The 118734-nt window shown below is 40.7% G+C and overlaps 8 protein-coding genes and 2 long non-coding RNA genes across 14 annotated transcripts; 5 read left to right on the top strand and 5 right to left on the bottom strand.

Annotated features, from left to right (window-relative positions):
• The first annotated feature begins 280 nt into the window (after positions 1 to 280).
• Positions 281 to 58392, top strand: Rpb8 (DNA-directed RNA polymerases I, II, and III subunit Rpb8). Its single transcript, XM_076378862.1, has 4 exons — positions 281 to 394; positions 23742 to 23825; positions 30013 to 30193; positions 57936 to 58392. Exons 1-4 carry the CDS (start codon positions 322 to 324, stop codon positions 58051 to 58053), a joined length of 456 nt encoding a protein of 151 aa, XP_076234977.1. The 5' UTR covers positions 281 to 321; the 3' UTR covers positions 58054 to 58392.
• Positions 5054 to 9031, bottom strand: LOC143178983 (uncharacterized). Its single transcript, XM_076377938.1, has 3 exons — positions 8970 to 9031; positions 8563 to 8925; positions 5054 to 5325 (listed from the first exon to the last, which is right to left on the bottom strand). The coding sequence occupies exons 1-3, from the start codon at positions 9029 to 9031 to the stop codon at positions 5232 to 5234; spliced, it is 519 nt and encodes a 172-aa protein (XP_076234053.1). The 3' UTR covers positions 5054 to 5231.
• On the top strand, positions 25196 to 26290 carry LOC143179565 (uncharacterized). Of its 2 annotated transcripts, none has more exons than XR_013001983.1 (2): positions 25196 to 25687; positions 26126 to 26290. It is a non-coding gene; the product is annotated as an uncharacterized LOC143179565 (long non-coding RNA). The 2 variants fall into 2 exon arrangements; XR_013001982.1 differs by having other exon boundaries at positions 25196 to 25660; positions 26126 to 26287.
• On the bottom strand, positions 40376 to 42411 carry LOC143179566 (uncharacterized). Of its 4 annotated transcripts, none has more exons than XR_013001987.1 (2): positions 41512 to 42411; positions 40376 to 40678 (listed from the first exon to the last, which is right to left on the bottom strand). It is a non-coding gene; the product is annotated as an uncharacterized LOC143179566 (long non-coding RNA). The 4 variants fall into 4 exon arrangements; XR_013001985.1 differs by having other exon boundaries at positions 40376 to 41288; positions 41383 to 42411; XR_013001986.1 differs by having other exon boundaries at positions 40376 to 40861; positions 41221 to 42411.
• Positions 58393 to 59582: 1190 nt separating the features above from the next.
• Wdr92 (dynein axonemal assembly factor 10) lies at positions 59583 to 61332 on the bottom strand. Its single transcript, XM_076377841.1, has 4 exons — positions 60837 to 61332; positions 60191 to 60691; positions 60024 to 60121; positions 59583 to 59947 (listed from the first exon to the last, which is right to left on the bottom strand). The coding sequence occupies exons 1-4, from the start codon at positions 61101 to 61103 to the stop codon at positions 59740 to 59742; spliced, it is 1074 nt and encodes a 357-aa protein (XP_076233956.1). The 5' UTR covers positions 61104 to 61332; the 3' UTR covers positions 59583 to 59739.
• A 282-nt stretch (positions 61333 to 61614) lies between these two features.
• Cap-g (Chromosome associated protein G) lies at positions 61615 to 64960 on the bottom strand. The gene is made up of 7 exons (XM_076378197.1): positions 64823 to 64960; positions 63958 to 64757; positions 63339 to 63870; positions 62984 to 63277; positions 62549 to 62920; positions 61937 to 62449; positions 61615 to 61862 (listed from the first exon to the last, which is right to left on the bottom strand). Exons 1-7 carry the CDS (start codon positions 64928 to 64930, stop codon positions 61749 to 61751), a joined length of 2733 nt encoding a protein of 910 aa, XP_076234312.1. The 5' UTR covers positions 64931 to 64960; the 3' UTR covers positions 61615 to 61748.
• A 641-nt stretch (positions 64961 to 65601) lies between these two features.
• Tst (superkiller complex helicase subunit twister) lies at positions 65602 to 70058 on the top strand. The gene is made up of 11 exons (XM_076378473.1): positions 65602 to 65662; positions 65741 to 66050; positions 66135 to 66780; positions 66841 to 67072; positions 67142 to 67395; positions 67475 to 67613; positions 67688 to 67966; positions 68046 to 68950; positions 69024 to 69382; positions 69452 to 69630; positions 69691 to 70058. Exons 1-11 carry the CDS (start codon positions 65633 to 65635, stop codon positions 70018 to 70020), a joined length of 3663 nt encoding a protein of 1220 aa, XP_076234588.1. The 5' UTR covers positions 65602 to 65632; the 3' UTR covers positions 70021 to 70058.
• Positions 70059 to 70190: 132 nt separating this feature from the next.
• Positions 70191 to 71659, bottom strand: Sec13 (nuclear pore and COPII coat complex component secretory 13). Its single transcript, XM_076378474.1, has 3 exons — positions 71318 to 71659; positions 70812 to 71196; positions 70191 to 70663 (listed from the first exon to the last, which is right to left on the bottom strand). The coding sequence occupies exons 1-3, from the start codon at positions 71557 to 71559 to the stop codon at positions 70355 to 70357; spliced, it is 936 nt and encodes a 311-aa protein (XP_076234589.1). The 5' UTR covers positions 71560 to 71659; the 3' UTR covers positions 70191 to 70354.
• Positions 71660 to 79002: 7343 nt separating this feature from the next.
• On the top strand, positions 79003 to 102443 carry LOC143179407 (thyroglobulin). The gene is made up of 9 exons (XM_076378623.1): positions 79003 to 79090; positions 92750 to 92885; positions 97189 to 97619; positions 98240 to 98786; positions 99156 to 99399; positions 99486 to 99754; positions 99850 to 101634; positions 101717 to 102174; positions 102276 to 102443. Exons 2-9 carry the CDS (start codon positions 92789 to 92791, stop codon positions 102438 to 102440), a joined length of 3996 nt encoding a protein of 1331 aa, XP_076234738.1. The 5' UTR covers positions 79003 to 79090; positions 92750 to 92788; the 3' UTR covers positions 102441 to 102443.
• A 2102-nt stretch (positions 102444 to 104545) lies between these two features.
• Positions 104546 to 109688, top strand: Pkc98e (Protein kinase C). The gene is made up of 9 exons (XM_076377525.1): positions 104546 to 104875; positions 105611 to 105671; positions 105747 to 105960; positions 106804 to 106835; positions 107426 to 107496; positions 107598 to 107739; positions 107830 to 108396; positions 108468 to 109063; positions 109145 to 109688. Exons 1-9 carry the CDS (start codon positions 104546 to 104548, stop codon positions 109307 to 109309), a joined length of 2178 nt encoding a protein of 725 aa, XP_076233640.1. The 3' UTR covers positions 109310 to 109688.
• The last annotated feature ends 9046 nt before the right edge of the window (positions 109689 to 118734 follow it).

The following is a 118734-nucleotide window of genomic DNA, read 5'->3' on the forward strand; positions in this document are numbered from 1 at the left end:
GTATGTAAAAAATTAATTCACCGTGATTGTCTTTGAATGTACATTAAAAATACTTAAAACGTAAATTTTTGAAGTACGATTTTTTTATTGATCTCTTTATATTTAGAATACTGAATACAGTTATAATTAATGAAAACTAGACCTTATGAGATAGGATATTATAAAATTTGAAATTACGTGGTCGTTAGGTGTCATGAATCTCAAATTAATTTACCAAAGCAACTAACCTACATTTCCTGAATTCTAGTGAGCCAAAGTTGCGTTCTATGGTATGAATTCGAGATACTCTGCTAGGAGGCAGCACAGTCATCAGTGTCTAAAATGGCGGGCGTGCTGTTCGAGGATATTTTCAACGTGAAAGACATCGATCCAGAGGGCAAGAAGTTTGACAGGGGTGAGTCCCAAACACGCTTCGTACTTTCATCTATTTATAAACGGTGCTAGAGGAGCGTACTTCTCGTATACGTCGAATTTTTAAGCATTGTATGTCGTACGTTCCGTCGACATTCGCTCTTACGGAAGTTGCCGGGAAGCACATGGTGTGACAGTTTTGTTTCAATACTCGTTTTCGTGGTTAAACCTGTCAGCAAACCATCTTGACTGATCAGTATAAATGTGGCGTTCACTGTCTGGCCTCTGTTCATTGACGAAAATGCAGCGTAATTATTTGGAACGCTCTCAGTCGCAGTAGTCATTTGTTGACTAACCGAGGTCTTCTGCGATGGCGGGCTATTTGAAACTTGAACACGATAGAAAGTAAACATTATAGAAACTTGCAGAGAAATTTAATTGTAATAATTAAAAAGTTACCTATTAGAGCCTCTTTTATTTAGTATTCATTATTTAGCTGGTGTTTATGAAAATCTGAATTTGTATGGCGATCTGTAGTCTAGTCATGAAAGTAACAAATATATTTGTAATAGAAATGAACCATATTCTCAATTCGCCTGTGTACGTGAATTAGTCTGAGCTTTTTCAACTTTTTAAGTGATTTTCTTCGCAATGTGGCGCCTTTGCTATAGCGCACAGAGTTACAAATTAACTTGATGTACCACAAAGATGAGAATAGATATATCTACTGTCGCGACTGTGTATAGACAGGGCGTGAGGGTCGAGCACGTTTGACATTAATTTGAAAGGCAATACTTCACGATAATACAGCCTTATTCTCCTCGTTGCCTTGAACTCTGCTTCAAGATTCACCACTCGATATTTCTTTTATCTTGTGTCCGCATGTCGATGCTCCCAATCGACGTGCAAAAATTACGATTTCGTGACGTGGAGAATTTTCATGAAAACCGTTACTAATCGAACGACGCCACGTTTGCCATTCAGGAATGCGTATACTTTTACTTATCGACACCTCTTATCGAGTACTTTGTTTTTACATTCCGCAAAAAATCGTGAAAATGGTCTGTATACCCCACGACACTATTACCAATTTCACGTTCGTCAAGGTCTGTATTTATATACAGAATGACTCATTTAAACAGTCGTAAATTATTCGTTATAAGTATGACAAAGTTTAATGCAGAAAAATTATAGAATTTAAAAAAAAATACGTAATTACCTTTCAAAGGCAATTTGGAAATACGCAATTACCTTTTTTGCAAATTATACATCAAATTTTGAAGATCACTTTGTTTCATATTTTTTTATCACCTTAATATTTCTGTTTCACTTTTCTATTATTTTAACATACGTCAGCTTGAAATCCCCTTATCACAATTTTTGCTTCATACAGCGTTTCGTACACGGAGTGGTTTACAAGTGAATGCAAGTTGTCAGATTTAATGAATCACCCTATATATCTTCAGCTGCGCGACGTGTTGAAAAATAAGATGTATTTTGTGGACACGTGTATGTTAGAAATTGAAATGGTAACAGTGATTTATCTACATTGAAAATATTGGAAAATTCATAAACAGGATATTGTTATGTATCGCTGTAAATGGAACGTGTTTTTTAGTTACAGTGAATATTGAAACGATGCGTCATGGCGAAATCATTCTTCATACAAACGGTCGACCCTGAATAAAGAACTGATGATAAAATTGTACGATATTGAATATGAGAATAAAAGAAACATAAGTTTTCGAGGAAAGAATAGGGAAAAAATGTAATAACATGAATATTTTTTTAAAAGGAAAGACAAGGATTAATATATTCTAAGTTCTTGGCTATTCGTGAATGAACGTTTTTAAATAATTTTCTTGTCCGGAAAATTCTAATATTTTTTATTCAATTTTCGATTTCTAGTTAGGCTTGCTCTTTTATTCAAAATGGAAGTAAATTCAAGGCCATTTAAAAATTGATATCAATGTCGGATTAATGCGTCACAGCCGCCATGTTGCTTAGCCTTTGGACAAGTGTGTCAAAACCGCAGTCGAAAAGAAAAATGTCTATTCTGGAAGAAAACCTCACATTACTTAATAAATTTTGAAATATTTCATGATCTGTTTTACACTGCATTCCATTAATCCAAAACTTATGCGTTTTTATAAAAGACGCAGTGACCTTGAACTTTGCAATAGGCAACCTTGAAACAAAACTTCCGTACTGTACTCTTTGCAACAATTATTCAATGAGCCCCCCAAAAAAAACATAAAAAAATTCTAATCTAAAGCATTATCTTACACAAAACGCTTTTTTATTTTTTCTTGATACTACCTCCAGATCACTAAATTAACAAAACTTTGAGAAAAGTATAGAAGTGTTCCGCCCTCGCACCATCAATTTCCAGACGCTGTCGGCGATCCGTAAAAGAAGAAGAGTAGCGCGTATCACGCGTCACCCTATATTTTCACCTACATTATCACTGGGGAAAGGGTTCCGCTGGAACAGCGGCGTTCCATGCGCGGATGGGTGTTAGTGGAGCTAACCTCGCGAGCGAGCGAGAGAAAACACGGGATCTCGGTTAACGGGGAAGGGAAAGGAGCGAAAGGGCGCAGAAGGGGTATAAAGAGCGGTGGGACGCTGGGAGCGGCTTCGTGGCAGCCCGAAGGATGTAGAAGGCTGGCCATACGCGGTAAAAGCGCTTTTTTCCTCTTCCACTCGCTTCATTTCGATTTCCCTCTCAAAAACCTAACGCGCATTGTTCGATGCTTTCTATGCGGTGAGTGCGACTAATCGCTGCGCGTCTTCGTTTGAAACTTGCAATGGGAAAGCATTTTGTCGCGATAAGCTTTCATCTTTATTTTACACGTTTCGCTTTAGATCAGGGTTGCCATATGAATTCCTTCCGCGAGTATAATAGGGAAAATTAGGTGAGGGAAGAACTAACGGGCATTCTATTTGTATAGATCTAGACCCTAAACTCTAGACCATAAATCCTAGATAGGACAGTTGTTTCTTCCCCCACCTTCCAATTTCTCCCACTACTCCCAAGGAAAGAGTTCGTATGGTAATCCTACTTTAAAGACACAGTAAAGTTCTATCATCTCTCGACCTTCACAGCTACGCAAAAACTCAAAAATTCCAAGTACACTGTATCTAATTTTAAAAAAGAATACTCCCAAGTACCTAACCCCTTCGGCACAGTGCCTACGGGGTCCACACGCACCGCGCTAGGGGGCAATGACGGACTCGCGAGTAACTCCTTTCGAATCCCCGTCCGCGTGATTCATGTCCCCTGGCAGAGCCCGTGAGACTCGGTGAGCTTGGTTAGCCATTATTCACGCGACTCCTTCGCCTCTCTCCATCTTCCTCGACGTTCGCCGAGCGGGATAGACGTTTATATAGGTATATGGAATAAAAGGGCGGTGGGATGCGATCGACGTTTATATAGGTATATGGAATAAAAGGGCGGTGGGACGCGATCCGCCGTCAGCCAGCGAGCTCCGTCGCGGCTGCTCGTCCACCGCTGCGAGAGGGGAAGCAACGTCGGCTCCCTAAGGGTGATGGAGGGAGTGAAGGGGAGGGGGCTGGCAGTCTGCTGCGGCCGGTCGATGCAGCAACGATGCCCGCAGCCGCAGCAGCAGCAGCCAGCACCGAGCAACATCGCATTCGCGTAATACGACGAGACTCTGGATACCGTGGGGAGGGCGCTGGAGTGGGGGGAGCGGCCGGGACGCGTTAGAGCGAGTCGTGGTGGGGGTTGACACGGTCAAGGTCAGTCTCGGTTCCAAGGTCGCGGAGAGATGTCATCTCAGGAGGGAGCCGTGCGCGCCTCTTTTCTTCTCTCTCGCTCCGTCAACCTCCCTCCCCTGCTTTCTTCCTCAATCGTTCTGTCTCCCTTTCTCTCCCCTTTCTCGTTCCCCTTGGCGTTTTCAACAGCTAGCATTGACTCTAGCGTCGTTTCTTCGATGGATATCCCTGTGCACCGCGGTAATAGTGGTCTAACTGGGGTTTCTTGTTTCTTTGCGTCTTCCTCTGCTCCATGATCCTCTTTTCGAAGAGTCCTTGGGGGTGGGTTCTCTGAATGTTTAGGTATCGATCTTTTTTTAGGATTTCTGGGACGGTTAGGTGGGAGCTCTTTGGTAGAAGTTTACTGTTTGTGGTAATGAAAGTGTAATTTGAGATGCATATTTGAGGGATGTACGTAACTGTATCATCTGGAACAGTGAAAGACATGCCTTGTATTATGGATAGCGAAAGAGGCGTATCAAGGGGGGAAAGGATATTATTCATTTCACTAATCCTGCCTCTTGTTTCTGACGGCCGCTTCTACCAGAATGATATCTTGATAGGACGCGTCTCGTTAGTTCTGACATATGATACAATTTCGTTTCCATTTTCCTGTATAAAATTAATTACGCGGAGCAGTTGTTGTCAGCGAATTTCACCGTGAAATGCGACCAGTAGATGCGATCCTGTGGGTTGATTTTGGGGTAATCAGTGGAGAGGGTTCATTTAATGCTTCCTCGTCTTTGGTCGAGATAGAACGTCCCATTTGGCAATTACGTTAAGACTCTTCGTCATTCTTAAATTTTGCTTTAGTATATTTAATATAATTGTTACTACTCCTGCTTATTTTCGACTAGTTCAACATCCAGAAATTGATAAGGATCGAAGCAACATCCTCGAGATATAAGGGCGTATTATAGCTATCAGGTGGTGCGGCAAAAGAGATAACGTTAATACATCGATTCTCGTCTCTTGTATCGGTCGAACAGTGAGGCATAAAGACCTCTGGACAGGGTCTGCTGGTACACGTCGGATCGAAGGTCGACCGCGATGATCAACTGTCGTGAAGGTCAATCGGGTATGGGGATTAAGTCACCGCCTATGGACTAACTTCCTTTCAGGCAGTTAATCTGAACTCCGCTCCGACGACTCGTTTCAATGTCAGTCTTCGGTTCGACCTGGTCCTGATGACTCACATTACTGCAAGGAATTAGAGAATAGCGTGTTTAGACAAGTCGACAAGGTGAAAAAAGTGATTATCATATTATTAAGTGGAGAACGCTAGGACAGTGATTTTTAAGCTCCCCCAATGTGTAATAGATACACTAAAAGAAGATTGAATCTCGATTTTATCTGCACACAGGACTGCCATCTACATTTCTTAAATTATTCTATGCATGTAGAATATTTTATAAATTAAAAAATCCCATCAGAGGCAATAATAACCCTAGAATATTCGTTCACTATTTTTTCTCTAGGTGTCCACCTCCCTAAAATCAGAAAGTTTTTACCTTCTCTTTTCACGACCTAATCTTAAATAAGTACATTCTGACTCGATCTACTTATTCGTAATTTAAATTATATTTTATTATGCCCCTCAGGTAAGCAACCACCCCAGGGTAATCCCTAGAAATAGGCAACCTTCCAGTCGCTTCTAGTTATATCTACGAGAAGCAAAGAAATCAATCAGACATGTTTCGTTGTTCAGAACCCACGAGAGTTAGATCTCTTCGTTCAAATGCGAATCTCGATTCGCTATTTGTGGCACAGTGGTAAGGTCGGGCTTGGAAGCCTCGAATTGGTTTATTCGGCTATTGTTAGAAAACGTGTCCCAGCCTCCGCACTGCCGTATCGTTTATCTAGAGAGCACTTCGGAGTCGATACAACCGCTCGGTAGTTCCAGAAACTTTAAATCCTGTAGAGCATCTCTGTATATATAGGTCAGACGCCTGGTCCGCGATTAAGGCCATGACCTTGGCCGATAACTGCAACGAGAAAAGGTTTTTACATCTTTAACGAGTCAGACAAATTCATGACAGTAATATTTATAGGGGCTTTCGAAGGGATCACGGTGTTGTCCAGTGAGCTCCCCCTATTCGTGTCTATTCCAATTTAGTTTCTCCACTGCGTGGAATTTAAATTCTTTAACACGTGGACAATTCTTTTCTGGTGGACAGCCAACTCCTCTTTGCATACAATTGTAGTCCAGGAGTTCTGGAATGTACTTCCTTTTATTAATGAACGTAGATACGGTGATATCGTAGGTTGCAATGTTTATTCGTCGATAGTTCATGAATGGGAACTGTTGATAATGCAAAGAGTGTTTTTCGTGATAAGCTATCATCGCATATAATCAACCACTTTTGCTGGGTTATAGTTGAACATTTATCGATACACGTTGAGAGTATCTGGTAGTGAATTCTAGAATTTCTGCTACGTAAAAAAATTTTTAAATTTTTAAAATAAATTTTAAAGAGTTTAACATACATGGTTTCTTGTTTCCAAATTTTGCGATATAAGTATGCAATTACGCGATACGCAGAAATCGCTTCGTACAGTAGGTCACCTTCCATTGTCGGGTGCTGAGGTAATTCGACCAATTTGCTCGGACAACTCAAGCAGATCGCTGCCGTGCCTAATAATTTCCTCCTCTCCAAGAATCGTGCACACAGTGGCACATGAGTATTTTTAGTCGTAGCTCTACGTTTTCACAGATCATTAATATTTAAGATGGAAATTTAAACGTCTCAAGTGTTTCAAGCACTATATTGTCCATTTCACAATGAACATTGCAACAATTCATTCAGACATGATTGAAATAACAATACAAGTCTCAGGTAATTCAGAATTCCCTGTCACAATATTAAAGTGCCATAGAAGATAGTAAAATAAATATCTTAGTACCATTATGTCGCGTGATGTCACCTAACATAATTAAAAGCCTTTCAAAATTAGGTTCCCTGGGCGCCAGAAGGTAGGCCACCCGTCGCGCATCTGCTGCTCGAAAATCTAATTATCAAGGGCCTCTGATTTTCTTTTACGCCACCAGCAAAAAGTGTTTGAAAAAGTTCGTCATTCTGTAATACTCTTCTCAAAAATATAACAGTATTCTAAACTGTCCTATAGTATTTCCTTTATACAGGCTCGTGACTTGAAATTAGATACCATATAACAATATATATGTACAACTATAAACCTATTCTCTTTTCCCCCGAATAAAATTCCCTCAGAAACACGTCTGTCAAATCCAAGTCGTTTTCCTGTCCAATCGCATGAGAAATTTTCCGAGGCTCCTGTACTCGCGCATCTAATCCTATTTCCAACGATCGATAGACAGATATTTTTCAATTTCGCGCAGCTTCCTGAAATTGTTCCTCGTCGCTGTTGCGTAACGCCCAGCGACCAGTTCCGCGTTTCGTCCGGAAACACAATGAACTCGTTAACGACGACCGATTGTCAGCGTTCAATTTTACTCGGCTCGCGCACGTATTGCGCAAGAGACGGATAATAAAGAATCTTTGAGAGAGACGATCGTTTCTGGGAGCAACGCGTGTTACGTCACGCGTCGGCCGCATTATCCATTTAATCTGATAAATGACGCCCGAGAGCTAATCAAACGATGGCGAACGGAAAGCGCCGCGGTGGATGCAAGGCACGTACTCGAAAGCGCGTGATCCTTGTCTTTGGTTTCCTTCGGCGTCCCATTCGCTTGGCAGGAGCGGAAAAGATCACGCTGTGACCTATTTCATGGCGAAACGAAAGCTCGAACGGACGAAAAGCGATAAAAATTCGGAGAGCGCGTGTAACGAACGAGGAAAAGCTTGCGCAGCTCTTGGTTGCATACTTGAGAATCCGTGATATGGTTTGTTAATGTTTGAGAGTGATAGAGATGGGGTTTCTATTGAGATGTTTCGCTCAGGAGCACTTCTCGCGACGTTGCGTACGGTAGAGGGGGCTACAGAGGTTGAATCACGGTCTCGGAGGGATCGGGAGGAACGTTGGGTGCAAAAATCGATGAAGAATTTTAGAATAGTCGTTAAGTATTGGTTAACCATTTGCAAAATGACTTTTCCTATTAAATTTTTAAGGGTGTTAGGCTATTTAAAAATTTCAGTGAAATAAATTTCTAAGTTAATGAAAAACCTCTGTCGACGTAAAAGCAACAAATTATGCATATGTAGATATGCATGTAGTTGATATCTTGCAATGTTTAAATTCTTGAAATCTTTTCATGTACTCTCATCTCTGGATTCCTGGCTTACGGGTCAGGTAGATTCAAAGCTCTATCTTTAATAATAAAAATAAATCCCTGGATTCCAATTCTTAAAAACCCTGTAATTGAGCTCTGAAAGCTCAATCCTAATCCCATCTAGTCTACTGAGACTTAACGTAAACCAAAAGCTCATACAAAATTTAAACTAACACATATTACCACACCTGAAAAGCATAAACACTACAAAAACCTTGCCCGACAGCCCCCCATTAGCATCTCCAAACTCGCAAGTAACACTTTTTTCCCCTGTACCCATCGTTCTGTTCACTCTCTCTCGCGGATACCACCTGACGACGAACACAGCCCCGCGATTGGCCCCGTCGTGGTTGGTCGACCAATCACGCGAGCCCTTTAGTCGAGCCGGTTGCCGGCTTTCGCGCTCGCCTAGCTGCCGCCCGCGGCTGGTTGGCACACTGGCAATTGCGCGCCAACGAGAGCGAGCGAGAGCAACATCTATCCACTTCCACAGCAAATAGAGACCAACAATGGATCGCGATCGGAACGAAGATCGAACGTGTTCAGCTTCTCTGCGTGTAACGTCTCTCTCTCACGCCTCGAAGCGAGAAGGCACGAAAGCCGCGCGAGGGAAGAACGAGGACACGAGCGGATAGTCGAAGAGAAGAAAATGGACATGCAGGAGGAGAACGCAGAGCGAGAAGGTGGCGAGGAAGCGGGACGAAGTTACGGAGGCATGGCTCGAGCAAGTGAGATGTAGCGGGTAGCGCGAGAGGGACGCGTGGATGAAAAAGGGGGGCAGGGTGGTGCGGTGCCGGCTGGCTTCGGCGAGTCGACAGTTTGGCGTTCGGTGTTGCTAGGCGCGAGGGCCACTGTCAGTGCCAAGGCGGCAGCCGGCAACCTTCTCGCGACCGCGAATCAGGAGCCACCTTTTTCTGTCATCGCTCCTCGCCTTTCGCGACCGTCGCTCGTCGCTCGCCTCGAACTTCGCCGCGGTCAAGCGCGGCATATTTTACCCGCGGTTTCCACCGCGCCAGTCACCTTCGCGATACGCGTTTTCGAGACTGTTCCAAAGACGGCGAACCGGCACCCTGGTCGCTCTCTTGGCAGCGCTGCTGTTGTGCTGCGTCTGCGTGCGTGTGTGCGTGAAAACCACGAGAAAGGGCACGGCGACATGGGGACACGGAGGATCCGAGAACGACTTTTGGAAGGATCTTGAGGATTCCAGGAGTGGAGATGATCAGGTAGAAATTCGATTCTAGTTTGTGAAAGGCGGGTGAGGGTTTCTTGTACTTGTGGGTGAGGGAAATCAGGTTCTGTTGAACTGTGAGTTTGCGTAGAAAATTACAGTATTTTTGTTTTATAAGCGTATTACTATATTTGCTATATTTTGAAATTATCTAGAGTAAAAGTGTTTTAATTGTTACACTTTGTCACTTGTATTCTTAGGAATGCTATAATAGGACAGTGCATAAGTTGACTATTTCGTGAACTATAGAAGTTGAAATAGAGTTATTAAGAGAGCTATTATAAGTTGAAATTTTTTAAATATTCGAGAGCTTGGTTGCATGCAATATTCCATGAGCGTGTGGAAACGCGGGTCGAGAAGTGTTGTTTTGCGCGCGATTTCCATCCGGCTACGAGCTTCAATTACAGTTCCTAGTTCTAGGACTTGGATTTATTCCCTGATTTTCTGCAACTCTGCGTTAACTTCGGACGAAACAATTTTATTAACGTGGGGTTCAAGAATTAATTATCCTGGAAACGTGGTTTTTAATTTGCACATGTTTAGGTCATAGTTGTAGAAACTAAGCTTGAAACTCAGTGCATATTAAAATTTGCTGATGAAAGTGCGCAGCAATATTAATGCGTATCTTATCGCGTATTATCGAAAAAATGAATTTTATTCAATTCGAAAGCGTATACCGACGCCTGAGATAGATTGTTTCGATTTCGGCGAACCGTGAGTCTTATCTCGACCGCTCGTCGCGTTTTCAATTATAGAGGGTCTTTTAATATCGTAACGCTCGATATGTTTTCATCCCATAAATTATTTAATGATAAAGACGAGTCGATATCGAACCTGACGCAGATGTATTACGTTACAAACCGCTAGTTATCGAAAAAGTAAACAAGATATCGAATTACAATTCGTCACAGTCTACTAGAAATAAAGTATAAACACAGATCAATGGTGCCACGTCAGCAACTATACTACAACCACTTTTTCAAACTAATTTCGTTTACGATATGTGAATATTCCATATTACTGCTTTGATGAACTAATTAGGAAGTTCAATCGTGTCTATTAATGGACATTCAAACATTGAATTCATTTGACTCAATATTGTGAAACCTCGTCCGGCATTCAGACGTGTGTATCATTCGCTTCTCTGACGAACTTTGTCTCACTGTGAATGGAGATGTTGGTACACGTATTGGTGTGTATAGTGCGGACTGGCGCGTGTTTACACGCGAGCTACGACGCAAAATCGACGCAGAAAGGCCAGTCGAAGAAAATAGTGCGTAGTTAGCGGGTTGTATTCCCCTTGATCTGCTTTCGAAGCATGTTTGGGGTTCTGTAGGCGTCCCTGTTAACAAAATTAGGGGAACGAGCGTGAATCAAGCGACGAATAGTTTGCGCAGTCGCGGTGTGTCTGTTGGGGATTACGTTTTCGTGATCGATGCTGGAATTTTCGATACTTTTTTCTCTATCAGTCAAACATTAAAGAAAAAACTACCGTTCATCGCTGAATTTTTTAGTACTAAAAAGCAATCTTATACTTGATTCAGAACAAATTTAAATATCTTTTAGAATAGAAATAGAGTTCCTAATTTAGTTGAACACACGGTTGCGCGAACCATTCACATCTGCGTGAAAGTAATTATTAATCGTACCATCTATCAGTTTCCTAACCTAACTGATGCTCGTTGGGTCAATTTTACGACCGAGTTTATGATAAAGTAGAAATTGAATTCACATTTTAAGTATGCTCCCTGAAATATTGGACAAGGGATAGATAATGTTCGTAAATTCCGCGGGAGCTATTCTCTCGCACATAGAACATTTCTCCGCGAGGTACACCTTGAAATTTTGAAATGTTAACTATGCTGGCGTAGTTGATATGCCGTCTGACTGGTAATGCCTGATTAGCCTCCTTGCGGTATTAGACATAAATGTTTCAGGCTTTCTCATCGCATTTCCTTTTTTGTGGTTTTACAACTTTGCATAATTCTCTGATTAAGATTTAAGCTCTCATATGTATGGATTGTGACGCGAATTTTCCAGTGGACGCTTTATGTCTCATGTATTCTATTTTCAGCCTTAGTCAATATTTGTACTTACAAATCAATGACCAGCTTTCTTGCCAACATTCTATTAGTCACACTAAGTATCGCCTTGATAAGAGACTCTGTAACAACTTAACGCGAATTTGCGTCATCTCAAGTTCTGTTTTTATATAGTTGCTGTTCACCTAAATTCACGTCAGTTACAAGTTTGATATTTTAACAGTTTTGGGTTAATATTCAATTACAGGGTGTTTGTCCATATTCTATGTGTTCGGATTGAGATCATAAAAAAAAGAATTTTCATGGAAACTATAATACTTTTTTTAATCTGACATGTTAATAAGTTAACTTGAATAAAAAAATAATTCCTCAGTTTATGCGTAAAAGTTCTGTTTTTATAAATGATTTGAATCTGAGGGCACACAATTTGGTACGGGTATAGAAATGTCGAAAAGGTAACATAGCTGAATTGTTTACAGAAATACTATCGAAGCATATGATACTATTAATGTACATATCACTGGTTTATGTTTCATACCCAGATTTTCAGCATCATATTTTCACAGAGACAGTGATATAATTTTTTTACACGAATTTCCACGATTCATCGGTGCCATGAGAACTCGGAAGCGATTCTCTCCCATTTTCCATGGTATCGTGTTCAACCTGTCGCGTTAACATTCACATGCACGTTACCACGTAACGTCCGTCTGTCAAACTATCCTCTAGCAGAGAATTTCTCCCGGGAAATACATTTACGAGCCTCGAATAAACGTCGCCGTACATATCAACCGGAATCAATTATTTCCAGAATACTCGGCCCGTCTCCTACATCCGTTCTCGTTACTATCGACCGTCGAGGTTAACTATCGATTATCGTGCTTCCTTCAGCCTCGTTTATCCTCGTAATTTCTCTCAGCCGTTGCTTTCCTGCCAATCGAGGCGGGGGATCAAGGGAACCGGTTCTTAAATCTCGGATCATTACAAACCGCGTGTACTTCGTCCCGTTGGCACCGTTCGAGCGCCGCAACTTTCGACCCTGTCGTTAATTTAGCTCCGTGCGGCGTATTAATTAATCGGGCTCGCTTCGACAGGCGTCGATAAAGCAGCGCAGGGATCTATCCTATGTTACGTGCTCGCGACCTCCTGTGTAAATAGTGCGTCAATAACAGAAGCATCGGCTGTTGCCCCAAAGGGAGATCGAGCTCTGCCCACAATCGTGCACCGTTTCAGCTTTGTGAACGACACGCGCGTTTTTATGAGAAAGGTCAACAGATCGTTGAGAAAATTATGTGATGTTGACGATTAATCCTCCGGGAGGGAGATGTGTGCGTGACCCTAATTTTCAGATATACGATTTTTTAATGTCTTCGAGTGCTGTTAACGCTAATGTTGTGGGGTATTGGCGTGGTTTATGTAGAGGTATAGGGTGTTGGAAAGAAGGGGTCTTGAAAGTGGGACGATTAGTTCTTTTTCGGCTTAGAAGGGAAGCTTTGTTAATTCCGGTTTTTAACCTTGGAATGGTACAGTTCTTCTTTTGGACTGCCACGTGGCACACTGGATCTTTTAAGTTTAGCGTGATTTTTATACACTTTAAATATGTGAAAAATTAGCTGAAATACTTTCTTTAGGTATATAGAGTTAAGGTTGTCAAATTCAAATGTTAAAAAAATATACAGAACATTTTTATTTGGAATTATATTGCAAACAGGAATCACGGGTTTGCTTGGGCCATGAAAGACTCCAGTGTGCCATTCCGGGGTTAACTATCCAATTATTATAGAAATAGAATCCATAGATCTTTTCATTAGGAAAGGGTAGTTTAATAGGAAGACACATTCACGAACAAAAGTACTATAATTACACATATAGTATGAATGAAGTAAAACCGATGGAATATTCTTGGTTGGCTAATTAATGGAAGAATTTATAGAATTTCCTTCGATATTCCACGAAAAACGTCAATATAATTTTGGAGATTACAAACTGGTTTCAATCCCTGCTTTGTCCAGTGGCTTAGTCTCGGTGTACTGGTATTTCTAAAGGGCAGCAGGGGTGAGACTTACGCTGGATCAGTGTCGACAGTAGTTAGTCCAGGAACAGGCTGGACGCGTCCAATAGTTAAAGCCTGTGCTTCGACAGCCAGACAAATGAAGTGCTTATCGTTTCTCGCGAATCCACCCTAGAATTTCTCTCAGGCTGGATCTAATGAAATTTTTTGCGACCCTGCCATCTCGTCAACCGTAATAACTTCTCTCCTACGCTTCTGTTCGGGAATCGGGGTTCGGGGTAGGACATTCTTCGTTTAAGTGCTTCTTTACTCTCTTGTCCACTTGCTAGAATTTTAGCCAGTATCATTACCGACAATTAATTCCGCGGAATAAGCAAAAGGATAGTTCGCATTGTTGGGCCACTTGAAGAAACGGAACGGGGCAAATTAACGAATGGCTTAACCAACCGTGTATGATGGTTTTTCTCCAAGACATGGAGAAAGGCGCTAATAATTCAAAGAAGCTAATAATCACGCTTCTTGGAAATTTAATTTTTCTTACATATTGAGGTAAATGGTCGGAGAAATTTTCAATAGGGAAATTATTGTCTTCATAATGAGACGGTGGAACACAATAGGTATATATTTTTTAGAAAATTACGTTGACATCATATATTTCTTCGTTAATTCTACTTTCCAATTAGAGATTACTATTAAGGTTATATATAATTTATCAGGTGAGGCCGTCCCTCAGTTATGCTTGTGACACGTGGAAACGATTTTACCCTTTTAGAAAGGGTGAGTTTCTGAGCCCATTCAAGGCTAATATTCACTTTCTCCCCAGCTACTTACATTGACGTTATCACTTGACATTGTCTCTTGACTAAATACATTTCCCTAAAATTCTTCCTGCTTTGGAAGTACATTAAAGTTTCTATTTTTGCGTTATACAGTGAGTTATTGTTTAACATCCTTAGACCCTTCCTCTGGTATACGGGTGGTGAACTTGAATAATGGTGAATAATTCTTGAGTAAACCTGGTTAAATTTTATTATATAGAAATTTGAAAAGAATTGAATCAAGTCTTCATTGTATTCTTTAAAATCTTCATCGAAGTGAGACTTAATTCTCACTCACAACACACCTCTAAAGGATTTTTACGGAATTTTTATCTAAAACTCTATCACTGAAACATCCAATAAAAGTGCATCAGTCGTGTTGCTTCAGATCCATTGTCTTCATGCATACTCCTCAAACCTCAGAAACAGTCCACCACCCTCTACACAGCCTCTTCGTCTAACCAGAAAATATTTCAAACACTCCTAAAAACACCCTACATCCCACTGCCTTGGTAACTCATCTCAGTCCACATCTCGCGAATTGACCTTTTCCAATCCTGAATCGCTTGGCCGAGGGTTCCTCCGACGCGCCAGCCTCGGAATCACTTCAGGAGACCAGTTTCCAGTCTCCACCAGTCGACCTTGAGACCAGCTGACAAACCGAGGAAGAAACAGCGGCGACGCTAAATCGTTTCTATAAAGGGGGGATTGCGCAATGCTTGGAAATACCATGGCATCGGAACGCCCCGTCGTCGGTTACCCTCGGCTAGTGCTACACGTATCCTCAGGGTCCTCTTTGTCTCTTAGACTCGCGACGGCTAGGAGGAAAAAACGCGCATAGGCCAACGTGTGCTTGTCTCCTCCCCCTCCATCGATCCCCCCCCTCGTCTCTTTGTATTTTTTACGCGCGGAATGTCGGCTCGTCCGACGGACGAATTTATTTTCGTCCACGCCTTTCGACTTCACCCGACGAGAGATATATGCGGGATAGCCGCCACGCTTCGTGGCGAACTTTGAAGCGCGCCAGGGGATTTATTCATACTTGCTCGCGGTCGGCCCGATGAGGAATTAACGATGTGTTCGTGTCCGTTTTTCGGTTAAACGGTGGCTCGTTACTGGGGGTCCCGCTTTTACGTGGGAGTTTTTATACTGGGTGGCCAATTTGGAGCTCCTCTTAGTTTAATATCTTTGGAAGTATGCTGAGTTGAGAACAGGGGGTGTTATATAATTTTTTAAAGACTTATTTCTAGACAACTTTATTTTGCAAGATTTTCTAGAAATTAGTGATTTTAATCTATTATTTTGTGTCACTGACACATTTTTCTTGTTGATATATTTTCTCACTTGAAGTGACTGTAATTTTGTTATAAGAGATTATAGAAGATTTTACAGGAATTGTGACAAAGAGGAGAGGAAGTTTTACGAAAGCTTGCGCTTGATCTAGTCTTGAATTTCTGCGGCATATTCTAATATTTCCTCTGCCTCGTCTTTATGATCGGGAAATACAACAGCGAGCGTTGCGCATCATCCCTCTAGTGGCAATTAAAGGAAAATCGACGGGGAACCTTCGGAGCGAAGATCCTTTTAATTCCCCTCATTTGCCCGCGAGCTTTATTAAAACTTAAAATGAAGAGAGTTTGCCGCGGAGGAAGAGGGAAAGTTGAGGGAATTTTTATTAGAAAAAAGTCGTAGACGCTTCATTTTTCTTCCTTTTCCTGTCATTAATATTTAATTTTTGATCGAATTTGCGAATCTCTAATTAAAGGAACTTTTCAAGCGTTCTCTGACTGTGGGATTGGGATTCGAATCCGATAGCAACGATTCGTTGCTCGTTACATATCGCGACCTTCGTGCTTATCGAGACTTGGCTTCACCCGCTGGTCGATTTGGCTGACGCGTTCGACTAGTGTTATATCGTTTTATCGAATCGATCAGCGAGTCACGGTGGGTCTTTTTCGATTCCGATTTCCAAACGCCATTCTGGTGTCTGTTTTTAGATTGAACTAAGAAAAGATTGGAAACTCATGAAATCTGTTCTATCACGTAACCAAGGAGAATTAATTATCATTTTTTAATCGAATTATACTGCAGGTGGGAAGATCCTAAATACAGGAGCAAAATTTTGAGAAATTGCAAACTCCTTATTTCGAGTTTAAAATATATCATAAACTTTATTTTATTGTTTACAGTTACTGTATTATAATATCTATACTGTACCTACTTGCACATTTTCAACAAAGTTTGTCTTCACAATTTCTATCTTTTCTACTACTAACAATTCCTTCCCTCATATCTGTACGTCCCCTCGAAACCCACTCTCTGTTCCTCACGAAATTACCTATTTCGGGTCGCCTTATACATACCCACAACTATCGAGAGGCTTAAAATAGTCATCCATGACTCTCCCAATCAATCTCTCAATCGTTGGCTTCGCCAAAGCAAAACCACGACATCCTCTCTGTACAAGGCTCTCGTAAACCACTCTCACCTGCTCCTCCATTCCAAAAGTACCCCGAAAAACATGTTGACCCTTAAGTAAGAGGAGCCACACCGCGGCAGAATGGAAAGCCTCGAGCAAGAGGAGGCGAGAGAAAAAGAGAAAGAGAGAGGAAGGCCAGGCTGAAGCGGGGCGATGTTGGGTGGGTGCTTGTAGGGGGGAGCGGGAGATGCGTCACCGGGGGTGGTGGCGGCTGCCACCCTCGCCCTGCGTGGCTCTTTTGAAGGTCAAGGTTTCCCGCCCCGCTCTCTGTGTGCTTGCGCGAGGCAAGAGGATTACGCGGGGCGAGGACAGGGGCGGTGGTGGCTGCAGGCGTACAAGTGTTGGTGGACGCGCGGGGGATGGCGGAAGGACGCGTGGGTGGCTGGGGTTGTGTGCCAGGGGTGGCGAGAGCCCGGTGCCCAGTATTTATAGCGCTTGCGAACCGGTCGATAGCGGATAGCGACACTGCGCAGTTGAGAAGCCCTCGTACTGAAGTCCACCCCCTCCCTTCGCCCTCTGTCCTTGTCTCCCAGCCTCGCCACCCCCCTTCGGCCACTCTTCACCCGACCTCTTACTCGCTCGACCACCCCTTTCGCATCGCAAGGCTTTTTGCTCCTTTCTTTTCGGTTCGCCTTCCCTTTAAACTTAATTTTTTTCTCTTTCCTCGGTTAAGGCACATAATGGAGCTGGGGGTTGGAGAAAGAGTGATGTTTCCTCGGGATATTGGTCATGGGTGTTTCGGGGGGACGGAAAGGTCGATATCGATATTGATTGGAACTTTTTAGAAGCCCGTTTATGTATGGTTCCTCGAGCATCGGAGAAATCGGGTGCTCGTGTTTGGCCTTTGTTGTGTGTATCGAATTTATGGGATGAGTTAGAGATACTTTGGCAGCTTGAAAGGGTACAATTGAGTATTGTATCGATAATAGAACACGATTGTTAAACTTAGAATCTTATGAATCCAGGCAGTTCAAATCTCCCGCCTTCGCGACGATTGATCACAGAAAGCTAAATTAAACACAAAAGCATCTCAAACAAACAGAAAACTAAAAATCCGTCTACCTTAATCCAATCCAAAATTTGCGTATCAAATCAGAGCCCCCAAGAAAACGCGCCATATTCAAATCCCTTTAGCCAACCACCCGAATGCAAACTAAAAGTGTCCAAAAAAAAAAAGAAACCATCGACGAAGGCAAGGTAGAAAATGAAGAATAAAAAGCGAGTACGTTCGAATAAAAAGACAAAAAAAAAAAAACAAACAAACTTTTCGTGAACAATAAGGAGGAACAGAGAGGAGAGAGAGAGGCCATCGTTGGACAAAGAGAACCCGTCTGGAAAAGGGCCACACGAGAAAACACAACGTATCAGCCTATACGTGTATACCTGCCGCAGAGAGAACGCCAGGAAGAGAAAGGGGCGAGAGGAGAAAAGGGAGGTCAGAGGGTTGTCGAGCGCCGCCCCTGGCCTAAGAGGGGATGAGTCCTCTGCCGTCCCTCTCTGTTCCCCGGGTTGCATCAGAGGGATGCCCGCCCCCTCTCTCTAGTTCCGGTACGAGCTAGAGGGAGACACTAATCCCAAGGCTACTGGAACAAGGAGGATAGAGGGAGCGTGTGGGCGTTTCTGTGGAGAGGGATGGAAGCTGGTTAGCTGAACAGAACTGGAGAGGGTTGTCAGTGAAGGAAGGCAGACAAAGAGAGGCGCACTGGCGAAGCAGTCAGCTGAAGCGAGAAGGGTGGAGAGGCACAATAGAGAGTTTGGTGCGTTTCGTTGGAGAACGACTACCGGCCGACCGTAAAGGTCGCCGTTACGTTCTCTCTCTTCCCCGACTTCTTCGTTGTCCTTTAACGAGAGACCAGCTGGCAGAAACGCCAGCGACGCGGAGGCATCAGTGCGTCCTGCACCGTCCACGAGAAACACCGTCCTCCGAGCTTCTCTCGGAGTCTTCTGAAACCCTCTGGAAGCTTTGTAATTGCTGGGACCATCCAGTTTGCACTTGGAGTCTGGGATTCAAATGGAGGAAGGACGAGGAACGTTGAAGGAAACCAACCCTCTGGAAAATCTGTCACTCTCTCCCACCAGGCGAGGAAACTTGAAGGGCGGAGTGTTCAGAGGTGAGAGGGCATCAAAGGATGAAATAGTGGGAGGCTGGGCTCTTTGCGCCAGGGGTATACCATCAGTTCTCCATGAAGCATCGTCGAGGATCGTAGTGTGGGGAAGTAACCACTAAGCTTGGCTGACCGAAGGAATACCAGTTCTCCGTGCCATGAAAGCATATGGATACCCCTCGAGTATCTATAACAAGTATCCTCAGAGTTCCTCTTAGTGGACACTGCAAGCTCTCAAAGCGTAAGCGAGAGAAATTACTACCCACAACTCTTTCTCGAATCGTCCACAATTGGAGTTAATCAGGTACACGCCACAATCACTCTCTCCGATTTCTCGAAGAAAAAACACCACAGGAAGAACGGCCCATAATCGAGATACACCTTAAATAGGTTCCAACGCTGCCAATTAAGCAACGCATTGGGAAAGATTCTCCTTGCGATGTCTGTTATTACACGAGCCAACCGCCCTCGGCATTCTAAACTCGAGTAAGAGGCATGCCATGAAAAACATTGGGAAACGATGACGAATTCCTTGGGACGTCGGGCATATCGGGTAGGCTCGCCAGGACCAACGACAGAGCCCACCCCCGTGACAGAGGGAGAGGATGAAAACAGAGGGAGCCAGAGTGCGACAGGTGGAGAGAAACAGGGGTTGGAGTGGGGAGGAGAAGAGGTGAAGAGGAGGAGAGGGGAAGAGCGTTTTAGGGTGGTGAAGGAGAGAAGGTAGCTGATGAGGCGGCCAGAGCGACAGAGAAGGGTAGCTGGAGCGCGCGATCGCTGGAAGGAGGGGTGGGCTGAGGGTGAGAGAGGGTTGGCGCGATGGTGGGGGTCAGAGGCTGGTTCCGTTCGTTTCGTTGGAGAACTCGTACCACCGGGCGACCGTAAAGGTCGTCGTTGCTCTCTCTCCATCGGCACACAGGAGTCGAGCAGCTGGCAGCAACGTCAGCAACCAGCGACGGATCAGTCCACCGTGCGCCAGCCTCGAGGTCCATCCTCTCTCTGGGATCCGAGATGATCGTCTTCCGCGATGGGAAAGCGACCTCCTCGATCGCAGTTCGCCTCGGGATCGTTTGGCTATCCGACCGAGAGGAGCCTCTCGAAGAGGAATGAGAAGATGATTGTTGGAAGGAAGATTGATTAACGTGTTACGAAACGGTGGATCGACGATCATGAAGAATGGGGAGATTGAGGAAGAGGAAGGGTGATATGGTGGCAGGTCTGCGGCTATCAACATCTCGCGTGAGTAATGAAGGAAAATGGAGCTTTTTGGAACTTGGTCCCCTTGTTAGTAGTCTCGATGTCTTTGTTAAATGAATACAATGTAGTACAAACAAGGACGAGGGATTGTATCATTGTATGGGTACAGAAGTTACTTGTTATAGTCTCGCAATGGGATACAAGGAGCTTACACAGGATAGGAGGCATCTGTGGTTAATTTATACCCTGATAAATTATTTTTGACTTTTATCAGGAAAGAAGAAGAAAAGGATTGTGATACTTACACCGAAAATGAAAGGAATAGTGGCGAGTTTAGAACGAAATTATACCGTATTCTACAGAGAATCCAATTCAATAGTAGACCTTACACTATTTTAATTTTTTACATCCCCATTACACCACAACTTCAACTTATAGTTCACATTTCTATAAAACTCTAATAATCACACAGCCAAGAACAGCATTATCTCTCCTACTCATTAATCTCACTTTCTCTTTCATCTCCTTTCCTCACCTCTTCAAAACATTAAAACAAGTGGTGCATAAAGTAACCCTCCTCGAGTCACCTCTTTTATGCTCTGCAAGCTCATCACTACGAATTGCGAGTCTATATCGAGTAAAGGCAGTACATTTCGTTGATACTGCTCTTTATTTGCCTAAAGATAGTTCTCCGTCACAGTGCAATATTTTTCGAACTGGAGGCTTTTCGTTCTGGTTGCCTCTCCAGGGCTTCTTTATTTTCTGAAGAAACGTTGCACAACCGGAAAACGCGAATTAAGCGTGTAAATACAAGACCGGCTGCCGCCGATGCGCAGCGTATTTGCGCTTTATTGTCTCCTCGTTTTCGCTTCTAACCCCCCCCTTCACTTCCCCCCAGTTTCCGTCTCGCCGCACCTCGCGACTTTGTCCCGTCGATGCCGAGGCAATCTTCGATTTCGATAATGGAACACACTTCGGTGCTTCAAGGCTGTTTTCGCTTTTAGACTGTGCAAGTTCGCGAACGCTTCGTTATCGCGGTTTGTCGATGGAATCAATATTGGGAGCAGACTTTGAGTTCGCGGCTAACCCGAGATACATCGAAAGATGCTTTTGCTTGCTGTTCTTTAGAGGTCTTCTATCATTTTATCAGCTTTGGAAATGGTTAGGAAATTTATTATTTATGTATAAGGGTTGAAATTAAGCAGAAGTAGAATTTTTTCCTAAGTTAATTTTTGATCAGAAATGATATGGGGAATGATAAACTGTTTTAATATGCATGTGCTTGTCGGTGGTCTGAATCGAAGCAGCCACTGAAAATGCACACTGAGTCACGTAGTGTGCCAAAAGACACTTCATTAATTCCCGCGAATCCGGCGTAGACAAATTAAATTCGCCCCTCGAATTACACCCGGTTGTACTCGCCATATGGAGCGAGTAGTTATATAAACTGATTTCCATATACTTTAATAAGATTCAAGCCAGACATAATGCATAAAAAATATTAATAATGCCGCGAATGAAAGTTGGGGTAAATTTTAAAATTGAGAATGCAGTGATCAGCTGGCTAAATTTTCTTAAACAAACTTCAATATTTGTAAAAGTTAAAGAATTTAACAAAAAAGAAAATTTAAAAGAATTTAACAAAATTTAGTACATCAATAGTTCAACACATAGAATTTGTAATGAAGTCCAGAACCATTGATAACATTACATATTCATCTCAGGAAAAAGAAGTTCGAAAACCATTTTCCCTGTAATTTCAAAAAATAGTTACACAGCTTTTTTATAAAAAATCCAAAAAATTCAAACGAACAATCAAACCTTAAAAAGGGGTATTAATAGGTAAACGAGAGAAAGTTGAAAAGAATGACATGATTCCCGTTTGCACGGTAATAACCCGAGCCTCCCGCGCACAGTAGTGGGGCTCATAAATAAATCTTTTCTAGCCGAGAAAAAACTCGGGAAGTTTCCCGGCCCCGTAAATCAAGCTGTCCACGCTGGTTCTCGTTTCATTTTCTCGCCAATGCAATTCCATTTCGTGGATGTCTGTTATTTCACGCTCGACCGCTGAATTATATCGCGTCGTGTTAACACTCTGTCCTCCCGTGTGGCTACGTATTTGCGTGTTTTAACGCGTGTAATTCGAGAGAATTCCCCTGTCATTTGACTAAAAGGCACGACGAAAAGGAATACTGTCATCGTAAGATGCTGTGAGATGGTTTTGCTCTGAGACACCTTGTCGCGACATTTGAATTTGCCGCGTCACACAGACGAGTCCATTGCGATTATCGGCGCAGTGATGCGGCTAGAGGGTCTAATTGGTCGTTTGGGGGTAAATCCAAGGGCGTAGGTAAACCTTATAATCATCCATACTAAAGAGTAGTATCACTGTCGAGTATTAATTAATCTTAGAAGTCTAGGTTAGAAAAGAATAAAATACTTTATAAATTTGAAAATTCGTATTTCGCGGGTCTCTAGCTGGACAGCGTTGCTCAGATTAATTAGTGACCCTACCAATTGTATTAAATATCCGAGAATGCTATTTACATGGATTTCTCTTGTGATAGAATAGAGATTTTACATTTAGGAATAATTGTAGAGTGAAAATCAAATAAGCTGATTGTACCTCGTAGTATTAAGCTCTCCCAAGTCCTTAACAATGGCAGACGATTCAAATCCACAAAAAAGAAGAGAGTGGTTACAGCCACTTCAGCCAACTTTCATTCGAGAATCAATTAAAATCGTCAGGGAACCAGAAAAAGGGGATTATTGAACAAACATAAACCGAATTCGAATTCGTCAAACTATGATCAACAAGTTTCGACAACGCTGATAAAAAACGTTGATGGATAGAAATAAAAGGAAAAGTGCGCGCGGCACTTACCGCGAGCTTACTCCTGTGGCTGTGGTCGAGCCTTCGCCCACGCGTTTGTGTATGTAAAGCTGCGCAAGCGCGAACACATGTATGCACCATGTCTTGCAAACCGAATGGAGCCCCTCTCCCGCGCTCCAACCCCTTTCACTTGTATATGGGCGAGTTTTGGCGAGTGTCGGCTCGCCGATAATTTCGTATCACGAATCAAACGCGATTGGCTGGTTAACAGTGACGTCAGGGCTCGGTGAGCAGCCATCAAGTGGCTCGGCGGCTGTATTGCCATTGCGAAGACTCATAAAAATTCGCTTTTTTCCCTTTTCTCTTCGCGCGCACGAACGGATGCTCCACGCGCGACAGGTCTCCGTTTGCAGAAGACTATGAGTCACTCGTGGCTGATACGCACCGTCACGTGATGCTTTGGCCGTTTTTTCCACGCGACATAACGTGCACGCCTTGCGTTCATGGCCCTAATCAGATTTCTCACGCGTTCCCCAGTTGCTTGAGCGCGTGTAGATACATGAAACGCAACGACTACGTCTAACGGCGACGCCTTCGCGTTTTCTTTTTTCCGGGTCCCTCCACGGCTGGCGATCGATCGACGATGGGTTGCAGTGAGCAGGCTCCATTGCGAGTCCGAGTCCTTCAAAATGGACCTCATCCTGGACATTAACAGCTGGCTGTACCCTATGGAACTGGGTGAGTGGATTATTTGTAATTTTAGCACATTAAAATTGGTATAAGGATGATTCCTTTTTATTCTGTAGAGCAGTGGTGAGAAGACCTTTATGTTGGTACTTTTTCTTATCTAGATGTATTCTAGTTACAAAAATTTAGTATTAGATTCTATGGTTGGTATTATTACTGGATTATTTTGGACAGTTTTTAATACCATCTGATTATAAGTAGTAAGGGAAGGAGAGTTATAATTTTTTCTATGTAGACACATTAGTGTTTTTATTGACACTGTATTTATAGCAAATTTAACAAATTTAATGTTACACATAATTTCCACTGCCCAATTACTGGAAAAAAACCAGTTTTATTACTTTTTTCTGAGCTTTAAAATAACACTCCAGATCAAGCACTTTGTGTACCCATAGTGGTCTGTGAACGCTAGATCCACAAAAAGAATTTCAGCCCAGTTAAATATGGCGCGTCAAAGAATCTTCTCATCGAGTCCAAAAAAAGCATCATATGGTACTCGTTATATCGTGTCAACAAGATTGACGGCTCACAGAGAAAAGTGTCTTCGAAGGAAGCCTCTCATATGTGCTCTATTTAAATTCTTACGTTCTTCCAAGTCTACTAGATCCAGTTTCGTAACAGAATAAAGTTACTCGCTGAATGATTTATAGCCGCCATTTTTCTTCTAGTAAAAGAACTACGGTTACGGTGAGCACAGCAGTTTCCGTGTCTTGTCGCTTAGTCGAATAGGGAACGTAATTAAACAGGGATTGTTGGTGGAGGATAGCCTACGCGAAGTTTGCTCCTTGCATAGCATGAAAATTCTGTTTGCTATATGCCAGCAACGCTGTCATGACTCCTGTGTTTACATCACTCCCGTCTACTGTATGCTCTTGATCGATACACTTGCAGCGTGCAAATATAGCAGGGTTAACATGCGCTCTTTACAGTTTTATTTAATTCGAAGCCATACAAAAATAGTTCACTATTGTTGGTAGAAAGAATATTGCTTCAGAAGCAATATTGCAAGAAACACATAAACTTTATGAGAATTGTCGGAGAAAACGCGTGGGAATCATAGACACAAGGTAGGTTAGACACAAACTAATTTCAATATTTCCATCAAGTTCAGTTTTAGAGCTGCAATCGAACAACCATCTCCATAGTGACTTCCCACTCGTAAAAGCGCGCATTCAATATTTTCCTCTCCTTTGAGCAATATTCTATCAAACACTGAGGATAGGGTTGATATTACGAGACATCTAAAATAGCAGCAGGAAACGTTCGCAATAGTCGCAAACATTTGCAGACTCATCGCTGCACCAGGGTTCTCGTCTATTGAAATCGCGGCGGTAACAAAAATATCCATCGTCGCGAATTTCAAAGCGCAGAACAAGATTTATATGTTCGTGAAAGTCACGGTAACGTCTAAGACGCATTTGGCAGCCGCCGACCAGGTTTCCTGCGCGCTTCTAAGCGAATTCGCGTGTCGGCGGGTTCCACTTCCGGCGGAGCAGCGTGTGCCAGAAGCGTTGGCACGTCAAGATCATTTTCCCTTCGTCTTCCTGTACGAGGCTAGCGAGGTGTCGTTTCAGCGAAAGGTAGACGGGGTCTATCGTGCGCCACACGATCGATTCCAAGGGAATCGATACGTGCTACATCTCCTCGCCCTTTTAGTAAACGTGACACGTGTTCCACGTTAACGGACACACGTGCTACGGGCGGCCTCTTTATTCTCGACCCGCCCTTGCACTTCTTGGCTAGACGCTCGAAAGGACGACCCTGGTAATGGACACTGGCGGAAGGAGGCTCCCCAAAGCCCTGCTCCTCTGTGTACCCATTCGAAGGTGATACATCTCGTCGCTCTTTTCACGGTGATGTAACGATTTCGTGACGCTCTGCTCTTCGACGTTGCAAGCTTTGACATGTCCTTTATAATTCTTGATTATGTCTCCGTCTGAAGTGAATTTGAAGAAATTTTTTAATAGATTCACAGTTTTTCAAAAATGCATTGATTATAGTGTGTAAAATGTATTGTGAAATATATTGAGTATAGAAATCGCGATATTCCAAAACAGTATCTACATGTACGGTTTTCGATAACAGTCAAGTACAGTCTCGATAATGAATCACTAGAAGTTGGCATATTTGTTATTGAGATGGAAGAAATTACAGTTGTCTGATAAAGATGGAGATATGCAAAATTATGAACAGCATATAGGCGACTAAAAAAATAGACTAGGTTTCATACATCTATAAATAAATTGAAGCTTTTACTGAATATTCATTTTTCTATATATTCTTCTTTTCAGAAAATGAACGGTCAACGTTCATCATAGTTAAGCTTACAATCAGAGGGGTAGTAAGAGAAACCGCGGCTATTCGTGATAAACGTGCATTATTACTCCGTAAGCGTGTCCAAGGCCACGTCACGCTGCAGCAAAGCACCCCCCTCCGATATTGTCATTTCGACTCACCCCACAGACAGTTCTGGATGTGTTCCGTTGATTCGATAGCTGCAGAGGAGGTGGGTGCGTCACACCCACCGATGCCAGGGAGGGGGGAGACAGAGGTGGGGTGCACCGCATCGTCGATCCACCCCTGCTCCCGCTTTCTGTGTGTTTACAGATTCATATTCTGTTCCTATACCTCTCGTTTTGTCAACGATTTCCCTTTTCTGCGTCTTGTGATAGCAGATCAGTTTCTATTCTTCTCCTACACGTTAGCATTTAAACCAGTTCATGGCTATATTAGAAAATTATAGACTACATGCAGTGATATGCCCACTTTAGCGTCCGCGTGTTTGCTTAATTTGACCTCCGCCACTATGGTCACCAATTTTGAAAATGAGATTTTAGAGTGAGTTTCGAGTCTAGGTATTTGAGATCAATAGAATCTTCCTAAAAAGAAACATGTCGATATCCAAGAATATTTGTTTTTATAACTATTTACCGCTGAAATAAAGCAAAATGACGTACGTAACTCGGTTCCCAAAAAATTGGAGCTTATATCACTGAAACCTATATTTAGGCAAAGGAGGCTAAATTAACAATGGAATGGCATTCTGTTGTTTCAGACTGTCACACGATGCACTGGGGTTTTTAAGTCTAACGTAATTTCCACATACTTTGAGTATGTACAAAATTCTGTAAAAATTGTCTAAAGTACTTTCAAGTGTATAGTTTAAGACCATAAAATTCAAAATGTAAAAAATATTAGAGCATTTTCATTTGCAATTATTTTGCACTACTGACAGGAATCAGTATTTTACTAGAGCCATGAGATGCCCGTGTCATTCCAAGGTCAGAGGAACTTTTTTCTATAGAAACCAAGAATACAAATCCCCCTAATATAGAGCTCGAAATTTTAAAATTAAAAAACAAAAATCCATATGCAACTCATGCAGTTTTGCCTCGCAAGACACAGATCCAGAAATGGAAGAAGCTCAGGTCCAACAAAAGTGAATTGAGACATCGCGTCCGCGGCCAGTAGTAGTGTAGTAGAAGAGCGAGATATAGATTTTACAGGAAGAGAGAAGCTCGCGGAGCGTGCAAGAGCGCGAGAAGCGGAGGGTAGGGGAAGGAGAACGAAGGTCAGTCCATAGGGCCAGGCAGAGCAGGCAGTTCCGCTGTATTGACGCGCGGCGCGGCACAGGCTTGCGCGAGATGACGCAATCTCCCTGCCCCCCTCTTCTCGTACCACATTCTGCTCGTCTCCCCTCTCCCGTCTCAATTCCCGCTCCTCGCTCCTGCCTCACCCGGCAGCTCCCATAAGTTCAATGCCAAGGTCAAAACGGCCACGACTCGTAGCAGTGTCGGTCGCGCGATACTCGCTCGCGGAGAGAAGCAGCGATCGTGTGTGTTTGCTCGTCGCTGCTGTGCCCTCACGTCATTTATCGTACCGTGTTGTGTTGTGACAAATTCCTATTTAATTCTTCTTTCTCGTGCCTTCTCAATAATTTCTCCTGTTTTCTTCCGCTGTCGTTCCTTGTTCGTGCAATTAACCCACATACGACTTCGCGAGATGTGCTCCCAGCTTTCGAACATGATCGATGTGTACCCCTCAGTGCCGGAGAGGAGGAAGGGAGGCAGGTTAACGAGGGTGGCGCGTGTAACCCGAATCGGTAGTAAACGTTAGTGATGCGCGATCACAGTCGGGAAGCTTCGTGCGTTATCGCGCGACATCGGGATCGCTGTGGTGCCGCGGCAAGGTCGTGACAGGTGCGTGGATGTTCCCCGAGGAGGACGAGAACGGACGTCCTGCGCGACGAATGCGGATGCGCGTCGTGACGCGAAGAATGGATATATGAACCCTGTTCCTCTCTGTCGTTCGACAGTGCTTGACGTCACGAGCAAGATGGCGGTTTTCGGTAGACCCGGGACACAGTCGTTAAAAGTCTACGTGGAGGACGATCGACGCTTCTGGATGCCTCGCTTGGTACAGTTTTTATTACTTTCTTCCAAATTATCGCGGTAGTATTTAATTCCTCGTCGCGATGGAAGTAATTTCGCTTCCGTGTAATAAAAATCGTGTTATCTTGCTTGAAGTAGAACCAAATATTTACGATTACGTTACTGTGCAAACATTGTCTAAAGCACAGTCCAAACATACGGTCTCCAGAGGCAGGCAACTAGAGGATGAATTCAGTAGTTAATGGATTCAATGTCAGTAAATTAACGGTACGCGTGCGTGACTGTCAGTGTCAAGGTTAGCGATGTAAATCACGAGAAGGTATTTCGTCGCTCGTTTCGCGATAGTTAGCACAGGGCTGCGATTACGCTCCTCGTCAATCGTTCAATTAGATAATCCACAATCGTTATACGCCGAGTCTGATCCATTACGCTGAGCGATCAATTGGGCTGTGCAGTTCCGAGTTACGTTCGTTGTTGCTTTGTTCCCCCCGACATTGCCACGGCCAGTCGTATCGATTACCTTGCTGTATATCTCGTCGACATAGCATGGACTTAACCTTGACCCTTGTTCTTTGAGACTTGCGTGTGGTGGTTCGTGTTTTCTAGCGGTGGAACATGTCGAATGATTGATAGTCTATAGAGAACCGAAAAATATTTTACGTTTTAATGTGAATGCAGTGTGCAGTGTAACATGGTCTCTATGATTGGTTTTACGCGTTGCGTGTTGACTTGGGATTGGTCAAGTTACTAGTGCTGTATAATTGGTAGGAAAATAGTGTACTCTAATCACAAGTGCTGCGGCGATTTAAGCAATCGTGAGTCTTGTAGGAATATGTAGAACCAATCACGAGCTACGTTATTAACGATGCGCTCGCGTTAGAACGTAACATATTTTTTTACTCAAAGTATGAATTTCAATATTTCGTCAAATTTCATTATTTAAATATTTCAAGTTCTAACTCTAATATTAAGTATGTGTAAGCTTCCATGTTTTCGTTAGTGCCCTAGTTTTCGTCGCTAGACGCGTCCTCTTACCCTCCATGAGCTAACCCCTTTCCGAGTCTCCCTTCTTTTCGGCTCTCACTTTCACTCTTCATTCTCCCTTTAGCGGTAATGGAGGGTCGTTACATGTACATACACACACACCAGACACCATACTTTCAGTCTCGACAGCACTGCGATACAATCCACCCTCTCTAATTTTCGAAGCTAATCGAATATTTTATCGTAGACGGTAATTTTGTTTCCAGAAATCTATTTTTCATTGTTCTTAAATAGCGCTCGCCCGTTTCAGTAATCCCATTTTATTGCTTCAATTTTTGAACCTTCCTACCTCGCGACGGCCGCTTGCATAATCAACAGTCGCAGATACATAATCGCTGGACGTATTACAGTTTATGTGCTTCGTTCCGTAGTGACGTGTCGGCGGACTTGTGTAACGACAGAACGCGTGGAAAAAATTACGAAGCAAATGTTCGATGTCTTTAGTGTATCGTGTGCCACTGCGGTGCTATTCGCGAAGGGGCATCAGGCAGACGAGGCAAGGGCCTATCGGTTTACGCGATCAACCATGAATCTCGTTCAACCGAAGCACACGCGTCTGCTGCAACGCCCCCCAATGTATTTTTAATGCAGCTGCCTTGAAGTTTATAATTAGATACCGATTTCCCTATTCCGATTTCGTGGTCGTTGTTGCATAGACACCCTTTTGGAGAAGAAACGAATTTTATTTTTCTACTTAATTCTAGTTCTATTTTTACTAACATGTTAACTCATTCTTTTTTCAGGAGATAAATTTCGACTTGTCCTCGCGACGACATTGAGGGAAGATGGTTATCCAGATGGCGGGGAATGGAACGCTACAGAACAGGAAGGAGGCTCCAGGGCGGACAGCTTTGAGTATGTGATGTCAGGCAAGGTTTACCGAATCGAGGGTGATGAGGCCAGCAACGAGCCCAGCAGCAGACTGTAAGTACATTTTTTATTAACTTTTTATCTTGTTTAACAGTGGTGCTCGTGACAGAATAAAACTGGAATATTTCTGGGTGCATAAAATTTTATATCTGTTCTCTATTTGGAGTTTCTGTAATGATTGCGAATAGCCATATTTGAGTGCTTGGCCAGCAATAGGCCGCCATCTTGGATCGTCAAACTTCAAAAGGAACCTATTGATAGCTTAATAAAAGATGGCGATTCAATATGAAAAAATACTTCAAAAATCTTATTTTCCTCGATTCATTCTTTCACCTAGGATTGTTATATTTGTGATTCTACTACGGGTTCTACGACACCCCTTACGTTGCTCCAATTATGTAAGAGCACCGTAGAAGTATGATAATAAAGTTTGCAACGTCGAGCATCTGGTATGCGCGTTGCAATCTGCATCGCTATTTTATTCTGTTACGATATCCACCGTGTAATCGCCGCGCGTATCGTGCGTGCACGCACGTACCACGTCACGTTTTTGACGTCATTCGCACGCGTCGGTGCGCGTGTAAACGCGCACTCTGCTGTGTGATCTCTGATTGGCTCGCTTCCAGTGCTCAATGAAACGTTCAACAAATTTTACTAACACCTAAACAACCCGTGGAACTTTCAACAAAGAATTAAGACAGAACAATATTTACATATGCGTCGTGGAAAGACACGATAAAACGTAATCTTTGCGAAACAATACGATAACATTTGCGTGTCAATATAAACAGGAGGAAATTTCTTGGAATTTTGCATGGGTATATACATTTATTCGGCGAATAAAAGTTTTGATGTCAGAATATACGAATTTCAGTTATCAGTTAGCTGAATCTAAGATCGAAACTCATAAATTGTTCAGGAGGAGAAAGTTCGCGTCTGCTGAGGGGTCTCGCGATAACCTTGACTTGACCGACTTATCGTTTAACCTTGAAACTCGATCTGCCCCGTGCGCAGTCAACATATGTAGCCAGAGGCCGCTTTGATGTTTGATCAGTTGCAGGTTCTATCGTAAAACGCGCGCATCGCGAGTTCTCTCATTATTGTGCGCCGTTTACGTTGCCGACGATAAGACAGTGCAGCGTGGCCGACGTTCGATAAGATAAAGTCGTGTAATCTTGGCGAGCGAAATGCGAAGGGACTTTAAATTGGACATTATGTAATTGCTGTCTTTTTTGCGTCTTCTCTGTTAGAAATGCTGTGTTTTTCCGATAGCATTTCGTAGGTCGTTTACATAAATGTGAAACGAAAAGATTAATTCGTTAGACAATTTTGGGCTCCCATAATTGGAATCGAATTTTTTTATGATTTGTTGGTGATAAGTGTTGAATGCAAAATATTTTTATCTATTAATGAATAGTGTTTTTTTTTTCTTTCCTTTTTTTGAGGTATCTGGAATTCTTATCTTGAATAGATAATTTTGAGATGACAGCTTCGACTGTCAGCCATATTGTGCGAAGCGCTCAACGCCACCTGCCAACTCTTTCTGACGTTGGAAAATTAATTGAACAGAGACTCGTAGCAGCGTGGAAAATTATTGCTAAATCGATTAACTTGTGACAGTTAGCAATTTGTTGTCTGTCATCGGAGGTTCTGTATGTTTCATTGTGCCCTATTCTTCTCTGGAATAGTAATTTACTTTTCGCTCTTTTTTTTAATATTCTTGTATCGATTCATGGATTTATTTGTTTGTAACATGCAATCCCCTTTATCTTTGTACAAAATCCATTCCGTTATCGGAGATTTTATCGCGGTTTGGAAATTGTATTACGATCCTCGAATAGATCGATTATTCGTTTCGTTAAAAGTCCAGTTAGAAACCTTTTCATCGTTGGACTCGTAAAATCATTTCATTAATAAATTAGTAATTCAAAGCGAGCAAATATCTTATCTCGAGAACACAAAAATACGATAAAAAGTTGACAAAACTTGTATAAATAAGTAGAGTGGATCAGGCTTTTAAAACTACCTAACATCGGACTCTCCTGAGATGGGTTCTCCCTCCAGTTTTGAAAAATTTCAACTGAAGATTCACGAATAAACACGATCGTTCGTTCAGCGTCGCTCAGTCGGTAAAAGCGGAATGGAAACGTTGAAAATGAGCTCTTGGAGAACAGGGAGCCACTCTGCGTTCACTCGGTGGGTAATGAAGCGGGTGAACACAGCTGGTGGTATCTCAGTTTTCTAAGGGCGTTGGCGACCCGTTGAATTACCTGCTGCTCCCTATGTGGTGCTTCTGCGGAAGAACAACAGTGTCTTCGAGGTATGCCATCAAGAAGAATAAACCATAAAACCAAGAACTGCCCAAATCTCATCCGAAGAAGTGACCACCTCTAGGGTCGACGATTCTTGAAATCACAAAAGTACTGTACTGATTGGACAAAAAATTTATGGAGATAAGAAAGAAGACAATAATCTACACTTCAGAGAGAACACTCTGGCAGTATCCACACTGTGGAATCAGTACTCAGTCGGTACTTACAGGAGGGAGCAAGTGATCCAGGCCTCGCCAAGTCAGACACAGTACGAATCCATTCTTCTGTTTCAATAATGATCTTCAGTGTCCATATGTTTATTGTGATAGTGAATTAATCGAGTTGAAAAACCCTAAGAGTGGCGATAATCTTTCATCGCCTGATTAGCAGACAAGGAAGAGGAACCGCCCATGCATTTCGCGGTACGTCACAGACAGTTAGCCAATTTAATGCCTTTTAGTGCATACACGCCTTTCGATGGCGCGATTTCACCAAACAGGGGCGTGACAGCGGGAAAATGAATTATTGATCGAGGTTGCTGGAGGCTCCGTGATGGAGATATAGTTAATTCCAGCGTACCGAATAACGCGCAGGCACGCACGTTGCCATAGCAGTGACGCATCCCCGAGTACGAGATTGACTATTGTCATCATGGCTTAATTGTCGTTCTTCTATTTTTTTAGCATTTCAAATTGGTCGAATCGTTCTTCTAATACTCTCAAATTAAATAATTCCAAAGTATTGTGAATATAGTAACGAGCTTATATCAAGGTAATATTCTACTATGTTAGAATTCAGATTAAAATAGTGTGCAGTGATTCGTCAATTTTTCGGGCCGTGGGGCGTTAGTGAGGCGTGCATGAAGTGCATGCGTGAACGTTCTGCATTTGAATTTACTCGGTGGCGCGCGGCGCACTAGGATGCGCCACAAGGTCGTCGGGGCTGTCAAAATCAGCTGACGCCCTGGCGACCAATCAGCTGATTCTCAAGACCCGCAGGAGGCACTTCCCTCCTTGCGTCAGCCTTAGGTATGCTTTAACTCTGTCTTCTTGGAAACATGCTTCACTTCTCTTACTCTCTTTATTATACACTCGCCAGTATCTTTTTTACATTTAGTGAATTCTGTATTCAAATTAAATTTCTTGAGCGGTTTAAAAAGTTGATATTTGTCACATGAAAATTTCTCTTTTTAAAATAGAGAAGCTAATAATTTATTATCTATATTTTCCTTCTATATTTAGCATTAACTAGTATAGTATTAAAATTACAAAAGTAAAGGTGTTAATATTCTTAAAGAGCCTAGTACCTCAACACTGAAGTTCCAATTAAACCAATCTTCTAGATTAATTTTTATATTGCAACCTTGCATACTACTGTCATTTACAATTCACTCAAGCATCCCTCGATACATGCATTAGGAGGCCATTGCAACACACTGAATGGTAATATCTCGAATGACATCATCCTCGCCATTATCACAATTAAACGTTCCGAACGAAATTAATCAAACGTTCTCGTCGCAAGCCGTCGTCTACGTTTCAGCGTGGAAAATAATTCTGTTCGTTAGGTGGCTCGCTAATTACTAGCCACTGATGTAACTGGAATGTTGAAACCATGAAAACGGTAGCAACGCCGGAAGACGCATCACCGGCGATGTATCCCGCTGTAATAGCGCGCGTTTTAATGCGAGAAGTATCCAACTTGCTGATAATTAACTGTTATCTTCGGTCAGGCACCGTGATAGAAAATACGGGCTCGAAATGATGCACAATGCACGCTGCATTTTCCATTATCTGCGCGCCGAACGCGACAGACCGTGCAGATGCACTTTCGGTATTTTGATGATCATATCCCGATAGCGTAATGGAGGTAATTACCTTTATTGTTGGAGTCGGATCTTAATGAAATCTATCGACTGGTGTGTATGAGCAGTTCAAGATAAACCGTGGGAATGAATTATTCCTATTTTATTATTCTAAAATGTATGCTGCATTCTCTTGCTACGTTTTATTTTTTTAATCGAATTCTTGAAGTCCTGATACGTTCCATGTGAAAGGTTTAACTGCAAAGAAACTTGGTATTTTTATGCAGAGAATGGAAGATTAGATAATTGTTGTGGTTTTATAAGCAGTAGATAAAAATGCAGCTGCACTTTGGAACTGGTTGCATGCACACAAGCATCTTATGGTAATGGCGGAATACCGCGAATATGTGAAACTATTTAATTCAAGTTTATTACTGTTTTTATTGTTTTCTCGTCCATTTTTATAAGAATGCATAATACATTCTTTAATTCTTACGTGTTATTCATAGCTTGCTATAATCTTGATTTAAATTCAGTTTGATGCATTTCTTATTCGAATTTATGAGAGTGTCGTTACTACTCTATAAATCTCTGCCTCCAATGAGTTGTTTGATAAAAATCTATTCAGTCGTTGTGTTGTAAGTTCGTATTATAGGCGTCGACAAATATGATCGACGTGTCACGATCGTGGGCGGACCATACGCAGCGTGTGCGTTCTTTATTCAAGGTCTGTCTGTGACTAAAGTCACGTTCCCACAAACCCTTCTCATGCGATATAATATAATACAAAACAGGAAATATATTTTTTAATTATATTTAAGACACAGATACAAGAAATGAACTTCTTCTGATTAAAATACTTAGTCCAAAGAACGTGTTAAGCCACGTTCCCACATGTGAAATTCATTACATAAAAGTACAGTTAGTGTTCGAAAAAATTCTTCCTAAAAATAAAACTTATCTAAAATTCATCTCACTTCCATTCTATAGTTATTTTCTCTTGTGAACGCAGAAATAAAATTTCAAACATATCATAGACATTTGGGAAGTGAAATCGTGACTTAAGACTATGAAATATCGATCCAGCGTTATACCAGCAGGCTTTTTCTTACAATTTCTGCACATTTTTCAAAAAAATCTGTAGATATTTTAAAAGTCCCGCGTGAATTTTCTCTTGAACACGTCATCAGCTTTAGTGCTGCAGCAGAAGGCTCGAAACTCTCCGAGGACGTAAATATATCCGCACGATATATTTACGGCGGAAAATTTAACTGCCGCGTCATTCGACGTAGCGAGTTACGAGAAAACTTACGGGAAGGGGGAGAGGAGCGCGTAAAAATGTCGCGCGCTGTGGTCGCAAGGAGGGGCAGGGGAGGAAGAGGGAGGGTGGGGTACAGAGAAGGAATTATGTAAGGCTCCCCACTGCTGCGACAGTAGAGTTGCGGCACACGCGTTTTTGGCAGGAAAAACGTTTTCTTTTGGCCTCCTAATCAGCACCCTAATCTGATCTCTGAAATTTAAAGTTACATCTCTAAATTATGATAAATAAAGTAGGCTTTCTTCTTTCTTTATCCGATAAATAATTTGTATAAAACTTGAGAAGAAAACGAAATTGTAGGAGAAATCATCAATGACATTACTCTAAATACTATACATCTGAAGAAATAGCAGTATTAGTGATTCGTAAGGCTGATGCAATTACACACAACGTCAGATCAGTACCAAGATTAACCTTGATTATCAATATCAGTATCATCATATAAATATCATTATATAAACATTACCGTAAAGAGTCTTAAAAGGGAGCTTCCTTTTTTTCTCAAAACCTGTATGGATGTTTACGTCTCAATCATGATTGCAAACAGTGGATCAAAGTATAGTAGTGCTCTTCTCGTAGCAGCGTTACGTATGCTACTGGTCAACTCGTAGCCTTGTACTTTAGAGGCTTTATAGACGGGGTTACACGTAGACGCTTCAGAAGAGCAGAAGGAGGAAGGGAATGCATCGTCACGTAATACAAGCATTATGCAATCCGCTACCGTCAACGAGTATACTAACAGCTGATCTTTTTCAGCTGCGCTAGAATCTTCCGCATTTACTTTACAGGCAGAGCTTTTTCCTTTTGATAGAATTTTATTTTACTAAAAGAATCGATTCTTGCGAAGGAAAGATGGATGATGCAGTGACCTGCTAAAACGCAGAACCAATTTTATTTCTATGCATTTTGGTGTAGGTAGAGGTGTACTGTGCATTTCTGCTTTTGATATTTCAATTCAGAAATTTCATGTGTCTGGTTATCTAGACACATTCTGGAGTTGATAAAGCTTTGCTTACCATTCAACCGCAACCTGAGTGCATTTTGATTATATCCGAAGTTCATCTTGTGTATTCAGTATTAAGGTAACTAGGTTCAGGCTCTGTGGAGTCCAGGACACTCGAAGTAGGTCAACCTCCCTCTACTCTTAGGGGCAGAACCTATCTACAAAATTAGCTTCAAAAGTAGCGAAAAGCCCACCTCTGCCACCTTTTCCTTCTAAGTTCCAATCTTGTCTCTTTTTCTCGAATCTCAGCTGTGTACAGTGTTCTCATGAACTCCACCCAACTTCGAAACTTCTCGACAACATAGTTAATATCATTGTCTCATTCAGCAGAACTCTCCACGAGTCGGGAGTTATTTTACGGGTGCAGATCCATCCAGCACCCACGTAGCTCGAGTTAGTTGCGTTGACGTCACACGCGGTGTAGAAGAGGACGTTCGCGAAGTTACTCGATTACGGTTACATTAATCCGTATTCCAAACTGGTATGATTCTGAATCCCACACCTCACTGTCTAGTTAGGGAGACTCTAATTCCACCATGGATGCACTATATTTTGTTCGACCTGACGCTCTTGTAAACCAGTCCCTCGATTCAGACACAGAATTATTCCGATAATCGAATCAGCCGTTTTTCGTTAACGATCTAGGTCAACGACGATATCGACGAAAATGATTCATTTGTTTCCACAACCTCGATACACGCTCGTTCGTTTCCTAATATTTCCTTTTTGTACGTGGCAATCGATAACGACACACACGAATCCCTTTGTCTGGATAGAGAGAAAAGGAGCACGCGATACCCTCGGAACAAATTTCCTTTTCGCGCCTTTGTTCATACAGAAGTGTGTCACCTGCTGCACGATTGACCCTTGCAGTTGACTTCGGTTTTACTGCTGGGGAGCTGATTGGGTTTGAAGACAGGAAATCGCTTGTCTACTCATGTTTCTGTTTCTATTACGCAGCTATGAATTCTTATTTAAATTATGTTCCAATCTGTTCTTTAAATTCTGGCCTATTCACTAATATTTCTGTAAAATCTTAAAAAAATTTTTTCAAGACAAAATATAATTTTTTGTAGAAAGAACATACGATGAAACTTCGATCCGTGAAATTTAAAGGGATCTTCAATTTTAAGAGCTACGACTTGTAATACAGTGCAGTAATACAAATTGCACCGCCTCATGTGTTCTCCTATCTCTCCACCACATAAAATAGAATTTTATACATAGAAAATAAGGCCATCTTAGAATCTTCTCTTCGACAATTTTTGTATTCTGATCACCAACCTAGAATACCTGGTCAGAATTATCGCGTTTGCCACGTCTCCAAGTCACAAGGTTATTACTAATTTCCGATAAAGTGGTATTAGTCATACAGTTCCGTAATTCCATTGCATAATGATGTAAACCTCGTTGACCGTTTTGGCGAAGCTGAAGCGAATAATGCATAATGCATGGGGATCGACGTGTGTCGAACGCATAGCCACGATTTTCCAAGCGCGATAACTTCCTTCGGCTGCTCCAGCTTCCGGAGGCCGACATTCGCAAGCTCCTGGCCAGTTGTTCCCGGACACGAGACCCAGGCTCTCTGGTTCCCAGGGGTGACCCAGTTTCGTTTATCCCCTCACGGTCGGCCAGCACCTGCCTGGCGAATCTCCACCACACCTACGTTGCTGCTTGTGCCATCTACACAGATCCGCCAGCCTTTCCGGATTCAGCTCGCGCTCTGTGTCCCCCACCTGCGCACCCCTCGAGCCCCTTTCAATTGCCTCCTGTTGCTTCCACCGTGACCTGTTTGCGAGCATGGTGCACCGATAGATGAGGACGGACGAGATTGATATTTCTTTTGAATTGCGAAGACAGATTTCTTTGAAAGACTGGAAGAATAATGAAAATTTTCTAGTGAAATGAGTCAAAGGGTCTCAAACTCTTGGTTTCTTTTTAGAAGTTTATTTAATTTTCTAGCTGAGAGCCAACGTGACCCAAATCCCTTTTTGTTACTTTCCAGGGGAACCAAGGAACAAATGCTATTACGCATTTTTTAACGCAGTATTTGAAATAATTTATGCTATTAAATTTCTTTCATTTATGACGTGACTTAACCAAATTCCTGTTATTCTAATAAAATGAAGAAAAAGTAAAAAAAAGTGGACTTGGGTTAGTGTGGCTCTCAAGTACAGTATTCACAGGTCGTAGCTCTTAAAATTGAAAATCCCTTTAAATTTCGTGGATTAAAGTTTCATATCTCTTCTTATAAGTATAAACCTTTAACTCCTTTTTCCTTGGATCACGATTTTCAATTTTTACTCGTTCCACTCACTTGCTCACCTAATCCCCCGTTGTTTTCCTAACCTGGACTCACTCCCACACGCGTTATGGAACATACACGTGTATCCAGACGCACGTTCTCTCTGTCCCTCGGCTCAATTTCCTGATGCATGGTCGCACGCGCACCCTCGCCAGGATCTCTCCTGGGAAAAGGTCAGACAGTCAGAGGCCAACCTACGTCGCGAAATTGGGTCAACCCCTGACAGCCGCTCGTGCATGTCCTCCCCTGCCTCTGAGGCCTGAAGAGGATTGCAGGGGTTTAGGGGCGCGTGGGAGTGGACTATGGTGGTGGGAATAAATGGTTTACCTCTAGGACTGGAATTTTATGAGAAATGAAAAAGGAAAATAGCAACAGGATTGAGTACTAAATATGCTTGCATTTTGTAAGGCTAAAATCATTCTAATTTTCTTTCCTCCATTTTGTTTATTTGTAATTGATGTACTCATCTGATTAGAGGGGTGAATTCGTGTATGTTGTAGGTTCGATACAGATTAAACGATTCGTCGATACTTTATCATTTATTCAGGCGAATGAAGGCGCAGGCGGGGCTGTCCTTGGCCCTATTACCGACGAGCAAACACTGGCGCCCTTAATATGCCCCAAGGTTGAACCCCGTTAGTGTAAAGACGCGTCCCTTCTGCGCGCAATAAGTAAAAGCTGATTACCCCTCGATCGATAGTGTCTCTGCTTCCTTCTTCTCCTTCAACCGCTCCATCCTCCCTTGGGTAATAATTACGTTTCGTGCTGATTCACTGAATCTCGTGTTCTCTGGATGCTCTCTCGTCCAGCGTTTCGAAAATTTCCATGGATATTCTCCTCTCGAGGAACTTCTTTTTAACGAGATTCCTCCGCGATTCCTCAGCACCCCTTATTCTCATCTCAATGAATAAAAGCTCTGGGAGCCAAAGCAAATAGGGGTGGAGGCTTGTGGGTGTTTAGATTTGCATTCAGGGATGCAATTTGCCCTAGCGCTAATAATAAAAATGAATGGTGAGAGATCTCGTCTCGGCGCGAGAATGTATTTGAACGACGAGGAGTGTTTGATTTGAGGGTGAATCGGTGAAACAGAGGGGGTGGAAGTCGGCCCTCGAACACGGGAAAACGTTCGAGAGCTCGATCGCCCGTCGCTATTGACTGGGAAGGTCCACCCCCGCTTCCAGATGAGATTACAAGTGAAAGGAGGGGAACGCGGGGTGGCATCACTGACGTCATTCCGTGGATCTGCGTAATGCTATATAGCGGTGAGATAGAGGGATTAAAGAGCGTGAGAGATTAAAGGAAATTATTCGCATGTGAGATTATTCAGGTGGAGAAGTGAAGTGAATATTTACAAGGATAAAACTGAATATTCTATGCACAGAAAAATTGAGGAAAGCAGAAGAAAAAAAAGCAAGTAGATCTTAACATTGCAATTAGTAAAACTTATTTTCAGAATTATTCTTAGGGCTACAAAATTTGTTAAAATGAACTTCAGAATTTTTCAACCCCAATTTATTCTGTAATAATTTTGTACACTGGAAATAGCAGAGCTAGAATCTTTTCAAGGTATTTTCCTTGGCTCGTACAACGCAATATTACATAATATTATATAATCAGCGTTCTTGACATTCGTTACGTTAGAGATGTCTTTCTGGCACAGATTTAAACGATAAAATACAGATTTCCCTTCGAAGCGCTGCGATAATCGACAAGGTTGACCCGCTTCTTCTGTTAAAGTAGTAGGCGCCCCACAAATTTCGAGAACTCATAAACGCCAATCATCGGATTGTATCCCAGCTAGAAATTAAGGTCAAGTTAAGCAAAGCATTATAGGTTCTCGAGCCCTTGCCGCTTCCTGGATGGGGGTTGAAACAGGCCTGTTAGTCGGCTGCCAATCGCAGCTTGCCCGCTCGATCCAATTACTCGACCTGTCGGTCGTACTCGAGAGCACGCCGAGTTACTCTGTTTCACACGTACAGGCTGACAAGAAATCGTGGGAAAGTGTTATGCGGGATGTTAAATGATTTGCTATATATATAGAGTAACATCAATAATTCTTCGCAGAAATATGCAGGTAATCTAGTCTCTACTATTCGTATTTATAGAACAGCATGTAGGGAAAGTTACTACTCCGGAGCAATACAAATGGACCTTCATAGTGTGCTTTTTTAATCCCTTTTATAGTACTCTACCAATTTTAACTAGTAAGTCCAGTTTGTATAAGCAGTCCCAAATTTCAAGGATCAAATAATATCAACATTATCTATGAGATAAAACTGTATGCCACATTTAAAGAAAAATTCAGTTTAATTTAAATAGAGTCTATTAGAAATGTATACCTTATTTTATCTGATAGTCAGAGATAGTTCATGTTTAGCATCAAGGAAATTTTCTACTTTGAAACACCCTGTAACAAATCCCTCACTAGAATATATAGGTCATTCAAATTGATCGCGAAATTCAAGTCCCATAAAACAGCTTCCCTCGATTGGTCATATTACCAGGTCTATAATCCGATTGGTTCCCATTTCACTGTCCCCCACCAGTCCACCCGGTGCCTCTGTCTAAACGCGCGCATCGAATAAGTGCGCGCTACGGTACGCTTCGTTTCGCCTCCGACTCCTTTTTACCGTTTCCCATCGTCGCTCCGTGTGTTTCACTAGCTCGCGTTTCCGCGTCGTTTCGTCCACGCTCTGACGCGTTTATCGCGCGTGCTAGAGCCGTGACATTGAGACGAAGCGCGTGTGTAACAATTCTTCCGGACTTTCGTGGTTAAAGAGAGAGAGAGAGGAGGATAATCGAGCGTGCCATAGCTGACGGCGGTCGGTCGCTCGTTCCTGGGGCCACGTGTTGCTTCGACTCCGCTCGTTCCCCTTCGGTCGTCCTCGGCTCTGCCCGCCTACCAAGTAGAGAAGTTCGATTCGTGGTCAGACAGGGCGACGCGCGCGGCTTTCGAGGCGCGCACTGCGACGCTTTTTTTAGACACGCTGCGAGGCCCATGGGGGGATAATTCGTTGTTTACGAAGTCTAAGGGAAATATTATTTGCTCCTCCCATTACGGCGCACTGTTAATTAAGAGTAGGACACTGCTATTGTTTCGCGACGGTAATTGGATCTTCGGTAGGAATTTAATTGCCGACTTGACCAGCGGTGCGCGAAACTGCGCCGTCGCGCACTTTTGCTGGGGACTTTTGAATTAAGTACTTGGAGAAAAAAGTTTATGCACTCTTCAGAGAAATTAAGTAATTATGGAATTGTTAGTTGGGTGAGCAATATCTCTTTTAGCATGCTGAAAAGTGTTCTATAGAATTATTTTTTTATTATCGAAGGTAATTTAATTTCGAATTGTCTATGCGCTCTGCATAGTGTTTAGTGACCGTGGCACAGCTTATTTTCTTTGATTAATCAGAAATAAACAATTTTTCTTGACTGCCTGATTCACCACCACGAGATGAAATATATTCTAGACTATATTAGATTCTTGGTCGATGTTATTAATTTTAGACTCGAGCAAACCGGTAACAGCGTTCTTTTACGCTATCATTAACGATCACCGAATTCTTTCATATCAAGACCGAGCCAACTGCGCACCTCGAGGCTCTTGCATCCGAGCCAAACTTCGAAGCAATTTTACACCTGAGACAATGTTCGCTTTATGACGAACTTGCGCAGGCAAAAGTGCCACTCCCCCACATTTTTCAACGCGTCCTCGAGCAATTGGCAGCGATATTGGTCCTCGTATTATCTCATCGAATGGAATTAATCTTCCTAGCACTTGTCCTCTCGCGGATTTCAATCGCTCCGCGCTAGTCCCTCTTAATCAAACGAGTAATATTGCTATACATTGGTCGATTAATATCGTCATATGTACATATGAATAGCCTCGACACAATACGTGCTTTGAAGGTGATCGATTGCCCCAATAATACAGATCTCGCCCGGTGATTGACAGTGTCTAATTTTAGATTTGTGGTACAAGCTTGCCTCGGCTTTGTACCTGAGACAGAACCACAGGCTGGGACCCCGTGGCAGGCGAATCGTTGAACCGTGATTTCAGGTAACTTTCGATATTTCCAAATTCGTGGGTTGAATCGAGGTTTGTCGGTTGTTGGAAAATTGGCATGCATTAGTTATGGGTAGTTTGAACTCGAAACTGAGGAGACTGGGCCTACTAGACTGCTTGACCACGGGCAAATTTTGTTCAGTGGAGTTCATTTGACACTGTGGTTGGTCAGGGAGGAACTTTTACGTAGAATTTGGATAGTTAAAATAGATTTTCCATTTCAGTGGAATTGTTTAGAACGAAATTTCAGCTTGCTGAATTCTATTGTACTTAGGTCTGAAAAAAGAGGTTCTAATTATACGGTAATAGATTCGACGTAGACCACTTTGGAACAGTGAAACCTGATTGGGCTAGGAGTTACTGACCCCGCGTACCCTTAAACCTTCCTTGAAAGTCGGGAAATGAAACTTCTCGGCGACCCAATTTCCAGTCTTCAACATCTCTCAACCCAATCAATCTTCACCTCCCTTCAAGACCTCGCCAAACGGTTTCCTCAAAGAATCCTAATTTAACCTCCAAGTGTCTCCAGAGTTCCCCAGGAGCTTCATTAGAAATCAACCTTAACATTCACCCCATCCCAACCCCTCAAACTCACAGAAATCCATAATCTCGAACACTCTAATAATCCTAACTTCCCATTTAATCTCCACCCAGTAACTTTTCTCTCCGCAAATCTTCTGCCGTCTTCACGTAAAGTACGATCATCCGCGGCTTACATAATCTCCCGCCTCACGAGCGTTGGTCAAATATATTCGCCGGCCATATTGGTGTCTCGCCTGTATCGAATCCAATGGAAGGGTCCGTCCCCGGTTCTCGACAATAATCGACTCCCGACGATCCATGATGGGTGGGTGGTGTTACAGCGTCGTGGATGTTGGTGCTGCGAGGAAGCGTTGAGGTAGAGAGGGGGAGGGATCGTGAAAGAGGAGGTAGAAGAGGTGCCTTCTATAAGCCCCCTCCAGTTACGACTTGGAGGCGTAGAGAGCGAGAGAGAGGAGGTAGTCGAGGAAAAGAGGGGTGTAGCATGTTGAGAGGGGAGAGGAGAGCAGGACAGGGACAAACGGGCCGCGACCGAGAAAACGACGCAGGAGCGCGCAGGTGCGCTTTTCTCGCGTGATGCGTTGTTCCACGGAGGGAGAGGAAAGAGAGAGAGAGAGTGAGTGGATTCGAAGAGGGACACCTTAAGGCGCGTTTGCATAGCGTCGAGCTGCGGCGACGGTCCTTCCACGTCGCTTTTCTTCCTCGCTCCCTCTCTCTTTCTCCCCCTCAACGATTCTTTCGGGACGCTCTGACGATCGGTCACCATCGTGTCCGTCGCGATAGCGTGTCGGTTGTCGCGTCGTTAAGTGTGCACCCGCTTTAGTCCGGTTTTCGTCGCGGCCGCGACCCGTTGCGCTGTGCCGTGTGCGCACCGAGTCCCTCGCGATGACGAGAGTGACACCGCGCGACCGGCGGAGCGTTTAGTGGTGGTGAAAAGAGGAGTCTGTTTTGCTGGCAGAGTGTTCGTTCTAAGATTAAGTCGGCCCAGGTGGACGGAGGGAACCTGGCAAAGGAGGCTGCTGGTCGCTCTGCTCTTTATCTTGCCGCCGCTACCCCCTCCCCTTATCTTTTTTCTTCCCCTCTGCGTCTTCCTTCGCGCTTGCCAACTTCTTTGAAGCGAGTTTGCGCCTCCCCTCTTCTTTGCCTGCTCCTTCTTCCATATTTCTATTTTATGCCTTCGTCTTCCTTTCTGGCGATGTATTTATCGATTCGGGGAAGAAGGGGGGAAGGGTTGATTTATTTAAAGAATTTATATTTCATTTGTTTATTTTATTTTAGTTTGAGGTTTCTGGGAAAAGTTGAAGTTTGCTACTTCTCGGAGGGAAAAGGGGTGTATGGAGATTGTTAGTATTGCAGCAGCCTTATTTGCCTCGGGTTTTTCTTCTGTTTCTTGACGTTCGATTCGAACGCAGCATCGATTACGCAGGTGAATATCGACAAGCAACAGAGTCCAGGTGACGTCACGCCACACGTTTTATATGTCATGTTGGAAATATGGTTTAGAGGTAAAATCGTTTGGACGGTGATTCATGCGATCCCGTGAGTCTCTGAAGTAGCTTTTCGCAGCTTTATGAGCGGTTAAACTTTATGAACCTGTGCATCTAAGAGCTCTAAAATATCATCATTACTCAGAAAAGAGGGAAGAAATGTTGCACCTTTAAGTCGTGCACATATTACAGAGAATATATCTCATTTTATATCATAAGTAATACTACAATAGTAATAGATGTAATGATGTAAGAAGTAAACAGATTTATACCTCTGAACATAAAATAATTTTCTAGATTTTACTGTCCTATAACAGAAACATTACTTTTCTGTATTATGTTATTCCTTCAAATACACCTAATCCCTGTTTTACGACAGTCACTATTGAAATGAAAAATATTCCACTGTAGTTAATCTCCATTTAAAAGGTAACAGCAGTAGTAAATAGAATGATTTTATTCCAATTCCCACGGAATCGTAAGAATCGCAAACATTTCAAATTCACGTGCTTGTCAATCGTTTCACACCAAAGCATCACTTCATTCATGATTGCTAATTAGCGATCGATGGAAGTTTAGCCTTCGATCAATAGGGGTGATATAGGCACCCTGTCACTGGCGAGGATATTAAAAAAGTAAAAGCACACGTGTGCGAATACAAAGTGGCGTGTATGCGACATCACTCCTCTTTTTCTCGCCTTTTCTCTCTCTTTCTGTCACGATCGATCGAAATTCAGGGACGTCGGTGCACCGCGCATTCAATAATTAGCGCTAATTATATTTCGCACGAAGGTCGCCCACGGGCACTGCTAAAAGCGGCGGTATTGTTTAACGCAATTCGATACCCGCCTCTCTTTGTCCATCTCACGAATCGATCGTGTTCCCGAAGTGTGACCTATATGTCTCCTTGCACCTTGGACACAGAGCTTTTTGCACTAGAGGGTAAAAAGAAAATCGGTGACAGTGGAAATGGAAAATGGGAAAACGATGAGAGCATTTAATCGATTCGCGTTGAAACACGGAAAATAGATTCTCCAGCTGAACGCAGACTTTTTCGAAATAAAAGCCTTAGCAGAAAGAAATGATTTTCTCCTCTCTAAACGCAAAATTCCAAGAAATCGAAATATAAGAAAAAGGTGAAGAAAAACACTCGTTTCTGAAAATCTCGTTCTTGTTTGCTCTACTTACATATCTCGTATAGAAAAAAATAGTTACAGTGAAATATTTAGAAATCTATTCTTAAAAAATGATTTGAATTTTTATTTTAATTGCGTAGATAATGAAATATTGTAGAAATGCTTCCACTTCCGGCCAAAGTTTATTCGTAGTAATTGAAACTGAGTTTCGATACGAGTCGATAGAACCCACAATTAATGGGAGTACACGGAATTCAGAGTCCTTATCGACTAGGCAAGGCGCACAGGCCTCGTAACAGCTGCCTCGTCTGAAATTAATTTCATGCGAACAGAATTCCGGTATTAACCTCCCACTAAAATGTGGTCTGGCTGGAACAGGAATACTGGGAATGCTAGTCGATAAAATATGTCCCTCCAATCGATACCAAACGTTTCTGTGTCGATCGAGTTGGCCCGTCACGGTATAAAGTGGATAAACAGAACGGGGAACTTAAACAAGCCTTATCGATGCTAAAAAATTTAACCGACTGCGCGTGGGAAACGTGTAATCGATACGTAAATGGGAAAGTTTCGATTAAAGTTGCAATTTAAAATAGATAATATTGAAATCGGGTTTAATTCGTTTCGAAACGAGGGTAAAAAAATATTAGATTGAATTCTCTGGGAAATTTCTGGATCGAGATATACAGGGTGATGTAATAGAAAATGAATTTTACATAGCTGAGGAAACGAAATATAATTAATAAGAGGTGTCTTCAAGTTGTTAAATATAGTCAAGGTCGTCACAGTGGGTTAAGGTTGCTTTGCGTTAAATACGTACATTCCTTTTTCTAGAACATTTAAATTACAGTAACAAATTGCAGAATGAGTCCAGCCATCGGAGACATAAATATTTTATCTCCAAATTGATTGCATCGTGTTTTACGACCAACGTTAAATTGACGACCTCCTCAGTATCGATTTATTTTATTCAGGACACGTGTAGGTATCATTATTGAACACTTGCTATTGTGAAACGTGTTACAATCATCTAGTATATCGATTCCACGTACAGGTATATAGTAAATTTCCTAATCTAAGTAATATAAATATTAGTAATATTTTCTCAAAAAATTATATCCAAATACTTGCTCTTTTTATTGAGTCACCCTGTATATCAACGAATACAAAAAGAAGAAATATTAAAATTTCACATCTCCACGACCCCCAGCTCGCTTAACATTACTCCAACAGTGTCTTCACCACCTCATTTATGGCAACACGCTCGAAAATTGGTTCCAAGCGACACGCCACTCGCCCCCATTTTTCTGGCTGGCCCAGAACCCTCGAGACGTTGTAAGGTCGCACGACACATCTTCGAGGTGTCCCTAGATGCGGCCTAAAGCGGTCGAAATAACCCTGGGCTTTTTCGCAACCCCGCGAACGTTGGGAGACAGCCACTAGTCAAGACAAAAATGCATGTTGTGCATCCTCTTGTATTAGTGTGTGTTCTCTTCCCCGTGTGTACTAACTTCTACCTCCGTGTCTCCTCTTTCGAGGTTAGGTGGACACACGCATTTACTCCGTGGCCCAGCGCCACGCAGCTTGGCACCGCTTTTTCGGCCATCCGTTGTGTAACACTTGTACGTTGGCCGCCCCAGCGCTTTACAGCCCCCGATGTGTCGTACCGTCTGCTTAGTCGTGATTAGTTCTCCTCGCGAGGCCCGAGACAGCGGACTTTTTTTTCGATCTCTGATCCGCGAACGCGAGCGATTCAATCACTCTCGGTTCGGTACAGTGTTGGACAAGTCAAGAGACTGTTCCTCTTCTTAGAGGAACTCGAGTTCTGAATCTTTGGGTAGTTGGATAATGGATACTAGTTGGTACAGTTGATCAAAAGTTGAAGATAGAGTAACTGGAAATATTCTCAAGGAGTGTGGAAATTGGACCCCTAGAGGTTTGGGGCTACGAAGGTACCGCACGCAAAATCTAATAGGAAAGATTTTCTAAGTAATCGTGTGTTACTGTTAGGTTCTTGGAAAAGCTCTGTATATATGCTGTCCTGTAATTCCCAGTCATCTAGAGAGGCGATTTGTCTCATAAATCAATCGTGTCTTGGCAAAGTTTTATCGAAGCTCTCTGCTTCCAGATTTTTTCATCGGTCGTTGGATGGTGACAGCTTGCTCGTATCATTAAAACAACGTCAGAAGAATCCATTCTGTCGCCTCTCCGCATTATGCCATTAGAGTGGAAGGCAGAATCGATCGTTAAGCTCGTTTAGCGACAAAGTGGTCCAATTACAACCGCTACCGCTCCCTGGCGGCTTTTACCTCGCCTGGAAGCTACGTGGGATGATGGTCCCTCGGATTTTTCTCGCCAGCTTTTGTTCCCATTCGCCTCGTGTCGCCCTTTTGTCGTATTATTCTTCCATTTTCTTCTCGAATTTACGACCTTCTTTGGCTCGTTTTTACGAGACACTCGTCAACAGTAACGTTCTACATTCGTTTGCTCCCTCCAGAATCTGACATGATGACCCAAATAGAAGCTAGAATTGGCTGCGGAGCGGACCTGGTTTAGGGTTTGTGTGAACCAAGATTGTGCAATGGCACCTATATAATTTTAAGATTTTCTTCTTTGTCGTAGCCATCTTACTTTACGGTCCTAATAGAAATGTGATCTTCTTCATATCGTTATGTATCAGATAAATTTTTTATCATTGTTTCATCCTGAAAGCACAGTTATAAAAGACCAGGAAATTGATATAAAAATACTAGAATTGCAAAACTTTCCTAATGGATTGTATTATAACAGTAATTGCGATCGCATGTTTCCTTCCATTTGTCTTCTACCTTCGTATGCCATCGACACGCATTATAGAAGCTCGATTTGGCACACACAGTGGACCAGTTTGTGGCGCAATGTTTCCTAAATTGTCTTCCCTAAGAAAACTAGTCGAGCTAAGGTTTTAACATCAATTAGGATTAATTAGATTTCTCAATTCAAATTCCAGTAGAAGAATTTTTAATTCCCCGAAACTAGTATCCTAATTACTGACCACGAGTTGAGTCCAACTGGAACAAACAACAACAAGAACAACACTATTAATAGAATTTCATTTGCTAGCCACAGGCTCATCCTCGCCTTTATAAATAGCAATTTGATCAGCAATATAGTTTCGATTTCTTATTTTCCTATTTAATACATATAGCTTCTCGTATAAGGATTTTTTAATTATTACGGTAAAAATATTTATTAGTGCCATTTGTCCTTGAATCACCAACCAGAGGCCTCCAAGATTCAAATTTTCGCGCCCTCGTTCGACAGCCAAAAACGTCCTCCGAGATCAGTCTGCTGCTCTGGTAGAAAGACCCGATATATACACACACGGATTGTGTAACAAGAGCCTCGAGAGATAGAGCAAGAGTGCAGCGCCGTTTCAAGCTTCGGGCCAGATCGTAGTTCACTGTGGGCTCTCTACAGCACCGTAGCTCTAGTCGTCATCTAGTAGCCGCGCGTGCCGCGTGCGTGCACTCTATCGTTGTATTTAGTCGCTCGAATTCGAGTGTTGGTGTCAGGCTCCCTCTGCACACCTCGTGTGTCCATTGATCGAAATCTGGTTCTCGTGTTCCTTCGTTTCGTCCCGAGTCTCACGCTCCTTAGAGCCACTAGCGTTCGACTAGTGTTAACGATTGCAACGAAAGATTGCAGTAGTGTTTTTGGTAACAGAAATAAGATACGGATTAATTTCATCGAGGAAGAAAAATTGAGAAAAAACTCAGAGGACCCCTATGGACCCTAAAATAATTCCTTACTCTCGTCGAGTTTGTCCCTCGCGGTAGACTTGTTTTCCTAACGCTCAGTCAAGGTCACGTGGTCGATTATAAAAACGATTACTCAACGCGCGAAAATGCTCACCAGAGCGAAATAGAACTGCACTGGGGCCTTTCGACGTCCAATCGAGTCGTATAAATATCTCAGCTTGTGTGGCTATCGTGTCGAGTTATCGCACGCTCATCGGGCATCTCGATGCACGCGTTATACAACTCGCTAGGAATGTGCACGCGTGAATATAAAGTACGGTCTTATCTAGATACACAGGCGCCCAGGAAATATCCGGATTCCAAATTGATTTCGCCGAACGAATTCCTGCGCACGCCCGTCTTCAAGGTCGCAATTGTGTAACGACCGTTAGGGACGCCTCTGTTCTTTGTAGACCGAAGCGTGAATTGCATTTGTTCGTCGCTCGTGGCGCGTGTGGTGGCGCGCTGGTAGTGGTCGGTTTCACGAGAAGTCGATTATTCTTTTTTCTTCTCTTTTCTCGAGTCTCCTCGCATACTTCGATTTTATCTGCATCCACGGTCGATCTCTCGATTACATAAGGCCGTGGATCTCCTCCAATTGACTTGAATTTATCAATCGATCCTCGGCTCTCGAGGAAAACAGTGAACATTTCCAGCCTCACGGTCGCGCGATTGCGTAACAAGCGCGTGAGTTGCATTTGTTGCCTCGGTCGGTAATGTCGCGCGACTGCGCGGTAACGTCGAGTCTTTGTTTCCCTAAATTAAGCTCTGCGCACTTCGATTTCGAGCGCGATCGTCGCCGTTGTGTAACGCGCGGCAGGTTAATTAGTCTCGCCAGTAGATCGCTACGGTGACCAACTTCCTCTGTTGATAAACGTTCGAGGAAACTTGCTTCTTAGAATTCATTAGTGACCTTTGAGCTTGGAATATTTTAACAAAGCGGGACTCATTGCATTCTCACGTCTACGTATACTGCAGTAGTGAACTACTTAAGGAGAGATCTCCCTGCTGCCATCGGTCTTTTCTGGGGATTCCCCATTCAGTTTGCGAGTGAAGTGTTCGGTCGGTAAGCTTCCACGGTGAAACATCGAGTATTTTGAATAATTCAAATGGTGGTGTGTCGTTTGAATTCCAACTTTATGGGTTGTGTGGTTTTCGCCTCGCATTCCTGCGATACAGAGTGTACCCATTGGGTCGAATGACGAATGGTGCGAGCGAATAATCGTCGAAGACTATGTCCGTGATCAGAATCGCGTGTAAAACGAGGGTCATATTCCGATCGCGTTATTATCGTCCATCGAATGCCTTCGAGTCGTGATTGTGCAATGACGTGTCCGTGTATCGTCGTTTCTCGCTGCTTGGCACTCTTGAATGCATCATCGCGTAACTCGTCTCGGTAATATTCAAGTACCCAAGACTGTGGACAAGTAATTGCATTCGAGAGTATCGTCTGGTTTTTGTACGACGTTCGATGTTTAAATTCATAGTAAACTTGTGTGATATAAAAATAAAAGAAAATTGTGTACGTTAAAATGTGAATGTAAAATTGATTTAAAAGCGGAATTTAAAAATTGAAGCTTAAAGATGGGACGTGTAAACTTCGGAGAATCGATTAAATTAACGATTAAATGCTGAATTTATGTAACTTATTATTGGACACTTCGACAGCGGGGAAATTAAATACGAAAGTCGGTAATTTTGAATATAAATTTCGAAGCTTTAGAATTCATTAATAGATCCTCACGTGACACGACCTGGTAGACACGTGTTAAGTTGCTTTAAATAGATAAGAATCTTATCAGCTCTTATCATTCTAGCATTTCGTTAGTCGAATGTAATTGTTCAATATTTCAACGTTCTTGCTTAATTTAAGATGTAGAGTTAATCATGGTTTATTTGCAAATGTTTTTAATTACACACGCGGAGGTGTTACATTGACTATAACTAACGAGCGCGTCTCGACGCCAGGGCGTCGCGACACCGAGAACAGTTGTCTATTATTAGAAACGTCTCTTCCCTCATCTCACTCTTTAACCCCTCAAATACGATCCAATTTTCAGTTATCGTATTCGAAATTTCATTCAATGACAATAATTATAAATATTTAATTTTCTGACAATTTCTCATCAATAATATTCTGCATTAATATCTTACATTCGACTATCGAAAACTCTAAAAAAAAAGAAAATCAAAATATGAAATCATAAATTATGGAACAAAAATAATAAATCATGGTTAAAATTTCCTAAATTATTACTCAAAACAGAAATTAATATTATTAACTTAAAAAACTTGGAATAAAAAATAAAATCACAATATTATACCTCATATTCTGAATTAACTTAAAAACTGTGTCGAATTCTCCCCAAGTAAGCTACTCACTGAAGACAAATAATTGAAACAAAGAAACCCAAGTTGCACAGTGAGATGTCTGGGCCAACGGTGTTTCAGCTATTAAAACCGGTAACGCGAAAACGGCTCCTTTGTTTCACCCTCTCCTATTGTCCTCCGACGTGACGCGAATAAAACAGGGGGGGGGTCCAGGTCGGAAGTCGATTTTCCCGCGCCACATTTTCTCTGTCCACCAAGCACGATCACACTTTCCATAATCCCAGAAACACTTCTGTCTCGAGTGTCCGAACTGATAAAAGGATTATCCCGATACTATTAAGCTTCCTCCGTAAAAACTACTGAATAAAAAGAGGTTGAAAAAGTGGTAAATAGCATTTAAATCGTACATCGTAATAAAAAGCTTGAATTAAAAAATTCTCTTAAATTAAAAACGTCGGGTTTAATGAGAGATGCGGTGCCAGCTCGCGCAGCTTCATAATTGAATATCAGAAGTGGAAGCGCTCCCATATATTTCACTCTTCAAAGAAAGTTCTGTTTTAAAGGGGAATGCGTTTCAGCTTGTTAAGGGGTTAATTGAGAAAGAGAGAGAGAAATCGCGGGAGTAAAAAGTAAGTCTGCAGCAGTGGAAGGTGCAACATGAGAAACAGAAAGAGAGAGAGAGAGCAAACGAGAAAAAGAGCACGAACGAGAGAGCTAAACGGAAGCGAGCCAATATGAGATTACAGGGCAGTTGGGGCTCGTGCCAGATGCGCGTTTACACGGGCCGTGAATACTGTAAATGCACTATCTGGTACGACATCTCTCCTGTCGCCGCCATCGGTAACGGTCACCAAGCTGCTGCTTTTCGGCGGTGCGACCTTAAGAGAAAAAAGTATCCTCAATTACCTAGAATAGTCAGCGTTCCTTTTCACCGGCTGGTTTTCTTGCAGCCTTGCAACAAGACAGCTACGTCTTCTTTTTTAACCCTTCGAGCGACGAGTCTATCTTACTCTATGAAACTTCTCTAAAAGCTGCATTCTTTAATTCACTTCTCTTTCCATATTTTATTTCACTTCTACCACGTGGCTCAAAGGGTTAAACATTTCACTGAAATTTCAATTAAAGTTGCGGTGTTAACCCTTTCAGGTCTAATCTTTTTCGGCTCTGAAAAAATTTGTTTATCTACCAAACAAAGCTTCATATAAAATTTAATGAGATTAGATTGCATCCAGTACGGAACCTGAAAAGGGTTAATTTCATGATTTTCGTTGAATACTTTTCTCGTACATATATGTTATAAATCGGTGACCGCGCAATTGTTTTCGAATTTTCGAAAAGCGCGGTATTATTGTATGGGAAGGAAACAGTATGGGAGGGGGAGGTTTCAGGGTGGGGGAAGCTCGTTCGGCCAACGATATCGCGATGAACAACGAGGGTGCAGGCTGCGTGTGTTAGTAAGTTCGCGTCTCTATCCTCGTCTTTGTATCATCTCAACAGAAAAGTCCACACGCCGACGAGAAAGGTCCTCCTTCGCGCGCTGTCATTGAAAACATAACAGTGATACAATGTCACATTACGTCACGCTCGCGAAGACGGAATCGAGGCACAATTGGATACACGCAAAGAACATGGATCACGTTACTTACACGAGTGTGTGTATCGTATTCTCTTCCGGTATCGCGTAACGTCGTGCGCCATCTAGGTTACTCGACCATTCGTTATATGACGAAATTTGTTTACTCGACCAACGAAATTATCGGTAGCAAATTCGATGTACATGTAATCGTGCGTATTTGCATTATGAGCGCGATATTTACACTAGAATGGTTAATGCAGTATTATGTGTCAATATATCGTCTGAGATAATACCTCGTGGACTGATGACATCGTTAGATATTCCCGTGCCTGTAAGATATGACGACGTAAATGACATATAAAAAATTTGAATGTCTCAATTGAAGACGTGAATATAAAAAGATGTCTGTAAAATAATGCTTATTGAGGTTTACAACTTCGAATATCAGTATTTTTAAAAATATGTGACATATGTTGTTTTGCCTTAAAGAATAAATATTTTGAAGACACAAGATTCCTCAATCGACGAGACATTTCGATGTTATCCTTTATGGATTAAAGGAAGGCATATAAAGGAAGAAAGAAAATAATGTATATTTTTATAGATAGGTAATATAGATTATAGATAATATATTCTTGTTAGAGATGCGTCAGGCAACAGTCCAGGATTAAAGGTCCCCCCCTCGATTCGACGAGATGCGCTTCGTGCCAGAGTGCATGCGTCCGAGGCGTGTCCGAACGTGTACCAGCCGGTTAAAATTGGCTCGTAGAACGAAATTGCGAAATTATAATCTAAAACTAGAGCATAGTGCATCTCTCTCGAAGAAATCATGAAACACAGGCTGAGCACGTGCACGTTTCACAGGAAAACTTGTACGCGAATGAACATTCTGACTGTTGCATGCCTCGTGAACTTGTTCAAATTAGCGACATTTTAACGAATGTATGCACGTGGTTCACAAATTTATAATCCAACGATGTTGAAATATGTGAAGCAGAATATAGTTTAGTGTCTCCTTAGAGTATCCCTTCATGTGAAAATGTAAAAATACATAGAAAGGTTCTAAAAATGTGTCATGTTTTAATGGTTACGTACTTTGGCGCGAAATTCAAAACTGCGACCGAGAACGAGATAAAGAGATCGAAGACGCTCAGCGATCTTTGGTGGGCGATTTTTACACCGACCACAATAGTCTATTGTTGATTTCTCTCCAACTCCCGCTGATTCTGCGATAACAGCGTCCGCTCGCATAATATATACCGTGAACCACGCATAATACAAACTTATGCATCGAGATATGATGGAAAACCTGTTTGCGACGCAATAAATTTACACGTTGCGTGAAGAGCACTTCTCCCCGACCGTATGTAAAAATCGACGCAACTTTTTCCCATCGTGCTCGAAGTTGTTTCTTTTTTTTTTTTTTTTGCATTACTCGCAACCAAACAAACCATACGCGTTTCTGGAATGTTCGCGTTCCAATAGTGGCTCGGTGGAGCGTGCGTTTTTAACGGGAATCGCGGTATTTGCTTGGATTGTTTTCCTTTCTTTTTTGCTCGCGTTTTCGACCCACTGTCAGCTTCCCAATGTTCGGAAATAATCGTGTTTATATAGCCAGCATATTGTCGTGAGCCCTTAGCTTATATAAGACACACGTTTCACCTTCAGTGAGGAACGATAATAATAATCGCATTTATTTATGGTTATCCATGTCATATCGCTTTCAATCTGCGTGAATGTCGGGTAACATTTAGCAATGTGGGGACCCTTCGGCGACAAGAATGGTGTTTTGCATCAGGCTTGTCTCCACGAGTGGAACCACTTATTCCCCCACCCCTTTTTCTGTAACTGCATGGGTGAACATTGGTTAATAGGTTTTCGTGGAAACTACCATATCGGTTGCGCATTTCTCTCACACTTGACTCTGTCAGTCACCATCCTTGCAGCATGCAAAAAAAGGAGTGGAGGAAGCGTCTTGGTTCCTGGAACTCATCTTAAGCCTTTTTTCTTAACAGTCGTTAGAACCTTAAGATTTATGTGCGGTTAGTTTTAAGCTTCGTCAAGATTTTATTATCATTAAACTAGGATATAAATTATGTTTCTTTGATGTCCTTTTGTCGCTGATGGGTCCAAGGCGATGAGCTGCGCCCTCTTTCATCGAGAATTAGGACTATCACTCGGCATCGTTTTTTATCGCTACTCATCGTGTATATTTGTAATGATAATAAAAATCATACTTGTACCATCCTTCCCATTTCATTTCATTACCGTCACCTGTAAGGGCGTAGCTTCTCGATCTCATTAAAAAGTTATTTTTGGGATCAGGGAAAGAACCGTGAAATGTAATTATACATTTTATGCAGGTCATCCCGCGTTTCTGTAAAAAGATCGCGTGACCTATATTTAAAACAGTTGTAAAAAATTCAAATTTAAATTCAAATTCGTAAAAACAGTTGTAAAAAAAATTCAGAAGTGGTACCTAAAGAAATACTAAATTAAAGATAATGCATTATACAGAGATGTCCGATTGTAGTTACGTTTTTTAGTAGTACTCTAATTCGAAATTTGAATATTAGAAAATTTGAAATCATCACTAGTACTTAGAAAAAAATAGTAGCGGAAATATTGCATGTAACTATGACATGTTGCAAAAATAGTACATAACTATTGCCAGGCATTTTTGCATATAGCTCGTGCAGCATTGCATTCCTGTTTCGTTAATAATCGTCATTCAGTGAACACAGTATACGCGATATTTTTAAAAGCGGGAAAAATTTTAGTTATTTTAGAAATTGGCAATTCCTAAAATATCGATATACAGGAAATTTAATATAAAAAGAATGGATGAATTTAATTGGAGGATAGGTTAGGAAACGGGGGAGTTGCCAATAGTTTAGTTTAAGGGGGAGGGAGAAAGCCCCGAAATAAATCATGTCAAAAATAATCAGCTCCTGCTGGGGATGGGTAGAAATTCGGGAGCAAGGTCAATCGATAGCATCGCAACTTCCGAAACATGTGTATAAATATTCTGCCGCTCGTTTAAATATTCGCTTCGCCAATCGTTTGCGAATGCATTTTCACTTGCTTTAAGATAGACAGTCACTTCCATCTTAAAGATCTAGAGTATATTTTTAATCAGGTTAAAATATGAAAAATTACCAGAGGAAATAGTGAAATATATTTTCCTGTAAGTATACAAATTTGTAAACTATTCACTGTATGCTAAATGTGAACACGATAAATATTATTTCGAAATCTGTTTTGCAAGCACACGAGAACCACGATGTTCTTATAAATTTAAATATTATTTTAACTATCACGTAAAAGGGACGCCAAATTTCACTTCAAAATACGTTACTAAGAATAAACCCTGTTTTTGTGAAATGAAGCGAAATTTTATGTAAATGAGCTGCAGCATAAGAGAGAACTACTGCTGCTGCACTTCTTTATTTCTTAACTTTACTTCTGTATTATCTTTCCCGGAGTAAGTAAAGAGAGCGAAATGTTACTACTACGATATCGCTAACATAGCTCATTTTCTGTATGAAAAAATGTCATCGTACATCACCGTTGAATTCGAGGACAAATTCCTAACACCAAGAAGAAAGGATGATTGTGTTTCTATTATTAAATTCACCGTGGCAGACCATGGGAGGACCCAAGACTTGGAATCCTTGGAGGAAACTTTTTTGCGACTGGCATGTTGGCAGTGTGGTTAGCTGGTTGTGTGGCTGAATTATACACGACCGCTATCGGCACTGCAATTATGACAATCGCTGAGATCTACGATCGTACCACAATGAAACAAGCAATACTTCAGAAAGAAACTTCAAGAATCAACTTCATTTCTCGAACATTAAATACTACCTAGACCTAGAGAGTAATTATTGTGCAAGTTGCAAGTGCAGTAATATCAGACCAAAACTGTTTTACCGATTGAACCCTCACTCACAGATGGAATATGTAATAGAGATACATACATAAATCTCTAATTCTAATTGATACAATTTATTGCATAAACGAGAAACCTTCATCTAGTAATAATGAAGACAAATGAAAAACTGGAAATATCAATACAATAGATCAGCGCTTATCCATTGAATACGGAAGTGACTTAGATTCGCCTTCTCTTTCTGTTGCAGATCTGCCTACGTATCGTTTGGAGGATTGCTGATGAGGTTACAGGGTGACGCAAACAACCTACACGGTTTTGAGATCGATCAGCATATGTACCTTCTCATGAAGAAACTCGCTTTTTAAACTGCGTCATGCATTATACAATACATTAGGAAAATTCCACGTTAATATTTTTTTTTGACAATACACGTAATATTTAGCGCTGAGACAAGTTACAAATGTAATTTTCATGTAGAAAGATGACTGAACTATTTGGAACTTGTAACAGTTTATTACATGTATAAAAAGAAGACTGGTTTTGTATCTTTGATTCAAGAGAACAACAAGCGATTGTGAGAAAAAAGAAATCCTGTTTTACTTTGTCATCGTCAATCACACATGCATGGATCATAGGCACTGACACTGCCACTATCTCTAAGAGATATATTTGGTAATTAATAAAAATATTTTTCCACTTATAAATATCTCCTTTCTTCAATTTCCTTCTGTTACTTAATATTTTATAATACTGTATCCTACTTTCAGAATATTTAAGACGCTGTAAAAGAAGATGATTTATTTTATTTTTTGCACAGTTTTCGTGATTAGAAAAGATTAAAATTTACATCTAACAGTATCTAAAAAGTAGTAGGTTTTTGATATTATTATACGACAATAGTTTGCCGAAGAAATTATTGAATTACTTTCCTAGAAACAGTAAAAGGTTAGACAGAAAATCGATCAATTAACAAGATGCGTGCTGCACACACCCTTTGAAAAACAGGTGAAACAAATGTTTTCCTACTGGTTATCGAGTTTCTAGCTGTATACTGCGAAAGCAATTCACAATCGATTGAATTGGTACAAATACAATTGGATTACTGCTTGTAGAACTCTGTGATTACTTGTTGTTTTTTAGTTTGTTCAGAATGGAAAATTCCAAGCGATCGGTGGTTTTTTTATTTTCTATGGGAATATAATGTATAATCAAATTTCAATCTGAACTCTAGGTGACTTTAATGTACAACTATTGAAGGATAGAATTTTAGGAATAGAGTTGGTAATAGCTTAGTTCATAGTATTATTTAAACAAAATCGTAATCTAACTTTTGAGGCACAAATGGAGACCATTTTGGAGAACGGTAGCTAGAATGAAAAATGTAATCCACTTTAGAACATGTGCTTGAGTCAATTGAGAAAAAGGTGTGACGAAGGCACGTCACGGAAGGGGAAGAGTCAGGAGCTAATTTATGTAATTAAACTCGCGGTACTCCTGACCTTGTACGGTTGAATGCGAAGCTTTAGCTTGAACACAATGTCGCGTAAGTGCAGTTAGCGTGTAGGCTCGCTCAGCGCCCCAACATGGCAGCTCCTGTTGCATAACCACGTCGTTCTATAACATGACTGCTACTTAATAAGGGTCTGATCCTAAATAGATTGGTCCAATGACATATAATTCGCTTTTATCTGGTCGCTCGTGCGAGGTTGTGCAACGCTCACAACTGCGAAAGACTGATACGAAATGAAGGAAAATCGATAGCTCTGGGGCAACGAGAGTACTGCCAGCTTTCGGAAACAGCGAGAAACTGCATTTCTTGCGATTAGGATACAACGTTCTGATAAAAGAGTTTGGTTGATTTTTATACATTTTGATCAGAGAAGCTTGATTTCTTCAAAGTTAACATTTTTTATTTCATTTACTAATAGTAAAATTGTATAAATGAAGAGTGCTTACAAGAATGACATAGTTTGATGGTGGATACAGAATGTTTTGGAAAATTTATTACTTTCATATATCAGTAACTAAACTTACAATTAATATCTGTTTATTTAGTAAGTATTAAGCTTCGTAGTGATAATAACTCTTAAACATTGATCAAATGCAGTACAAACAGCTAATCCTTGCTTATCTGGACTCCAGTCCAAAGAACTGACAGGTTGTGTTGAAAGTGTCGTGTTCTGTAAAAGACTTAAGTTACCGACCACTCCTTGGTCTATGCCATCCGCGTCTACCATTTTCCTTTTCTCTGGATAGTTACTGAAATAAGAAATTCGAGAAGTTTATAATAGTTAAAAAATTAGGATGCTTACAGATGAAAAAAATTCATATTTACTATTTCCAGAGACAAAGGCTTCCTCCTCCACCACATGTGACAAATATTTCGCGATTTTGGGGCAAATGCCTGACCAACCATACTGTAGAGTTGTGCGCCTAAAAATAATATTGCACATAGAAAATAATCTTTAAAAAATGTAAAACAAGAAATATAGTAAATAGTACCTTCTCTGTTAGGTAGGCAAATCCTTTCTGAGGATGCTGAGTCTTCAAATCGAACAAGTATAACTTTGACTCTAAAGTGGTTGCTACCAGTTTGTTCATTGGTATATCTTTTCTATCGAACTCCACACTACATACACCATTCTTAAGATTACTCTCCCATCTAACAGACATTGCTTTCAAGTCAAACATTTTTATATCCCCATTATCATATCCTGCCACTACTACCCTTTCTTCAGAATTGTACGAGTTTCCAAATGTAACTGTCCAGCAGTCTCTACGAGCTTCACCCTTCTTAGGCTCCATTATAGCAACTGGCCGTCCTTTTTGTCTTGGATCCCACACTTTGACGCTTCCATCCCTGGAACCAGTTACCAATTCTGGCGCACCGCATCCTATACTTTGTCCAGCCACTCCATCAATGCTATTTATGATCTCGTTATGAGCACTGACAGTGTAAATTGGTATAGAAGGATCCTCTAGGTTGTAGATGTTTAGTTTACCCTAATAAAGGCAACTTTAAGTCTTCTGGATGTAGGAACAAATAATTAAACTTTTTTCATTAGGTAATTATTAAATCGTGAGAAAAGCGATCATCTACTTGCTCACTGAACTGAATGTCAGTACTTTTTGCAATTCCCATTAATACCTGGAAATCACCTGTCGCCAGGTATCGATCCTTTAAACTAGAAGCTTTGAAAGTCCCACATTTCACTGGCTGCGATCGTTCAATGTCTTTGACGAGTTTCAATTCACCGCTAGATACTTCGTAGATTTGTATAATGCCGCTACCACGAGGTCTTGAGCCCATAACTACGAACTTCGCGCTGCATGGTATCCATTTGGCGTCGAATAACGAGTAATTCACTGATTTTTCGATGTGACAAATTATTTGCGGTTTCTCGAGCTTCTCCATAGTTCCTAGCGTGAACTTATAATCAGGTTTAGTTGTCAAATAAACTTCATACGCTTCTGGCACGCTCGTTTGAAGTATCCATAAACAAACTGGCACATGTGCAGAGCAAGCAATAATGTTCGTTCTATATATACCAGTATCCACGAATGCGCGAAAGGTGTTATTAGATATTAAGAAAGAGAATGTTTTCTACGTTCGTAATTTCTCAAAAAAGTAGTTTAACTCTATTTATATAGCAAATGAGTGTATTTATCCTTTGAAGTGTTACTACAATTGTATCTAACTTCAGAATATCTCGTCTGAGATTTAAGCCCCTCTTCTCATGTGAGATAAGACACGTTGAGTCATCTAGTGGTAAATTAATTAACTCTAGTTTAAAACTATCGTCAATAGATGACTGAAACATGTTTTTCCTACAAATGGGCGGTAAATTTAAATAAAATTGCAAATAATATGTTTTTGAAAGATAAATGTATGTATATGGGAATAACATAAATTATGGTATTTATCATTTGTTAGAAAAGTTAATGCACATTTAATTAATTCAAATTGATAGCCTTTTTTAAAGAAATGAGACTACATGGTATAAAATTTCATTAAAAAATATACATATTTATTCTATGATTAGTGATTAAAAAATGATGTTTAGGCATCAGCTTCTGTATCTTCATCCTCCTGTACATCCTCAGCATTTGGAGATTCTAATTTTTGTTTAAACAACTCAATGTATTTGATCAATCGTTTATCCGAATCTTTCACCTATAAAAAATTCCTCGTTATCAAGTTAGTAATGTTGCAACTACTCAATAGTATCGGTTTTGTGTAATTCTTACCATGTCGTAGACTTTATTAACAGCTTCTTCCAAATTTTTTTTCATCGTGTCATGGTCTATGTCTAAATGTAAATCTTTCAAAGATTTGATGAGTGTTTCCTGGTCAATATTGCTCATTGGATTCAGCACTTCCGCCAACATTTCAAATACGAGATTATTGTGCGCGCAATAATTATCAGCTTCGAGTTTGCGAGTTCTGTGTCTAGTTAAATTCAATATAAATTTGGACACCTGATAAGAATCGATTTCTTGTAAGGGACTGATATCTGGCGCATTGCATATAATTTGCAACGTCGGCAAATACGCTTCCTCTAACATTTGCTGTGCATCAGGGACGCGTATTGTAAAATAAGAGAAGAAACCAGTTAAACACTGACGTAAATAATAGTCGTTGTCGTTCACGGGATTATAACATAAAATGATTAATTTTGATATTAAACTAGGGCCACTGATTCGTCGATTCAGCAGTAATTTGCAAATTCCTTCAGTTGCAATGGTTCGTAATCCTTGATTCTGTTTTTTAGAAAAAGAAAACATTAATTGTTTAAACACAGATGAATGTTACTAGTACTGATTATATATATATATATATATATATATTTTTTTTTTTACCGCATTGTCCAGTAGTCCCGTCAAAATTTTAATAAAGTTACAGTTGGCGTTTCCTGCATCTGATGTACGCGCCGACGATAAAGAAATTTCTTGGTCAGTATCCGTGAACAATTTTACAGTACGAGATTTTTCAGTTTTTTTGGTAGTATTATTAATCTCCGTGGTGTCTACGATGTCAAAATATTCAAGGCCATACAATAATAATAGATCAAAGATTCCTTTTAAAGCTGCGATCCAAATTTCTTCATTCTCTTGTTCTAGAGAAAATTGCAATAATAACATCATAATGTGCTTTTTAGCTAGTTCCTTGTCCAATACGCAACAAATGCTAATTGCTTTTATTGCCAATATGTGAACTCTGTCGTCTGAATGCTGAAAATAGGAATCATTTTTAATGATTTTAAGAAAATTACGAATTAAAATTGAATCACTTACGTCCAAGCTATCAAGCGCCAATTGCATCAAACTTCTGAGCGTGGGTGTTAAAGTTGTTACAGACTGCATCATAGTACACATAATAGTCAAACATTTGATCATAGTTTCTGGATCATTTTTTTCCTTGATCTCCTCGGTAACTATTACCTGAGGCGTTTCTGATAATTTTACTATTTTTTCGTTTAATTCGGTAATTTCATTTTTTAAACTGTCTGCCTTTAAATACTTTTTGTCTTGTATAGCTTGGTACTCTTCTTCTTTTAACTCTAACAATCTCACCTTGAGTTTTGCTCTCTGAAAAGTGTTAATAATTCAAGACACATTACGAATAAAATATCTAAAATTATGATTTTACCTGCATATTAATTTCGTGTTGCTGCTCCTCGGAAATTTGAGTAGCCACGCTTTCTTTCAAAGGTAGTCTGATTTCGCTAATTACATTGACTAAAGTATCCATTCTGCTATTTACATCGGGTATAATCTTCTGCATGTGCGTTACCATGCATTCGATAACTTTTTCAGTCAGTTGATTGTTTATTAAAGTGTTGCATACTAATTCGTTCAATTTCTTTCTGCCGACTTCGTCGGATAAATCGTATGTTGTTGCTATCTCAAATAATTGTAGAAGAATGAACTTCTGCATCTGGTATACCCATGTTTCACTTTGCTGTGTAGACATTACTGTTAGAAAATCAGAAATATATGAACAGAATATGGACAATTCTGGTATAATTTTTTCCAGCTCTTCTGTACAGGATTCACGTTGAAGGTGTTTTACCAAGCATTTCCAATAGAGTACATTTTCACTATTTAAGTTATTTATTGGAATTATTTTTGTTTCCTTGTTTATTGGTAGCTGATCTATTAACACATTTAGAGGGCTGCTCCTATTAAAGTGGAAATGAAATATTTAGTAGTTGAAACAAATGCTGCTCTATCTTCATTCTTAGACAAAGTATGGATGAAATATTTACTTGAATAAAGAATCTAAGGCCAAAATTGATACATCTGTGCCAATTTCAGCATCAAGAGCTCTCACTAAGCTAATAAAATCTCCACTAAAATGCCTTAACCATGATGGTAATAAGACACTTTGTACACATTTTTTAACTACTTCAGATCTATCTTTTAAACCATCATTCAACAACTGATCTCTTTGTGTAATTGTCAAAGATCTCACTGTAACTTTGCTTATGAATTCATATGCCATTTTACGAACTCTTTCATCAACATCCCTTGTTTTTCTTAAGGCCACTTGCAAAGTTCTCTGATTTTTTCCCATGCTCATTAATGCTGCTCTGCGAACCTCAGCAGAGGGATCTTTAGAAGCATGAAATATGTACATTTTTATGACTGGGCATTGTTCATCTGTTGGGTCTTGAAGTCTATGCAAAGCAAATATCGCTTGTGCTCTAACTTTAGGAGATCTATCTAACAAACGATCCATCATGGAGACAGTAATCTTATCACAAAGAGCATCATCCATAAAAGCCTGATCACCCATTGAATTCAATAATATATTCAAGAATTGACAAATTCTATATCTCACTGTTGTATCTCTTGCACAGTGACTCGTCAAGAGGAAGTCAAATAACTTGTTGAGAAAAAGACACAAAGGTTCTTCCTCATTGCCTTCATCTGTGGTTGAGTATAAACTGGCAGCAAATTTAGCGACAAATTCTAAAGTGTTTTGAACCCGCGGATGATGCTGAACGATAGTAAGTGGGACTCTAAAGCATTTTACAAAGTGGTCCCAAAATGTCTGTGAGTCACACTGAAATCAAAGAATAAAAAATTAGTAAAAACGATAATGAATTTAGAATAATAACCTCTTCTTACCTGATCATGACACTTCTGTAACTTCTTCAAATTATTTTGATGAGCAGTTTTACTGTACTGAACATTGTAAAATATATCGTTTATTGTTTGATCTATTTTTCTAGTCATACTTACAATAAATTACACATTTATGACCAAACTAAAACATAAACATTTGACGTTATTGCTTCTAAAACGAAGTCAAAACGAAGCGGTTGAATTACGTTAACTTTTCAAATGTATTGCCAATAGTATCCCTGCAAATATAAGTGGACATAACTAGGAACTTTTTAAACTGTATTATGAGAGGTATATTACAATTTATCTGAATTGAAATTACTACCATTGCTCCAAATAATTTATTACGTTGAAAATAATTGAGGTTATCATTTATCTAATAAGTAAATAATAATATTGGACTAGTAGAATTTTTGTCATTATAGTGATAAAATTAGTTTTACGTTGGTAGTACGATTACAATGTTTATAAACATAACCTATATAATACTTAAGCGACTAATTTTTAAACAAATTTTTAAATCATAATTTGTGAATAGTATTAATATTTACAATATTTTTTGGAGAAATTTATATGTTCGCTATTGCATATAATGACATAACTGAAGTGTACATAGTCTAAATAAATGTTTACTATACATAAGTAATGTCATTTTTTGCAATAGGTTTTTTATTTTTAAGATTGATATTCAGTATTTATTAATATTTGCTGTATATACCACTGAGCTATCATTTTTGTGCACTGTTTGAAAAGATAAATAAAGATATATAAGCAACGTTTATTTATGCCGTATAAAAATAATATTTTAAAAAAATGGATATGAAAGATATTGCAAGCACAGAGGTAATTTTTTGTCTATTATTTTTTACTGAATAATTATTTATAGATTTATCTTTTTCATTATTGCAACATTTTCCATAGTTTTCATTGGATCCACCACCTATTTGGCCTGATATTAAAGATGAATTAAGGGGATATATTGAATGCATTGATAAGCTTCCAATACACCAACTTGATTATGCTCAATGTTACTTTCCAAGAAAACCAGATATTTTATCTCTTTTGGATTCTGATTTGGCACCCCTTGGTACCACATTAAAATTTGATCGTGATCCTATTACTGGGCAGCTTGGAGAAATGCGAGAAATTGCTTTAAAGTCAGCTGGAGAGACAGCAAGAAATTCCATGTCCATGACTCGAGCACCAGCGACTACTCCAGATAATGTTAGAGGTATTTGACTGAAACATAAACAAAAGTCATTGTAATACAACAGTCAAAGTTTAGAAGTTACAAAAACATGAAAATTTCATATAGGGGATTCCAGCAATATTCCATTCTGGCCAGGTGGCTTTGAAGAACCAGAAAAGATAGAAGATCCATCAATGGAGGATATTGATTTTGAAAACAATTTAAGAACTGTAGCAAAAGGTTTCAGTGGTGGTATAGAATTTAAAAGTGATAATTGTACTCCAAAGGAGGGGACAGCAGAGGAGGAAGAGCAATCAGAATTAGAGACAGATAAAATTGAGGAAATCGCAGACAAAATTAATTTAATGTCTATTGTAAATGAGGAAAAAAGCATATTCGGTTTATGGTCACCAGAGAAAGAAACAAAAATAGAAACTAAGGAAGTTTCTAATATTAAAGATTCAGCGTTTGATGAAATTGCTTCATTATTGGAAGAGTCGGATATCCCAATTTTGCGAATCTCGGAAAAACGTGCAGAAAATGCTAAATCAGAGTGGGCTGAACAATTAGATGTGTCAGTCCCAATAACTGATTTTGAGAAACGTGTTCCTCAGCCAGCAATGACCTTTCCTTATGAGCTGGATACTTTTCAAAAGCAAGCAATTCTTAAATTGGAAGAAAACTGTAATGTATTCGTCGCGGCGCATACATCAGCTGGAAAAACAACTGTAGCAGAATATGCAATTGCTTTGAGCCAAAAGCATATGACAAGGTAAAATCTGATAGTTTCAGAAATCAATTTCGATATATTAATGAACTTGATTTCTTTCAGAGTCATTTATACGTCTCCCATAAAAGCACTTTCAAATCAAAAGTACCGCGATTTCAAAAGAAAATTTGACAGCGTTGGATTGTTAACAGGAGATTTACAGATTAACTCAAATGCGTCGTGTATTATTATGACAACAGAAATTTTACAGTCTATGTTATACTGTGCGTCGGAAGTCTTAAGAGACCTAGAATTCGTAATTTTTGACGAAGTGCACTATATTAATAACGATGATGTAAGATTTCAAAATAATTTTTATCATTAGTAACTTAATATAATTTCGTCGGTTTGTATTTTATTTTAGCGCGGTCACGTCTGGGAAGAAAGTGTCATCCTTTTGCCACAAACAGTTAGCATAGTGATGTTGTCTGCGACTGTACCAAATCCCTTGATATTTGCTGATTGGGTCGGTCGTACTAAGAAAAAGAAAATGTATGTTATAAGCACGTTGAAGAGACCAGTACCGCTTCAGCATTACTTATATACTGGAACTGATGGTAAAACCAAGAATGATAAGTTCTTGGTGCTTGACGAAAGTAATCAATTTTTATTAGATGGGTAATGATCACTATATAGATACAGATACATATTAATATAAATATTTTCTTTATGCATACTATATGAAGTATCATTTCAGATGGTATAAAGCAACAAATGCAAAAGGTCTAAAGAAGGATAACACTAAAGATATGAAGAGAAAACCAATGTCACAGCAGATGACTCCAAAACAGGAGCAAGTGTTGTGGAATGCTTTCATAAGTCATCTTAAAACTAACGTACGATCTCATTTAACGATTTGTAATTCATTTATTTACACACAAATACAAGTGACTTAATTTTGTTGTTTTAGAATATGCTGCCAGTTGTCGTTTTCATGCTGTCACGAAAGCGTTGCGACATGAGCGCTGTCACACTGAGAAACGTTGATCTCACAACAGAAACTGAGAAACATACCATTAGAGCATTTTTTCAGAATAACATAAAGCATTTAAAAGGTACTGATAGGCAGTTACCACAAGTTCGTATGATGCAAGAACTACTACAAAATGGTATTGGCATACATCACAGTGGTATACTACCAATTTTGAAAGAAATAGTGGAAATGCTTTTCCAAACTGGAGTTGTGAAGGTCAGTTGCCTAAAGATTTACTTTTACATTATTCGAAGAAGTCCATAAGTGTATAAATTAATCATATATTGTCTTATAGTTGTTATTTGCAACTGAAACATTTGCAATGGGTGTAAATATGCCTGCTCGTACCGTGGTATTCGATTCGATTAAAAAGTACGATGGTAATAATTTTCGAATACTTTACCCTACCGAGTATATACAAATGGCTGGTCGCGCTGGTCGCAGAGGCCATGACACTGCAGGGATGGTTATAATTATGTGTCGAACAGCACTACCGCATTTTAATGAGTTGAAAACTATGATGTGTGGGCAGGGTCTGAATTTAGAATCCAAATTTAAAGTAACATATTCCATGGTCTTAAATTTGAGAAGGGTGAACGAATCAGTAACAGTAGAAGCAATGATGCGCAGATCTTTCAAAGAGTCGCCAGTAGTTTTAAAGGAAAGCACCTACAAACTTGAATTGCAGAAAGTGGACAATGAACTATCGAAATTACCACCTTTATCTGACATACAGGAAAGACTTTCTGAATTTTACCGTGCATCTGTCGATTACTTGGAATATCTTAGGTATTTGAAACCACTTATATACGAGACACAAAAGAAACCAGTAAAAAGTTTAACACCTGGTAGAGTTTTACTTATATCGTATGAAAATCATTACAATAAATTGGCTTTATTGTTGAGCACTATCCAGAGCAAATGCAATAAACAGTATAGGGTACTGGTTCTTAAAGATTCTGAGATATCAAAGCCCGCTGATCATATATCGTCAGAAATAGCTAAGTTTAAGAATCTAGAAAAATGGTACGAAATTGTTGCTTTAACAAGGAAAGACATATACGTACCAGTTGGAATTCCATCTGATGAAGTAATATCTGTCAACGCTTGGAATGTATTAGAAATAACTAATTGTCAAATTAAAGTGGATTGTAATCTGGTCTTAGCAAATTGGGAAAAGAGGCAAATATCAAGATTTAGGTAAACAAATTTAATTTAAACTGAGTACATCTCTATTACGTTTGAAATTGTATTTAAAACTTTTTTTTTTTAGAGATGAGCCCCCAAGTCAAACTTATGAAACTGCCAAGCAGGAATTAATGACAATATCCCTGAATGCCAATCGCGATCCATCTATTCTAGAACCGTATGTACAAATAAAAATAAATTACGATATTCACATGAGAGTGGAACATTTGCTTGAATTGAAGAAGGCTGTTTATGATATGAAATTCACGGAAATATCAAATTTTGAAGAGCAATTTATACCCGTATTCGAACGAAGTGAACTGGAACACAAGAAAAAGAAACTTCAGCTTGAACTCAGCGATGAAGGGCTGAGTCTTTATCCGGAATACACGAATGCTGTCGCTCTGCTCAAACATCTGGGATACATATACAATGACGAAACAGGTTGGTGGGATAAGTTTTCTATAGATCATTCACATAACTGAATAAATAATGTTTTTAATTATTTTTCAGTTGCTTTGAAAGGTCGAGTGGCATTGCAGATGGGAAGCAATGAATTGCTAATAACAGAATTAATTCTTAAGAACGTACTAACGGTACTTCAGCCAGCCGAAATAGCAGCATTGCTGTCTGCCTTAATATTTCAGCAACGAACGGATGTTGAACCAAATTTGACAGCAGATTTAAAAAGGGTATATTTTAAAAGCTACTAAATTATTTTATTCGTGACATTTTATCTATTTCCATTTTAGGGATGTGAAACTGTAAAGGAAGTATATGCTGAATTAGAAGCTCTAGAACAGCATTATCAGTTGTCAACGCTACAACCGCTGAATTTCGGTTTAGTTGAAGTCGTTTACGATTGGGCGCAGGCGAAATCATTTTCTGAAATAATGGAGAAAACAGATGTACAAGAAGGAATCATAGTACGATGCATTCAGCAGTTAAGCGAAACGTTAAGGGATGTCAAAAATGCAGCGGTAACTATAGGTGATCCCGTTTTAAAAGAAAAAATGGAGGAAGCTTCTACTGCCATTAAACGGGATATCGTTTTTGCTGCGTCTTTGTATACGCAAGATTAATCGCTAAACGACTTCTGTGTATAATAGTTTATTTATCTGCGTAAATTTTCAAGACATTTTCGATTTTAATCGGTGAGAAATGTGTATATTTTTATTACTTCTATACTGTTCAAGAAGCATATGTTGTTCAGAAAGTGTACGATATGATTTCCTTCCATCATAAATATGTGAAGTATTGAAAGTTACTTTTATTCTGTAAATTATAATTTTTTGTGTATAGATACATCAGAAGAGTACAAACATATGAAATAAGAATGTTATTAATAATGAACAATCGCTTTAATTTACAATGCTTATCGATACAAAATATTATCCTACATTCTATTTTTTGATATTATAGTGCTCGTTGATCCGTGTTGTTAAGGTTTCCTTGGCCTTTATTCGTCTCCGAAATGCACGTCCATTGACCCTCGGTGTTTTCACGCCAAAGGGATACTTTATTATCTCCACCACTAACAGCTAAAATACCTCCGGTCAACGACCAACTAACATTCCAAATGACGTCGTCAAAAACATTGAGAATAATTGGCGTCCAACTGGTATAATCATTCGAAGTCCATACGATTACGCGACGATCTTGTGAACAGGAAGCCAAAGCTGCTTTTGATGGCCCAACAGCTGGTGCCCATGCTACATCTCGCACCTATAATTCAATATTTGCAGTGGTAAAAAATTTATTCTCATCATTTCTTAACTCATCTTATATAGTTGAGGAGTTATTTCAATAGTTAAATAGTTAAAAAATCAGGGTTTAAGTCTAATCTAAAATTTACAAAGCAATGAATGCATACCCAATCACTGTGTGCCTCCAGTTTGTCCTCTTCTATCCACCTATCACCTTCTTCTTTCCAAATTTTAACTAAATTATCGCAACCCCCTGTAGCTAATCTTTTTACAGGTCCATTTCGTTGTGTTCCACTACCATCAAAGCTAGGCTCAATAGCAGGACACCAGCTTACAGCGTTACATCCAATTGTATGAGCGTTTGGAATTTTTTGTGTGTCCCATGTGTCTCCATTATTAGTGAGAATAGACAGTGAACCGTCAGAGCTACCACAGGCGAGAATCAGACCAAATTCATGCGGTGCCCATGCTATTGAGTTAACAGAAGAATCGTGGCCAATGTGTTCATAAATTTTAGTCCATTCTCCCAGCTCCTTCCAGATGATCACTTTTCTATTACAAGAAATAGCAGCAAATGACTTTAAACCTTAATAAAACGTTTCATTTGTATTGTAATTCACAAAATATGAAACAATGAGGAATCGTTAAAGAACCTAGACAAGGTTACACGTACCGATCGTAACTACAAGATGCTAAGAGATTTCCAAATTTTGGATGTGCCCACGCGACCTGCCACACAGGACCAACATGCCCCTTGAGATCGGCGACTAAACTCTGCGACCCGTTCTTCAGATCGAAAATTTTCACCGAATTGTCACTGGAGCAGGTTGCTAACCTCAAACCATAATAATCCATTTCCGCATCATGAATCATATCCTCGTGACCTGTGTCAACTGTGTTTAAAACCGACACCATTTTTGCAGTACTTTTTTATACAAATTTTCTTAAATACACTTTTGAAAAATGGCCAGCTAATCGATCACAGATCGTGGAAGAGGTTATGTTACCCAGTGTCTGTCACTTACGTGGAAGCATGTGCGCACTGGTGACCGGTGCACCGCCGCTTTGCGCAGGCCGCGTTTAAATGTCAGTGCCGTTACACGCGATTTTGATTTGAACGTGAAATTTTTTTCTCGGGATTCTTTTTTATGAAGATTGATGTCCTCTGAAGATTTTTCTTCAGCAAGTAGGTTTCAACATCGTTTTATAATACATTAAGTAATTTATTATTGACAAATGTGAACTTAAGCGTTACGGATAGTACAGCTTGTCGTAATCGAATTATGTATATTCGAAATGTTCGAATTCAGATCGAAGTTTGAGTTCAGATATGGGTGACCTTACTCTATGTACTATTTGAATCCGATAAAAAAGACTCCAAAAGCAATCATAAAGTAATTAACGAAGAATGTTGAATTAATTTATTAGCTCATCGTCAATAGATTACACCAAGTTAACGTGTGATTTTGCAAAGTGGTTGAGGATATCCATCATTAACTTAGTCCAACGTAGGTCAACCATTAAAAGAGGCTATGGCACTCGAGGCACACATACGCTGCGGGCAGTGGCTGTGACGTACAAGCAAATCGAGTTCATCGTAATTCACGAAACTACGACGCAAACGACATAGAGTATCGTGTAAGCTTGCCCCTTCCGGCATGTCACTAATGACATAGCTTCCGGCGTTTTGTCGATAAGATGGATAATTGATATATATCCCCCGTATGCGTGCACATATGCGCCATACAAATTTATGCATATATGTGCACAGTGTTGTGAGGGCTATGAAATTTTCAATCCGCAGCACGGTCGGGTAACGATTACTGTTACCGCTAATTACGTTTTCCCCTACAGGCAGTAACGAAATCATGGCTGGAATTGTTTATCGATCCAGAATATAGGAAGCACGTTGATCGCTGAACAAGTCGGGCAGAGCAACGCTAAAGAAGGAACGAGCAGGATGGTTCCGCTTCCTTGTGTTGATCTTTCGCGCTGTTATAACTTCCGCTCGTGTACCCCTCAGGCTAAATATATGAATAGCATATGTTAGCCACCGGACACGATGTTTCGTAATAAAAAAACTTTCGATGTAACATTAATGCAAACAGAGTTGTATAATTTTCAGACATTATAATAGTTAATTGCAGATTAAGATCTTGCACAGTATAAGATAGAGATAGTTTATAAATGTTTCAGAAGTTAACTCTTGTAAATAGGGGCCATTTGTATTCAAATAGGTTCTATCTACGTGTTTAAGTACGTAAAAGTCTGAGAAAAAATTTGAAAAAATTTATATAACATCTTACAACGTTCCAAATGGAGATTTAAATAGAAAGTTTAATTTTTACGGAGGGAATCAGGGATTCGATACTCATTTGTTTAGGATATGTGGACTCTTTAAAAATACCGGGACAAAAATGACGCCTGGTTACAGAGTAAGGGTTAATTATATAAATTAAGTAAACAATTTCTGAGTGGTTAATACTCTTAATATATCCGTAATTTATGTTTGGCTTATCTTAGAGATAACTAGGAATTTACAGTGAACAAATACTGTAATAGTTGTAAAGTACTCTTCAAATGATTTCAAAGTAATTTATGGTTCGTGTTGGGTAAAAAGTACTGAATACACCACAGGGTGTGTATGTATGTACATTCGTAAGAACTAAAGGGAATGAATTATTCTGGGGCCCTGCAGTCGCGCCGTTCGTCCCTGTTGCAGGTGTATAACGCATTCATGAACTTTTCCTGATTCACTAGACATTACCTGTAGGTACCGCTACCACACGTGTGTTACACAGTTATACGAATTCGTTACAGTGCTCTTTTTTAAGAAGAACAGAACAAGAAGCGGCGCCGTGAATGCTGACTTATTAACATTGCATTATTTTTGTTGGCTTGCTGGAAATGTAGGTTTCTCTTCTATGCTTTTTAGTGGTAGATTATGAGTAGTCCTGAACGCTGATCGTGTATATAAAGTTTCTCAAGAAAATATTCAAGGTTTTTAGGGGTACTTTGTGGTTACAAAATATGAGCAAAATTACAACGAAACGATTACATATAACTTTCTACCTACAGAGTGTTTCATTTTCAATTCAAGTCAGGCTGAAAAGAAACACCATTTAGTAGATCCATGATTTTTACTTAAAACCTCAATTTGTACAGAAAATACGTTCCACGAAATGGAACAGGCTGCACAATTAATTGCAAGGTAAACTCGCTCCCTCAATAACCGCGTGCCTCGTTTATTCTGCTTTTCAGTGGCATGCTCCAAAAGTCCTAAACCCTTTTTCTTTTTTAGACACCCTGTACAGTGCAGTGCCCCATTACGCTGAGGTCTCGCTGAAAGAGGCAGCCTTTTCAGGTTAATAGGATCTAATGCTGTTTTTACGACGATGCTCGTTTGATAGTCCCGTTCCTCCTAAAAACGGCCGAAAAAGGTTGATGGTACGGCGCCGAGAGAGCGGTCGAACGGAAATTCAGGGCGAAGGTTCGAGAGGTTCCGGTTGCGATGCGGTCGGTCGCGCGTACGCGTCAGTATCGTGGCGAGATCCGGGCGAAGGAGTATCAGGAAGAATGGAAAGGGGGAATGTCGGTCACTGGGCCTTTCCTCGCGATCACGGTACTCCGTTTAGCGCCTCGGGGCCACCACCTAGGAATGTCGGGAAGAGCACGCGTTCAAACTCTCTCCCTTCTTTCTACTCCCACCTTTGACGGCTCTCTAAATTGGTAACACTCGCGGCTGTCCGAGAGGAAGGCGCATCTTTGCTCGGTACGCTACAAGACAGACCTTTTTTGCGCCAAGTACAACGTACATAGAGGCTATAATTGTAGCGTCTGTATTCCATTTAGCTAGTACTGAGAAATCACTAGACTGCGGATCTTTGTGCATTTAACTCTTCGTAGGCACATGGGGTCCATTTTGTTTGCAGTAAATTTTGAATTTTTATTTTATTTAATTAATCTTACAGAAATTTGGCTCAAGCAGCGATGGTATATTAAAATACATACTTCAATAAGGACATAAAATTTTTTTCTGATTTTTTGAAAGCTTAGAACAGCAGAAAAAATAGTCGCGGACAAAATGGACCTAGTGTGTCCATGGAGAATTAAAAGACATTTAAAAAATGCAAGAGTATAGCAGAAAATGTCACATATTACTATATTTTTATTATATTTAGAAGGTGAAATAAATTTTTGAATTAGGTTTTATTTCTTTTAGTTGCATTTATGAAAATATGAATTTACATGGACATCTGCAATCTAGTTATTACTTATAATTAGAAGGTTTTTTACAAGTAAAAACATTTAATAGATAATAGTTATATTTCTTTAGGGGTTCGTGATTGAAATTTTCCAACCTTGCATTAATTACAGGTTTTGTGACGATAGAACATCATTGCGTTTAATTCCTTTTTCCGACGAATATTTTCCCAGGTGTCGATCGATCAGTCGGTTATTTAATTACACTTGCATCGCAAAGCGCGACAAATTGTCCTGTAATCGAGTTTTGTTCGGTAGTTTCCTATTCGGTTTTTCCTCTCCCCATTGACGCTGATCAGATACTCTTTTGCCAAGTGAAAATTACTGGTTTTGTTGCCTTATACACGGATATACATAGTAACTCAAAGATATGAATACATATATAATACCATGTGTCTTCAGAAGTTCGAGTTCCCATTTAAACAACGATCTCAGCAAATTCCAAGTGCTTTCAGTCTTCCACGCCCCACCCTCACATGTAGACTCAAAGTTTGTTCCAAGTGCTAAAACGCATTCTCGTTGAACAGTACAATGAGTGAAGTAACCCCTAGGCTAGGTTTATATCTTCCTTTATAATCTTATTAAAATATGCAAAGGTGCTTTCCGATCCCAGACAAGTTTCAAAATTCCCGCCATCTTAACATCCATCACCCTAAGGGGCATTACACTTCTCCCAGACTGGAAACTTCCACAACATTAACAAATTTCAAATGTCTCCTTTCTTCCAGCTTCCCAGCTCTCAGTCGTGTGCCCAAGGTCTCCCTCGAACACTGGAACGCACTTTCATCCAGAAGTACAATCATGCATGTCCCTGCCAAAACATGCAAACGGCATTCTTCCGAGAGTTGAAGCTCTCCATTTAAACAGCGGGGCTAACAAACTCCAATTTCCTGGCTCTCAAATCCAGCGCAGCCGAGTCGAGCCAAAACACGGTCCCGTTTAAGAGTACAATCAGCGACCTAACTCCCGGCTAAGTAACGTACACGTCCTCCAAACAGTACGTCGTCGTCGTTTCGTTTTCCAGGGGCCTCTAACGAGAGCTGAGCGGGACGCTTGAAACGACGCCGGTGCAACAACGGGGCGCGGTTCAGTGCATATTTCCGTGTACCGTAAAGGTGAAGAAGCGGGTCGTTGGCGGATCGAATTCCGCGCGTACCAACTCGAACCGCATTCATTTTCAGCGTGTTGCGTTTTGCAGCGCTAGAATTACCGTCGGTGTGCTGCTCCTTTCGGCGAGAAAAATGGCGGGGAGGGGGACAGGGAGAGTGGGCGAAGAGATAAAAAGGAGGAACGAAGGACGCGGGCAGGGGAAGCCCCGTTGGCTCGATTCTCTGCGGACGCAGCCGCTGCAACCGCACTTTTTCGTGTCTACAGGCAATACAGCGGCGGGTACCGTAAAGTTGGAGGAGCAATACGTTCCAGAATCGAATTCCGGACGTGTCTGTACGAGCCACGTGAATTTTTCCCTCGGCTCCCGTCGGACATTACGCCCAACGGCTCTTCTCTCGAATAAACAAAAAAGGGGGGACGCATCGCGTCGTACAGTACGTCCGGTTTTATGGGATACTTCTATACGGAATTTTAAAAAATTTTTTTTATTTCGTCAGTTTTTGATAGTTCAGGACATTCAGCGTTGTTCAAAAACTGTAACAATAGAGGAATCATAAGGTTTTACAATGTACAGAGGCACACAAAGGAAAGTTTAAAAGGTAAACGAGATGAAAACAATAATTTCAGAGTTGTGAAATACCTGTGGTTCAGAGCAGAGTTTCTCAACCTCTTTTGGGTCGTGGCTTTCTTTTAAACATTAGCTACCTCTATGGCCCCCCTCATTCTTTTTTTCTATACCCATTTTTTTCTTGTCCTCATCTTTATTTTCTTACCAAGAGAGTGGAGGGCAGAGAATGAGGCATGCCATCTTGTCACCTTGGTCTACTAAAGTCTAGAGGGCGAAGGAGTATGGTAGAATAATTGAGAACATTTTAAATGTGAAGTCAAATATCTACTTATTATGATAGTTACTCTTTATTACTCATATTAACAAATTTTAACTTTAAATTTTCTTTCTTCTCTCCCAGTGTATACTTATATTATACATTTATTTAAAGTGAGCTGGAATTATAAAGATTTTAATATTAAACCATTCTTTTTAGTCGTCAGAACCGTAGATTTCAGGGCATGTAAGAGAACCTTCTTGAACCGGATGTACTGTACGTCCGATCGTATTTTGATACTCGTAGTCTGGAGGAGGCCGTTGACTGCGACACATCGAGTAATTTCGAATGGTTTTGGGTCAGTCGATCGATGGCCCGTTTCATTTATTATTGAAACATAAGCGTCTGTACGTAACCGTGGTCAATTTTTTACGATTTTTTTATAGGTGAGGAAACGGCGGTTGACCGGAAGCCAGACGACCGGTTACTATTCACGCCGTTGACTTCGAGGGACGCAGTATCGAGAACGATCTGCAGCCTTTTATCGAGGAATGACATTATTGTTACATTATTTCTGACTGCGCTATGGCGATTTATGTATTACAAATAAAATGTAATATTAATATTATATTAATTCGTGATAAACGAAGTCCTGGGATATCGCATTGCTATGGAATGATCCAGCTTTTTGATTAACTTGGATAGTTTGAATTGTGCTTGGCTTCACGGATGTTGGCCGTGGAAAATTATCCGCAAGGGATATTGTATGCAAATACTGTTAATAAATTTTATTCGAGGAACTGTACCGTTGGTACGTACCGTTAATTAAACTGCACTAATTAATGCAAAATATAGTAAAAATCGGAAATATCCGAACATATGGCAAGGTTTGCAGTATTATTTACATTATTTTTGAGATTGGATTAATATAATATCAAGGTTTCAATTGCAGGAAGATAATGAAGAAATACTAAATTGTTTCATGCCACTCAAAATGTTCCTGTCAGGGATAGGTAGATATATGTATAATAGAACAATTTCTGTTACTGAAATTTTGACCGGGGGCTAGAAACTAAATGGAACAAATTAAATAACTCGCTGCAATGCTTCCAAATTGGCTAGTTCACGTGGAACATCAATTCCAGTCATAAACATTGCAATTGAATAAATATGGAAGCAAAGGTTAGAGAAACTTTTTTCGACAAACCATTAATAAAAACATAAATTTTCTTCAAAAAAGAATTTAAAACTTACAACTAAGATCTATTTCCTCATTTTCATTATAAAATTTTGCAATAAATAATACTACTCTATCATGTTTACGTTTATCGTATAATATGTATCAATTTTCAAAACAATATCATGTTTACCACCTCAATAAACATCACCCATTAGATAATCTGAAAATGTTTATAGTATTTTCTGCATTTAGAATATAATATACTTCACGTTAAACATTATTCCAATATATTTCTCGGCTGCTCCCACTTCATTCATATTCAATAACTGAAACCATACAGACAAAACAAGAACCCCAGAAAATAAATAATTTATTCCATTGGCTTCAAACAGACCATTCTATTAATAACTGGCCAATTCAACCCTTTTCAGCAGCTGCATACCTAGAAACTCACTAAATAGGACGATTTCACAATAGAACCCTTCAGTTCATTAAGGTAAGAACGAATCTAAACCTGAAAAAGAACTCCGATAACACTTAAGAACAAGGAGGACATTTTTTCCAATAATTCGGAGCAGCTCACGATGGAGATCAACCACGGGTCAATTGTAAGCCACGAAAAGTTGGATTGGGTCGATCGGATCGGATAGGATCGGGATTGTTCGTTTCGCCGGGTGTGTTACGCCGTGTCCAGAGGCTCTGGCGTACGTCGACAGGGCCGTAGAATTCTAGAAGGGGGTCATCATACGAGGTCGGCTCGGCGAACGCACCGAGCCAGGACAGTGTACGAACGTCATTCGGCGCGGACTGAGCGGCGAGAGGCGCGCGCTTACTTACGAGCGGTTACCCGCGATTTCGAATCGAGCACAACACCGTACGTTTTCTCCACCCCTTTTTCTACTCTACACGGACACCCGCGCTCAGTGTACAAACTCTACAGCGTATTTATACGTTTAACTCGATATTTCGACAGGACAGTGTAAAAAGTATTGTGCAACCGAACGACCAGCAACACCTGGAGGATTTTAATTGCTGCGCGTCTCCTCGCGTGTGGATAATTGAAATCGAGGTGAGTGGTAATTTTTATCGTCTTTTAATTCTAATCTACACCTACGTTTCTATTTTTCATCGTTTTTCGGCCGAATTTGAAATGTTTCCTGCGCCCCGAGAGAGACTTCCGGTTTTCGACGTCCACGCGAGTTTTCAGGGAACTTTTTTCGGGCAAGATTTGAGATAGTTCTGTGATAGTGACATTGTGCTTCTGTCTTTTGAATTGAAGGGGGTGTTTAGTTTTTCATAGTCGATCAAGGGAGTTTTTCTATTTTTTTTCTTTGAAGCAGTGAAATAGATTGTAGCGTGATATGTGTTCAGAATTTCATGCGTTCGTTGAACCTGCTTTTACGGTTGATCAAAAGGTATCGCGAGAACTGTGCGAATTCGCGTCCCGGGAGCGGACTGTTTACGAAGTTCATTAAATTTATATTATTCTTGGAGCAGAAGTGCTTTTCATGATGAAGTTCCGCGAATTTGCAAGCGTGCTGTGATTGAATATTTCGTCGGTGAGAGACGAGCAAATATTTTCATAGAAGAAACAGTTTCTCAACAGATTTTTGGATAGTTGAATTGGAATAATAAAATGGTTCACAAACATTTGTTCTGTTTCACGAACGCCATTAATTCGTGAAACTTTTGTGTCCATAATACTGGGAAACATTCTGTACATTACCCACGGCAATTAAAGCGAGCTGTTATCAGGAAGCGAGTGGATAACTTCTTATAACAGAACAATAAAAAACTCTGCAATACTAGGAGAAAATAAATTACCCTCGTACATGCATTTTTTACCCACTATCTTCATAGAAAGTCTCTGAGGGTTTCTTCTACTCATTTTAAAGTCAACAAAGCACTCACGTAATCATTTCTCATTTGGATTAAAAATGCATCTCATGATTTCTCATTTCTTCCTCTTTTGAGACAAAAGCAAGGCTTGCTAAAAAATACGGATGAACCCTCAACATCCCCAAGAACGTATTCCAATCTCACTGTAATACCCTCCTAAGACCCAAGTAACGAGACCATAACACAGAACTCTGGAATCCTTTCCAGAGTACTCCTTATAAAGCAAAAATGTGAAAACTGCGTGTAACCAGCTTGCCTCGCGGCGTTCTTTTACATATTCTTTTTTCGATTACAACGATTCAGTGAAAATCACGTGGCAGCAGGTCACTGGTCCGTGACGAATTCTTTCTGGCATCGGCGTGAAATTGAACGTACGCGTGGCGTAAATCCTTGACGCGCGATGTGCGACGCGAATTTCCCGAGTCAATTAATTCCCGTGAAATCTGCGAGCGTGGTACGTGCCCAGTTGTGCGTGCACTTTCTAAACCAGCAACGGGAATGCAATTTCTACGCGAGCGTTTTTCCTGTGTCCCTGGTGGGCATCACGCGTCGGACAGAAGGAGCCAGAAGAATTTGCAACGACGCGTCCCTAGCATCTTCAACTGTGATGTGTCCAGAGTATTAATCATTCGCGCTTTCCTCGCATTCTCCTCTCGCGCCTCCGTTACGTGTATCTTTTATTAAGATCGCGTTCCGCGAGCCATCGTTTGGTCACGGTCGATGCTGGCCGATGGAAGCCAGTTTTATTCATTTCAACGAGATACGTTGGTATGTTCACAGTCGGATGATTTTTATTACGTATACCTTCGCTAAAAAGTATGAGGACGTTTGCTTGATTATAAAACATATGTCTTTAGAAGATATTACGAAACTGTTAATGTGCTTTATTGAATGTTAAGAATTTCCTTTTCTTGTACATTATAGGACATATTCGATTAATAAGATAGTAATATCATCAAGAACAGTAACTAGTATCTATATATTTTGATTTGTATGTTTAATTTCTACTTTTATCACCTTTTGTGTCTCTCGATATGCTGGCTACTTATTTTTGTATTGTTTCAGATATTTATATAATATGTCTTCCTAGAAGTTTATAAAAGTTCTAGAAACTATCTGGAGATAGAATAAAATACGACTAAGGCACATCCTATAATTAGGTACATAACAATTTCATGAAGTTAAATAATAAAAGTATTTTTTGATCCATATAGCTAGGGTAATTGATAATTTATATTGCAAACTGAAACTTTGCTAAAAATGTTACGTGTCCTGATTCTTAATATTTTGTTCAGAGGTGTAGATGGATAGGATTTCTTCTGTGTGTGGAGGGTAGCTACCTTTTAGGGTGGAGCTCCCCTTAAAGGTTGACAACACTATTTCGTTGAAGCTAATGCTATGACATGGACTTATTCTCAAAATAACCATATTATTTTGTTAGTGAATTTCCTCCTTTATTCCATATTTCTGTTTTGTGGAATGCAAATAACACAATAGTGACATATTTTATATATATATATATATCCTTCACATTTTATTAAAAAACTAGAAATAATATTTCTGCAGTGCATTGATAGTGTTATTGAAACGAATTTTCACAGTCTTCAAGGGGTAAAACCACTTTGTTTATTAATGAGACCGATAAATGTGCTTTCTGTCTGCAATTAGAGCGTACATAACAAACTCGATGGAAAAGGAGTACAGAAAAATGTAAATCGACTGAAATCACTGCTGGCATTTTAGCATGCAAAGTGTTTAATTGACCAAGGCCGATTTTACCAGTGAATGTGCTAATATGTACAGAAAGCGCGTTCTGAGCGAAACGATTACGTGCTGATGCGCAGTAGATGGTAATCTTCATAGGATAGACAATAATCCTCTAACAAATACTACTCATCCATTAAACATTATGTGACTGAACTTCTTTCTCTACTAATTTCTTATATTCTATTCATTTTCTTCTAATAATATTTCATCTGAAATAATAAAACAGATGCTTGGCATTCCAGGCCTCCTATACAGTACACCGAAACTTTTTCAATATTAAATATCTCAGTGTACCAAAAAACTCCAATATACTACAAAAGGGAAACGCTCCCCGAAAGCTTTATTATTTAATCAATGAAGTTTGTTTTAATCAAACTCGCATTCACCAAGCCTCACTTGCGCACAAATAGCGCAGTCTGAATCGTACAATTGACATTCATCAGTAGCAGGAACAGTTCTCACAAAGCAACAAGCTTTCATTCAATTTCTCGCCATACCTTCGCGAACAATGTCGCTGTTTATTTACACTGGACAATTTTCATTAACCGCGGAGCGAGCTTCCACTCCATGGCCCCGCAGCTTTCGCCAGTGAAAAGCATTTAAAAGCCTGGCAGTCCGTTTGCACGCGAACGTCAGTGACGTAAAGCCTCCCTTTGCATAAAGTTTCGCGTAACCGACGAACCTTTTCCATTCGTCGAGTTACATTCTACGTAATTGATATTTAACGCAGCCCCGCGGTGTTTCCCACAAAAGCGTGCTTGGCACGAAATATTCAACGCGTGTCAGGGGGACGTTCTTTGCGCGAGGCACGGATGTATATTCGATGAATCGAACGGTTGGTAGACATACACCCAGCTCGCCCGTTTCCTTCTACGGAGTGCCACAAAGAATTTCCAATAGCGTTTCACGAGGAAAGCGGACTGGGCGCTACGTAGCCGCGACTCTCCTCAAAGAAACCGTTTATCCGCCTTTGTGTACCCAGCCCCTGATCATTAAAGACGCGGATATGCGTCCTCCGGAAGCTTTTCCTTAGAGATTAGATTCCTCTCGGGGAAAAGTCAATATTCTCGTGCGCTCAGCTTAATTGCATCAGCGATGGTACCTCAAAAAAAGGAGTAATCCGGAGAGTTTCTGGGAAATTTGATTTTCGAATGATTTCGAATTTCAGAGGGCTAAAAGTGAGTTTTAGTCGGTTTTAAGATCTTTAATTTGATGGTGTAGGTTTTTGAGGAGTATTTACAGTGATTCTGGATTTAACTTATGAGTTATACGATTTTGATACGTTCGAGATTGTGATAATAGTTGGTTTATTTTAGGATTATACAGAATTTGTGAAGAGATATTTAAATTAGATTGCACAGAATCTCGTTATAACTATTTTAATTCCTATTAAATATTCTCTTCTTTTACCACGTCTCTATTTTGATATATTTCCGATTTAGCATCTCCCAATTTCGTCCCCTGGAAAACCCTCTTGTAGGAAGAAATTCCAGGGCTCAAAATCTAGAATCGGAGAATTCCCAGATAAGTAAATACTGCAGATCAACCTGTGTATCGTGATATATTTCGCGTGCAGTCGATTCCTGCGAATAAAATAAATTTTCTGTAGCCCATGGAAGTACTACTTCCGCCAACCTACCCTAAATACTATACTTCTCATCCACTTTTAGGATTCCTACATTTTCCACATCCCTTATGCACAGTATTTACCTACATACTTCAGAAATTCCATCTGGGGGAGAATAAATCCACTACACTCAAATTAATACAAAATCATCAAGACGGATAACTTCACCAACCTCAGTTGTTTATAACTCCTTTGCAGGTTCCAAAGTCTCATCAATAGAAAGTATGACTCTACTATACTCAAATTAATAGAAAATCATCAGAAGAGTCGGGTGGGTTATTTTCACTCAGTTATTTAGAATCCCTTTGCAGTTTCTAAAGTCTCAACGTTAGAAAGTATGACCCTATTATATTCAAATTAATAGAAAATCATCAAAAGAGGTGAGTCGAGCATCCTCAGCTACTTAGAATCCTATTTTAGGTTCCAAAGTCCCACGAATAGAAATTATGATCCCATTATATTCAAATTAGTAGACAATTAGCAAAAAGGATAGGTTGATTATTCTTACTCAGTTACTTAGAATCCCTTTAGAGGTTCCAAAATTTTATCAATAAGAAGTACGCCTTCACTGTACTTAAATTAATAGAAAATCATCAGAAAGGGTGGCTCGAGAATTTCCAGTTATCTATTTAAAATCCCTTTCCACGTCCTCTTTGTACCCCACTCGCCCGTATGGACCATTGTCGAAGGTTTTGCGAAAAGACGGCGGGTCGCGAATTCGCGTCGCAGCTTTTCCTCCCGTTCTCGTCCCGTTTTCCGTCAGTGGATGCACAATAGCGCGAGGCCGTCGAATAGAAAGCTTCGCGCAGTGCCACGAGCGTTGCGTCATGCAGCTCATAGTCGAACAGCCTTGTTTGAGCATCCCTGTCGTTATTATTCCGCTCGTTTTTTCTCTTCTCTTTGTTCGACGACTCGCGCGCTAGATGACAGTCGGAGGATGCTCTTTTGATGGGAATACAGGCACAATATGAGGATGGGACAGAGGAGCGGGTGTCATTATTAGCGCGTGGAAAACGCGCATTTTCCACGCGGTGTATCCAACTTTCTACCGAACGTGCCGCCTTAGAAATGATCTAGAACAGCAGATAGCCACGTAGAACGTTTCCGCGTGTAATCCATCGACGGTTGGTCGTGGGAAACGCCGCGGTATCGGCGCGTTAATCAGATCGGAACATAATCACCCGCGGCGGTTTCTTCGTGGCACCGATTCTCAATTCTCAGTCCGCTGCGTTCGAGCCCTAAGGACCTCTCGAACGGAGTTAAGGTGCTTCGTGTTGATTAATTTTGGGGGAGTAGTGCGGGCGACTTCGGGGAGTTGGGGGATGCTTAGATGGCGAAGTAGAATTTTTCTGTATTTCGAACGCAGGTGAGACTCCAAAGAGGAAGTTCAATCAGCTAAGTGTAAACGATTCCACAGACCAACGCGATTTTCCGCAGCGGCAGCGGATCCGCGGCGATTCGCGGCGAATTGAGAAAAAGAAAACAGACATACGAATTGATATTGACGCGGTAAGGATACTGCGAAGAAGTCACTACTGCTATGGAAAATTCGTATCGATCTGTGGAGGCGTGAATGGTATCATTTTTAATTCGTATAAGAAATTTCAATTTTATGTTAAAGTTAATTAAACTTTAACTTCGTGGATTTAAGATAAAGGATATTTAGGAAAAGCGATGGAAATTTGAATATTTGAATATTTGAATATTTGAAAGTTTGAAAATTTAAAAATTGGAATATTTGAATATTTGAAAGTTTGAAAATTTAAAAATTTGAATATTTGAATATTTGAGAATACGAACATTTCATAATTAAAAAGCTTATAAATTTGTAATTGTATTATCGGAACTATCTCCCAAAAATAAGTGGTTGGAACGTCATGTATAACTGTAACTCGTGAAAATTCTAATCATTTCCTGTTACTTCAATTCACAAAACACACATAGGTACTCATCTAAAGGAAATTATATAGCATAGAATGGATAATTTAATTCAGAATAGTTAATGCACCTTGTTCATGGGTGGGGAAAATTACCGTTATTTTCCTGTTTAACTCTCCAGTGATCAAACGAGTGATGGTTATCTAGTATTGATCTCTATTCACTGAAGTGTCTAAACCAGTGATGAATCACGAATCAGTATGCAGTTTTCAATTAACTTGAAGTGTTATTCAAATTCCAAATATTAGAAAATTCCTTATATACTTTATATCCTTTGGCCAAAAAATTGAAATAGTTTAAGGATTGAATAACGCTTAAAGGTACTCGAGGCTCATGTAAAAGAATTTGTAAAGGAATTACTGTCCCATGGGTGTAGGAAATGAACCGAAAAGGGAAAGGGTCAAAGGGTTCATCCCGCGCGCGGAACCGTCTCGAATGAATACGGATAAACGAGCGTACAGATATTTCTCTATTTTCGGACAAAAATCGCATTTTTCGTCTTCTTTCTGCTCTGGGGACGTTCCAATTCCGGAACGTCGGCAGATTTTCCCTCGAGAGTCAGACCCCCAAGAACGATTCGTGCTTCGGAAAAATGTTTCGCGATACTTGTTTCAATACGTTGGGAAAGAGTCGGAGGTCGGAGAACACTGTGGGTTCCTCGTGCAAATGTCCAAGCCGATATTTGATGTAAAAGATTACAAGTTACTAAAAAGAAAACGTGAAATATTTCATAAATCCAATTACATATAACAAAATATTAAAAAAGCTTTAGGTCTGCATATTACTGTCTACTTTTTAGGTACCTACAGTTTAAAACTCCAGCTTTTCTAAAATATTTCGTGAAGTATATAGGAGAAGCAAAAACTAATGTTATTAAATGTACCTATGTAAAATCTCCGTTACTTTTCCGAGGAAAAATGTCTTGCATTTTTCAGGCAGTCTACATTAGATATAAAATGAAGAGCATTAGAGACTGGCCTTCCTAAAATTAAGCGAGATATGGAATTTTTCTTTCCAAGTACGAACTGTTTAGTTCCAAGGAAGATATACGATCTAATTAATCTTCCCTTAAGTAGCAACATTAATTTCTTCTTGGGTAGGTCACGCTAAGATCATCTTGACATTTTTAAACCAAAAAGTACTGCAATTATTTCACTGCTATCCTACATCTTGACCTACTAACGTCATCCTCGTTGCAACAATGCTGAACCATGTTGCAATTAACGTTAATAGCGTGCGATAACGACTGGATTCGCATTATTAATTCATCGCGGCGTCCCCAAGAAGCCATAAAACGTCTACCACTGCTTTTGGCTATCGGGTATTGCTACAAACCTCTTAGAGGACAGCTGGAATAACATCGTGAATGCTTTGTATAGAATATACATTATGGTATTATGATTAGATTGAAGATGTTTATATAGATTCATATTTTTATAAATGCAGCCACGAAAATGGAATCTAAATACAGTGTTGCCTCGATACTTAAAGTCTCGAAATCAAATAGGAACTTAGAGAATGTGGGAAACTTGAAACTGATTTCTCAGTTTTAGTTTGCCTCTTCAAAAGTAGGATCAAAGGAGTACCAAGTTATTTGAAAGAACAGTTCCATAAAAACTTGAGTGGACCATATTCCAGAGATTTGTTTCCTTTTCTTCTATCATAATGTGAGAGTACTTTACGTCGGATATTTTGAATATTTTTCACATATTACGCGAAAGCTGTAATTCTGTGCGCAGAAATATCCACGGTATAATCATCATCGTACAGAAAATCCAATATACAATTTACTTAGGTCCACTTTCGAAGAAGTTTCTCATCGAAACGAGTCTCTCTTGAAAATATTTGCCCAGAGAAAGCGAGAAAGTGGATTTTGAAGAAGCTCGAAACTTCTTTCGAAACCAGCGATACCATTCGTAAGTTTTTGACGTAGGTTGAGACTAATGGCTGATTCCCGCGCATTTAGAGGTACTACAGAAGCGTCCATTAGTACATGCTCTGTAGTAGGACTTTTACAGGGATCCATCAACATTGTGTTCCTCCCCTTAAAAGTTGCACAGTAAATGGACCGCGAGAGTCTCGCGTGACCACGAAACTGCCGTAGAAATTAGCGAACATCCAGGGCAGATTTTCCACTCGCAACAGAATGGGCTTTTCATTCGCTGCAATACGAAACCAAACAGAGTTTCAATAACATTTTTTGGCGAGAAAAATTCTAGTACCTTAATGATCTACGATAGTAAAATAAAAATTCAAAAATTTTGAAATTTCAAGTATTTCAGATATGTCAGATATTTCAAATTCTTTTTTAGGAAATAAAATCTTTCATATCCCAAAAATAAAATTTTCTACAAAAATAAAATATATAATTTAACAATTCCATTAAGAAAAAACTCATTAATGCCAATACCCTATGTTTTCATTACATACGAACAAAATTTTTATTCAGATATACAGTTTTCCTTTTAATCTGTTAAAATGATAATTTCACGTAATACGACCCAATACTTAAAATCCTTTTTATACATCATTTTCTGGTTATGCTCCGAGATTCACGGAATGCAGCGCAGCTAGAGTTTCACGGCGGTGGAGCGTTTTCAGCAGCTGCCCGAAACCAGAGTAGAAAGTTGTCATGTTCAGAAGGGGTTGAAACGGTGGCTGGCGTGTTTTAAGCGCACGGTGGTATCTTTCTTAATGGCGCACGATATCGTGGTCGTGCATATTGCACGGGCCACAGCTTCCGGTATGAGTGGTAATGGTCGTCATTGTCTGGATGGAACAGAGTGCCGGGCAAGTGCTGCACAGTGCACTGAAACGATTGTCTCGCCGCGAAAAAAGCAAAATTCTATGCACCAGCGTTACCTATCACCTATCATACGAATACTTAAAATTATCTGTAGACTCTATACTTCATACTTTTTCTAATCTTTAGCTTAATTTCACGTTTAGTGTGAAATATAATTTTTCGCGACCATAAAACCGCTTCGAAGCACTGTAAGCACCTTTTAAGAGGGTAGTTATAGCTTTCTGGCTTCTTAAGAAAAGTTGTGGCAATTTTTGTACGACTTCCTGTGCGTCAACTGACGAAGGGAGACTTTTTCGACGCGCAGATCACTGCCGATCTGATCGGCGAACCAAGTCGCTTTCTAGTGAAAGAAAGTCGAGGGGAACAATGTAGGAAGTTGTAAAGTGACGACGTGAAACGGCGATCCATAATATGGAGGCTACAGTGGAATATGCGCTACCGGTAGTAAATTTGAGAACGCGTTCTTTGCCTGTACAACGGGTGACCCAGAAACAGGGATATAAAATAGTCATGAGAATAGGGGAAAAATGGGCGGTTAATATAGACTCCAGGGTCAATCTTGGAGCAGGTAGAAGACGATCTTATACTCGGGGGGAGTCGAGATTTTCTGTAACATTGTACCGGGTGACCTGGAAAAAGGGATATCGGATCCGCGAAATGTGAAAATGAAAGAAAATATGGTCGGTAGAGAGGGGTTTAGAAATCAGTTTCAATGCAGATGCGGGAAACTTTATTCATTGAGGTCGCTGGTTATAAATTTCAAAACACTTTCTTTAGTGAAATACAGAGTGGTTTAAGGAAAGATGTATGAATACTTATGTATATGAGAAATGAAGAAAAAATGTGGAGGAAGTGGTTAAGAAAATCCAGAAAAATGCTGGCCTTACGTTATTAACTATATTCTGTGTAAAATAATTCACAGGAAAAAGTTGAGTCTATGGAATGTGGAAATTGAATCTATGGAAACGTGATAACTCAATTACATCAATAGAAAATCTTAGTGAAATTTCTCTCCATTAAATCTCGAATTTAATATTGGTAAAAACACAAAGATGCTTTAACAAAAACTAGATGGAAGTACGAATAAAAGGGAACAATGTCTACATTGTAGTCCTCTGAGAAAGAATTCACGCTCTTCGCCCAAAAGAGATGGCCCCATTCTCGATCCATTAGAATATGCTTTCAAATCAATGGCTGGTCCCACGAGGCGCATCACGGACTACACAAACGCTCGCCACTTTCTATTTTCATTAATCCCACATTCGTACCACTGAGCTACTTATCGCCTTCGACAAGGATGTAAAAGAGCACGAAGCTCCTTTTTTTTAAGTGGCCCGACTGCTCTTCGGGTCCCCCAGCTATTCGTCTTCGTTTCTCATTCAAGATTCCCGACGGCCAATGACCCGGAGATGATCGAGCGAGGGTCCTCCTCTGGAACTCGTTTAAAGGTACCATTCCACGAAAGTGTTCCGCCGATGACGCAGACGGCACCGTCATATGCTGGATTCGTGCGAGTATGACAATAGAAAGTTAAACTCGAGAGAGCAGGGTCGCCACGACCCGGAAGGAACACCGATGACGAAGTGACCTACATCTTGGATATTAGCCTTGAGAGAGTGGGCGATCCTCTTGCGAGGTGGACCAGCCTCTGGATGTCCCTGAAGAGCCTCGACATTGGGAGATAGCGGTGAAATTGAAATAGTGTGTGAAGATCTGGCTACGTGGAGTACCTACTCGAATTAGCGGTATTCTCGTTAGAAGCTCGCTGGTGTCTCCGCAATTCAATTCAAATTAGCTTCACTTCTATACAACTCTACTACTTTGCGATATTTGGGCAAAAATTACACATATACGACATAAGCTCGTGGCGAATCTTCAGCCACAAATCTAAAACTGAAAAAAATGACTATTATGATTATTCCTTATACACATTTTAGACTCAGTTAGTACTGAAGAAAACTAAAAAAAATATATATATATATATATATATATATAATTTTAAAACACAGTTAAAAACAGATACGTGTATGTTGACTTCGGTAGTTTAGTGTTCAGTTCTGCTCCTATTTTATGAGAAGTCATATCTCTAGAGCTCCAGTTTTATGCCACTTACCGAAGATAAATGCCATTAAGCGTTTCTCCGCCATATTTTCTAAACTCAATCCCATGTACCCCACATGCGTTCCCTTTGACAATGAGATTCCACCCTACTGAAAGGAATTTAAACGTATGGAGGGTGGCAATTAGACTAATTGCCACGCACACGCTGCGCATCCTCCGATCAACGCTTAATTTCGCGATCGAAGGAGTCGAAGCCATGAATTTATTGCTCGGTTATCTCGTTCTGAGGAGAGTCGAGGAAAATAATCTTTTAATTGCATGGGCGAGTGGCACTCTCGGTAAAAGTATCCTCGAGTCGGCGGGACGTGCGGCAACTTAGGATCCTCCTCTTTAAAAAGGGAAGAATAACAATGGGAGTTATGTCTCCTTATTCGTTATGCCGCGGGGAATATTCTAATGCGTTCCTCTCCGTTATTCATGAAGCGAAGTCGGGATCTACGAATTGTCGGGGACGCTCTCGTTCCATTTCTTTTCTTTCCCTTTGTTCCTCGTTACAACTTCGCCGAAGACGTTCCTCCTCCTCCCAGTCCATCCATAGTTTGCTACCTAGCTCGCGGATATTTTCATTGTGACCACCGTCGAGCACCGTTTTGGTTAAGAAAAAGAAAGCAAGAGAACGATTAAACGCAAAGAGACTCGTTTTCCTTCTGGGCCTCCTGTTGGTGAAATTCCTCTTCATAAGTACCTCCGTGACGTCGCCGATGTTTCTCGCGGCGAAATTGAATCCAGGATTTGAATTACGCTGGCAGTCAATTTTTACTGGGCTTTAGGCGAGAATTAATGATGTACTTTTCATTTTTATGGTTTCATGGAGTCCAGGCTGCGGTGAATTACTTGTCTGCTTCTCTGTACAGTGTTTTGCTTTAATATCGAAGTTATACTGGAATCAATAGACACTTGGAAGATTAAGATTTCGTATGGTAATGTACGAGTAAGATAAATTCGAGGAAACCTAGTGTAAGAGATTTAAGGTTCACTGAACTGAATTTGAATTTTGAGAACTTCGAGAGCATAGAATATAAGGTACACGTTTTAATAAAATTTAAATTTCGCGGACAAAAGAAGACCAGAGTGTTTTCTTTATTTCACAGCTAAGATTCCAGTCAGTCTTGAATAATTGACATCGAATTAATCTCCTTCTACCAATCAGGTGCCAAGTATATCGCCCTAAGGTTGAAAAGAACTACCAGAACATGAAGTAATTTCAAACGTTTCAAAGAAGAAGTCAGAGTACGTGACGAATCAGGTCCCGACGTATGTAATACATTTCTGTTTCTTTCCGTACAGACCTAGCTATTAAAGTTTCTCGAAGCTGCAGCCCGCTTTCTGCGTCAATAAAGCCGAGATTATAGATCCGTAATGGAAAAAGTTTCTTCTTAAAACCGGAAGTCGTCGAAAAACGAAAAGCAGGCGGCTCATCGTTTCTTCCTGGAAATGTTCCCTGAATTTATAAAATTTCATCCGTTTCGTTCAGCAAATATGAAAAGACCGCCACGATGGAGAAACTATTAATCATTTTCGTTGAACTTTCCTCCACGGTAACTCTTCGAAACCTTAAAAATAATTAAGGGGAATTGAAGAAGATTGTACGTCTTAAAGGACGCAAGTAGTTCAACCGCGTCGAATTACGTTGATTCCTCCAGACACTTAACTTAGGAGCGACACGTATCAATTACCTCAGCCACGTGGGGATTAGATATTTTGGAATAATGGCGATGTAACGGCAACGAGCGCAATCTTAACGCGATTATCGATGTAATTACTAGTAGACGCTCGAACGGCCGAACGTTACAGTCTTTCGCGATGCATTATTCATACGGTGGTAGGGTACCACCCTAAATTCAAAGGCTTCCCAAAGGATGTAGCCGTCGGTAATTTCACCGTCGAACAGCCTCCACGCTGTACGAGCCGCCGAAATAACGTACACAAAAGACCTCTACTTTGCTCTGGCTCGCTGCACAGGCCTTGCATTATGGCGCATGCTGGACAAAATACTCGATGCATTTTCATGCCCACTCGTGAGAGCGATGAAAGTCCATGATTTTCGAGATCGAGGTAATTAGGGAGGGCAAATGGATCGCTGTTCGGGTCGCCACTTCGTAAATTTTCAGTCAATTTGGTTATTAGTTTGCTTTGGAATTTTGGTATTATTTAGGGCACTGAGGGGCCTAAGTTAGGGCATTTGAAAGAAGGAATTGTTTTACAGATCTTTTATGGATTGATCCTAGATTTATGGAGTGGTATTGAGAAAATTGAACATTATGAAAATTTGAGCATTTGAATGTTTGAATGTTTGAATGTTTGAATATTTGAATATTTGAAAATTTGAAAGCGTATTTGCATAATCCACCATTTAAAAATGTGAAAATCAACAATCTTCTCCATATTATTTTTCACAATGTTTGTAAATCCCTAAGCTCAATAATCCTCCCCTGACAAATATGTAAAAACCCAGAATTAAACATTTCCATATCCGTTGTACCTACATTAAACCCAGGCTATGGAAAAGCCAATATTTTATTTAACCGTCCATAGCCATTCTCTAACTCCGCTGCTCTCTCTAATTCCAGATATAGCGGCCGATAAAAAAATCACTTGATGCGCTGAGGATGCGCCGTGATTTCTGCAACGGTGGGCTAGCCTGCGCCGTTGTGTGGGTGTCGTCGACCTGCCTGCTGCTATCTTCCCTGTCATCGGTCACAGCAGGTACGCTCGCTGCTTTTTTTCGACTCTCTTCCGTCCGGTTGTTTTATTTTTTTCAGCGTTTTCCCTGCGGTCTCGCCACCCCCTCGCCCTAATCCTCTGTACCGAACCCGACGACCCGTAATGATTGGTCCCGAATTATTGAAAGAGCTCAGCCATTAGCAAACAATAGAGCTCTCCCCGTGTTCACGTTCGACCACCGAAGCGGGAACGGTCTGGGACGTGTACAGAGGAAGAGACAGCGCGATAGAAGACGAAGGTGGAGGAGGAGAGGGAGGGGATGGAAAAAAAAGGAAAGCAAGGCTCTCGAAACGGGCGTGCATCTGCATATAATGCGACGTAGCGAACGTGATCGGATTTTCGAAAATATCTTCGTCCTTGATGTTGCGAAAACCACCAGGCGAAAAAGCCAATCCCCCGACCCCTTCGTTGGCTTAATCCCGCGCTAGTAGCGCCTCAAAGGGAGTCCCTTTGCCCGATAAATTTTTCGAGGAATTTACTACCTGCTGTTTACCTCTCAGCTAAAAGTCGAGTTAACGTCAAACGACCAGAAGTTTTTTAAGAATCCATGGTGGAAAGAGGGAAAGGTCGCCGCTAATAGAGAGAACGCGACCGGAGCGCGCCTGGTACTCCGCGTGAGCGGATTTTGAAAGCCATTTATGAATTATTTGGCGAGCAGTGTCAATATTTGTGAGTATGCTCCGAGGGAAAGTTGCGAGCGTGGGTTTGATTGTGTCTTTTACTTGTGACGTTAGAAAGAAAAAGAAAAGGGGGATGTTGATTTGGAAGGAAGAAGTATAATATTAGTTTCTTGTTTTCTTTTTCGTTTACTTTTTGGGGTTCGTGAGTTGAATATAAAAATAAGAATAGTAGTAAAGAGTCTTAATTATTTTGTAAAATGGAGCACTGGTAAAGGAGGTAACTTTTATTATTTATTAGTGACCACCTACGCAAGAGGAGGATCATAAAAGAAGCAAAAAGAGATTGATTAAAAGTGTCTGCGGTTTAATAGAACGGTGGAGGAACGTGTCGTGACAAAAAGAAGTTCGATATTCTCGGAAGCTCAAAAAAGCACTGTCCAATTTTCATATTCCCCGATCACATTAACATTCAAAAATGGGACGAAAATATTCCCACAAATACCAGCGAAGAGGTGCGCCGCGAACCATCCGACCGGTCATTAAAATTCAAATCTCTCGATGAAACATCGTGCAGAATTAACAAATCTCAACGGCCATCAATTTCCGACTGTTTCATCAATATTCGAGCGCGTCGCCGCGGCGCCGTTAAATCTCTTGGAGCTGGTCGATCCAGGTGCGTGGCAAGAGGGACACCGCTACATCGATATCTGAGAGATGGCAGAGAGCATCTCTCCGATCAATGAGTTAATTATTTGCCAATGGATTATACGAGCCCAGGCTGTGCGCCCCTGGTGGAGGATAAATGATGTACTGAACGAGACGTTAATTACCAGGTTAAATTGCTGGATCGTGGACAAGAGCTTCAGTCCATTAATCGATTCTCGATATGTTACATACATATATGGGACCTCCTTCCCTCCCACATAATATCGGGCCTCTGAACGATTTGCACGCCATAGGCAATAATAAATTAGATTTCTTTCGCGTCGTTAAAATACTTCTCTCCAGTGTCCCTTGACTCTGGACTGCATGGCTCTTCTTTTTGTCTCATTTTTTTGTGCCTCTCTCATTTCTCCCGTTTGGCTTCTTTCCTCGTTTCTAGGTCTTTGACACTTCGTCGAGCTTCCCTTCGTCTTTACTCACCACGATGCAGTCTCTATCGTGGGTCGAGGCGCAATTGTTGGAATGATTTAATTTGCTAGGCTATAAAAGTAGGATTCTATTTTTCAATGGTAAACGATTTTTGAGAGTGAAAGCGAATGGAAAAATGAAACTCTATTTATACTACTTGATTTGCTATACGTAGAGTCTAGATTTATTACCTGCGTTATTTAATCACAGTCAGAAATAAATGAGCGATGGTTTATAATTACTGAATAGAATACTTGCCCGACTGTGTAGCTTTGTTGATCAATTTCAACTTTATTACTTCTTCATTATCTCAGAGAATATATTTATAGTTAAATGTAATCAAAGAGCATTGAAAATTAGCGGAGCTATCGTAGCAGATAAAATATAGTCAATAAATCAATCGTGTTAGATTGTTTTTCAAGTTTTTATCGTAAATCACGGAACTCAGATAGCTGTTGTAACAGGGAAACTCGCGCGTTGCAGTATGCATTAACACGAAATAGCTGTAATAGAGCGAGAATGGAGTGTGGAAGGAGAACGTTGGTCAACGAACCGGAAATTCGGGTAATCGGATGTACTCGAGGTTTCACTGTACTTTTATGAAATCTTTGACGGTGTGAGAACGTCGGTCTATGAAAGTCAAACTAAAAAGTCGATTGACATGCGCGTCAGGTGTATCTGTACTTCATACGCTCGATAGGTCTGTGTGTGAGTACACGTATACACTTTCGCCACGATGCGCACGATCGAATTTTTTTATATTCAAGCTACTTGCTGACTTATTTTTAATTTATAAAAAATTTCTACGCGAAAGTAGAATCATAATTGGATGATTTCTAAATTAAAAATTTAGAATGTAAATTTGTACAAGTGAAATGAAAGAATTTTCTGCGATAGATTTATTTTAAAATTCCAATTTGTTGCTTTTTATACAGACTCAGGTATTACTGGGCATCTAAAAATCCTGTAAAATAAAAAAAGCGATGTTTGAACAATATTTAAATTTGATATAAATCAACTAAGCTGATAGCATGTGTTCCTGCCTTTTCTTTTGTATCCCGAAATAGGAGAATCAAATCGATACAATTCTCTTGCTTTCTCATTTTTCATATGTCAGTTGACACTGGTTTATTACCCTTGTTCGTCATATTTACGAGTATCATGAAACCGTTTCGACTCACGTAAAAATTCGCAATCACGCTTGACCTGTACGTATTTTAACGTGACTGTTATCTACTTAACGCTTCACGATTTCTGTGGACTCTATCTGGAAACACTGTTTCCAGACACATAAGATAACAAAGTTAGACAGAAAAGATAACATAATTCTACACACGAAATCCGTCCGCAATAAGTGAAATTCAATATTAACTTACATATTTAAAGCTTCTATTCAAAGTCCATTTTTAAGCCCTCAAAGTGTCAAGAGGTCAAAGAACCTTTCACCTTAGAACCTCTTTCCCAGTTCATCCACCAATATTGGATCAAATCTTTAATCACCCCCAAGTCATTCATTGAAGACCTAATCTAGTTCCTCATGACCTCCAAGAAAGGGAATAGCCATGGAATCCTCATTGTATGTCTGGTAAACGAGACAAATGGTCGCGTGACCGTAGGCACTTGCTGTTAATCGACCAGCTGCCGTCTCGTTCCTTTTCTTCTCTTCTTTCGCGTACCTCTTCCGCCTACAGCGAACAGCCTCGACGAGAGGCCAGGCGAGTTGTCTGTGAGTCAATCGCTGGAAGCGCGCTCGTAGCACGCTTAGGCGAGCCCGTGTAGTAAGTGTGGCAGTAGGATGCGAGGAACCGTTACCTCGTCGCTATTTTTATTATTATCATCATGGTCGCAGCTCGAGAACGAAAGCGGACCGAGGCGGATCTGTGTCGTCTCCTACTCGACTGGAACACACGGACTCGTCCAGATCAAAGCTATAAAGGCTGCGGTCTTCCATCAAGACGCTGATTCGAATCGACTATACGACCCAGCTTCCTGAATTCCTGGAACGAAATGGCGACTGTAACTCGGACCGCAAAGGGTCCATTCCCACGTCTATTCTAGATTCTGGAGTGCCATACTTGAAGGTGCTGGGTCAACGTCCATTCCTCGAGTAAAATATATGAGTCGAACTCTGACAGAGTTCATTAATATTTACTGAGTCTTAGTTGAGGATTAATGATTTGCTTTAATTTTTTATACCTTTATGAATCCCAGGCGCTGGACCACTGAACTCGACTTTGCACAGTGTTTTGATTTAATCTCCAAGTTATATTGGAGGATAAATAGAGACTCAAAAGATTAAGGTTTTGCCTGGTAATGTAAGGCAAACTTCAGGACGACTAATATTGGGGTTTTAAAATTCATTGAATTTCCAAGATAAAGATTTCAAAAATTTTAGGAAAATGGAAATATACCTACATTTCTGCAAATAATTTTAAATTTCTCGGCTAAATGGTGACCAAAGTGTGTTCCTGTATTTCAGGAATCTAGTACAGAGTCCACTGCATTATAACTGACAACACTTTATTTCATTACAGTGCCATCGTTGAAGGCGCCAGGTCGATGCCCATCCTTCGACGAGCAGAACATATGCCCAGACAGAGCACCAGCTTGTCAAAATGACTTCCAGTGTCAGACGTCTGATGAACGCTGCTGCAAGACAGCTTGCGGTTTCCGCTGCGTCGCCGGAGAACTGACAGGATGCGAGCAGATGGCACAGGCAGCCGTGAGAAGGTCGCGCGCGCTTGGTCCGCGCGGACCCTCGCAATTTATACCGAAATGCAACAACGAAACGGGCGAGTTCGAGAGGATACAGTGCGATCCACGGGAAAACAGCTGCTGGTGCGTGGACGAAATCGGTATCGAGGTTCCTGGAACCAGGGGAGCTTCCAAGGACGTCATCGACTGTGATCATCCTCGAGAGTGCCCAGCGCACACTTGTCGGATGCTGTGTCCTTGGGGTTTTGAGGTAATGTTGATACCTGGGGTATGTTTACTCTTGTTATGGTAGGAGAAGTTTGAGATGAAACTTTGAGTAGGGGAACCCTTTCGACTTGAGTGTTGGATAGGCTTACGTCGCTTTAAACCTTTCGCTGCGACGATGTATAGAGTCACGATGACTTGGCAGGCAAATAACTTGTTCGATTTTTATGGTAAAGTGAAGGATAGTTGAGATAGATGTGTTCTGTTAGGTTGTCTTACAAGTCCTTTTTGTTTTTTCCTAAACTGAATGTGCAAACTACTGAAAGGGACTTATGGGATTACCTCATCTAATATATAGAGAGACATATTGAATAGCTAACAATTTCTGCAAAAGTTGAATATGGTCAGTAAATATCTACTATAGAGAAGGCTAAATCTTTTTGTAATTGAATCGATGTTACATAATGTATTAATCGACAATTAGTTCTATGCGTTTTACATATTTGGACCGACTGGACCATTAAATCCACTGTTTTCCTCTGTGACTTAAAATTCTTTGATCCTGGGTTCCAAATATACATTCAAAATCATTTGAAAATAACTATATAATTTTGGATATCTCCTGTTCTTCAACGCACCAACACAATTAATAATTCTCATTAACAGATTGAACCGAGATCAGGCTGTCCCAAATGCGAGTGTCGTGATCCCTGCCGCGACATCACCTGTCCAGGGACCAAGCGAACGTGCGAGTTGATTGACGTGACGTGCGCGCGTCCACCGTGTCCGCCGATTCCCAGCTGTCGTAAAACAAAGTCCCTTTCGACGATCTGCCCAGCAGGCGAACCGCTGCAAATCACAGACTCGCCACGGCCATTTCTCTGCGGCGACTCGCCTGGCAAACCGACCTGTCCGCCGATGTACAGCTGCCTAGTGGAACCGAAGCAAGAATATGGTGTCTGTTGCCCATCTAGTATAAACCTGAAGAGGCCAGGAACCTGTCCATTGGAGGAACCAGCGATCTGTGGCAACTCCTGCCAGCATGATTTGGAGTGTCCAGGACCGCAGAAGTGCTGCAAGAGCGAGCGGTGCGGCGGGGGAGTCTGCTCGGTTCCTCAGGGTCTCAGCGCTTGTCATAGAGATAGAGTTCTAGCGGAGATGCTTAGCATATCTGAGAGACAGGGACGAGGATATGTTCCGCAGTGCACGGAAGGTAGGTTGCAAGACGAGGAACTACTTACTTAGTAATTTTATGGATGGAGAGTGGGAAGGTTTCGCGTGGAATGGAGTTGGCAGGTGTTTGATGTGGAAAGGTGGTTGGGTGAGTGGTTGCCAGGAATATCTGTATAGGTACTTCATGTGGTGAGGTCAGTCGTTGTAATATGGAGATTGAAATGTTAGGGAACCTTGATAATGTTATTTACTTCTTTTTAGAATATTATTTACTTACTAAGTAATAAGTATAGTAAGGCATTTCACATTAGCAGATATTTGTGGGAAAATAAATCAATTCTATAAAAAATAGAAAATTGCTTATAATAATATTCGTATAGTTATTTAGCAGTGATATTTCATATTTTAGATGGAGGCTACGAAACCAGGCAGTGCTCCAGAAACGGTTTAGTATGCTGGTGCGTAGATAACAACGGCAGGAAAATCTCTGGCTCCATGGGACCTGCAGAAAAAATCGATTGCAAGTTGATAACGAAGGGAAGATCCCTTCCGGCCTCCTGTGTCTCCCAACAGTGCGCGCAAGTTTGCCAATATGGGTTCAAAACCGACGCCTCTGGGTGTCCCACTTGCGAATGCGACGACCCTTGCGAAGGGTAAGCCAGTCCCAATTCCAATCACAATTATCAAAATTAAACTTAACATAACATATTCTCCTACCTTTGAATCTATATTTTTCTAGTTTTCCCTGTCCAGAAAGGGAGGAATGCGTGTTAACCAAAGAGGACGGCTGTCCAGATTTCCTTTGTCCAACAAAACCAGAATGCAGGCCCAAGAAAACCTACAAAAGCCCCTGCACTTATGGAACTCCCCTGATCGACGACGATCGCAACGCAATGACCTGCTCCGAGAACAGCACTTGTCCACAGCGTTACGAATGCACTGTCGTCCCGGAGGCTGGTCAGTCAGTCTGCTGCATGACATCAGCGAACTCGACCCGACCACAAACTAGTAAGATACCCCTCGAACTCGACGAAACTGAAATCGTAAAACCAATTTAAGTTTAAATGAGAGCGAAAACTCGAAACTCAATTATTCCATTGCAGTGTGCGAGTATCTGCAGGAGTTCAATGACCGCATGGAAGGTACAAGGGAGGACATGTCTCTGGCTATTCCACCACCCCAGTGCGAGGCAGACGGCAGCTACAAGCCTCTGCAGTGCCATAATGGCACCTGTTCCTGTGTCAACGATCGCGGAGTCATATTAAAGACCGGGGTAAATCGCAGCACTGACTGCGACGAGATGAAGGACCTCTTGAAATTATGCGGCTCTTTATCCTGCGACCTGGTCTGCCCCTATGGCTACGGAGTGGACGCGACAGGCTGCGAGCAATGTCGCTGTCACGACCCCTGTAAAGACGTATCTTGCGGTCTCCATGAAACCTGTACAATGGTCGACGTGAATTGCGGCTCGGGACAATACTGTCCAGCCGTGCCAGCTTGTCTAGCCATGAAACCAGGACAGTGTCCGTATTTAGTACCAAGCTCCTCCAGCTGCGAACTACAATGCAGCAATGATCAAGAGTGCTCAACGTCGGAGAAGTGCTGCTCCACAGGTTGTGGGACACAGTGTGTGGCGCCAGTCATGGCTACAGCTTGTCAGCATGCTCGAGCTGTGGCGGAACACGCGGCGAGAGAGTCTGGGGAGCCAGCTAGGAGGACCTATATTCCCAGGTGCGATGCCAGTGGAGCGTTCGAGCCTGTTCAATGTCACAATGGAATGTGTTGGTGCGTTGACGAGGAAGGTAGAGAGGCTGCGGGTACCAGAGTCCTAGAAGGTGTGGTTCCCAAGTGTAGCATGCCTCTGAGGTGCCCAGACATCGATTGCAAGCTCGATTGTCCGGAAGGATTCGAACTGGACCCCGACAGCGGCTGTCCGACCTGTTCCTGTCGGGATCCTTGCAAGAGTGTCACTTGTCGAGGGGAAAATGAAGCTTGTAGAATGGTTGAAGTGGCCTGTAGCGTGCCACCGTGTCCTCCTGTGCCAGTGTGCTTACCTAAGAAAGATAATCCATGTCCAAATGGTTCGCCACTGTTGGATCAAGACGGATCTCCCGCGACTTGCGGTCCACATGGTCATCACTGCCCATCGACACATAAATGTGAACTGTCTCCCTTAGACGAGTACGCTGTGTGCTGTCCTAAACCTCGCGAGGTGTGCTTCGAGCCTCCCAGGAAGGTCCCATGCAACCCAGTGATGGGCTTCAACGAAACAGAGCGGTGGTACTTCGACCCAGAACGCAACGAGTGCAGAAGGAAGACCGAGTGCACGTTAGGTCACAACGATTTCACGAGTCGCCTGGTTTGCGACACCGTTTGTCCAGTGCTCTCCCAGTGCGAGAGGCTCAGAGAGAAGAACTTAAAGACCTCGCAGAGGTTGAAGCAGCCAACGTTCCTGCCCAGATGCGATCCAGAGACAGGCATGTGGGAGCCTGTGCAGTGTCTGGAGCACGTTGGCGTTTGTTGGTGCGTGAACAGAAAGGGTCAGCCAGTGAAGGGTTCGCTTACTAGGGGACCGGAGCCGAAGTGTAACTTCAGGCAGGCCAGGCGGGGAGGCAGGGGGCCGGCCATACAAGAAATCGACCGTGAAATTCAAGCGTTCATGGAGAACGCTTTGATAAACTTGGAAACCGACACTGAAAAGCAAATCGGGAAGGTATTGGGTACTAGGTGTCAGGCGATGAAGGACAAAGGCCACGTTCCGGCTATCTGCGACCGCCAGGGTAGATTCGAGCCCACCCAGTGCGCCGGGGACACTTGCTGGTGCGTCGATGAAGCGGGAAATCAGCTGATTGGCTCGGAGCCTTTCCTCAAAGGAACGAACATATGCTGTAAGTCGCGCGAAACTGGCTGCTGTGTATTTTTAATCACCATTTTTCAACCAAACGACTATATTCTACTAAATATTTTTAGTACCAACCCCTGTGGAGGCAGTGGAAGTCACTCTACGCTTCCCGGGTCGATTCCTCGCCGATGATGAGAATACTTTCGTTAGAAAAGCGGAGGATCTCCTCCACGACCTAGGCGCTAGACTGAAGAATAACGTACGAGTAGAAATTAACCAAGATTCGGCCATATTAAGTTTCGATATAATAGGTCCAAATAAGGTCGATATAGCGTTTCACTTAGAAGAATTGACAAGAATACAGAAACTGTCGATGCTGGGGTCCTTCGCAGACGCGACCACGTCTCGGTTTACGCATAGAGCTACTCCAATGGCCATGCAAAGTAGAATCGTCGCTTTGGAGCAGCGAGAAATCCTAACAGAAGTAGAAACGCCCGTTTACCAGACGGCCACTCTGGTCCTGGCCGCTGGAAGCGCTTTCATCATCAGCAGCCTGTTGATTCTGTTGATGCTGTATCGCAAAAAGGTATACTACTCAATTTTTTTCATTTATAGTGTTTTTTTTATGCAATATGAAACTATGTTGTAAAAGCCACAAATCTCGAACTACTTTATCCTTTCTTTTAGATAAAAATAAAGGACCCAACAAAGTCGCTGGCAGCAGATCAACATTTCCTTGCATACCAGCAACCAGTGTATGTGATATCAGGTGTAGATCAGGAAGAGAAGAAGAAGGACATCACCGAAGTGCAGGAGAGCACGTCTACGTCGGCAGTCGTGGTCGGAACCTAAGAACGAACGAAACCGATCGACACCCGTAGATCGTTCTTATTCCGATATTTAGTCATGATCGAAGTCACGTCTACATAATCCACTCCTCTCATTTCGATAATATATTTATTCTTAAACACGAGATTCATCGCGATTGATAGAATCGACGGTCGACCGAATGGATTGCAAGCGGTACTTCCTTCGTCGTGAATCGCGATACAGGGAACAGAATTCGCGTTCCCATCGAGTTTATGATACAGGACGTACATACTTGCGATACTTTACGGGGAGGGGAAAAAGAAAACTAATTCGGTCGGTCGCCGAAAAAGTAGTTCTCAGGTGGTACGAGATCTGATAATTCTCGCGGGTTTCTCTGTTTCTACGTCGATTGCCGCCAACGCAGAAACGTCCTGGCCCCTGAGGATCGACGCGAGGATGTTGTTGCGTTAATGTGTATCGTAGGTGTAAATATTAGATTGATACTATGTTCGTTTATTTATATAGCTCAATAAATACCAGACATTCCTTTACTCGTCGAGAACCGTTATTTTCGACACGATATCGCGGTTGTCCTTCCGCCGCGGTCGATTCGAATCCTTGCTCGACCAATGAGGGACCTGTTCCCCTTAATCCTGGTTTCCAACTTCCTACGCGTGGGACGTTACTCGAACATCGGCAATAAAACCTGATAAAAAGGAACAGAATCCATCCTCTTTCTAAAACAGTTATCTTCAAACAAAACCGGTATACTTCCTACACAATCCGAATCAGCCTTTGCTGGATACCAACACCGCAAGTAGAAGCGCGCTTTTCCAGTCAGACGCCCGCCAATCAGATGGCTGCACATGACCGTACCGTAGCCACTTGTTCCGCAAGCTCTTCAATCTCCAGGCTTTCCTAACTGTACCCTCTGCAACTAACCGCTCAGATAGATGCAATTTCTATAAAAGAACCTGTAGCAACCTAATTCTACCTCATTCATCCTGATACAACATGTCCATAAGTAAACGAAAGTGGAAAAGCTTCGACACTGAAGCAAACAGATAAAACGTTGGGTGGAAACGCAGCCTGAGCTTTTTCGACGAAGACGCACGAGATGTGCCGAGCAGGCTCCGAGGCCGAGACCGAGTCGCCCTTTAGACGAAGCGCGGAGTGACCAATCGAGCGGTTCGGATCGGTGGGGGCTGGCAAGGGACGGTAAACGAGTGCTTATCGCGGTACGCCATCCTCGTACGATTGCGGGACAAGCTTCCTCCGGGTGTTCGGCGACGACGCCTCGTGTTCCCGCAGCTCGGGCGGGCCGTTTCGAGCGAGCAAGCAGAAACAAGTCAAAAAAAAAGGGAAAAGGGGGAACGCGAACGGGGGAAGGATAGGGAAACCGAGGACAGAAAGAGGAGCTTTAATGGCTCTCAGGCGCTTGGGAACGCAGGGACAGGGCTTGCACTCGCGAACGGGGCGCCTCGCAAAAAGCAGCATCGCCTCGCGTTCGCAGCTCCTGCTGCATCCGCCGCCTCTGCGTCACGGCCTCGCCGGAGGACTCCTCCTGTTGCTACCGTCGTCGATTCGGCTTCCGTTTCCGTCTCTGTTATGCGTGAACGCGAGGCGAACCGAGTGTTTATAACTGCACGGTGCTGGTGGCAGTGACGAAGGGAAAGGGAAAGGGAGGAGGAGAAAGAAAGAGAGAGAGAGAGAGAGGGAGAAGGGGAAAGAACTCGGGAGAGACAGAGACGAGTGTCGTGTGCCTACGCGAAAGAAAGAGAGAGAGAGAGAAGAGGAGGCTCGTCGAACGAAATATTCGAAGCGGTGCGCCACACATTTGTACGGGGAAGGTCGTATGTATTTACCCGCGCGAGGAAACCACTCGTGAGACGTTCCTCTTCGAAAACACCTCTCCTGGCAGACATATCGAAACCCTCACGAACGCGACTGCAGTTGCGACCAGAACTTGCCGTGGATCGTGGCCACGGTTCGATCTAGTTTCGCTCGCGGAGCAGCTGACTCGATTCTGGATAACCTGAGCGCTCGGCCCGAAGTGTCAGCTCGTCGACAGGCGTGACAGCCCGTCGACTGGCTCCTCCGTCCTCCAGTCCTCCCGTTTTTCTGGTGATATCCCGCCACGGTCCACGATGTTCACGGGAACGATGAAGATCGAGATTTGCGAGGCGGTCGGGCTCAGGGCGACGGACAAGCAACGGAAGTTCTGGCAGGACGAGCCGATACTCGACCCGTACGTCCAGCTGGACGTCGACGAGAACCACCTAGATCGGTCGTCCACCAAGCTCAAGACCTGTGACCCCGTGTGGAACGAGTGTTTCACACACGAAGTCCAGGACGCCATCATGCTCGGGCTCACCGTCTTCCACGACGCGGCGTTACCGCCTGACTACTTCGTCGCCAACTGCAGCATCCCCTTCGAGGAGCTTGTCAGCAGGAACGACAAGACCGCTGACTTCTGGGTTGGCCTTTTTGACATATTTAACTATTTTTCTTTTCTTTTCAATGCACGATAGTATCTTATTTAATCGGTTTAATGGGAGAGTCACAATTGAAACTCCCTCTCTATGACTAACTTTATTCTTTGTAATTATATGTGGTAAGTTATTAAAAAGTAAATATATGATGGTTTTTTTTAATATAAGTGTTCTAATAAATTAATTACATACATAGGAAAGAGCTTATTCTGTCTAATATTGAAGTATGCTCTAATGTTTTGAGCGACAGTGTATCTGTCTAACTTTCTTTTCTTATGTCTGTGTATACATTTATATGATTTTGAATTTATTAAGTAGATTTTATAGTAATCATGCCTAGATGAAATATCTTGTGTTGACATTATATTTGTTGTCAGCGTGTAAGACAAACTATTATGTAATCTGTGTTTGTTTACGTTACTATTCTGGCATTGCAGAACTAATCGGAATAGCTTGATAAGATTGTGTCGATAGTGATAGAAGGAAACATAAAAGATAGAGGTTACGTTACATTAATGATCCAGGTTTTTTAACTTTTTTGAAATGTTGCCAGTTTATGGGACTTATAAATCTGTAAAGTATTTACATATTTTGATTGTAGTTATATGATATTATGTATTATTCTTGATGCTTATATTGACATTTTTTACATACTTCAAAGCTTACCTGAAATAATATTGTCTATTATAAATTACCAACATAAAATGGAATTCATTTTAGGTTGACCTTGAGCCTCAAGGAAAATTAAGAGTTAGGATTGACTTAAAGTGGAATGACCAAGGTAAGGATATGTGATAGTCATAGCAACTTGTATGTAGCATATATTTCCACAATATAATTTTAGATCAACAAACAGGCTGTGGTGCAGGTGATGGAGAAGGAATCGGAGGCAGAGGTGGTGGGAGCATCACCTCGGGGAAGGAGCCCAGGAGGGAGTTCAAGGAACGACAGGGTTTCAATCGAAGAAGGGGTGCAATGCGTCGTAAGGTTCACCAAGCGAATGGTCACAAGTTCATGGCTACCTTCCTGAGGCAACCAACTTTCTGTTCTCACTGCCGTGAATTCATATGGTATGTATTTTGGTAATAATATAATGCAATTACACTCATTTTATTTCACAAGCACATTCTAACTCTGATGCAAGGCATTTTTTAATTTAAATCATGTAATTCTATAAAATACTGGGCAGTTAATTTGATGTGTGTATTTCACAGCATATGTGTTACATAGAATTTAATTAATATTTACACACACTAAATTAACATGAAATTTGGGTGTATCAAATAATTTGATAATATCAAAGTTGCATGTTTTGGGTATTTGGGTTTCTATAATTTTTTTTTAATATCATCAAAAAGGTATACAGCTTCTCAAACATTACTTTAAACACCTCTTTAACTACATATTTTCCTTAATTCATTACTCCAACAAATGAATACCTTCTAATTAATGTATTACATTATTGCATAACATTTGGAGTATTTAACAAATATGTTAAGTATATTAGTTTGCAATTATCCAAAAATTCTTTTGAATCTTATACTTTTGTAAAAAAGTAACATAATACATATTTTATGTTTTGTTTTGATGTTAATTATTTAACCAGAAATAGGCTGCATGCAATGGTTTTACAAGCGCATTCTATGTGTAGTATTTGATAAAATATCTGTAGATTAACAGGGTTTTATACATGTTTAGGGGAATTTATTATTACAGTAATAGAATGTTTTTGCAAAAAAATTAGTATAAATGTAAAATGGGCATACATATTGAATGACGATATATTTTCTAATCTTTCTTAAGAGGCTAGCATAAAACATCTGATTATGGTTTATGGTCCAAGAAGGCATACGTATGTGTTTTATGAGGGTATATAGGAGATGATGTGATGTGTTTTGTCTGTTGTATTTCAGGGGCTTGGGCAAGCAGGGCTATCAGTGTCAAGGTGAGGAGACACATACACGTTATTAACAGATATTATTATATATTTGCTTGCTCTCTCTTTGTGTTTCTTTAGGTGTGTGTATGTGTACTTAGTTTTTTTGCAAAAAATTAAAAATATATAGGACCCTTGAAAACTTTCATGATTGAGTTCTGGAACTTCAACTTTTCAATAATGTTTAATTTTGCCCATGGCTCATCAACACTGTGCTTTCTATAACATTGAGAAGTGAAACTTAATATTCGTAATACATTGATCAAGTTTTTGCTGGAAAGTTATATTACCTCTAATTTATTATGGTAATGAGTGAGGAAATATTTCATTGCATGTCTTCAAATACAACATAACAAATCATTGAGAGATTCCAATGGTTTCACTTTATCGCATTTTTAGAGTTCATATACTGTCTTTAATGTTCAGGCTTATACTATTCCTATGGCAAGACTATCACAACATCCACCAATATTTTATTTATGCTTCTCATTCTGATTCAATGCGTCTAATCACGCATGCAGCCAGCTTCGGTCATGCTACGTTCAATGTTATTCACATGTAAAAATGTGAACATTAACTTAAACGTTATTGTGTTTCAGTTTGTACATGTGTAGTTCACAAGAGGTGTCACAATTTAGTTATCACAAAATGTCCAGGCATGAGAGACGAGGTAAACATTGTTTATTTGCTACACATACTTAATGGAAAATTTTACTTTTATTCTGTCTATTTATATTTGGTTATTAATTTAATCATATTGTTTACTTTCAGTCAAATCAAGATACAGAAAGTCCGCGCTTCAGCATAGACATGCCGCATCGTTTTGTTGTTCACAATTACAAAAGATTTACATTTTGTGACCACTGTGGTTCACTTTTGTATGGTTTATTCAAACAAGGCTTACAATGTGAAGGTAAGTTTTCTATTATATTCTTTATCTACAGAAAAGTATAGATACAAATATGACATGTAAGTTTATTTGTTTTTTTTTTTTTATATATAGCTTGTAACATGAATGTTCACAAAAGGTGCGGTAAAAATGTAGCAAACAATTGTGGGATTAATACAAAGGCCATGGCCAAAATTTTAAGTGCAATGAATATATCCCCCGACAAACAAATAAAAACTCCAAAGATTAATTATAGAACAACAACTTGTCAGTCTGGTCAAACGCCTACAACTGTAACAGTTACGGATACGTTACCAACGGATAACTCACAAACAGTGCAAAACACAGAAGAGGTGTCAGTTATTGCAACTGAAAATGCAGTAACTGCTAGGGAAAACGAAGTCAGAAAACTCGGTATCGAGGATTTCAATTTCATCAAAGTTCTTGGTAGAGGTAGCTTCGGAAAGGTGATGTTAGTGGAACGAAAAACAAATCCTAACGAAGTTTATGCCATGAAAATTTTAAAGAAAGATGTAATTATACAAGATGATGATGTAGATTGCACAATGACAGAAAAGAGAATTTTAACGCTGGCGGCGAAGCATCCTTTTCTTACGGCTATTCACAGTTGTTTTCAGACAAACGATCGGTTGTTTTTCGTTATGGAGTTTGTTAATGGAGGTAAGAATTAAAATCAATTTTTATGAATTAAAATCATAAAACGTACTCTATGTGTTCTTTTTCTATTTCAGGCGATTTAATGTTTCACATTCAAAAAGCTCGGAAATTCGACGAGGCGAGGGCGCGTTTTTATGCAGCGGAAGTTACGCTTGCATTGCAATTTCTTCACAAACATCACGTTATTTATCGAGATCTTAAATTAGACAATATATTACTAGACCAAGATGGTCATTGTAAATTAGCAGATTTTGGGATGTGTAAAGAGGGTGTGATCGAAGGCAAGACAACTACGGCAACATTCTGTGGTACTCCAGATTATATAGCGCCTGAGATCCTTGAAGAATTGCAATATGGTGCGAGTGTTGATTGGTGGGCGCTCGGTGTTTTAATGTACGAAATGATGGCTGGTCAACCTCCTTTCGAAGCGGATAATGAAGACGATCTTTTCGAATCTATTTTGAAGGATGATGTACTTTATCCGATTTGGATCTCAAAAGAAGCAGTGTCTATTCTGAAAGGATTCATGACGAAAAATCCTGCCAAGAGGTTAGGCTGTGTCGCAGCTAATGGTGGCGAGAATGCTATAAAGGCACATCCATTTTTTCGAGAAATTGACTGGGACGCGCTTGAAGCACGTAAAGTTAAACCACCAATTAGACCCAAAATTGTAAGTTGATATTATAAATTCGATGTATACGTTCGTTACCTTATATAATATTGCTAACCAATGGTAGTGTGTGTTTTACAGGAAAGTAAAAAAGATACGACGAACTTCGATGCGGAATTTACGAAAGAAGACCCAGTGCTAACGCCAGAGAATCCAGAGGAAATGCTCTTCTCTAATCAAGAAGAATTCCAAGGCTTCTCCTTCGTCAACAAAGACTTCAATCCTGCTAGATTTGGAGCTCAGTAAGGAACAAGAATCAGGGAACGAAGAGGATAAAAATGTTAATGTCGTCTTAACGCTTCTCGCTTAGAAAATTGGCGATGGTGCCAATGTGCAAAGCTGAACATCGGCGTTTTGAAGCTGCTCGGGGTCTCCTTTGTATTTTGTCTCTGCCAGAGATAAAGCTATGCGGAAGTATGTTCAAGCTGCAAAATGTATAACGGAGACAACTGAGAAAATCGGAAATCTTCAGCTACGAATTTAGACAGAAAGAACCGGAAATTTTTGCAGGGTTATTGGTCGTTAACGAGCAAATGTGACATTAATTTAACGTAAGCAGACATGCGTTTGGATCTAAGTGTCTTAAGGTTTGGGAAAAGTTACAATTTTCTTTTCATTCTCATGAAAAGCTGAAGACGAGCGTGATCGAGAGGAAACGCTAAGGTGAAATTCAATTTGCGATGTTTAACAAAGAGGACAAAATATTCTTTGAGAATTGAGTACTGCTTAAGAAACTTAGTACAAAAATCGAGAGGAAAAAGCACAGAGAATCATTTTCGGTGACGAGGCGATAAAGGTCGCTGGGCGATCTGTTATTTTCTGTTGAATTGATATTACAAATATATGTACAGACACACATATATAATACTGTTAGTAACCTCTACAGAAGTATTATAACGAGAGAAGATTTAAATGCGCAGGATTTTTTCATTGACTTATTCGTATATTTCGTTTCCTCTCAAAGCGCTTTTAGAGAATTCCTTCTATACGAAATGTTTTATACTGGTAAAAAAAATTACGCACAGGAGCATCCTTGAGTCTGAAAGATGGGAAAAATATTGACATTAATTTAATATTTTTTTAAAAAGAATATTCAGTTCTGCTTTAATATATGTCTGGAGAATTTTTTCTGATTTACAGGCTCACGGTGACATCGTGTATAAAGACTTGACACTCATTACATGTTTCTTTCTCTTGGCGCTTATGTACTTACGCGATAATTGTGTTGCAAACTATACAATTCATTATTATAACCAGAAGAAACAGTCAAAAGATATCATAGAGACATTTCGATACATTGCTTAAAAACTACGTCGAGTTTTAGGTTTTTAGTGTAGTGATCGAGTGTAGTCAAGACTGAACATAAGCTGGGCTTAAGTTTCAAGTGAAACACCAGCGAGCGCAACTTAACATAAATGTCGAGTCTGTACGAAACACCTGTGCGTATAGAAAGAGAGAATAACCATAGAGAACCGGGAAGTTGTATTCCTGTTCGAATGAGATCTGGCTTCTTCGAACGGTCTAAAACTTTTCGTCGAGCTTTATCCAGAGGAGCATCTCGCAGCGCTTCTCCGATAGGTTTTAAATTAAATAAATGAAAGGAAACAAGAAGCTATGCTCGCGTGGTGAAGATCGAGCAGGATACGATCTGATCAGGCGGTCATAGTATTTCATACTTAAAAATAGGATTTTAAGCGATGATAGTCATGACGGGGCGACCACTGGTGGTCGCCGTCAATGTTACATAAATGATATAAATGATATAGTATATATAATATCATTTATGTATATATATATGTGTACGTACGCGTATAAATTTAACTTATTGTATCATACGCCTAAGGGAAAAGTGCAGTGAACAGAAGAAAACCGTAATTAGGAACACTCGAAATGATCAAATATGTAATTACGTAGAATTTTCGGAGTTTTCGGGTTTTCCAAACCGGTGAAATTATTGCCCGAGCGTAGTTAAAATTTACCGCCAAGCGAATTAAGAGAACAATATCCACTTAGCGATATTTGATGCACCTTCCAGAATCTACGTATGTGTTGTCTCTAGTTAGGTGTCTCTTTAAGGCTTGAAGCATCAACTCGTGTACTTAAATTAGGAAAGCTGAAAGCTCTTTTAGTGTTAAGTGGTAAATTAGTTGAGCCTTATTCGTAAGTGTGAAAACCACTGAAGCGCGTAAAACAAACGTAAGATCAGTAAACGTTATATCTTAGATCGAACATAGCGCTCTTGTCGCTGACAAAGATAACAATTTATCAAAAAAAAATATAGGAAAGATATATTTCGAGAGTAAGAGAAGAAAAATACTCTGTATAAACCGGGTACATTATCACGTCGTTTTGTGCCCTATCGAGTTTGCATCAATGATTCCCTTCAGTTTCCCCAAAGCTACGCAACCAGATGGCTCGATCGTGAATGAATCACGCACGGCCGCGAATGGAATCTTCGATGCAAACGATCGTCATTGATAGTTCTAAAAAAACGATCAAGCCGTCAATAGTAATAATAGCGTAACGAATAGTTAACGATATGTTTAGTAATCATAATTTGAATCCGAGAACTGCGGCGAAATCGTAACAGTAGCGCAAGAGATATGCGAGAAACAAATATTTTAGCGTGTCTGTCGCGCAGTGAGCCACTGGACGACAAACACTCAGCCCCAGATTGTATTCCAGTGGCTCGTTGTCGGTACAGAACCTACGAGTCGGTGTCGTAATCATTGTTGTGTCGTACTCGTACATTTCTATGTCCTCCGTAGACTTAGGGCCCTTTAGAAAAGAAACAAAACCATTCATAGAATATACTTGTGTCGGCCAAGAATATGTCTGTCGCCCTCTGTGCCCTTCGACTCTGTGCAGGACTCGAAGAGCAAGTGGGCGCAGCGTCAAAAGCGATCAAGATGAGCGAAACAATGTTCCCAAAGACACGACACGTCTCGTGTACTCGTCGCAGGGTGTTAGGAAATAACGACACGCAGGATGAATGCCATCAGTACAAGGAGAATTAATTTAGGAGCGTATATGTACATACAACGCTGCTTTTTCAAGTGGCGTCGCGATTATTGGAGAAGAACGATGATCGTTTACATGTAAACGTAGCTGATCGTACTTTCTTACAGCTTTTGCTTGCATAGCAATAATTACGACCAGTGACCACAGTATCCTATTGATGTGTCGATGATCGTGTTGGTGATATTCTCCGTGTACTGAATTCAGGGTGCTGTATCCTTATCGATAGTGATTCTTTTCCTTAGTATTCGTATTATTGTGAATTTATCAGTATGGATGTTATACTTGACTCACAGTTCTGAGGAAACTTGAGAGTCTTTGTTAATATTGTGTCACAGGTAGAATTATTTGCCAGACAAATGCAAATAATTGAGGTGATAAGGTCGATCAGGATCAGCACTCGATTTGATCGTCTTCGTCCGTGCACTTACCGTGAATCTAGTCAGAAGAAAATTACCGAAGCTCGACGTTTCGAGCCTGCAAGGGTGCATTCGGAACAAGGAGAGATAGACGAGTTAGTCCGGCCTACGCTTAAAAAAAGACGGTTTCGCGCGTTATTTCGACAGAAAATTACTGCTGTACTGTGTACCTATAGTTACGTCTAGGATTATCGTGTAATTACATCCGTATGTTAAAAAGGAGAAAACAGAAAAAAAGGCAGAGGAAACAGAAGCACTCTATCGTCACTAGGCGTAGCGAGGCGAGTTTCTGTTCCGGCGCGAGTCGCAGCACCCCGTACACGGTGTTCCATCGAGAACTGTACACGTTTTGTTCAGTTGCAAACCTCCGTTTTTGTCAGGAAATCGATTCTCGATGCATGTTGGGAAACGGCGTATTTAATGAGACGAGGGAAACGTAACGATTGCCGTCCTGAACACATCGATACGACGAGCGAGATTAAATCGAACATCCATTCGGCTTTACGATTTGCGCGTAGAAAGTAGTAACCGATTAAATGCGATCGAATCGCGGATCCGTCGAAATTCCACGAAAGAAACCACTGTGCTCGGAGCGTTGTCTGTATCGATAATAGAGGATCGAGCCTCGTGATTCTATTTCTTACTAAAGAAAAAACGCGATGGGAATATTAAAGTCGTAGCAACGTGTGATTATTGTTATATCGCAGCAACGGTTATCGAGCCGACAAAAACGGAATATATCTTTATTATAATTAACGTTACTGAAATTAGTTTGTTCTCAGAAACGTGTGCCGTTTCGTTTATAGTAACGTTGTATTGTTTTTCACAGTATTTACCCAATGTCGCCGAAATCTTAATTTGTAATTTCGCACAAGTATTTTCAAATTCGCGTCTTAGCCGCGTTAATATTCATACGTTAAGACTGCTACATAGTTAGTAGAAATTATATACATATTTTTTTTTAGTTTTCTTCGAGCGCGTCAATCTTTTTTGTGGACTCTGTTTTTATAGTACTTTTTCCGGCATTTTGGTTTTTTTTTCTTTTTCTTTAAGCAGAAATTGATTTCTACTTTTTACATTTCTAACGATGAGTTTGATATGTACGCGTTAAGCTTTTCTAACGATCGTGCATCTTTCGGCGCTGTTTGTATTTTTTATCACCGCAAAAGAGAAAACCCGGGAGAGCATCTTTATACATATACATATACATAAACGACATATATACACTATAAATGTTCGACTATACGCGTTGTACAGTCAACGGGATGTCCGTCAAACTTGATTCATTTTCGTTAGATACATATCTCCTTATTTCGATTCTCGAAGAGAACTATCGTCATTGATTTGGCGTACAAACAGGATCCAGAGGTTGGGCAGAAATTAAAAAGCAGGAAATTGATTTACAAAAAAATATAAAATGGAAGTAGTTATACAGGAGTAAATTTAGTCAAGTTTTACGGTAGTCTGATAGAAGTAAAAGGAAAAAAAAACAAGTATATTGTGGACGATAGTGCTCTTGATAAGCGCCGATCCCTCAACCCCACCTACAAAACTCCTGATAAATAAGTTTTCGTCGTGAGATTTTTTGTAATCGCTAGTCAGAATCGTATTAATAAGACGTGTTAAGGAAGAAACGCATCGTAGACGTTCCGCTGGCAAGTGTTGGCCACTGTCCTCGTTAAATCGCGCGCACCGGATGTCGTTCTAAAAAACGAGGGTAAAAAACGAGATCTGCGCGAATTTAACTGTGGTTTGCCAGCAAATGCAACGGTTCCCACGTTAACGAGGCGTCAGTCGATGTGCGTAAATAGCGCATGAAGTGGTATGTAAAGTTACATAAAAGAATCTATATATATATATACATTACATGAAATTAAGAAGATGACAAAAAAAGAGAATTAACATTGTTGCAATATAGTTTTAAATAGGGTCGCACGTGACTATCGACGATGGTACCTTTCCTTTTTAGAGTATAATTTATAAGAGGATGATATATTAATATAAATATTATGAAGAGGAAGATAGAAAAATGTATATATTTATAAATATACAACCGACGTGGATAAATATATAGATGATATATTTATAAATATATATATATATATATATATATATACATGTACTATACATATAAATATCGTAATTAGGCGTAACGTTGTAATCCTTTATGTTTCTTCAGACCTGTGTTAAAATCCGTCACTTTTCTTTCCGTTTCAACGATCTTGGTTTGCTTTTTCCTTCTGTGAACGCCGGAACCGCGGTATGTGAAGAGAAACCTTCGCGAAGATCGTACAGCCAGTCGAGGAGAAATTAAAAAAGGGACCAACGTCGCTGAAAAAGAAACGAACATCGTGGATTTTATCCCGGGTCTGAAAGATAATTTGGGAAGTCGTACAAAAAAAAGTGAACAAAAACAAAGAAAAAAAGATAGCAAAAAAATATGAGGAAACAAGCTCTGTATATCGTACTAAATATATGCCTGTGCACAATGTTGAGTAAACATATTCTAAAGGAGACAACAGAAAGGAAATCTGCTTCGAGAAATCGCGATCGAGTCACCGGCGCTCCTCTTTCGTGTGTGTGTCACTAAGCAATCGTCATATCTATAGGTCACGATGATTATACTTTGTAATAATAACGACGATGTAAAAGTTGTGTCGACTATAGTTCGTAGATGGTTCAGAGCGGCGAGGAGAGCCGCTGGGGATGCAAGAGACAAGGCCCTTCGATGATACAAAGGTGGTCGGCGATTAACTTGACGCGAGCTGTAATTTATGTAAATTGAGTTCGAGTGTAAAGGTCAACGAAGGCAAGAAGGGTGAAAGCTGTTCACCAGAAACTCTCGAATCGGTGCTTTGGTCGACGTAGATTTTTGAAAAGTTCGACTCTATATTTTTGGTATACTTGCATACACTTGACCCACACACGCGCGCGCGCGCGCGCTCGCACATACATCTCTGATACGGGGGCGTGCACACACGATTTGAATGTAAGAACACACGTACACAGGAAATTGGATTATCGAAACCCACGCGCGCTGATACAGAGATGCTTGGTTATAGTCGCCTGTTTGGTGATTAATAGAAAAGAAGGGCGAAGGAAACTGGAAGCAAATTAGTGTCAATACACTAATTGTGACTGTAACTAGGCATTTTTGTACGTTCACACACATACCCATGTCAACACCTATAGACGCGCATTATTTTCAAGTACTCCATTAAGGATAAGTCCGTTCTAGTTCACGCGAAAGGCTAATCGTTTCTGCGTTTTAAGTATTACTTAACACCGTTTAAGTACTTTAGACAGAAATTCTGCGCTATCGAGACTCTTTTTAACTGATCTTGCTCGGAAAGTATGAGATGTCCATCATTGATTGAACGAGTCGGCATCATCGGACTGGAAACTGATTTCCACGTGCTTTTTTTTATAAAAGGAATTATAATCTTAGACAGATGTATCCTCCGACGACAGCAGCCGTCCGTGTAAGAAAGGGAGAGAGAGGACAAAAGATGATGAGAGAGAATTTACTCAGATTTCAACGTGTGAAGGGGTAGCGATCGCTATGTTAATTATAGTATCTAACAAGTGTCTGTTATATTTCTCTTAGCATGAGTATTATATGTTACCGTATCATTGTTGTTATTCGAACCGTAGATTTTGCGAAATCTCTCTGCGTATGTCTTTCGTCGCCTCAGTTAGCGAAAATTAGTATTCCTTTGTAGAAGTTTTAGATTGAAGCTCTGCGACGCGGTCAGATTTCCCAGAGCTAGTCTTCGGTCGTTCAGTTCGGTTTCTTCAATCTCTATTTAAATGTATAAGCGAATGTACGTATAATGTGTATATATAAAGTGTAACTAACAACGGTACACGTTCGCACATAAGATAAAAAACGCAGTGCATACGATTTATCGTACGTTGCGAAAACACTGTGCCAGAAAAAGTGACAATTTACGAGATGAAAGAAGTGTATTAATTTTAGACCTCAGAAACAACGCGTTAACATTAATAGCTGAATTTTCATTTTTAAAGTATAATATGATTTATGAAGAGAATCGTCTATTGAGTAGAGTAACGCTTGGATATGATTCAGGAGAAACATATATGTACAGGGTGTTCCACAACAAGTGTCCAAAATTGTAAGGGGTGATTCCACATGTTAAAATAGGATGAAAATTATGAATGACAAAATTTAAAAGGCTTCGTTTCAGACCTATTAATTGTTGAGAAAACGCCCGAAATTCGTCTGAAATGTGTCTATCTTGAGACTAACCCTACTAACTTTACTCTGCCTAACCTGGTCAATACCTATCGGCAGTAGAATAAATCCCAAGTCAGACATATTTTGGGCGCTCTTACAGCAATCAATAATTCCAAAACGAAGCCTCAAATGCATTTTCGTCTTATTTTAATGTGTAAAATCACCACTTAAAATTTCCACTACCAGTCGTAGAATACCCTGTATAGTGAGACATTAGTTGCTGAGGGACCAAGATGGCTTCCGGTCACGTATCACGGAGACGTACTTCGTGGTCCCTTTAATTCATAGCACCCCTTAACTATACCTCGCATATCAATCTTACAACAAAACAATACGCTTTCTTTCGCACAGTGTTTTGCACTCAAATAGGTATGTTTCATTGAAAGTAAACGCACAAATATTTCGTTCAACTTCTCGATTAATTATTTGCATTTTTTACCAGTAACTCTGCTATGGATTACAGTTTCTGCATCAGGATTGATAGTACTTTCAATGACTCGTACATCGAACCTTGTGAAAGCGAGAAATCGTGTACTAGAGACCGGCTTGCAAGCTATTTCGCGGGTAAACTGATAGGGAACAAACATTTATTTTTTTATACGCACCCCAGCTGATCGTACGTGCGTGAACGTGACCGAGGATCGACGACCTCGACTAGGCCAAAGCGTTATTTTCGCCTGTTACTTTATACAAAGAGAAATACTTGTTTTTACAAGCTTCTCCTCCCCTTTTAATTGCAGTGTCAGGATCTGTATCTGCGTGTCCGCAACTCTGTAATTAATCGCTGTTATATGTTACGTTTAACGACATTGTCGACTAAGAATTTATCGATGTTCACGTAGAGAGAGAGAGAGAAAATAGAAGATCTATTTAATTAACGTGTTACAATTAGCATCTTGTGAACCAATGGTTCTATCATCCTTAATGATGAGAGTGACGACATCGCTGGTTTATGTCTATCGTTTTCTCGCTGGAAAATTATTTCGAATGAAAACGGACGATCGTTGGTGCGCAAGGTGTTAAGCATCCTCTTCGTAATTTTAATCAGCATCGGTGCTCCATAGTTTAAGAAGCGTCGTTAATTATTTTCCTCGTTTGCGAAATGCGTGTTGGATACGAGAACTTAATCAAAAGCTGGCGAGAAGCCGCGGTTTCCAAGGAACGACGAAATCGCTCGATCTGGTAACCGACTGCACAGAATTACGATACGTCCAATCGTTATTTCTTTCTTGACGAGATCTATATTCCGCTGTTGATCGATTGTGCCGATTCTACCTGACGTTTCACTTAAGCCTATTTTCGTGTTGATGACAGTGATTGTTGCCGATCTGAGACGTTCGAAGTCTAATTTATGGATATGTGATAGAGAAGCGCATGGGCAGAGGATTCGTTTCTCGCCACCCTTGACGGAACTACAAATAGAATATAGTATAGTATAAATAGAGAATCAAATGTATCTTGCGTCGAATATATATTTGTGCGGAGGATCAATTAGAAAATGTTTTCCCTGCTCGTGCGCAATGAAAGCTATATTAGCGAATGTTACAAATGAGCATTATTTATTTCTCGACTGTATTTATATATCGTTAATTAGAACGAGTTGTAATAGTAGTTTTATTAAAATGTTATTGCCTGGTACCGAATATCGATATATCTCTATTGATGCATCGGGCTCGTATCGTGGTTTCGCAAGAATGGGGTTATAATTGAAGCAAACTTCATTAGGAAAGTGATATTGATTTCCTCTTCAACACGATCATACTTTTCCTTAACTCGCTAATATATCGATATCATCGTACATCAGCTGCTTGTTACTCGTTGCTTGGGGAGTGGTGATTTCCTGTGCAAAAATCATTACTGCTGATAAGCGTAATCAAGCCAGCTCGATTTCGATCGTATTATCGTGGTGATTGAAAGTATCCGATTCTTTTTCTCGTTTATGTAGATAACTACGTAAATCTTATATCGTTGAAACA

This window comes from Calliopsis andreniformis, chromosome 5 (genome assembly GCF_051401765.1).
Source record: "Calliopsis andreniformis isolate RMS-2024a chromosome 5, iyCalAndr_principal, whole genome shotgun sequence".
Taxonomy (NCBI): Eukaryota; Metazoa; Arthropoda; class Insecta; order Hymenoptera; family Andrenidae; genus Calliopsis; species Calliopsis andreniformis.

Bases quoted from the DNA above. Each gene is read 5' to 3' on its own strand.
- Rpb8 (XM_076378862.1), top strand. From the start codon at position 322: ATGGCGGGCGTGCTGTTCGAGGATATTTTCAACGTGAAAGACATCGAT. The intron at 23,826-30,012 runs GTGAGTGGATTA...TTCTTTTTTCAG, and splicing joins GCTGTACCCTATGGAACTGG to GAGATAAATTTCGACTTGTC. The intron at 30,194-57,935 runs GTAAGTACATTT...TTTCTGTTGCAG, and splicing joins AACGAGCCCAGCAGCAGACT to ATCTGCCTACGTATCGTTTG.
- LOC143178983 (XM_076377938.1), bottom strand. From the start codon at position 9,031: ATGTCCATTTTCTTCTCTTCGACTATCCGCTCGTGTCCTCGTTCTTCC. The intron at 8,926-8,969 runs GTGCCTTCTCGC...CGTTACACGCAG, and splicing joins TCTTCCCTCGCGCGGCTTTC to AGAAGCTGAACACGTTCGAT. The intron at 5,326-8,562 runs GTGTGGTAATAT...AATTCCTTGCAG, and splicing joins GTAGTGTTTATGCTTTTCAG to TAATGTGAGTCATCAGGACC.
- Wdr92 (XM_076377841.1), bottom strand. From the start codon at position 61,103: ATGGAGAAGCTCGAGAAACCGCAAATAATTTGTCACATCGAAAAATCA. The intron at 60,692-60,836 runs GTATTAATGGGA...TGCCTTTATTAG, and splicing joins TGGCGACAGGTGATTTCCAG to GGTAAACTAAACATCTACAA. The intron at 59,948-60,023 runs GTAAATATGAAT...TTCTTATTTCAG, and splicing joins AGCCTTTGTCTCTGGAAATA to TAACTATCCAGAGAAAAGGA.
- Cap-g (XM_076378197.1), bottom strand. From the start codon at position 64,930: ATGACTAGAAAAATAGATCAAACAATAAACGATATATTTTACAATGTT. The intron at 63,278-63,338 runs GTAAAATCATAA...AACACTTTTCAG, and splicing joins AACACGAAATTAATATGCAG to AGAGCAAAACTCAAGGTGAG. The intron at 61,863-61,936 runs GTAAGAATTACA...AATTTTTTATAG, and splicing joins TTAATAAAGTCTACGACATG to GTGAAAGATTCGGATAAACG.
- Tst (XM_076378473.1), top strand. From the start codon at position 65,633: ATGGATATGAAAGATATTGCAAGCACAGAG. The intron at 65,663-65,740 runs GTAATTTTTTGT...CATTTTCCATAG, and splicing joins AAGATATTGCAAGCACAGAG to TTTTCATTGGATCCACCACC. The intron at 66,781-66,840 runs GTAAAATCTGAT...GATTTCTTTCAG, and splicing joins AGCCAAAAGCATATGACAAG to AGTCATTTATACGTCTCCCA.
- Sec13 (XM_076378474.1), bottom strand. From the start codon at position 71,559: ATGGTGTCGGTTTTAAACACAGTTGACACAGGTCACGAGGATATGATT. The intron at 71,197-71,317 runs GTACGTGTAACC...TTCTTGTAATAG, and splicing joins GCATCTTGTAGTTACGATCG to AAAAGTGATCATCTGGAAGG. The intron at 70,664-70,811 runs GTATGCATTCAT...ATTGAATTATAG, and splicing joins TGGAGGCACACAGTGATTGG to GTGCGAGATGTAGCATGGGC.
- LOC143179407 (XM_076378623.1), top strand. From the start codon at position 92,789: ATGCGCCGTGATTTCTGCAACGGTGGGCTAGCCTGCGCCGTTGTGTGG. The intron at 98,787-99,155 runs GTAGGTTGCAAG...TTCATATTTTAG, and splicing joins TGTTCCGCAGTGCACGGAAG to ATGGAGGCTACGAAACCAGG. The intron at 102,175-102,275 runs GTATACTACTCA...CCTTTCTTTTAG, and splicing joins TGATGCTGTATCGCAAAAAG to ATAAAAATAAAGGACCCAAC.
- Pkc98e (XM_076377525.1), top strand. From the start codon at position 104,546: ATGTTCACGGGAACGATGAAGATCGAGATTTGCGAGGCGGTCGGGCTC. The intron at 107,497-107,597 runs GTAAACATTGTT...GTTTACTTTCAG, and splicing joins GTCCAGGCATGAGAGACGAG to TCAAATCAAGATACAGAAAG. The intron at 109,064-109,144 runs GTAAGTTGATAT...TGTGTTTTACAG, and splicing joins CACCAATTAGACCCAAAATT to GAAAGTAAAAAAGATACGAC.